The 144,179-nt window shown below is 40.0% G+C and overlaps 1 protein-coding gene and 1 long non-coding RNA gene across 6 annotated transcripts; one reads left to right on the top strand and one right to left on the bottom strand.

Annotated features, from left to right (window-relative positions):
• Positions 1-2,341: 2,341 nt before the first annotated feature.
• LOC140476318 (phospholipase DDHD1-like) lies at positions 2,342-83,323 on the bottom strand. Of its 5 annotated transcripts, none has more exons than XM_072568740.1 (14): positions 82,637-82,761; positions 79,810-79,930; positions 58,830-59,003; positions 50,366-50,467; positions 49,231-49,359; positions 47,985-48,132; positions 37,491-37,603; positions 34,915-35,021; positions 31,614-31,873; positions 27,964-28,039; positions 21,536-21,685; positions 19,943-20,216; positions 7,777-7,953; positions 2,342-7,031 (listed from the first exon to the last, which is right to left on the bottom strand). In XM_072568740.1, exons 2-14 carry the CDS (start codon positions 79,889-79,891, stop codon positions 6,826-6,828), a joined length of 1,998 nt encoding a protein of 665 aa, XP_072424841.1. In that variant the 5' UTR covers positions 79,892-79,930; positions 82,637-82,761; the 3' UTR covers positions 2,342-6,825. The 5 variants fall into 5 exon arrangements, with proteins under 5 accessions (XP_072424841.1, XP_072424842.1, XP_072424839.1 ...); XM_072568741.1 differs by lacking the exon at positions 82,637-82,761 and adding an exon at positions 80,641-80,697; XM_072568738.1 differs by lacking the exon at positions 79,810-79,930 and having other exon boundaries at positions 2,342-6,891; positions 82,637-83,323.
• On the top strand, positions 82,845-106,179 carry LOC140476320 (uncharacterized). Its single transcript, XR_011960447.1, has 3 exons — positions 82,845-82,958; positions 96,978-97,172; positions 103,854-106,179. It is a non-coding gene; the product is annotated as an uncharacterized lncRNA (long non-coding RNA).
• Positions 106,180-144,179: the final 38,000 nt, after the last annotated feature.

The following is a 144,179-nucleotide window of genomic DNA, read 5'->3' on the forward strand; positions in this document are numbered from 1 at the left end:
GTCTTCTTATTTGAAAAGGGATATAATTGTGTTAGGCAGAGATCAGAGGATTTCTTTGACTTATTTCGTGGGATGCACAGCTTATCCTATGAATTCATGTTGAAAAAAAAGTGGGGCATATATTGATTAGAGTTTAAAGTTTTCGGAGATCCTATTGAAACATTGAAGATCCTAAATGGCCTCGATAAGACAACAGCCGGAGGTTGTTTACCGGCATGTGGGAAACTAGAACGAGGGGGATCAGTTTAAAAATAATAGATCGACCTTCTAACAGAGAGATGAGATTTTTCATCTCTCTGGAGGCTTGTTAGTTTGAGGAATTTTCTTCCCTTGAAAGCACTGAAGGCTGTTATTGAATTTAGTCAAAGCAGAGTTCCTTTTTTTTTTGATAGGCATGAGTGAGGATTATGGTGGCAGACAAGAAAATGGAATGAGACCATAATTAAACAAGTCTCCAGAGAGGTTGAATGGTGGAGCTGCCTCGAAGTGCTGAATGGTCAACATCTGCTCCTACGTCCAATGAGTTAACAATTTTGTGAAAGGAAAATCTTGTTGGAACGCTTTAGTGCAATTCTTTGAGGAGGCAACACAACATTGATAAAATGGAACCTATATGATATACAGGGATTTCCAAAAAGCTTTAGGTGAGCTCAGTGTTGTGTCTCAACTATTTACAATCTGTATATTTAATGACGTGGATGAAGGCACTAAATGTATAGTTGCTAAATTTTCTGATGACACATGATAGGTAGGAGATTGAATTATGGGGAGGACATAAGGACTCTGAAATGTACATGGAGAGCTTGAGTGAGCAAAAACGTTGACAGATGGAGTACAAGGTTGGAAAATATGAACTTGTCCACTCTTCAGGAGCAATAGGAAAGCTGCATATTATTTAAATGAAGAGAGACTACAGAACTCTGTGGTATATAGGGAGCTGAGTGCCCTCATAAAGGGATCAGAGTTAGTCTGCATGTACAGCAAATAATTAGGAAGGGCAAATGCAATGTTATTGATTGAAAGGGGAATGTTTTGCTACAATTGTTAACAGATATGATGAAACAAAATCTGGTGTAATATGTACAATTTTGCTCTCATTTAAAATATTAAATTGCATTTGTAACAGTGCAGAAAAGATTTACTCAGTGAATTCCTGACATGAAAGATTCTCTTATGAGGAATTATGAGGAAAGATTAGGCAGATTGAGCTTGTACCAACCAGAGTTTAGAAGAACGAGTGGTGATCTTATTGAAATATGTAAGCTCCTGAGGGAACTGAACAAGGTGGATGTGTCGTTATTTGGAATAGCATAGGACTAGGGAATACAGTTTAAATAGAAGTGGTCTGCCATTTAAGATCGAGATGCCCTTAAGAATTGTTAGTCAGTGGGACCTCTTCCCCAGAGACTAGTGAAAGTTGGATCATTTAATATGTTTTATGACTTGAGTTAACTGTCTTAACTGACAATGAAATCAAGTAGTTTAGCAATTAGATATGAAAGTAGAAGCTACAATCAGGTCAGCAATGATCTTATTAAATGGCTGAGCAGGCTAGAAGAGTTTAATGGTCCACCCTGATTTTAAATTTGTAGGTTTATATTGATAAATCATTCTGTTAATTGAAATATACAAATAAACATATCTCCCACACTAAAAAGTGTTATATTACAGTAATAAAACCACTCAATACCAATAATCACTGTTCCCCTTTTCTGCCAACTTTATACTTACCAAAAATTCCAAAGTAGTCCAAAGTTACAAAAAATTATTCAGCAATAAACAAAATGACCAGATTAAAATTAAATCCCATGTTGTGATTATTAAAATGTCAAAGGCAAACTTTGAGCGAGAGTTGAATCTCTAATAATATATTTTTCTCCAATTTTTTAGGATGATTGCTTTTCAAAAGTGTACATTTGAAATTGTACATCAATTCATATAATTCAGAAATGTTTGCCTCTTGAATTCTGAGTGGAATTCTGAAGACAATAATAAAGTTCAAATAGAAATTATTTCTGTTGTTATTCAATTCTTCAGTTATATAGTTAACAATCTGCTTCTGTGAAAAACTGAAAATGAAGTTATAATCTTATACAGGAAGGAATTAGCCCATTCTGAACTGAGGATAGAGTGTGGGATCGATTGTTCTACTTGGCAGCTTTCATGGACTTCGTGATTTCATTCTCAAGCTCATGAGTTGGCAACCAGACAGAATTTTCAATACATCAATGAATCTCAAAGAAATGAATAATCACATTAATTATATTTCTAAAAAAAACTTACCAAAAAAACCAAAATATTGCTTCAAAAACATTTCACACATCAGATATGTATAGGTATATGCCTTTTAATGTTAAGTACTTTATTTTGAACATTGCTAATTTCCAGCTGTTGTACACATTTCAGTGATTTACATCCAGTGAGTGAATGGAGTTGGATCATTTAAGGTTAAATTTTCAATGGACTCAAAGATGATAATCCACTATTCTGGTTTATGATTTTCACTGAAGAACCGGTTTTATTTTGATGTGCAGAACTTATTTTCTAAAGTTATATCTAGCTCACCTCAAACATTAAATTGGAGTTTTCAATAAAAATGTTTTTACTTTTATAATACTTTAGATCATAAATAAACGCTTTACTCTAATTGTTAGCATACTGTATGTATTCATTCTGGCATTGGACGAAACATCCCCCTCTTCTGGTAATATTTATAATACAGATTTTGAGAAACAAAGGTTTCTTGGAAGACTGAAGGCATCATGAAATTTTATGCCAGATGAATAGATCATAATATACCAACTCAATGGGTGGGTCAGATCTTGACAGAACCTCAACCCATCAAAACATTTAGTGGCATTGAGGATATTGATTTTACTGGTCAGGATTTAAAACATATTCTTTCACTGACAAGGCCAGAATTTACTTATTTCTACTTGGCCTTGAGGTGGTGGAGAGCCACCTTCTTCAAAGGCTGCAGTTTGTCTGATATTGGTCCTATTTGTAAGGATGGAGTACCAGGAGTTTGCTCCGGCACGAATGAAGGAATGTCAATGTAGTTAGGGCCGAGTGAGTGGCTTGCTGGGGAACTCGCAAGTGGTGGTGTTTCGCATATATTCACTATCCTTATCCTTCTAGGTGGTAGAGATCAAATATGTGGAAGGTGCAATCAAAGGAGTTTGAAGTATGTTTTGTATGGGCACTACTGCTACCAGAGTTTGTAGCAAATGAGTTGAATGTTTAATGCAGATGTGTGCTTTACTGAAAATGTTCACGGCCATCTTATCTCTTATAGGGAAAAAAAACAAACCTTTGGCTTGAATTTGCTATTCATGGTGAGACACCAGCACATACCTGAATAGGTTCAATGACATTTCAGACTGGAACCTGCAGTGATTCCAGAGCTATCCAGCACAGTCCCTCTACAGGGAATCTTTGAATTTTATGAATTGGTCAAGCAATAATACATCTCCTTAAACAATTAAATTGAAGATTATTAATAAAATGCACAATCCGAACCGAAGGGATAAATATTAGGGGTTCTCAATGTCCCTACCTTTGGGCCAAAAGGTCCAAGTTCAAGTCCCATCTGCTCCAGAGGTATGTAATAACATTTCTGAACAGGTTGATGAGAAAATATCTACAAGACTAAGGAGGTAAACATTTAACTCCAAGCCAAATTATGTACTGAAAGCAACAAGATGGAATTAAAAGGGGTGAAAGATACAGAAGTTACAATATTACATTTTTTATAATTAATCTCCAACAATAATTAAAATCTGACAAGGGATTGTGGCAGAATGGGTAATGTTCCTGCTGAGCCAAAAGTTCCAGATCCAAGCTCACTCCAGAATTAGGTGGCCAAAGGTGTGCTCATAACATGACCAAACAGGTAGAGTATCAACTTGTTAATCTTCACAATGTATGCCAATGGCAGGAAATAGGAGCAAGAGATATGCGTTGCCAGCAATGTGATGGAACGGAAAGTTGCAGCCTCTACAATTACTATTCATAGGTCAGAGGAAAACATGCAGGTGAAAGTGCAGATTATCACAACAACTTAGACACATTAAAGAGTCATTTGGTTGGGAAGCCAATGTGACTGGTGTCAACAGCACAGGATTTGGTCCCCAATTTGGCTGGGATGAATTACAGACCTGCCTCCTTGCTGGAGGTCGCAATGCTGTAGTGAGGTCTGCCTTTGACTTTAACAGGAAGCCTTCAAAGTAAAAGCCTGTTCCTAACTAGTAAAGCGGAGCTGAAAGAATTAAAACATTTCTCTAAAGTGCTGAAGCTGCAGAAAATGGTCTCTTGTATGGACCTGAATACCTTCCATCAAAGAAAGGAAATGAAACCTCACAATACTAATATAAGTATGTTTATCTCAACATTTTAATCTTTGCCAATGCAAAACAAATTTGTTTATATAAACATGCTGTATGGCCTAGAAATGCAATTTATCTTAAGATGTCAAACATCTTTTCTATTGCAGTTACTCAGATCTCTTTGGCAATCACTTCCTCAAGGAGACAAAATATGGTGGGTATGGGCAGAGCTGGGCTTCCAAAGTTGGGAGTTGGCCCAAACCTCTCACTGAGCACAATGTGAAAAGACAACACTCTTTGGATAATGTTGTCTAGAGACAGAAAGTAGGTTCCTAGGAGGGGAGGCCAGGAAAGGATCTTTGCATGGACTTAGACTTAAACAAAAACTTTTAATGCACTGGAATATACTGTGCAAAAATAAAATCTAAAATGACAAGTAACAAAAGTTACAATTGGAATGGCTATAGAATCATTACAAAGTCAAGGATTGTGGACACCAGCAATCATCTTAGCTATGTTTGGAGTCGAAGACGCATTAAGGACTAAACAAGGTGACTGAAAGATTCCTTAAGACACCAATGGCTTCGACTTTTTCTGATTTGAGTCAAACAGGCAACTTGTATTTCTGATCCCTTCAGCCAGACCAATGACAAACAATTCTGAATATAGCCTATAATCAAGTGTTTGGACATCATATATACAAAGCTCCCTCATCCATTATAGTTACTAGAAACACCAAGTTGGGTAGATTCCTACATTAATTATAGGTAACAAGGTTTTACAATTAGGTTTTAGAAACATGGTGAGCAGCTTTCCAAAGTAACAAAGCTAGTTTGAAACTACTTAATTTTAGGATTTGCAGGTCTCAAACAATGATTAATCTTCTTGGAAGTATTACCAGCTTCCATGCACACATGCGCCAGAAGTATTGCCATTTAGAATTACAGAGAGCAAAAGACCAGTGGCCACTTCAATGGCTATCATCCATTTTTCCCCTTTTTTTTGCGAAATGCTTAAATTATCTAAAATGATAGGGTTGCAGACTCAACTTGGATGCATAATTTTCTTCAGTTTCATTTTGTGGTTTCTTAATTCATGTGTAGAAAAACAATGCATCAATTCAGAGTATTTCTTGAGATTATTTGCAAAAGATTCTATGCTTTATCTTATTTGGAGATTGTTTGAAATCTGATCTGTGGCTGTGGATAGATCAAAGGCAGCAAATAATACGCTCACCAGAAAGACCTGATGTACATTTTGAAATCAAACCAGCCAGATTAAAAGATTTTAAATTAAAAATGAACTGGTTATCAGAGGATAATTTTGAGCTCAGCAGATCATTTATTCCTTTCATTTGTCAAATAATCATGGCAAATGTGAAAAAAATGAATAAAATATTGACGTGTTTAATCATTTGGTAGTATAAAAATGAAGATATTTGGAGAGTTTTCTGAAAATGCCTGATTACCAGACAAAAAAATGGTTAAATTACAATGTTTTGAGAATTACGCCTTAAAATTTGGAGAAGTAAGTGGAAGAGGGCTTGAATGTTGAAAAGTATTACGAAGGAAGGTCTGAAAATGACCTCAGCCTGGTTTAAATGGTTTCAGCATTATATGGTTGAGATAAAAACGTTTCAGCAGCGACATCTGAAATTACACGGCATCAACCACATGGTGTTATAAAACCACCAGGGCTTTTATTGACAAAAAAAAATGCAAAGCACTAAGAGAATGACATTGCAATGTCTTCTGCACTATACAATAGGCAAAAGTGAGGACTGCAGATACTGGAAACCAGAGTTTAGATCAGAATGGTGCTGGAAAAACACAGCAGGGTCAGGCAGCATCTGAGGAGCCGTGGATGCTGCCTGACCTGCTGCACTTTTCCAGCACCACTCTGATCTAAACCCTGCACTATACAATAGCACAGTGAAGCAAAACAGTTGTGGCAAAATTTTTAAAAAATACACAAATCAACAAAAAAGTGAAAAACATTGTATTAACATAAGTATAAGCACCAAACTTCTTTTTTTATACTTCAAATGTGTAAACAGTTCATTGTTAGCCACACTGACTAGCTGTAAGATGTCACTGGAGATATAAAGTGCAAACTTCATGTCAACATTCTTAGGAGGTTATACTAGTACAAAACATTATTAGTATCTGGATATGGTTTGCACATTTGAAACATAAATAAAAATTAAAGTTTATAACATTATAAGCTCCAGCCTCAATGTTAGTATTAACCTTAGTTTGCCATAATTGTAAAGAAGTATTTTACATATTTATTATACAGTGAATAATGACAACTTGTTAAAGAGTAGGAAAGGAACAGGTTTGACTCTAATCTGAGTACTTTATTTAGAAATAGGTTGCTCGTACCTCCAGTATTCATTGTGGATTTTAGAAAATAAATAAAAAACACAAACAAAGCTGCGAATCCCTTTGTTTTCATTGCACTTTAAGCAGGAGTAACAACAGTCTCTCTATACAGTTCGTCACTTGTGTGGAGATTCTCCTGGAAATCTGGTGTCTTCTGATTGGTCGACACCAACAGGTGGTCTCTGTGTGTACAAAAATGATAGGAGGAAAAGAGCCACGTCTAGAGATGACCAATAAGAAGTGTGTGATGTTACTGCAGACCAATACCTGCTTTCTACAAGGCCCTCCCGCAGTTCAAAATCAAGGCGATGATCTAACTCCACTAACAGAGAAAAATAAAAGTTATTGCCAATGCTTCAGAATGCAAACAACAATTAAATTATGCATACATAAGTTGCACATTGCATGCACAGCTAGGTCTCAATTACATATTTCTGCGCAGAGGGGGTTAAAATCAATACAATAAAGACTACAATTAAAAATTGCACTGCTGACCTCCATAAGCTGGCTAAACTGCTCAGTTCACTGGGAGTCAGAAGAGACAATGGCCTCAGCCAACGTTACATTGACCTTATGCCAATTTTACCATTAGGTATATTGCGAAACCTTCCTCTTTAAGCACATTCAGGCAAATGTCAACCAGCAGAATGAAGTAAACTGAAAAGGATATTAATCGTGCCTCTATTTTAAAAACTTTAGACCTTAAAGCACATTGTATTACCCAAAATTATGGGCGATTCTTTGCAGGCCTGGTTCCTTAAAGGTAGTGAAGGACCCAAGGCTCACCCTCCATTTATTGGAGGGGCTCATTCAATTAGATTTGGAGAACACTGTTAGAGCCATTGGCTCATGCCCACTATATTCCAGCATCAAATGTTGAAATGTCAGAAGCAAAAGGCCGATATGTCAAAATATTTCTTGGGAATCCTTAAAAATGATCAAGTTTTTAGAAAAGAAATGTAGCAATTACATTAGTTCATTTCATCAAATACAGTACAAAGTGTCAACAGGCAAAGTATTTGAAAATGTCATGTACACTTCAAAAATTAAGACTTGCATATACTAACCTGTACCATACAAAAGACCAGAATTATTGCGTGACAACAACCTTGGACTATACTGAGCTTCAGTTGTTCTCCTGTCTTCTACAACTGGTTCATCCTTGTATTCCTCACTGATTGAAGAAGAACGTGTGAATCTCGCAAACAATATTCCACCAATACCTTTTCCAATGTGTGCAGCTCCTAAAATGAATGCAAAACTGAGAAATAAGTAAACTTAGGAAAATACCATACCTTGTCAAAGATATGTAAAACCCCACAGGCAAGCTTTGACTGACCTTAAGAAACTATGCATACTGATATGATCAAAAATAAAACGGTCTGTAAAATATTGAGTTGTCAGACTCAGGGCATGGTTTGGAATTTCACATTGAAAAGGCTTCAAATTTGAAACAACATGAGATCAACAGTCACCTCACCATAGTAAATCATATTACAAATGTAAAAGGTATAAACAGCATGGAAGGCAGAAAAGCATTACCTGACACCAAAAGGGAATCAGTGCAGCCAAAAGCAATGGGCAAATTCATTATGGTGGCAGAGGCGTGCATATGGATATTGTTTCTGGGTAATTTGAGAAAGTAATTTGATAAGTGTCTTCAGTGAATTATCAGTACATGAATGTATTTTTCCTTTATGGAAAAAAGGGGAAGATATTCTTAAGGATTATTTGGCCAACTGTTGCACGTTTTTAGCTTGGCAATCCTGCTGTTCTTGGCCCCTTCCTCTTTCTCCTCCTGGTTATCCTCAAGTAGAATTATTTAAGGGTAAGGTTGCAAAGAAAAGCATTCCAAAATCCTTAACATTCTCATTAGGATATGTTGCAGAGATTCCTCTCCACACTGCCACATTTTGATGAGAAAGATGTTGAAGCCTTCTTTATTTCATTTGAAAAATTGGCTAGACAGATGGAGTGGTCAGAGGACATGTGGGTAATGCTAGTTCAGACTAGCATTAGGCCTACTGAAGTATTTGCAGCACTGTCAGATAAGAGGTCAAAAGATGAGAAGTGAAAAAGGTCAAACAGACTATTTTGAGTGCTTATGAATTGGTACCAGAAGCATATAAACAGCGGTTCGGAAACAAAGGAGGAACAAGATCAGACTGAAGTTGAGTTTGAAAGAATTAAACAGTCATTTTGATAGATGGGTGCGGGCCTCAAAAATAGATAAGACCTATGAGGCTCCAAGAGAGATTATTCTGCTGGAGTTTAAAAACTCACTTCCAGAGATGATAAGAATTCATGTGGATGAACAGAAAGTTCAAGAAGTGAGAAGAGCAGCAGAGATGGCAGATGAATATACATTGGTGCATAGGACAAAGTTTAGCTTCCAGCAATAATTTATCCTGACAGAGATAGAAGTTGGGAGAAGGGGAGATCCTACATTACAAAACAAAGTAGAGAACACTAGTGATTATTTACCACAGATTAAAAAGGAAGGCCTCAGAGGCATTTCTACTGTAAAGGAATCCCCAAGAAAAGTCGAGGAGCTGCAGGGGAGTGTATAGCCTAAGCAAGGGCAGGGTACGGAGTTAGTGACTGATCTCTATAAGGAATGTGTGTGTGCAGGTAAAGTTTACTAAAAGAACAGGGGGAGAAGGAAAAGAAGTTCTAATTTTGAGAAATACAGGATCTAACCAGTCTCTAAAAGTAACAGATGAATGTATTTGCACTCTTTCTGATCTGTTACCTGAGAGAGTGGTAACTTGTGGGGTAGATGGACAGAAATTTAGAGTACCCCTATGTAAGATCAAGTGGGAGTGTCAACTCAAGACAGGGAAGTAACAGTGGGAGTGATTGACAGTTTGTTCTTGGGAACGGTTTAGCAGGGTCTAAGGTGGGAGTGACAGCCCTTGTTGTAGAGAAGCCCAAGGAAGATAGGGAACTGAGGAGTTAAAAGCAAAACACCCTGGTATTTTCCCAGACTGTGTAGGAATAAGATCCCATTATCATAAGTCATAGCACAAAGCAAAAACTAAAATAGTTGAGGTTCAGTTAGCAGACATCCTGTTTGACAGAATGGTGCAGGAAAAACCTGAAGAGGGTCAGGCAGAAGTGTTTAGTCCTGAAAGGCTAATGGACTTGCAACAGAACGATGAGACAATAAAATATATATTTATGATGTGTGCTCAGAAAAGGAGGTGGAGAATATTCCTGAGGGTTATCATCTCAAAGACAGAATCCTAAGACAAAAATGGAGAGCATGGCAGGTTAGTGCAGGGGAGAAATGGGCAGAAGTGCACCAGATTGTGTTGCCATACAATCTGGGAGCATACAGACAGGAGGTGTTATGAGTAGCACATGAACTACCTGTAGGAGGTCACCTAGGTGTACGGAAGACTCAGGCTACGGTACAAAAACATTTCTATTGGCCTGGAATGCACAAGGATGTGGTTAACATTTGCTGTTGGTGTCAAATGGTAGGTAAGCCACAGGCAGTAATAAAACCTGCACCTTTGTTGCTAATTCCTACATTTGAAAAACCTTTCACCTGGGTAATGGTTGATTGTGTAGGTCCCCTCCTGAAAACAAAGTGGGAACCAGTACTTCCTTACCATATTGGATGTGCCTACCAGATTTCCGCAGGCAATTCCATTATGGAGTATTAAGGTAAAAAGGGTGGGAGAGGAGTTAATAGCTTTCTTCATGTGGTATGGGTTATCCAAAGAGATTCAGTCAGACTAAGGGGTTAAACTTACTGCTCGGCTGTTTAAGGAGGAGCTGGACAACTTAGGTATACAGCACTTTAAATCAAGTGCATTTCATCCTGAATCCCAGGGAGCTTTACAAAGGTGGCATCAGACCCTGAAGACCATGTTGAGGGCATACGGTTAGGATTACCTGAATGATTGAGAGAAAGGTATCTCATTTGTATTGTTTGCCATTAGAGATGCCCAAATGAATCAACTCAGTTTACTCCTTTGAGTTAGTATACAGACATGAAGTGAGAGGGCCTTTGAAATTAATTAAAGAGAAATTGTGAGAACCAAAGTCAGAGACTTCACTCTTGGATTATGTATTGGAGGTGAGGGAGAAATTAAATTGAGTAGGTGAGTGTTAGCTAAACAGCTCCTAAAGAGGGCACAGTATAGAATGAAACAGGTGGCAGATAAAATCTTTGAGATTCAGATACTTTCCCATGGGGATAACATTAGTATTGTTACCAGTGGTAGGAGATCCCTTCAAAGCCAAATTTAGTGGGGCCCTATCAAAAGATGCCAGATGCCAGAAAAGAAACAGTATCGGATACGTCATGTAACCATGTTGAAATCCTATTATAATAGGGAGAAGGAACTGGAGAAACAGGTGTTTGTTACTGCTCCAGAGTGAGGAATCAAATCCAAATGATGGGGATTTTGATGTGCCTCAAAATATATTAAACAATGAGAAAGTCCTTGAGGAGTGGGAAAGGTTAGTGAACTGTCTCAGGAACAAAGAATGCAGGTTAAAGGTTTCTTGCAGCAGTATAAGGGCATATGCAGGAACAAAATGGGAAGGATTAATGCTATTGTGCATGAGGTAGACATAAGGAATGCTGTTCTGACAAAACAACACACCGACAGAATCCTTTCAAAGCCAGGCAGGTCCAGAAGGAAATGGAGGTGATGCTCAAAGAAGATATTATTGAACCAAGTCAGAGCAAGTGGTTAGTTCCCAAATCTGACGGGACTCAACGACTTTGTGTGGACTACTGGAAGATCAACGCCTAAGAAAACTGGGCTATACCCAATACCAAGATTAGAGTACTGTATAGAGAAATTTGGACAAGCCAGTTATATCACAAATTTGGACTGACTGCATGGTTTTTGGCAGGTACCTTAATCAGAGAAAGCGAAAGAAATTTCTGTGTTTGTAACCTCAAATGGGCTATATCAATTCAAAGTGATGCCCTTTGGAATGAAGAATGTACCCACCACATTGCAAAGACTCAAACAGAGTTGTGACTGGGTTAACAAACTGTGCAGTCTATCTTGATGATGACTCTAGTGAATCCCAGAAAGATCACGCGGTACAGTTGGCAGAGCTCTTTGAATGATTAAGAGAAGCAAAACTGGTGATAAACTTAAAGAAAACTGAACTTGTGAAAGCAAAAGTGACGTTTTTGAACCAATGAGACGATCTGATGTTTTGGGTATAAAAAGCAGGCATTTTGGACAGCTAGCCAGAAAAACAACACCTTCTGCCATCGAATGACTGCTCTCTAAAAGGTACCTTTTCTTTATATGAAATATCTGTGTGGCAGAAGACTGAAGACAACCCAGGGAGATCTAGAGGAGGATTGACAACTGGCTGGTTTAGAAAATTGATTTGCTGTAAATTTAATAGGGGCTTTATTGCATCAGCATATTGTCATAGAGTGGGAGGTAGATAATTTTTTTTTAAAAAGAGAGAGGAGGATTAGGGTTGTGAATAGTTATTGTTTAATGTTCACTTTTGGAGTTAAAGAATAAAATTGTTTTTTTTCTTTAAATACTGAAATTCACGGTAGTTCTCTGTCACTCATACTTTCACAGCTTCTGAGGCGAAGTGAGTTTTCCTGTGTATTTCGTTTAATTAGCAGAAGGATTCAGCCCATGTCGTAACACCAATAACAGTTAAATATACAATAAAAATCGCAGATTATTCAAATTTTGGTCTGCAGCCAAAACCTTTTTACTTAAGTTGGGGTTTTTCCTGAATCTGGCTGGAGACAGTCTTCCTCTTTTAAAACCCTTTTCTTGTAGTGATGTGCTTACTCAGAGTTCATTCAACGAAGTTGATGAAAGGGGTTTCAGAGAAAGAGGGGGAATGGATTGTTGCACATGACAGCTTTTCCTCTGTGTTCAAATTCAATATATTTTAATTCCACAAACTCTGTCATAAGTTTGGAAAGAGTGTTACAGACTTGGTGTTTTCATTCAAGCAGTGTTATCTACCAACGGAATATTTTTGCCAGTGTTGTTCACAGTATAATTGATCTCAAAGAGCCACCTAGTGTACAGAAGGCTGACTGTATTAATTGTAGCAACTTCCAAGAAACACTGCTTGGTTTGCAATTAAGATTTACTTTATATTGACTTTTAATTACTTTAGGATGTCTTAAACCAATTAAGAGCTTTTGAATGAGTATCATGATTGCCCCTTTTTAGTGCAATCAATTTCTGACTTCCCAAATCTTTAATACCCACAATGTTGGAAAGGAAAACACTGACTTCAGAGATCCATGATGTGGAGGAGCCAGTGTTGGACTGAGGTGGACAAAGTTAAAAACCAAAGCACCAGGTTATAGTCAGGTCATACATTTATTTGTAAGCACTAGCTTTTGGAGTGCTGCTCCTTCATCAAGTAGTTGTGGAGTAGGACTATGAGACAGAATTTATAGCAAAAGATTACGCTGTCATGCAACTGGAATGATATATTGAACATATCTAGATTGCTGTTAAGTCTTCCACCTTTTAGAAAGGGTTGCAGGTTTCAGTTAATTAATAATTAAATCCCAGAGCTTCTTTTAAATCACATTCAAGATGACTCTAAGCTTTATTAAAAAAAAGTGACATCTCAGCTCAGTCAATGAACTAAAGGTGTGAGGTTAGAGTCTGTCTGTATCCCACTCTTGAGTCAGATGGGCTTTACTCCCAAAGTGGAATTTACAAAATATTACATGGCCTTTGACAACCAGTTCTTCATCCAGACACATGGAACAGCCTTGGGGACCAAATCTGCACCCCAATATGCCAACATTTTCATGCACAAATTTGAATAAGGCTTCTGAGCTGCGTAGAATCTCCAACCAACACTATATTCCAGATATACTGATGGCATTTTCTTCCTTTGAACCCATGGTGAGGAGTCACTGAAACAATTACACAAATGATATCAACGAATTTCATCTCACCATCAGACTTACCATGGACTACTCTTTAGTATCCCTCATTCTTGGGATATGCACCTCCACCAAGGTTGGACACCTCAGCACCACACTCTACCACAAACCCACGGATAACTTCACCATGCTACACTTCTCTAGCTTCCACTCTAAACATTAAAACAGCCATCCCCTACGCATACACACGATCTGTTCAAATGAGAAGGAACATTATGGACACCTGGTTTCAAGGATGCCATCACAAGACAGGGTACAATGCTCAAGATTCGGAGATGCCGGTGTTGGACTGGGGCGTACAAAGTTAAAAATCACACAACACCAGGCTATAGTCCAACAGGTTTAATTGGAAGCACACTAGTGTGCTTCCAATTAAACCTGTTGGATTATAACCTGGTGTTGAGAGATTTTTAACTTTGTACAATGCTCAACTCACTGATTGCCCAATCTGACATACCACAGCTAGAAACCGTAACGACATCCTTAGGAAACAGACATGGGTTGCAACCGATAGGATACCCTTTGTTGTCCAATATTTCCCAAGAGCCAAAAAACTGCGCCATGTTCTTCCCGGCCTATGATACATTATTGATGAGGATAAGCACCTCGCCAAAATCTTCCCTATACCTCCACTTCGCACCTTTAAACAACTGCCAAACCTTAAACAGACCATTGTTCACAGCACACTGCCCAGCCTTCAGGACAACATTGACCACAACACCGTACAACCCTGTCATGGCACCCACTGCAAGACGTGTCAGAGTGCCGACACGGATACCACCATTACACATGGGGACATGATCCACTATCTATGCAGCAGGTACTCATGTGACTCAGCCAACGTTGTCTATCTCGTATGCTGCAGACAAGGATGCCGAGGCATGGTACATTGGTGAGACCAAGCAGACTCGACCACAACAGATAAATGGACACTGCAACAATCACCAGACTGTGGCGTTCACTCCCAGTCAGGGAACACTTCAGCAGTCTGGGACATTTGGCCTCGGATCTTCGGGTGACCATCCTCCAAGGTGAACTTTGGGATAGGCAACAATGCAAAGTGGGCAAGCAGAGGCTGATAGCGAAGTTCAGAACCCATGAAGATGGCCTCAACCGGGACCTTGGGTTCATGTCACATTACAGGTGACCCCTCTACACTATACACTCTCTCAAACACACACAAGCACACATACACACAGTCTTACATATTCTCACACTCTCACAGACCCTCTGTCATACACACACACACCCCTTCACAGGCTGATACTCCATCACACACACACCCAGTTTACCAAGCTTGCAAACACACTCACTCTCACGTGCACACACACGTCTATGGGGTGAATTTGTATTTGGGGAATTATATTTGTAGATTCATTCTATTTTGCTCAAAACATGCACAACCTGCAGGCAGTCAATCCATGTAATATTTTATAAATTCCGCTTTGGAAATAGAACCAGTCTGACTCAAGATTGGGATACAGACTCTAACCTCACGACTTTAATTCATTTGCTGAGCTGAGATGCCACCTTTTTTAAATAAAACCTTAAGTTATCTCGAGAATGTGACTTAATAGTAGTTCTGGGATTTACATACTAATGAAGCAAAACCTGCAACCCATTCGAAAAAATGAAAGACTTAACAACAATCTAAGTTTGTTCAATATATATTTTCTGTTGCATGACACTGCAATCTTTTGCTATAAATTCTGTCTTATGGCCCTGCTGCACATCTACATGAAGGAGCAGTGCTCTGAAAGGTAGTGCTTCCAAATAAAACTGTTGGAATATAACTTGGTGTGTGATTTTTAACTTCAGCGATCCAGTGATCACCTGACCAGGTTGAGCCAAGCTCATGATACAATCAGTAAACAAGAGACAGTCAAAACTGAAATTAAAATACTAAACTGACGGAAATCAGTTGCTTAGATCTGCATCTCCCGTTGGATTTTCGTATTATTGAAAGATTCGCCTGCAGATAATCCACCTTGTGAGAAACAGAAGGCAGACACAGGAATATACAAATTAATTATATTTCAAACAGCTGCTTTTGGGAAGAGCAGAGAGAAAGGAAATGGATTTGTAATAGCAGGCATGGAACAGAAGGTAGGCTGCCTCTCCATGCCTCTCAAAAGACAGTGCCTGTGATAGAACAAATCAGAAATACACCCATTTATGATAACGCAAATATAATTACAAATATCATTATGATGAAGATACAAGTCATCAATTAAAAGTGGTCTCTGATTAAACCTAACATCTTAAGGACTCTAGGGACATTTCAAAGTGCATATTCCTGATCTTCATTTTTGTACAAGACACCCTCCCCTTTTGAAACATTATACCTGTGTCTGAGGGTCTGTGATGTTGTGCTTTATTATTCTCGAGGTCAATAAATAAAATTCCACTTTCTTCCACTGAAGAAAGCTTTGTAATTGTCATCTGCACTCTTGAACCAGCCAATTGTGTTTTAATTCAAGCTGTATGCTGAGAATAATTAAAAATATACGTTGAGGCCAATCAAGGGGGTTAAAAGAGAAGAGTTCATCCTCCTAACTTGGTTATAATAAATGTAATGACTGACACAATGTCAGCAAAGCAGCAGTTAATTGGGGGCACAGTGAGCTATTATAAAATCTGATGAGATAATGATTGGATAATATTTTTAGGATGCTTATTAAAGGGTAAATATTAGCCATTACACCCTGCTCTTTACCCCACAGGAATTTTGAATGCCCATCTGAGAGCACTGATGGGGTTTCGTATGAACTCATCTAGAAGGCAGCACTTTCAACAGTACAGCGTTACTTAGTCCTGCATTAGAATGTTAGCTTGGATTTTTTGTCCTCAAATTTCTGGAGTGGGATCTGAACTAACTTAGGCAAAAAAGCTATCCGTTGAGTCACAGTTGCTCGTCAGAAACTAATTGTACTTTTGAGGGTATAAAAACTGTAACAGCTGAAACAACTTTCATAATTAAATGGAGCACTATTTCCACATTTGATTTCCCTGTAGTTTTAAGAATCCTGCAATTCCTTAAAATTGAAATTTACTCCCATGATAGTGCCTAGAGGTTAATTGAGACTCGGAAGTAAAGGTTAGCTTGGAGGAACATCCGTTGACACTTACAATGCTGAGATTTTGACCATTTTAGAGATAACTAGATATAGTAAAAAAAATTAATCATTCAGCCAGAATTCAGATTGTGGTGGTGACCTACAGGAAAGGCCTTGTTGCATAATTCATAAACAAATTTTCTCAACAAGCGCAGTGTCTAAAGTGCCATTTTTAAAATTCATTCATAGGATGTAGGTATCATTGGCCAGTTCAACATTTATTCCCTCCCCTTAACTCCTTTTGAGGTAGTGGTGAGCTGCCTCCTGGAACTGCTGCAGTCCAAGAGGTGTAGGTGTATCCACAATGTTATTAGGAATAAAAGGAGTTGCAGAATTTTAATCCTGTGACAGTGAAGGAGCAGCAGTCAGGATGGGGTGTAGCTTTTTTTATTGATTTAATATTGTGGTATCACGTACAAGAAAAGTTCTGTTCTGGTGCACAGCAGACAAATCATACCTTATATAAGTACATCAGAGTAACAGAACAGAATGCAGATTATATATCGGGGTAAGAGAATGGAATGCAGAATATAGTGTTAGATTGGAGGACAACTTACAGGCAGTGATATTTTATACATCTGCTATGACTGTTCCTCTAGGTGGTAAAGGTGAAGTTTGTAAGGCACTGCCAAAGTGTTGGGCAAGTTGCTACACTGCATTTGGTCAAGGGCACAATCTGTAGGTTGAAGGAATCAGTTGGATATCAATAATGTGGGTTGTTTTGTCCTGGAAAGTGTTGAGCCCTGTGGTGTTGGAGCTGCACTATCCAGACACTGGAGGACATTCTACCTTATTTCAGATTTGTTCCATCAAGACATTTGGAAACATGAAGTGAGTTAATTACTGCAGAATTCCTAGCTTCTGATCTGCTCTTGTAGCCAGTGTTTATATATGGATGGTCAAGTTGAGCTTCTGGTCAATGCCAAACCTCAAGATGTTGATAGTGGGGAACTTAGCAATGGCAATATCATTGAATGTCAAGGGGCAATGGATAGACTTTCTGTTGTTGGAGATGTCATTGCCTGGCACATGAGGCACAACTATTAGTTGCCATATAGCAGCCTAAGGCTGGGTGATGTTATATATGGATGGGATTATGACGGATCATTTGTACAAAAAGTATCCTTACTTTTGACCTTATGATCTAAGTTAGTCATAGGTAAATCAGGTGAAGACAGATGGGGTTAATCACTCCTACAGTAATGAAATTATTGACCTCCAATAACCATAACCATCTTTCCTGGTGTTAGGTGTGACTCCAAACAGTAGAGAGTTATCCCCCGACTTCCATTGAACACTCCTCGATGCCATGCTTGGTCGAATACAGCCTTCATATCAAGGACAGTCACACTGACCTCACTTCTTGAATTAAACTCTTTTGTTGATTAATGGACTAACATTGTAATGAGGTCAGGAGCGGAGTTGCCTTGTCAGAACCCAAACTGAGCATCCATGAGGCGGTCATTCCTCTCAAGTGCCTCTTGACAACACTGTTGACAATAACTCACATCACTTCACTTACAATTGACAGTAGACTGATGGGGTGGTAATTGGTCAGGTTGGGTTTGTCCTGCTTTCTGTGGACAGGACCTACCTAGGCAATTTTCCACATTGTCAAGTAGATGCCAGTGCTGTAGTTGCATTGGAACAGCTTGGCTAGGGGCACGGCTCATCTGAACCACAAGCCTTCAGTACTATTGCTGGAATGTTGTCAGAGCCCATAGCCTTTGTAGCATGCAGTGCAATCAGTTACTGCATAAAAACATAGGGAATGAATCAAATTGGCTGATGACAGGTAACTGTGATGTTAGGGACGTCAGTAAGAGTATGAGTTGGGTCATCCACTGGGCACTTCTGACTGAAGATGGATGTAAATGCCATGTGTGTTGCACTAACATGGTGTATTTCCCCATCATTGAAAATTTAATTTTTGTGAAGCCTCCTTCTCTGGCTAGTTGTTTCTCATTGTTCATCATAATTCATAACTGGATGTGACAGGGCAGAATCTGTTGGCTGTGGATCACTTAGCCCTTTATCCTGCATTTTGTTTTCACTTTCTGGCATGTGAGTAGTTCTTTGCTGTAGCTTCACCAGGTGACACCTTAGCTTTAGATATACCTGGTGCTGCTCCGGGCATGCTATCTTTCACTTTCCAATTAACCTAGGAACTGATGAAAGCTCATTATATCGGTCTGCATATCCTTGTGAGAAGGCATCAACAGGATGTGCCATAAATACCTCAGCACTGCTTGAATAACCTTACATATCTTCCTTGCTCTTTGTCAACCTCACACAAAACAAATATGGAGTTAGATTTTTCTTTCCTGCTGGGTACAGGAACAAAGGTAGCTGGGCAAAACAGGGTTATCTGCCTGTAAGTGGATTAGCCTGTTGAAGGCCTTTTAAAAGCCCATTAATTAAGGCTGGCTGACATTTTTCCAGTTGGTCTTCATGTCCCCAGAACAGTAGCTGCCTGGAAATCGCCCAATGGCGATTGAAGAGGGGAAAGAGAGTAGTCTTTAGGCAATTCCACATGCCAGATGCAGAAACTCCCACATTCCTCTCCTCCTACCTCCACAATGGTGGCCAGGTTATTAAATCTATATTTATTTTCAACTTTAAAACAAAAACAGAGGGTGCCCTCTTATCACCTTCCTGTCAAATGACAAGTACACCCTCTGGCCATTAAATGCCTGCCGTGGGGAAAATTACAAGTGATAGAAACCACGCTGCAAGAGAAACTGGTTCTAATTACAGCAGGATTCAGACACCTTCAAGGAAAATCCTGTCCATGGAGTGGAGTGCCCCAAGGATATATCCCATCACAATTCCCTCTGTTTCACAGGTCAAAACACTAACCTCATGGCAAACAAACACAAGTCTTAAAGACAAAACTTCTGCCATTAGTAATATGGTTCAATAACATACTTTTAATAAAAAAAAATGTTGTACTTGCGGACATCTTTTAAACAAACTCCACACTAGCAGAGAAACACTTTGTGGTCAAGATAAAGGAAAACCATTAGTATTTTGGTCATTTTTACTTTTTACACAACCCTATAAATTTATAACACAAATACATTAAGTACTGATAATAAATGCCTTTTAGGAGCCATAAAATGAATCTGATTTGCTCTATTACATTCTTGTTATTTAACACATTTAAAAACAGATACATTTTTAATACCTCACCCATTATACTTGCTTTTCCTAGACTGGTTATTGACTCCCCATAGTTTCGTCGAGGTATAACTGGCGAGGAACTTGGACTTGGCATGTTTTCAATTTCTGTATGTGAGGTAGATGCTGAGGGAGGCATTGAAGGACTCATCGACTCTTTGGCAGGCTTGATGTAGGTTGGCCTTATGTCATCATACTTTGTTAAGACAGGTGTGTTGTACCAATGGATTTGGAGGGGTGCAATATTACTGTAATGTTTCAAGATCAGAGGTTCTAACCGATAGGCCTACAAATAAATTAAGATTTCACACTTGTTAAGTTTCTAACTCTTCGATTTTTTGTACTTTACACACCTGAATTGGCAAAATATTTCAGAACATCTATTAAATGCGAAAAAGGAGTTGACAGCCTAATTAAAATATTAGATGTATCACAGAAATCACAGATGAGAAGAGATCACATTTTATTTTTTAGTACCCTGTGGTTCTATTCATTCAATGCATTGCGTATGGCTCTGAAATGATGTGAAATACTGGTTAATACTGAGCAATGCCATTAGTAGCACTCACTATGACATCACGCAGGTAAAACAGCATAGGATCTCAAAGGAGCGACATATACCATCTGGCCCTCAATGCTTCTGTAAAAATGTCTACCACGGCTTAACCTGTAACTAGTTGCTAACATATAAAATAACGCATCTTGTTAAATACAAGAGTCAGGCCAGGAAATAGTTTTCCTCTACCATACTAGACCAAGCAGGCCCTGTACTTTTCCTACATTTAAAGAGGATGGTGCCTGAAATCTTCCATCAAGAATGGCAGCTTGTACAACACACTGAGCTGGTATTTGAAATAAGCATAATGCTTTCACTCAAATGCCTATATCAATATTCCTAGTTCAGATCCTGTGGCATTTTTGTTTATCTTGTATCTTGCAGAAAATAGAATGAGCGCACCTGTCATTTCACTCATTTTACTGGCAACAAAATCATTCATCTAGCCAAAACGGCGGCTCAGTTTATAAAATAATGCTTAAATCATTGCACAATCTGGGAAACGGAAACTGATGCATTATTTCTTTTAACTAGTTCCTATACTAATCAGAATAAACAACAGAGAAATGAAGTATTTTGCATTTTCAGCATGCTAATATTGTACATACTCTTGGCTCATACTCTGTGATGCAAGTAAATCTCTCTCTAATCTACTTTTCTTCTAAACAGTATGATATTCCTTTAGATTGAATTTATCCATTTCACAAGCCATTAAAACAACATCGGATAGATTTACATGCCAATATGAACTGGATAAGAACCAAAATGAAACACCAATTTACAACATGCAAATCTGCAACTGATTATTCAAAAATGAAACAAAGACTTATATACCTCATGGCTTTTCAATTCTTCTCTAATCTCTTATTCCCTAAATGTGTGAACGTTACTGTGAAAGCCTGAGAGAAAGTTGTTTAAACTTGGGATTGGGAACGAGAGCACAAAAAATGTAAAATGAATGCAATTTTACAGTTACAGTTATGATTATTTCATTGTTCAAGAGATCACAGACATTGGCAAGGGCCATTACATGTAGAATGAGAACTTACTACAGGGTCTGTCGGGTGAAATATATTGTACAATCGACCACAAATACTTTTCGGTAGAATGTGATCTTGATTACCAGTATGTTGAGGACGTATGCCACGCAATGCTAGGAAAACTGCTAGAGGGGATCCCATGCAGAAGAAATTTTCAACCTGAAATAAAATGAATTTAATTTTCACATCGACAAATAGTACTAAAAGTAAATGACACAAAACAAAAATGCAGAAACATCTAATCTTATGAGTTTACAACCAGAAAATCATCACAATGATCGCCCACAAGAGAGGAGGCCATTCTGGACCTAGTGCTTTGCAATGAACCAGACTCTATAAAAGATCTTAAAGTAAGGGAACCCTTAGGAAGTAGCAACCATAATATGGTAGAGTTCAGTCTGGAGTTTGAAAGGGAGAAGGCAAAATCGGATGTAATGGTGTTACAGTTGAATAAAGGTAATTATGAGGGCATGAGAGAGGAACTGACTAAAATAGACTGGAAGCAGAGGCTAACTGGGAAGACAGTAGAGCAAAAATGGCAGGAGTTTGTAGGTATAATTGAGGACACTGTACAGAGGTTCATTCCCAAGAAAAGAAAGATTAACCAGGGAGGGATTAGACAACCTTGGCTGACAAAGGAAGTCAGGAAATGTATTAAAGAAAAAGAGAGATTCTATAAAGTGGCTAAGAACAGTGGGAAATCAGAAGATTGGGAAGGATACAAAAGCAAGCAGAGGATAACAAAGAGTGTAATAAGAAATGAGAGGATCAAATATGAAGGTAGGCTAGCCAGTAATATTAGAAATAATAGCAAAAGTTTCTTTCAGTACATAAGAAACAAACGACAGGCAAAAGTAGACATTGGGCCACTTCAAACTGATGCAGGAAGCCTAGTGATGGGAGATAAGGAAATAGCAGGAGAACTTAACAAGTACTTTGCGTCAGTTTTCACAGTGGAAGACATGAGTAATATCCCAAAAATTAAAGGGTGTCACGGGGCTGAGTTGAGTATGGTTGCCATTACGAAAGAGATAGTGCTAGAAAAGTTAAAAAGTCTTAAAATTGATAAATCTCCTGGCCCCGATGGGATACACCCTAGAGTTCTGAGAGAGGTGGCTGAGGAAATAGCAGAGGCATTGGTTGAGATCTTTCAAGAGTCACTGGAGTCAGGAAAGGTCCTGGATGATTGGAAGATGGCTGTTGTAACCCCCTTGTTCAAGAAAGGATCAAGGCAAAAAGATGGAAAATTATAGGCCAATCAGCTTAACCTCGGTTGTTGGTAAAATTCTAGAATCCATCATTAAGGATGAGGTTTCTAAATTCTTGGAAGAGCAGAGTCTGATTAGAACAAGTCAACATGGATTTAGTAAAGGGAGGTCATGCCTGACAAACCTGTCGGAATTTTTTGAAGAGGTAACAAGTAGGTTAGGCCAGGGAAACCCAGTGGATGTGGTCTATCTAGACTTTCAAAAGGCCTTTGATAAGGTGCCACACGGGAGGCTGCTGAGCAAGGTGAGGGCCCATGGTGTTCGAGGTGAGCTGCTGGGATGGATTGAGGATTGGCTGTCTAACAGAAGGCAGAGAGTTGGGATAAAAGGTTCTTTTTCAGAATGGCAGCCGGTGACGAGCGGTGTCCCGCAGGGTTCGGTGCTGGGGCCACAGCTGTTCGCATTATATATTAATGATTTGGATGAGGGAACCGGGGGCATTCTAGCGAAGTTTGCCGATGATACGAAGTTAGGTGGACAGGCAGGTAGTACTGAGGAAGTGGGGAGGCTACAGAAGGATCTAGACAGGTTGGGAGAGTGGTCCAGGAAATGGATGATGGAATTTAACGTGAGCAAGTGCGAGGTCTTGCACTTTGGCAAAAAAGAATAAAAGCATGGACTACTTTCTAAATGGTGAGAAAATTAAGCCAAAGCACAAAGGGATCTGGGAGTGCTAGTCGAGGATTCTCTAAAGGTAAACATGCAGGTTGAGTCTGTGATTAAGAAAGCGAATGCAATGTTGTCTCTTATCTCAAGAGGGTTGGAATATAAAAGCAGAGATGTACTACTAAGACTTTATAAAGCTCTGGTTAGGCCCCATTTGGAGTACTGTGTCCAGTTTTGGTCCCCACACCTCAGGAAGAACATGTCCAGCGGAGATTCTCACGGATGATCCCTGGAATGACAGGTCTAGCATATGAGGAACGGCTGAGGATATTGAGATTGTATTCGTTGGAGTTTAGAAGATTAAGGGGAGACTTAATAGAGACGTACAAAATAATACATGGCTTGGAAAAGGTGGATGCTAGGAAATTGTTTCTGTTAGGCGAGGAGACTAGGACCCGTGGACACAGCCTTAGAATTAGAGGGGGTCATTTCAGAACGGAAATGCGGAGACATTTCTTCAGCCAGAGAGTGGTGGGCCTGTGGAATTCATTGCCACGGAGTGCAGTGGAAGCTGGGACGCTAAATGTCTTCAAGGCCGAGATTGATAGATTCTTGTTGTCTAGAGGAATTAAGGGCTACGGGGAGAACGCTGGTAAGTGGAGCTGAAATGCGCATCAGCCATGATTGAATGGCGGAGTGGACTCGATGGGCCGAATGGCCTTACTTCCACTCCTATGTCTTATGGTCTTACATTTTGGATTACAATGAAAACTCAGCTCGTTATTTTTCAACATTGGAATGGATACTTTTTAAATTGATGCATAAGCAATATCAATTTAAGTCTCAAATTTAAATAAATCCAACAAGCCAAAACCATTTTTCTTTATGAATCCACTATAACGAACGAGTTGCACTGTCCAACAATTGCATGGAGCTCATAGACTTTTGTCATTTCAAGGCCATCTGTTCTATTTCTTTCCCTTGTACATCCAGGCAAACCTTCCCTAAAGCTCTCCCTTACCCTATCCATTATCATGTTTGATGGCTTGAACCAGGCCAATAACTGGTATCAAACCAGTAGCTGAATTCTCAATGTACCATAGATAATCTGAGCTCCGTGAATTGCTATGATCCACATAAAGCACCACTACAGATTGTGTGAACCTTGAGAATAAAACAATTTAGTGTAGGCGATGTCTGAGGATGTTATCAGAGAGAGTGCAAAATTCTCTCCACAGCATTGTTGGCATCTTATCTAGTAAGATGCACGAGTTGGTTCATCATCATTCACTGGTTGTTTTATATATATATATAAAATATATACTTTACCCCTATGTACCACTTTCAACTAAATGGAATGGAATTGAATTTATTGTCATGTGTACCGAGGCACAGTGAAAGGCTTTGTCTTGCAAGCAATACAGGCAAATCACAGAGTTAAGTAGCATAGATAAGTAAATAATAGGTAAACAGTAGCAAAAACAAAAACACAGGTACAGGCGAATGTTAAGAGTTTGAGAGTCCATTCAGTATTCTAACAACAGTAGGGTAGAAACTGTTGCGAAACCAGCTGGTGCGTGTGTTCAGGCTTCTGTACTTTCTCCCCAATGGTAGAGGTTGTAGAAAAACATTGCCAGGGTGGGATAGATCTTTAAGAATGCTGGCAGTCTTTCCTTGACAGCGGGCCCGGTAGGTGGATTTTATAGATGGGAGGTTGGCCTTTGTGATTGCCCGGGCTGAGCTCACCACTCTCTGTAATCGTCTCCGATCTTGAATGGTACAATTGCTATACCAGGTAGTGACACATCCAGACAGATGCTCTCGATGGCGCACCTATAAAAGTTGTCAAGAGTATGCGCCGTCATGCCAAATTTCCTCAGCTGCCTGAGGAAGAGACGTTTTTGGGCCTTTGTAACCAGTGCATCCACATGAAGAGTCCAAGAAAGCTTGTTATAGATAACCACTCCCAGGAGTTTTACACTCGTCCCACCTCTGTGCTGTTAATGTGTTGGGGGTTATGAGTAACATCCCAAAAGTCAATAATGAGTTCCTTGGTTTTGCTAGGTTGTTCTCAGTGTAGTATTTTTCAAGTCTTCCACCTCCTGTCTGTAGTCTGTTTTGTTGCCATCTGAGATTCGACCGACTATGGTGGCGTTATCAGCGAACTTGTAAATGGCATTAGTCTGGTATTTGCAAAGCAGTCATGAGTATACAGTGAGTACAGTAGGGGGCTGAGTAAGCACCCCTGGAGGGCTCCAGGGTTGAGTGTTAATGACGATGAACTATTGTCCCCAATCTTCACTGATTGTTGCCTGTGGGTCAGGAAACTGAGGATCTAGTTGCAGAGAGTGGGCCTTAGTCCGAGATTGCTAAGTTTAGTCATCAGTCTTGAGGGGATAATAGTGTTGAAGGCCGAACTGTAGTCAATGAGTAGGATTCTTACGTCGCTGTTCTTAGTGTCAAGATGTTCTAGGGAGGAGTGAAGGGCAAGTGATATGGCATCTGATGTGGATCTGTTGGTCCGATAGGAAAATTGGAATGGGTCAAGAGTAGTGGGGAGGCTGGAGTTGATTAATGCCATGACCAGCCTTTCAAAGCACTTCATGACTATCAAAGTTGGGCCACTGGGCGGAAGTCATTGAGACAAGCTGCATGAGCTGCCTTAGGCACAGGGATGATGTTGGCCCTTTGAAACAGGCAGGGACAATGGCCTGCTGCAGGGAGAGGTTGAAGATATCCGAGAAGACTTCTGCCAGTTGATCTGCGCATGCTCTGAGTGCATGGCCTGGTACTCTGTCTGGGCCCATCGCTTTCCTTGGATTTACACAAAGGAAAACTGATCTGACGTCTGATGCAGTGACTGTTGGGATAGGTTCGTCAGGACTTGATGGAATAGGTGTTACCTCTCTGCTGAAATTCTGCTCAAATCGAGCATAGAAGGTGTCGCGATGATGTGAGAGAAATATGTCATCATCGGCTATCTTGCACGGTTTCTTTTTAGAATTGGTGATGTCATTCAGTCCTTGCCATAGTCGCCAGGTGTTTGTCGGAGTCTCTAGTTTGGATCAGTATTGATCCTTTGCTGTCTTAATGGCTCTGCAAAGGTCATACTTGGATTCCTTATATTTGACTGGGTCTCCTGATGTGAAGGCCTCATGCCTGGTTTTTAGCTGGTTCTGTATATCCTGATTCATCCAGGGTTTCCTGTTGGGGAACACCCAGACTGACTTCCTCGGTATGCACACACTTGCTGATGTAGTCTGTAACGGTGGTGGTGTACTCATCCAAGGTACCTCTGGACTGTTTGAACATGGCCCAATCAGCAGATTCCAGACAGCACCAAAGTTAATCTTCTGCCTCCTCCGACCAGCACTGGACCTGTAACCTTGAGGGGGTCTCCTGCTTGAGCTTTTGCCCATAAGCCAGGAGAAGAAGCATGGCATTGTGGTCGGAGTTCCAGAGGTGGATGGAGCGGTAGGTATCTTTCACAGTGGTGTAGCAATGGTCTAAAATGTCTGGGAACCTCGTGGAGCAGATAATATTCTGGTGGTACTTGGGCAACACCTTCCTTTGATTGGCTTGATTGAAGTTGCCAGTTACAATAAACAGGGCCTCAGTGTGTTCCACCTCCAGGGTGTTAGTGGAGGAGTACAGTACATCCAGAGATTCCTCAACCTTTGCCTGTGGCGTTATGTACACAGCAGTTAGTATAGCAGTGGTAGGTTCCCATGGTAGATAGAAGGGGCGGCACTTGATAGTGAGGAATTCAAGGTTTGGGGAGCAATAGCAGCCGAGGGTTGCAATGTCCATGCTCTATGAGTTGTTGATTAAAAAGCAAACTCCTCCACCTTTTGTCTTACCCAAGGAAGCTGTGCGGTCCATCAGCCTGAAGTGCGCAGATGGGAATGGGCGGGTTGAGCCAGGTTTCTGTGAAGCAGAGTGTGCAGCAGTCCCACAATTCACGCTGGAAGCTGAGCCATGATCTGGGTTCGTCCATTTTGTTCTCCAGAGGTTGTACATTTGCTCAGAGTAAGCTAGGAAGGGGAGGGTTTTGAAACTGCATAGTCTCAGTCTTAGTAGCAGGATGGCATACTTACCCCACGTTCTTGCAGGTTTCTTACATTTCAGTGGTCTGGTAGAGTGGATTCTGATTGATTCGAGTTAAGTGATCCTACCTAGGACCCTGTTTAGGTTGCAGCTTGGTGTATTGTTGAAGAGGGTCTGCCTTAAGACCCAGTGTAGCAAGTTACTTACTGTGTGCGTTTTTTTTAAACCAGAGGGAGTGTGCTCAGGACCCAGTGGAGAAGGTAAGTTTCTGCTTGTGCTCTGATTTGAGCTGAAATTATAGTTGCACTCAGTTTTGACAACACGAGCCATTAAAAAAACATGCACTGGTAAAACAAAGGCACTACACCAAAAGTACAATGTTGTTGAGAACAATATCTTTCGTGAATTTAAATGACTTAGCTTTTTTTTGTTAGTAAGGAACAGAAGTCTTACCTCAATACATTAGACTTCTGTAAAATTTTAAATTGCACATAATGAACCTACATCTAAACTCACCTTAAATTTCAATGCAGGTAATCTGAATGGTTCTGAAGCTTTCACTTGAAGCAACTGGTGTTCCAATTTTTTTAATCTGCAAAACAAAATTTAAATATCAATGGATGCCATACAAGAAGTGGGGTGTAACTTTTTAAAAATAAAAGTCAAATTTATAAAAGCACCACGAACCTTCAACTGCATTTTTATTCTCTGCTATTAATGTCCATGCCACAAGCAATACTCATAGTTCAATACTTAATTATATCTCTCTCTTAACCAACTGGGATATGCCCCCAGTCAAGATAATTGAAATAAATATGCACATGCTCAAACTGCCACCCATCATATTCTTCTGGCAACTTCTGGACAAACCTAGGGTCATGTATGTTACTGATATACTCTGCAATAACATGGTCAGTTTGTAATAACAGCCCACCCACGTAACGTGCAAAGCAACAAAAGTAAAAATCAAAAATGCAAATCACTGAATAACTTCAATCACCCTCTAAAAATGCAGACTCTAGGCAATTGATAAGAAACAGAGAGGTCAATTGCCATGAAAGGAGGCAAATAATTACAGCAAATGAGGGAAAAACTAGCACTGATCACCTATCCCCATTACCAGATAAAGTGCAACTCTGCATTGCCTATTACAGATTTCTGGCACAAATGTAAATCCAACTATTTCTATTACTATTCTAGCTGCAAAGCAAGCAAGACTCATGATGTATATCCAGGGAAGGACAAGGAAGGAAAATAAGTGTGGAAGAAGATACATTAGATGGGGGGGACACAGACAGAAAGAGAGGCAGGCAGATATGGGGGGGTGGGGGGCGGGTGGAGAGAAGAGACGAAGCAATGCGAGCACACAACTGGGGAGAGGGGCAGAGAGAGAAGGCGGAGACGGGCAACAAGAGAGAGGGAGAGACAGGGAGAGGGAGAAACGGAGAAACAAACACAGGTAGAAAGACAGGGGAGACGGGCAGAGGGTGGGGGAGACAGGCAGAGTGAGACGGGGCAGATTGGGGGGTGGGGGGGCGGAGGAGACGGGCAGAGAGGCAGAAAGAAAGAGAGAGAGGGAGGCAAAGAGAGAGCGTGGCAGAGAGAGATGGGGACGGGGGGGGGGGGGGGGGGGTAGAGAGATGGGGAGGAGACGTGTGGGGTGGGGGGGGGGGGGGGGGGGGAGTGAAGGGGCAGAGAGGAGGTGAGATGGGGGTAGACCGCGAGAGAGAGAGGCAGATAAAAAGGAGACAGGCAAAGAGAGTGCGAGGTGGGCAAAGAGAACAACGGAAGAGAAGATAGATTGTTTTGGGCTGCAGCTATGCAGGAAGACTGAAGTGCCATGATAACATTACCAACTTTCTTCCCCCCTTGTTTGCTTAAAGAGAATTCCACAAAACGTTGAGACCATTCACTCTATTGTAACTGAGCCTGTTTTCTAGCAAAAAGTACTTAGTTCCTTTTTGTGCTCTTTTCCATATTCTTTCACAGTTTTCTTTAAAAATCTGTTCAATGTGTCTAAGCGCACAAGGTCTTCACTTGTCGTCTGTACTTAATTGCCTTTGAGCCACTTTCATGAACCTCTATCGGGAGAGTGCCCCAGGGATCTGACCTTGTGATAGTGAAGAGATGGTAAGGAGTTCCAATTTGAGAACTTGCAGGTGGTTGTGTTCCTATACATCTGCTCCCTTGTCTTTCTGCACTGTAAAGGTCATGCATAGGTGCTGTCAAGGGACACTGAAGGAGTCATCATTGTGCACCTATGGATGATCCACATTGTTGCCTTACGCAGCAGTTGGGAAGAGAATGAATATTTAAGGTGATGGATATGGTGCTGAACAAACTGTCTGCTTTAGCCTGAACAGTATTACTCTTGTTGAGTATTGCTGGCACTGCACTGAGCTATGAAATTAAAAGCATATCATCACACTGGCACTTGGCTTGCAGATGGTGGGAAGGGTTTGGGGACATCAGGAAAGGAGTTATTTGATATCGAGTATCCAGTCTCCAGACAGTTGGTCCAGTTCAGGTTCTCAATGGCAAACCCCAAATATATCACTTCAAGCCTTCTTCCAGCTCCCAAAAAATCCATTCAACTTTATACTTTTTATTGTAATGAAGTCAGCCAGCTGGACCTCACAGAATAGGAGTTCCCGGATTGATCTAGAAGATTAACAGGGAATCCCCAATCAGGGAATCCTAGCTGCCAGATATATAGAGGAGTATCAGAGATTCTGACACTCTGGGTGCTGACTCTGATGAGGCTATGCCAGAGTTAGGGAAATTTCCACCTGTAAATAAACGATGGTTTGTTGGCAGGATACTGGTCTCTGTGGAGTTATTCCACCTATCCCTCAGTCAATTTTGTACCCACTTTACTACTGTCCCTTTTATTCTATGACCTATAATTTTCTTCAAGTCTATTGTGCGCCAATATATTGGACACTGTCAACCCTCTCTGTTGCCTCTTCAGAAAACTCAAGTTACTGAGATATGACTGACCCTTAACAAATCCATGCTGATTCTCTGGGAATTAATCCATGTGACTAATAATTCTACCCCAAATAATTGGTTCCACAAGTTTCTCCACCAAAATTAAACAGTCTAGCTTGTAAGTATAACCATTTTGAACAAGGGTATCGTGCTTTGCAAAAATAAAAACCAAGGAACTGCAGACGCTGGAAATCAGGAACAAAAACAGTAAATTGCTTGCAAAACCCAGCAGGTCTGGCAGCATTTGTGAAGATAAATCACGAGTTAACATTTCACATCCAGTGAGCCTTCTTCAGAACATTCATTGTAATTCTCCAATCCTTAAGACTATAAGCGTTAGGACCAGAAATAGGCTATCTGACCCATTGAATCTGCTCTGCCATTCAGAGAGATCATGTCTGACCTGCAACCCTCAACTCCATTTTCCCGCTTTTTCCCCAGATGCCGTAACTCCGTTACTGAATAAAAATCTGTTTATCTCAGCCTTAATCTACATACCGACTCAGTCTTTACAGCCTCTGTAGTAAAGAATTCCACAAAATCACTATTCTCATAAGAAATTCCTCCTCATCTCGGTCTTAAATGAGTGACCCCATACTCAGGTTATGCCCTCTGATCCTAGCATTTCCCAGGTGCAACAGCCTCTCCACATCTAGCCTGTTAAATCCAAGAATCTTATTTGCCCCTCCAGCACCACCCTCAAATCCAGGTTATATCCAACATCCTTGGGACACATCTTATCCACTTCCAATGTCTTATGACCTTTAAATAACAACAGCTTATTCAATACCTATCAATTTAAAAACCCTCTGGTGAGAGTTTCCTTCTGTCATCTTGGACTGTGCAGCATCTGAGTTGTAGGTTGTACCTCAGTCATGCCTCTTACTTCTAGAGTAAATCGCTCTTTTAGTCTTTCATTGTCTCTAAACTTCCTCTTCCTGCTCAAACACTAGTACATTGAGTTCTACAGTCTTTTTCTTTCACGCTTTGGAAATCAATCTTTACTACATTTCCATTAAACAAAGAAATTAGAATCCTTTTTCCATATGATACAACACACATCAAAAATTAAAAATCACCACTGCAAAAACCTGAACTACAACATATATTCAGTACTTTAAGTCACGAGCCTTGAAAACAGCAAGTTTAGCATTTTACCATATATAAATATTTACCGTTCTTTAGTCTTGAGAATCTCATCCAGAAGCTCACGCTCCTCATAACTCATGGAATTCTCAGTCATCTCTTCTTCCTCTTGGACCATTTTGTCATAAAATCGCACTGGATACCACCCAGTCATAATATCATACGTGATGACACAGCCCAGAGAATGGGCTACTATGGAAACCTTCCCACCTTGGATTTCAAAATCTGGGTTCCGAGAACAGAAAAGTGCATATAACCGATTTAACTCCTGCTGAAGGCCTTTCACAATCTGAAGAAAGAAAAATTTAACAACATAATAATCTGCCTAGCTTTCGCTACAATACTGCATATGTAAGGCCGGAATGAAAAAAATTATTACCATGTGATGAATGAAAATATAACTCTAAATTAAGACATTTAAACCCATCAAGGAGAGAGATTCAATTGTGGTTTTAAGTGTTTGAAGCAAAACTATTTGCAGGGCTATGATAAACGGCCAGGGGAATGGAATTGGTTGAGTCACTCTGCAGGACTCATAGGGAAATTGAAATTTCATAATTAACTTAGTTTAGTTGTAATATATATTAGATTATTCTGCTTAACTGTAGCCGATGTAGATTTTAGTACTTTAATATCACATGACCTTACTTGGCATAAAACACACTGGGATTTAACAGAATGAAGGTAATGCAATAGTATGTTTCAAGAGTCCCCTGTATTGGACATTTGCATTTGACAGGGCCAGATCTTCAAAGTTCAATACGAGGAGTTAATATCATCCCAAGGAACTAGGCAAGGAGGGAATTATTGCAGGAAGAAATATTATCAAACTGTCTGAGCTTACACTGGTTTTGTTTTAATTTGCAGTTTTTTGGAAGAGAAGCAATGCAATCTGACTAAATGTAAATTTTGTATTAAGAGCTAATGTGTAACAAAGTGCATTGAAGTTTGTAACATGTTTAAACCTTTAGAACTAGATATCGACTGAATGTGTAAGGATATTTCATGACTTCACTTTATAGTGTGTAGTAATTTGTTTATGACAGTATGATCTTCTACATCAGTATCTTCAAGTTTTGAAGGTATAAGCAGCTTTGCCACTATCTGTCTCAAAAAATAGCTCATTCCATGCACACACAACCAGAGTCAAAAACATCAGCTGACAACTGGCAGCTAAAAAAGAACAAGTAGACAGTGATAAATGTTTGAGTTAACGAGTGACTCTTGCCAATTAAGTGAAAATTCAGACAATGAGCTGACTATCATGGGGACTTGAGAGCATACATCTTCCTTCCCAAAACAAATGGGCTTTTCTTAGCCATGAAAGTAACAATATCAGGCCATGAAGAGGAGGAATAATCCATGGATAACTGGCTCCTTAAGGAAACCTGTCAGGACACAGTGGGAGGGTACACTAATCAACGCAAAAGTCTCAATCCAATTACTGACCACAGAGTTGACAGCCATGGTGATCAGTTAAATCCAATAAATATTACAATTTAATTGCTATCAACAGTGTTCCCAGAATCTCAGTCTTATCTTTGTTGAATATGTATTATGAAAAAACAAACAGAGATTAAACACTGTCTTTGCTGTAGTACCAAACAGAACACAATGTGGTATCTGTTAACACTTTCCACCAGACAAACACTGCCATAGATTTCAATGGCATTGAATTTTCAACATGTATGTTATGGATGTTTAATGCAATGCTTTTGATTTGTGCTGTTGCTCAAGGATAAGTTAAACCTGATTTTTTTTATCCTTTGTAGACAAAAGAACTAAAGGACTAACTGTTGGGAATGCCAACAAAAAATGAGATATTTTTCTCCTACATTTGATAAAGGACTGCAATAAAAAGTTTTTTTTTCTGTCAGATATCTTTTACCTTGTGATAGATCTCCAAACGTTCAAATATGCTTTACTCGAAAAACTCCAATGAAATGGACAGCAATGTCTGGAATTCACATATGCTGCATTTTGTGAAGAAGATGGAAGGACAATACAAAAGGATACAGATAGGTTCATTAAGTGGACAAAAATCTGGCAGTTGAAGTACAATGTTGGAAAATGTGAGAGAATAAGAGTGGAACTTTTACCAAAATGGAGAATGACAGCAGACTTCCAAAGTGCAGCAGGATCTAGCTGTTCTAATACAGTAGTCACGAAAAGTTCAAGAAATGTAAGGCATCCTTTATTAGGAGAGGAACTGAACGTAAAAGGAAGGATTTTACTGCTTCAGTTACACAGTGCATTGGTAAGACCTCAGTATACTGTGTGCTGTTTTGATCCCCTTATTTAAGGATCGAGGTTAAATGTATTGCATATGGATTACTGCAGGTTTATTAGGTTGGTACCTGGAATGAGGTGGGTTGTCCTAAGAGAACAAGTTGGACATGCTGGGTTTCTTTTTAACTGGAGTTTCGAAGATTAAGCGGTGGTGAAGTATTTGAAGTAAACAGGATCCTGAATGGTCTTGACAAGGTGGATGTTTCTTCTAGCGGCAAGTCCAAAATTAGGGGGCAGTGTTTTACAATTGATGTTCATCCTTTTAAAACAGTGAAGCAAATTCTTTTCCTCTTAGAAGGTGGACAGACTTTGCTTCCACCACTTTGAAGCACAGTTCCATTGCTACTGAATATTTTAAGGTGAGGGCAGATTTTTGTCAGGCAAGTGAAACAAATGTAAAATGGAGTAATCTGGAGATTGGTGGCCTAATTCCTGCTCCTAATTTGTTATGCTGAGCATAACGTGAGAAATGTAAAGGTTTCCAGTGATTCCACACATCTCCAAAAGCTGCACTATTGAAGACACCCCTCCCCCAAAGCGATCAGCAATTTGATAAATATACCATTTTGAACTAGCAAATCTCACTGCAGGATCCTGTGAAAAGGTTGCACCTTGTTGTTTTAGTTTTCTAGTGCTTTGTCCATCAAAATATCCCAATGTGACTAACTGCCTACTTGCTTGCTAACATCACGGTCAATTCAATTCCAGCCTTGGCCAACCGCATAAGGAGTTTGCACATTCTCCTGAGTTTTCTCCGGGTACTCAGATTTTCTCCACAGTCCAAAGATGTGCAGATGAGGTGGATTGGCCACACTAAAAATTGCCCTCTCGTGTCCAGAGATGTGCAGGTTAAGTGGGTTAGACAAGGTAAAAATTCCATGCAGGGTTACGAAGATGGGTCTGGCTGGGACATTGAGGGTCAGTGCTGACTCGATGGACTGAAAGGCCTGTTTCCACACTATAGAGTTTCTATGATTCTCTTAAACCATTATTGCTTTGTCCACTTAAAACCATTTATAAGGAGAAAACCAAGGCACACACCTCATCCCTGTAAAGGGGACTAGTGTAGTACATGATGTCCATAGCACTGCTATTTAACATATCACGAAGTCCACGTACTTTATCTGGGGTAATGGATTCAACAGTATCTAGAAACAAAAATAGAAAAAGGCTTATTTTCATTAATTCAGCAAGACAATATTTGAAAAACCTCTGCAAAGACAATTTACTTCAATGCTGATTCTAGAGATTTCATGTCTGAATTATGCTCCCAAGGCTATGACTTGAATTGACTGTTTCTAGCACCCTGTCTTACTGGTCATTCTTTTGTGTGATGCTGGAGTTGTGCGCTAACAAATCAATTAACAAAGAGGGAGAGAGAAGGGGCAAACCACAGCAAACCCAGTATTTTTCTCATTTGGCATCCCCACACACTTCCAACAGATTGACAGATAGGTATGGAGCTTTCACTGCTTTTTACTGAGAGATTTCAATGCCAATCCTAGATCCCCAAACATAACCTAATTTATAGACCACTTCACTCAGCACAACATAAAACAACTCCTTCCTGGCAGTGTTTACTGTTGTGCTCACAGAGCTTACCACACTTTAAGATGGCAGTTCCCTCTTAAACACTTTCCCTTGGAAAGTTTGAGCAAATATGTAGTCAGTAACTCACTGACAAGTAATTTTATCAATTAAATAATAAAAAAAGACTTTCAGGAACATTGTTTATAAAAGAATGGAATGCTTATTAATTTACACTAGTATTCAATTAGCCCTATTTCTCATTGCTTGAAGATTATTTTTGACCAGAGTCACAGATGTACTGGTCATTCTACTATAACTCAACAGGTGAGTTCTTCTGTAACCTCATTCTATAGAAAACAGCTATAGAAAATCATACTGTAGAAGACTGCCAACAGAAAAGAGTTATACCTAATAAGTAGAAATTTGATGTTATCCGAACAACATTCACAATTCGTCAATCCCATTCTAGCCAATTCATGCTGACGAAACACATTATAGCAGAATGACCTGTATAGCATGGAAACAGACCCTTCGGTCCATGCCGACCAGATAGCCCAAATTAATCTAGTCCCATTTGGCGCACATCTCGCTAAACCCTTCCTATTCATGTATCCATCGAGATGCCTTTTAAATCTTGTAATTGTACCAGTGTCTACAACATCCTCTGGCAGATCAATCCATTCGTGCACCATCCTCTGCATGAAAAAGTTGCCCTTTAGGTCCTTTTTAAATCTTTCCCCTCTCACTCTCAACGTATGCCCTCTAGTTTTGGACTCTTGCAGCTCAGGGAAAAGACCTTGTCCATTTATCCAATCCATGCTCCTCACAATTTTATAAACCTCTGTAAGGTCACCCCTCAACCTCCGACGCTCTGGGGAAAAACCCAACCTATTCAACCTCTTCCTATAGCTCAAGTCCTCCAATCCTGGCAATATTCTTGAAAATCTTTCCTTTCAACATCTTTCCTGTAGCAGAGAGATCAGAATTGCACTTCAAAAGTGTCCTAACGAATGTCCTGTACAGCTTCAACATGATCTCCCAACTTCTATACTCAATGTGCTGACCAATAAAGGAAAGCATATCAAATGCTTTCAATATCCTATCTATCTGCAACTCCACTTTCAAGGAACTATGAACGTTCACTACAAGGTCTCTCTTTGTTCAGCAAAACTCCCCAGAACCTTACAATTAAGTGCCTAATTTGCCTTTACAAAATGCAGCACCTCACATTTATCTTAATTAAACTCCACCTGCCACTCTTTAGCCCATTGGCCAAAATAGAAGGTTGCTTATAAGGTGCAAAATCCCCAAACCAATGGTGTTAATCATAGCAGCATGAAATCATTTGGTTTGAGCCTGGCATGGTGGAAGTGGGATTGCAGTGCACTGGTGTACCAAACTGTCAATGAGATTATATGAAGTCATACAGCAAGAAAAAAGACCTTTCGGTCCAAATCATCCACGTCAACCAGACACCACAATCTGACCTAGACACATTTGCCAGCATTTGGCGCATATCCCTCTAAATCCTTCCTATTCATATACCCAAGCAGATACCTTTTAAATGATGTAATTGTAGCCACCACCACCACATCCTCTGGCAGTTTGTTCCATATATGCACCCCCACTCTGTGTGAAAAAGTCACCCCTCAGGTCCTTTTTAAAATCTTTCCTTCTCACCTTAAATCTACATCCTCTAGACTCCCCCACCGTAAGGGGGAAAAAAAAAAAGAGACCTGGTTATTCACCCTATCCAAGTCTCTCATGATTTTATAAACCTCCAAAAGGTCACCCTTCGGGTTGACACTCCAGGGAAAAAATGCCCCAGCCCATTCAGCCTCTCCCTAGAGCTCAAACCATCCTCTTGCTCAATTCTCCAGCAGATCTAAAATTTGTAAATCTAGGAAATGACAGTTTTTAAAAAAAGTCTGTAAACTCACTTCTAATAGCATTAGTAGATTTTGCTTTCAATATTATTCAGTTTTATTGACTATGAATGCAAGTCGTAAAATCATACACATTTCACTTCAACACACATCTACAAAATGCCATTATCCAAAGGGTAACCCCTGTTTACATTTAATTACCCCCATCCAGGCATAGCTTCGATCTCCACTCCACAGGCAGAAATTCAACATATTCCAAATTTGTGGCATAAGGAAAGTGTTTTTCTTCAACCTTCCTTGCAGCTTCTCTCATCCTATCAAGTAGGAAAGAAATAATCTCCTGTGAGGGTATAATAAATCTTAGAAATAAAATAGTACATTTTGCAATAAATATAAAACAAGAACTGGGGATGCTGAGAGCTGAAACACAAGCAGAAATTCATCAGCTCTGGCAGCATCTGTGGGAAGAAAGCAATATTAGTACTTAGACTTGAGAGACTGGACTCAAGTGTACTATAATGCTGCTCTCTTCCCGTAAATGCTGAGTTTATCCAGCAATTTCAGATCAGCTGTAGTTGCAATTTAACATTTTTACTTTTAACCTTTGTTAGGTTTAATAAGGAAAAATAAGTTGAATTGCATGGCATTGAATGGTATTCCTTCAACATTAGCTTAACAAGTGTTTAAAAAAAACTAAACCACAAAGAAAATTTCAAAAGCAGTGTACAAGTTATGTTTCAAAGCAGTGTACAAGTTATGTTTCAATTGATTAATACGAGTCTGTGAAAATCTGACTGAAGTTCCCTCAGAGTGACTATTTAACAGCCAATAATCTAAGTTTCCAAAAAATTGTGCAATTCTGTTTGATTAATTATGGTTTCCTACAAGTCAACTTCTGCACAAATATTGTTTGCAGAAAATATATACTACGGTATATTAACTCAGATTAATACTTTCTGAATCCAGAAACAAAATTGTTGCAAACTAAACTTTCAGTTCTAATCCTTCACAGAGATCGTGTGAGAGAAATAAACTGTCCTCCTACTGTCAAAATATGCCTACTTTTTTCCTTAAACACTTTGAGCAACTTGAGGTTCCATTTTATTCAGTTTGAGATGAGCATGGTAGACAAATAATTTAAAGAAAAACAATTTCCCTTTGTAAAATGACAATCCTAAGTGGGTACTAAATCTGGAATAATTTAGAATCAGAGTCCTGACGTGTGGAAGCAGGCCATTCAGTCTTGGTTCCACAATGGCCTTCCAAAGAGCATCCCACACAGACCCACCCCCTACCCCATCCCTGTAACCCTTTATTTCCCATGGCTAATCCACTTAGCCTGCACATCCCTAGATATTATGGGCAATTTAGTATGGTCAAGCCACCTAATCTACACGTCTTTGGACTGTGGGAAGAAACCCACGTCAGCTCATGAGACAGTCAGTCTCCGGAGGCTGGAATTGAACCCTGAGGCAGCAGTGCCAAGCACTGAGCCACCATGCCACGCTAGCAACCAAGAAACCTTGGAGTAACCAAGAAAAAGCAGTTTTTAATTTCCTGTTTCTGGATGCTTTGGAAGAAGGTCAGAATGTATTTCTATGAAAGTCTGTTTCATTTTCAAAGCCAACAACTACAGAAGCAGGGTTTTAAAACCTGTGCCAAATTTCCCTTTCATAGAACCTAGGTGTCAGTGGCAAGGCAGCATCTGTTGCCTAGCTCTAATTGCCCCTGAATGGTTTGCAAGCTATTTCAGAGGACAGTTAAGAGACAGCTGCATTGCCATGGGTCACAGTCACACATAGTCAAACCAGATAAAGATGGCAGATTTCCTTCCCAAAGGACATTAATAAACCCAATGGGTTTTATGACAATTGATGATGGATGTCATGATCATGGCAACAAGCTTTATCTTCCAGATTTATTAATAGAATTTAAATTCCATCTGTCTTGGTAATACTTGAACCCATAATCGCTAGATTTCTGCTAATGTCACCAGACTAGAAATCTATTGTGCCACCACCATGCTCTAAAGTTAGCAAGTACATTAGATTGTCTTCTGTAAGTTGACTGCTGTTTAAAATTTACATTAAGTGAACAAGTATGTGAGACACATATACAGAGCTTACTGTATTTTTTTTTGTTTGCTCACCTGCCTCATAGAAATAAAGAATTTTCTGGTCAAATGGCAGCATTTATACAAGATATATACCCAATTCACCTCTGAATGTGTCCAGAGTTCCTCAGGATACACTAAGCAAAGTACAAAGAAGAGTTCTCTTTCATAATTTCTTGGTCATGCCATTGTTTGTCTAGGTACTGGGCATTGTAGGAACCATAATTTTCATTTATACCTTAGCAATTGGTGAGAATAAGCCAGAGAAAATGACAAGTGTAACCCAAAAGCACCACGTGATTTAACATATTGTTATCTTTGTAACTAATAGACTGCATTTTTTTCAACGTAAGTGACCAAGAAGTTTTGGTGGGACCTCGGCATAAATAATGTTCAGGGCAGATCGGACCATGTTTTCTGATGTACAAGGTATTATGATGGAACCACAGTGAAAACTAAAGTGATTGCAAAGTAACCACAATACTTTACGATAACAGCTGATACACTGAATGGATGCCATCAACTTCTCAGAAAAGATATTTGTTTCTGAAAGCAGGAAGATACTTTGTAACATAAAGACTGTTTTAATGGATTGTAATCAGATATATCCCAGGCTGAATGATCTAAAACGGTCCTGTCATGGAGATTCATGCCTCACTAAACCTTGTATTTTTCTCAGAGGTTTTATCAAAAATTAAATGTTTTTGTTACAAACATTTTACATAGTTTAATACAAAGAAGTTCTGTAACATTTGCATGATAAACACTTAGCAACACTGATCGCATTAAACAACTAACGTACAAGAATTGTTTTAGTAAACTGCATAACTAGATCATTATAGTGCTCAGAGACTAATCATTTTTTCTGGATAGGTCGATCAAATTTGGACCGAAAACCACACTGGTAAAATACTTGATAGTGTAATATGCAAACATAGCACTACAATCTACAGTGGTAGGGGTAGGGTTATAGAACAGATCATTCACCCAACAGATACACAGCAACGTCTATACTCCACTAAAAACAACTAAAATCATCTATATTCTCTTTTCACTCATTTGCTTTCCGAAAGCTTATCAGTATTATTTGCTTCAATGACTCTCTATGGCAGCAAGTTTCACATTTTTACCACTCTTCAGAGGTTTTTTCTGAATTTCCAATTCTCTAATAGAAATCTCAGTGATTCTTGTATCAATGGCCTCAACTAAGCTCTTGCCCATACATTGACTCTGCATTCACCCTATCAAAACCTTTCCTAACTTTAAACATCTGTACTTAGTCACCCCTTGGTCTTTTTCTTTCAAGTGAAAAGAAATACAGTCTGCCAATCCTTTCCTGTGTTGTGGTCAGAGGGCTCGAAGGAGAAATCCCAGAAAACATTTTCTTCTCTTGCATTTACTTCTGCATTTTTGTATTTAAATTTATTATTTCTTAAATGGTTGAGGCTGATCCCATAATCAGAAACTTCTGGAAGTATGAACTTGATTGTTTAGATATTTCAACTAGAGCTAACACAAAGCCCTTGCAGACAAACCTCCAGTCAGGAGGAAATCATCAAACTGCACTATAATTAACTCTAATGCTTTTCAGTTACCTCCTCGCCATACAAGCAATTCTTTGGAGGAAGGCAAAGCTGCACTGTTAGGTTAAAGTCCTGCCAATTAGCCCACTGAGGTGGGCCACCTGAAAGGCCCTTTTTTGTCACACTGACTGGAATAGGAGTTTGTTGAAATGCTCATGGGTACAATTACCTGGGTTCAAATCTTACCACAGCAAATGGTGAAATTTGAATCCAACAACAAAATCTTGAATTAAAAATCTACAACCACCCATGAAACAATTATCGGATGTCAGTAAAACCCACCTAACTTCCTAATGTTGTTCAGGGAAGAAAATCAGCCGGCTGGGACTGCTAGTTGAGGATTCTCTAAAGGTAAACATGCAGGTTGAGTCCGTGATTAAGAAAGCGAATGCAATGTTGTCAATTATCTCAAGAGGGTTGGAATATAAAAGCACTGTTGTGCTACTGAGACTTTATAAAGCTCTGGTTAGGCCCCATTTGGAGTACTGTGAGGATCCTGGGATTGTATTCATTGGAGTTTAGAAGATTAAGGGGAGATCTAATAGAAACTTACAAGATAATACATGGCTTGGACAGGGTGGACGCTAGGAAATTGCTTCCGTTAGTGAGGAGACTAGGACCCGTGGACACAGCCTTAGAATTAGAGGGAGTAAATTCAGAACAGAAATGCGGAGACATTTCTTCAGCCAGTGTGTGGTGGGCCTGTGGAATTCATTGCCACAGAGTGCAGTGGAGGCTGGGACGCTAAATGTCTTCAAGGCAGAGATTGATAAATTCTTGATGTCACAAGTAATTAAGGGCTACGGGGAGAATGCGGGTAAGTGGAATTGAAATGCCCATCAGCCATGATTGAATGGCGGAGTGGACTCGATGGGCCGAATGGCCTTACTTAACTCCTATGTCTTATGGTCTTTATCCGGCCTGGCTACATGTAACTCTAGCCCCATAGCAATGTGATTGACTAGGAGAAAGTGAGGACTGCAGATGCTGGAGATCAGAGCTGAAAATGCGCAGGAGGTCAGGCAGCATCCAAGGAGCAGAAGAATAGACGTTTCAGGCATGAGAAGAAAGGCTCATACTCGAAACGTCGATTCTCCTGCTCCTTGGATTCTACCTGACCTGCTGCGCTTTTCCAGCAACACATTTTCAGCAATGTGGTTGACTCTCAACTACCTTCTATAATGGCCTAACAAACCACTCAATCACTACAAAGTCTCAACAAAGAAATGAAACTGGACGGACCACCTAGCATCAACATTAACACTAGAAAAGACATCAGCAAAAACAGCCCTATCAACCCTTACAAGTCCTCCTTAGTAACATCTGGGGGCTAGTGCCAAAATTGGGAGAGTTATCCCTCAAACTAGTCAAGCAAGAGCTTCACATCATCATACTCACGGAATCATACCTTAATGTCCCAGACACCATCACCACTGGATATGATCTCACCTAGTTCACGCCCTGTGCAATGTAACCAGTATGCCTCTAAGTCTTTTTGATTCTGCTTGTCAACAAAGCTTTTCACTGTACTTCTTCATGAAGTGAAAAGTGGGGATTTTTGCCAATGCTTGGCACTGAACATTGTGTATTCATGACTCCTCAGAAACTACAGCAGTCAGTGTTTAAATGCAACAAGATTCGGTCAATATCTAGGCTTAGCCTTACAAGTGGCAAGTAACATTCATGCAAAGCAATGACCATCTCCAGTAAGAGACAAACAAATGCCCCTTATCATTCAATTGTGCTACCTTCACTGAATTTCCCTCACTAGCAACATCATTGGGAGTTACCACTAACCAGAAATACAACTGCGCTTGCCACAAACACATGAATACAAGAGCAGGTCACAGGCTAGGAATACTCCAATGTGTAACTCACTGCCTGACTCCTCAAAACCTGTTTCAGTCTAAAAGGCACAAGTTAGGAGTGCGATGCAATACTGCCCACTTGCCTGGATGAGTGAAGCTCCTGTAACACTTCAAAGCTGGACAATATCCAGGACAAAGCAGCCCAGTTGATTGGCACCACATCCACAAATATTGACTCTCTCCATCACCAATGCTCAATAGTAGCTGTGTACTATTTACAAGATGCACTGCAAAAATTCAAAGATCCTTAGACAGACGCATAAACACTTTAATCTCAGATGACAGGGCAAAAGATACATGGGAACAGCACCACCTACAAGTTCCCTCCAAGCCACTCACCATCCTGACTGGCAAATAGATGACTTTCTTCACTGTCACTGGGTCAAAATCCCTCCCCCCCCCTCAAGGGTTTTGAAGGTCAACCTATAGCAGATGAACCACAGAGGTTCAAGAAGGTAGCTCATCAAAGAGTTTGGGGATATATCAAAATCAAAATACATGCTAAAAATATAGGCAAAAACAATGACTGCAGATGCTGGAAACCAGATTTTGGTTTAGTGGTGCTGGAAAAGCACAGCAGTTCAGATAGTATCTGAGGAGCAGTAAAATCGACGTTTCGGGCAAAAGCCCTTCATCAGGAATACCCTTCAGGCACTCTGAATGTATTCCTGATGAAGGGCTTTTGCCCGAAACGTCAATTTTACTGCTCCAAAAATATAGGGCCTAGTGAGAGTGAGGAACTGAAGGAAATCAATATTAATAATGAAGTGCTGTTAGAGAAACTGATGAGATTAAAGGTCAATAAAAACCCCAGGGCCTGATAATATACATCCCAGAGTACATCAGGAAATGACCCTAGAAGTAGCAGGTGCACAATTGGTTATCTTTCAAGATTCTATAGACTCTGGAACAGTTCCCATGGATTGGCAGGTAGCTAATGTCAAAAATGTAGAGAAAACAGGAATTACAGACCAGTTAGCCTGACATCAGTAGTGGGAAAATTGCCAGCAATTATTATAAAAGATATTAGAGCAAAACACTTTAAAGACAGAATTGGACAGAGTCAGCATGAATTTACGAAAGGGAAATCATGCTCGACAATCTACTGGAATCTTGAAAGGATGTAATCATTTGAGTTGATAAAGGGAATGTGGTTTACTTGGACTTTCAGAAGGCTTTCAATAAGATCTCGCATAAAATTTAAGCATTTGAGATTCGGGGTAGTATGCTAACATGAGAGAGTATTAGTCGGCAGATAGATTACAACAAGTAGGTATAAACAGGTTTATTTCGGAGTGGCAGACAGTGACACATGATGCCCAGTAAGTATCAGTACTTGGACTCCAGTCACTTACAATATGTATTAATGATTTAGATGAGGAACTAAATGTAATACCTCCAAGTTTGTAGATGATACAAAGCTAGGTGGGAGGGTAAACTATGGGGAGGATGCAGAGATGCTTCAGTGTGGTTTTGACAAGTTTATTGAGTGAGCAAAAGCATGGCAGATGGCGTATAAAATGGATAAATGTGAGATTCATTTTGCAAAATTATTCACATCACATTAATAGATGGGCACTGATTATGATGGAGGAAAAATTGGCTGTTCTGTTTTGAACCGTTGTGTAATGTTAGTAAAAAGGAGGCAGGTTATCTGAAAAGCAATGATTAGGAAAGGGAAAAGTGCTTCAAGACCTGATTGTGCACGTACACCAGTCATTGAAAATAATCACGAAAATGCAGCAGGCATTGAAAGCAAGTGGTACAACACTGTTCACAGCAAGAAAAGCCTTGCTGCATGGAGTATTACGTGCAGTCTTGGTTCTGTTATCTGAAGAATGACATTCTGGTTGTGGAGGGAACACAACAAAGATTTACCAGACTGATTCCTGAGATGGCAGGATTGATGTAAGAAAAAAGATCGGTCAGGACCATATTCACTGGAGTTCAGAAGAATGGGAAGGGATCGCATGGAAACGATAAAATTCCAACATAATTAGACGAGGTAAACACAGGATGGATGTTTCAGATGACCAGGGGGTCCAGTTCAAGGATACAGGGTAGTCCATGCAAGCCTGAGATGAGGAGAAATCTCTTCACCTAGAGAATGAAGAGCCTGTGGAATTCTTTGCTAAAGACAGCTGTTGAGAGAAAAACATTGAATGTTTTCATGAAGTTAAATGGGCTTAGGTTAGTTCACAGGTGCACACAACATAAAGGGCTGAAGAGCCTGTTCTGTGTTGTATTGTTCTATGTTCTATGATCTAAAGGGACCAGAGCATATAGTTTAGAAAGTGGGAAAAGTGAACGGAGTTGGATGATCAGCCATGATCTTATTGAATGGCGTGACTTTATGAAAGGTTGAACAAAATACTTCTGCATCCAATTCTTATGTTTCTGTGACTCCCAAATTTTACAAGAGTGTTCACTAGTTCTCTTGGAGACACCCTTTCCATACAGACCATTCAGGATCTTATGTACTCCAATCAAATTACTGCTTAGTCCTTTAAGCTCCAGGGAAACCAGCCTAGTCTATTCAAGCCTCTCATACCAGGTGTCAGTCTAGTAAACTTTCTCCGAACCTTCTGCAATTCACACTGCTACACCATTATTTTTCATCAGTACTCCATGCTAGTCTTACTTGGAAAACATAGATAAAAACAAATAAAAGGTGGTTCGCTTCAGAATGTACTAAGGATGTTCTTAGTCAATATTAATAGAAGCAGAGTACAGAGAATGAAGTTTATGTTACCACAAAGACCAATATAAAACATGCCATTGATTTCCTAAAGCATAACGTTTGGGTTCTTAACTGATCAGTGAGTGCATGACAAACTCAAGGTCTCCAAAGTATTCATGAGGTTCGGCTGATTCCGCAGTTTTCCTCAATAAATAGTCCTGCCAATGCAGAAACAGCAGATTCCAGAAGGTATGACAATATGGAAAGAAGACAGTGAAAATGAAGTGATAATGCCTAAAACACAAATGTAGCCCAGAAAAAGGTACTGGGACAAAATATATATTTGGTTAAAAAACCTCAAATGTCACTTTCAGGAGCTCTCCTTTGCATATGTATAAAAGTGGTTCAAACCAAAACAGTCAATTCTTCTTCCAAAATCAATGCCCATCCATTAATGTGGTGCAGAATAATTTTGCATTGGGGCAAAACATACAAATTAAGCACGAATACACTGAACTGAGTAATTGATGAACGATGTTCATCATTCAGTTGCATATTTAATCCATCATTCTATTAAAGAAATGCAAAAGAACGTGGAAAGAATGAATGCACTGGTTATTTTTAAACCGGAGGCATAAAGGTTCCATTGAGTATAAAAGTCCATCTGGCTCATTAGTGTTTTGTACCCCTTCAGACAAGAACAAAGTAAGATACAACACTGCACACATTTTTAATACCAGTATAATCTAAATTTAACATTTTAAAACATGTTATCTAAACCTTGTGCATATTTCGTTAATTTAGTATACCAATGGGTTTTTGCCTGTATCTTTCAACTATCTCCAGATTCACACAATATTCCAACATAATACAACTACTTCACAACTAGTTAGGAAGGTTAATAAATCAATATTGCTTTTTAAAAAACTTATATCTCAATTTTAGAAGCTTTAATCTATTGTAAAGCAAGAATGAATGACTAATTTATCATAATTGCATCTGGATCAGTTACATAAATAATGTATATGGCATCTTCACAATTACTCTTTTCTGTAGCTCTGAGAACAATTGAATAATTCTTTTCACTGACTGACATTTCGCAAGCCAAATGATGCATAAACATCAAGTGCCCAAACTCATTTTAAAAATTAAAGTTCAGTGGAAGTTATGAATATCAGTTAATTGCTGGAGTAATATCACAACTGTACACCAGACCAAGGTTTAAAACGTCCAGGAACTACAAGTCATTAATTATGACAAGTAAAGTTCCACATTCATACTGTCGGAAATGAATGCATTTAACTCCAGACCCAAAGCTGACCCATAACTGTCATTTGGACAACAAGAGATAAACAATAAATGCTGGCCTAGCCAGCAAACCAACCATTTATATTAAAAAAAGGGTCTGTGTAGACACAAACAGAATTAGCATTTTGAATCTAATATGACTCTTCAGAACTCCAGTTCAAGTTGGGCAGAATTTCATGGAGAGTGTGGAGCTCATTGCAGAGCTGTAGACAATGGGCTTTTGTCTCTCCAATATTTCACTAAAAAAAAGCAACTCATTTAAGAGTGTCTCAGAATACACTCTGAAAGTTTGTCAGTCAGAATGAACACTAATTACAGTAAAAGTAACGCAAACTCAAAGAAAAGTAAAACCAGAAGAGGCATCAAGAAAAAAAAACAGATCGAGCATAAGAAAATAAATGAGGAAGAAATTCAAGAGAAAAGAAAAACAAAAGGAAACCAGAAAAGTATAAGCAAGGAAGTAAATAATAATGGCAAAAAATTCTGGTTGAGAATTATCCTTTGTCCTATAGTTATGACTTAATGTAGCAGTTTCACCTTTTCATGCTTTCTTATTATGTATACCACAAAGCAGTTTCTCATGGATCTCCTTTCAGGACTAACTGCTTCAAGTGTTTTTTATTCCTCACTTCACTGGGGGCAGGTTTCACTTCAAGAGCTTTCCTGAAGTGTTAATGACAGAATCATGTGACATTTTCCCTACTTGTAAGAAAAACTTCAACTCACCTGCACTTCACTGCACTTTTTATTGTTCCATCTACTTAATTACATCAAACTCATTTTTAAGTTTCTGGCAACTTTCGCATTCACCTTCTATTTTTCGTGTGTGATCACGGCTTGGATTTTAGTTTCCAGGTCGGATGCGCACATTCTGGAGATTTCCCAGTTCAGTGAAGCTGTTTGTTAAAGACGGATTCCCGCAGTGCTGATTTCCAGTCAAGGGGAGCTTGTTTCAGGATTTGGGACAAGGGACCCCAAAAGAACAATGAAGGCCACTGGTGTGGAGGCAGATTGGTGAAATCAATGTCCACTTATCAAAACATGCTGCTCATTTCTAAACACATGCCATTAAGTACTTCACTTCAGTTAATCAATAAATGTTTGTGCAGTGATGGAACAGGTGCTTTGAAAGGAGATACTTACATGCCTGTATTTTTGATAATTCGACCTTGGTCCATTTTCTGTCCTATTCCATGTACAACAAAAACTATATGAGTAGGGAGTGGAGGTTTGTCTTCAAGTGAAGACTCTTCTACATATCCTCTATGAAGTCTAGTTCCACTACTTGATGCTGCATTGACAAAAAAAAAAAATTGTGTATAAACAGATGTAGGCATAGTTGCAACATTGAGAAATTTGGCTTGTAAACAAAGATGCATTTTGCAAACAACAAAGTTGTATGGTAACTATGTCAAATTTTGAGTGGTAAAATTACTCTGCAAGTCTGGCAAATTATGCATACTTTGAAAAAAAATCGATTCAGTAAAACACCATTAAAAAAATTCTGATCTATTTTATTTCTAAAATTTCTTCCTTTCTGCATTTTCCCCAATGTTATCTGTAGCAGTAGAACATCTTATGATTTCACTGGAAGGCTAGATAATATGATGTGCCTTCATGAGATCAACAATGCATTTCCTGGGTTATGCACTTCAGAATGTTAGAGCAATGTCTTTCCAACAATGTGCCTTTGGTCTTCATGCTACTGAACTTCAGTGAAATCACACTAGTCAGAAGAGGTCAGAATCTCACCTGATTTCAATGGGATTTCTAACAAATTGTTAATTATAAGACAGCCAATTCATATAAAATAAAACTCTAAGCTGCTGTGCCTCAATTTTCCAATACATTTGTTATTTCTATCAGAAGAGGCCAATAGATCTAATGTCTCTATCAGTGCCACATTGAACTGTTACAATATCATATGTGATAGTTCATCAATAAACACCATGATTTTTTTTTCTGGATAGACCAAATTTTTTAAAAAGTTTAACCTGGTTTTCTAATCAACCTGTTCAGGGATGTTTTGCACACCTCTGGAGTAGCTGGGACTTGAGTTCAAGGCTGAGCCCAGGGTTAGGGACACTACGCACAAGAGGGTATGCAGGAAGAGAGTTTGGATTGAGGTTGCAGGTACTGTAATTCATTACCAACTGAACAGCTTAGGCTAGAAACAGTTAAGTTGATGAATACAGCCAGCGTTTAGCTTTATAACTTACATTTGCAAAATGATATAGCATCAATACAAAAATCATATGTGTCATCATACTAATATTACAAGTACTGTTTGACTCAAGTTTCTGAGTACGACACACAGTAAAAATATTAACAGCAAACTAGGTATAATGAAATAGACAGCAGTCATGCAAAATGCTTTTGAGAACAGTACCTTTAGAAAATCCCAACTTTTGGGTAACTGTTCTGGCAATTTTGGATGTGGTTGCGTCACTGTACAGGTAAACTTCATCCACACTATACCAGTCCACATGGTTGCGTCTGAGCTTTAAACTATGTATAGCTGCGGCCAATAAACATTTCATATGTTAATAAAACACAGGACACAGATTTATATGCTCACTATAAAGCTGGCACGTAGAACATTCAGCTTTTTTATACTGAGAAAAGCGTACAAAATGCATGAAGTGATTAAGTGACAATTCAAATCTAGAAGTTTATTAGTAAATAAAATAGACAAGGAGGAGCACTACATGAATTGTTAAACACTTCCAGGTTTCTTGCACAATAAAATTGCTTTGTTCTTCAGCAGTTTCGTGGCTGATGGGAGCAAAGTCAGATAACAGAACAAAAACAAATCTGAAAAACAGACCAGTCACAGCCACATAACTAATCCTCAACATACTGTACACATACAAAACGCATTGTGGATGTGCTTGGTGGTGGTATGGGATTGACAAATTAAGACTGAAGAGACAAAAGTCTTTTGCAGTAGAACACCATAATTTACAGACAAGTAATGAATATGTCGCAAATAAGTTACTGATGACAACTTGTGCAAAGGAAGTGTGTTTCAGTACCTAATGGAGCTGTCTAATTCTGTCAAAGCCTTAATGATGGCATAAAATGTCTATCTGTTCAGTCAGTTCACAAGACCAGCCATAAACAAATTCCAACTTAATAGTATCAGTAACATTGGTCAATTATAAACATTCCTGGATGAACAGTTCATGATGTGCAACTCTTAATTTCAGTCATTTACTTGCTAATTCTACAATACTAACCCTGCTACAGGATTAATGATTTAAACATGCACTAAAAGCCAAACAACATGCATTAATCTATCTGGCAGCCACAACCCCCTAAAGGTTGCAAATAAGGCACACAAAATAATGATTTTACCCAGGTTTTCTATGGACACTTCTAATGAAAGACTGGAGAAATAATTCAAATTCAAGAACAATCTTACTCTGGGTGCCACTGCAGATTCAAGTCAGGAGAGAGTAAATGCAACTTGAAAAGCTCGTCTAATCAATAGCAAAGCTGTTTCAGAGTAATCGGTACTATACCTTGGCAATACTTTCTTTTGTTACATGCAGTGTCAGTACTTTCCTTAAAGCGTCTCCATTTGAACAGAAAGGGAAGGTAGAAGGGAGGGAATTGGTAAAAGACTAACAAAGTAATAAAAGTGAGCTTCATGGATTTTGTGATAATTCAAATGATCTTCATAGTAAGGTCTCAAAATCAAAATATATTCTATGCTTTCTGGTAATTAAAACGTTCTACTTCCACCATATTGGTGAACCTGTGTAGTATTCCGGATTTAATTCTAAGGAAGTCATTAAAATATTAAATACAAATTATATCTTGCCTACAAATGAGAAGAGACAATTTGACATTTGCTTCATAATCTATAATATTTGACTTTTAAACACCTATTCTAATAGTATAATGTCATCACATTACGATTTTAATTATGCAATTTCCACCAAACGTCCAGACACGTTTTTAATAAGTTACACAATTGTTAATATCAGAATTCCATTAGTCTCAGCTTTTTAAAATAAAATGCAGCAAGAAATCAGATAATCAGCACACCAATGGCTCAAATTTAAAATAAAAACACATCATTTACCTCCATTTGAAATTCTGAAAATAGCTGTTGTTTAAAGGAAGGTAATTCAACAGCTTGTTACTCAAAACCAGAATGAGTGAATAAAATTCAAATGCTTGACAAAAAGTACTAGCCTGTTCAGTTAGAATATTTTATTTAAGGTTATCCAATTGCTCAGCATTTTCTTTCAATTTCAACAGCAGCCAGGCCTCCAGACATAAACCTTTGCTTCTGCCAATTTTGTTCATCTCAAATGAAAAAAAAGTAACCACAACAAGTCTCTGAATACAATCAATTGAATGACTGTCAGCGAAAGCGATTTGAAAAATAGAATACCAAATATTAAGATTGACTATCTCCTCATCCCAAAAACCAACTTATATGACTTTTCACCTTTTATGGTTTCCTAGGTTCACATTTTTATACATTCAGAAGATAGGCAGTGACTTCAAAGAAAGACAATTTCATTGAATGACATATCAGACCATTGATGACTAAAAAACAAAGTATCAATTTGGCTTGAACCTGCTCATCTCAGTTTTAAATTAATTGCTCTTCACCTCGAAATTCTGTCCCCTTTCAGCCAAGTCATTTTGACAATTTTTATCCAATTGATAAATCAGAAGAAACTAGATTTTACAACTTGAGACCAATACGAGTATAGGTGACTGAGTAATTCTTCTCCACCCCATAAATGCCTGCCATATTCAATTAATTGAAATAGGTTATTCCCTATTTGCAATAACTTCCAGGTCCATAGCACTTTGTGTTCCTGTCTTCCCAATTCAACAGCTTCAAGGTAGGCTACTACAGAAGTAACCTTAATTAAAACCTTAACGTTTGTGGAATGATCAAGGAGAGTCTGGTTTTGCATAGTTTCTGTTTGATAAGCAGAAAATATCAGTGGGGGATCTTTTAATAGATCACCTTTCTTGCATTGAATTTAAATTTGTCTTTTGGTTTCCAGACCTTTTGTGATAAGGAAAGAAACAGGATCAATGCAATCCGTTCAACTAGTGCCCCAGAATACTCTCAATCATCAGCAAGCAGCACTTATGTAGCAATAGCCAAGCTTAGTATGGATTCCATCAGGATAACTTCACTCCAGACCTCATTACAGCCTTGATCATAATGGGGCAAATTCTAGAGGTGAGGGGAGAATGAATGCCTTCAACATCAAAAAGACTGTTCATTAAGTGTTGCGTCAAGGAGTCCAAGTAAAAGTGATATCAATAAAAATCAGGCTGTTTGAAGCGATAGGGCATATCGATGTGGTTAGTGCAGACTAATAACTTCATCTCAAAGCATCCCAAAAGGAGTTGTTTAGGGCAATGTCTAAGACTGCATCAACAGTTTTCTTTTCAACAAAAGAGTAGAAGTGGGGATTTTCGTATCGGTTGCAAGTCTGCATAATAACCCTCATTACAAGCATGTCTTTGAATGTCAACCACTGATGGCTAGACATTTCCCTACCAAATTCCCCCCACTCAGCATTCTGAGACTCACCAATGACCAGAAATATAACGGGACAAGGCATAGAAATAGTGTGGCTATAAGTGGAGGTCAGAAGTTAAGTATTTGGTCTAAAGTCTAGCCACCATATTTAAGGCACATATTTGAAGTGTCATGCAACGCTCACTTGCTGGACAAATATATATATATATAATATATATTTTTTTTAAAAATCGAGAAACTTGACACAATTCACTTCAAAGCAGCCACATTGGTTCACAACCCATCCATCCCCATAACCATTCACTTGCTGTACCATTAAGTATAATCTACAAGTGGCACTGCAGCAACTTGCCAAGTATTCTTCATCAATACATTCGAAGTCTGCTGCCTAAAAAAACAAGAACAGCGGGTGCATTGAAACATAAATTAAGTTGCTTTCTCTCCAAGTTACAAATGCTGACTAAGAAATACAACCTTTGTTTTTCAACGTCAATATTAAAAATCCTAGAACTCCTTCAACAGTACTCTGAAAGTACCTTCACATATGACCGCAGTACATACGAAAGTTTGTTCATCACCCCATTATGAAGGGCTTTTACGAATGGGCAAAAAAAAAGGCTTGTATTGTCAGTGAAGCCCAAATTTCATGAATAAATTTTTAAAAAATTATTAGCAAGTCACATTTATGCATTGTATACCAGCTGGATGAATCTTTCATTACAAGTGTCACTTTCTCATATTTTGTGTAACCACCCATTTTTGAGGTAGTAATTTTGTACTTGCCTGCTGCTTTGTCCTATGTTTTTCATCTTATGCTAATGCACACTCCTCCTATTCCAACATCCTGGGCAGCACCCCGCTTCATGTGTTTCACCAGCAAAACTTAATTCCAACTCTTATAGCACTTCATGTTAATATCCCTTACTTTTTGTTCCTGGAGAATTGGTCACTTTTTTACTCAAGATACTTCATTTTAATCATTTGCATAACACTGAATTTTGGCTAGATAACCTGTTGGATGAAGTGCCCTCTGGGTTGGCACACTATAAATGGAGCTGGAAAAGCCACTATTCCGGATGAAGGACTTTTGCCCGAAACGTCAATGTTCTGCTCCTCGGATGCTGCCCGACCTGCTGTGCTTTTCCAGCACCACTCTGATCTAAAACTGATTTCCAGCACCTGCAGTCCTCACTTTTGCCACATTACAAATGGAGTCAGTAATTTAAGAAAAAAAGCATTTAAAAAACTAATTTGCTTTTTAAGCAGTGATCTGCATACTGGAATCCCAAATGATTCTATATTGCTTTCCAGACAAGTTGCATTTTTTTCTTATTGTTAAAGCCAATCCATTCATGGTTTAAAGGAATGTCCCAAGCAGTTACTGCCTTCCAGCAGCATGTAGTGCCACTGTCTAATCTGAAACCCAACTGTTGATTTTCAGAAAGATAACTTGTGGCATCATTTGTACATCACCACTCTAATTAATTGTCTATTCTGCTGTGTTCAAAATTCATCTTTTTTTTTATTACTTCACCAACCATCTCCCTCTCAATTTCCTTCCCTAGCTCTTGCAAGGGGTCAACAGAAGTTGAGATATGAATACATTGAGATATTGGAGGGTTAGAAACAAACAAGTGACCAGACTATATGAGCCTAAGCAGACTAGTGGAGAACTATAACTGAACCTTTTGAAAACCTAGAGACACTGATGTTATTTGAAGCATCCTTACAAGAGTAGTGATCAAGTAATGCGGCATGTGAAATTGGTTCTATATCTTCTGTTTGTGTGCTTAAGATCCACACTGGTCAAATGCTGTTTTTTTTTAATTCACAAAACAAAGTTGCTGTTTTGCACGTAGGTGCTAGATTCTTCAAAGTAACTGACCTCTAAAAAATGAGCTTTTAAATCAAAAAAGCAATTCAGCATGTCCACAAATATTCTTCCCAAGTTTTACAGATGCACCATAGAAAGCATCCTCTCTGGATGCATCACAGCGTGATACGGCAACTGCTCTTCCTAAAATCACAAGAAACTACAGAAGTTGTGAATGCAGCCTAGCCCATCATTCAAACCAGCCCTTTATCCACTGACTCCACCTATACTTCCTGCTGGTAAAAACAATGACTGCAGATGCTGGAAAGCAAATACTGGATTAGTGGTGCTGGAAGAGCACAGCAGTTCAGGCAGCATCCAACGAGCAGCGAAATTAACGTTTCGAGCAAAAGCCCTTCATCAGGAATAAAGGCAGTGAGCATGCTTTCGATTTCGCTGCTCGTTGGATGCTGCCTGAACTGCTATATTTCCTGCTGCCTTGGGAAAGCAACTAGCTTAATTAAAGGCCCCTCCCACTCCTGTTATATTCTCTTCCACTCTTTCATCATCAGGTAGAAGATATAAAAGTTTCAATACATGTACGAACATATTCAAGAACAGCTTCTTCCATGCTATCAGATTTTGAACAGACTTCTCAAATGTTAATTCTGATCTCTCTCTGCGACTGTAATTCGGCACTCTGTTCTGCTAACCTGATGCATTTTATATGGCAAGATCTGCCTTAATAGCATGCAAAACAATACTTTTTACCTTATCTCAGTACATTTCACAATAAATCAAACACAGTAGGTTTATCCAAAACTAAATCTACTCCCTTACATAAGAAAAACAAAGAGTAAACAAGTAATATGCTTCTCAACTGCAATAATCATAACCAAATTAACATTTTACTTAGAGTCATAGAGATGTACAGCATGGAAACAGACCCTTTGGACCAACCCGTCCATGCCAACCAGATAGCCCTTCCCAAATTAGTCCCACCTGCCAGCACTTGGCCCACATCCCTCCAAACCCTTCCTATTCATATACCATCCAAATACGTTTTAAATGTTGCAATTGTACAAGTCTCCACTACTTCCTCTGGCAGCTCATTCCGTACATGTGTCACCCTCAGTATGAAAATGTTGCCCTTTAGGTCCCTTTTATATCTTTCCCCTCTCACCCTAAACCTAAGCCCTCTAGTTCTGCACTCCCCTACCCCAGGGAAAAGACTTTGTCTACTTATCCTATCCATGCACCTCATGATTTTATAAACCTCTAAGGTCACCCTTATACGACGCTCCGGAGAAAACAGCCCCAGCCTGTTCAGCTTCTCCCTATAGCTCAAATCCTCCAACCCTAGCAACATCCTTGCACATCTTTTCTGCACCCTTTCAAGTTACATTTTGTTTGACAGCCAAAATTCTAAGCAAATTTATAAAACAAAACTGATGGCACATAAAATCATGCAGAGTTATCCAGAATATGTTCAAAGGAAGCAGCATTAACATCGTTCCTAGCTATCGATGATAAAAACTGCAACAAACTGTATTTCAAATGCTACACAGTAGCAGCAGAACTGAAAAATAAAGCTATTAAAATCTTAAATTCAAGCATCCTTCAACAAGTTAAGCCTATTGCTGTGCTGATCATTTGAAACTCTTATTTTCAATTAAAACATTTAAAAATTGAGACCTTAACATTAAAAAATGTTTCAAATTGTGGGTATTGGTCATCTTAGGTTTGTAATTACAGAAAAATCTCACTTCTATCTTTAATATAGTTGATGGTATAGGTAGGCAATTTGCATGCAAACAGCTATACAAAACAAATGAAGCATTTTTACAGCACAACTTCACCAACTAACATGCATAGTTATTAACAACTTTTATAAAATTGATTCATGCTGTGCCCATTTTATATAAAAGCATTTCTACTAATTTATGTGGGATTCTTCTATAATCCTTATGCTTCATATGCAAAGCAATTTTTTTAATTTAAAAAGTCTGCCTACTTAGCAGTACATTTAAAATGACTGACACAAAAAAAGTTTTTCTACCTTTAATGGCAGAAGTTTCACAACGTGCACATGTCAAACAGATCGATGCAAGTGACCAGAATAAACTTAATTATCACAGAATTTGACAGGCAAAGAGTATGAAGAGAGACTGGTAGATAACATTAAACAGGCAATCCAAAAGATGATATGAGCATCTAAATAGTGTACAGGTAGTAAGATGACTGGTGGGCTTATTAGGGACTTAAACTGGAATCTATGCATGGGGTGACAGGGAGTAGCTGATATAAATAAGTGAGCACATTGCATTTGACTTTATCAAAGGCAAAGAGATGCTGGCATTGCATAGCCAAAGGGAGAAAATTGATAGAGAGGGGGAATTAGAAAGGCTAGATCTACTTAGGTTGATAAGTCACTACCATAGGATGGAATGCTCTGAAGATGCTCATGGAAATAAAGATCGAAATTGTGGAGATACTGGCCATACTCTTCCAAGGCTCATCACATGTTTTTAAAAAACGCAAGGACAAGAATCCGTAACCACTGGCCAGCCAGTTTAATCATAGCACTGTAAACAACAAATGGACAAACGGGGTTTAAGGGAGCAAACTTGCATTTGTTAAAAGCAAGCAGTATTACTTGATTGAAATTTTTGATGGGAGAATTTTTGAAAGCTTTGGCGTTCAGGCAAGTGCTTCATTTTAAAAAACACTAAATTAAAGCAACAGCGAACCTAAGCATTGGCATCTGTGACAATCACAAAACCAGGTTTTTAGTGGGTGAAGTGTTATTGATCTATGTAAAGTTGAAAAAGACTTCCCCATCTTGCCAGTTTTCTAAGTACATACTCAGAATCCAATAAGAAATCACTTTTGAGAAAAGATGTTTAAGATAATGCACTGAGGTTAATGATTAAAAAGGCAAATCTGCAATAGAATCTGCCTGATTTGTAGAAAACAAAAAAAATTCACAAATTAGACAGAAGAGCTTTGGATTGATCTTTAGGTTTTAAAGGTGGTGTGAGAATTTAGTCCCATGCACAATTGATTTGATTCATAATGTTCCCGCTCATAAAAATAATTCAAAACAAAAAGAGTTTCCTGTTGAAAGTCAAAAACAAATTTAAGGAGTTGCCCCATCATTTCTAAAGAGATGCAAATAGAAAACAAGTTGATATAGTTTGAAATGAATCATCGTCAAAAAGATCCAGTGTTTAGATGTAATCCAATTAAAACTTATTGAAATTTAAAAAACTAATTGATTGTTTTTTGCAATTTTTTAAATGTAGTATGGGGGCTGAAGAGCCTCAGAAGTTAAAGGACATCAATTTGAAACAAACTTGTTCACTCTACAGATGCCACCTGAGTATTTCCAGCATTTTCTATTCGAGGTTTTGTCTACTAAAAAATAAAGCAACATGCAAATTAAGCCAACATCGTATTTAGTGTTAATTCAGTCCGTATTTAGAGAAGTTGGAGGAATGTATATGCATAAGTGAGGTAGACCCAGTCCAGAATGAAGGAGCTGCATTGTTACAGTCCCGGACGCTGTTACCACACTAGTAGACGTGGAGCAGTGGGAGTCAATGTCTATGAGAAACAGACAACCAGATTACTGAACAGGAGTAAATAACAGCACTGAACTAGGGAAGATATCTGCAGCAAAAGATCACAATTTGTTTACAATAATATCCCTTTTTACATGGAGTGATTATGGTGAAATATAGTAAATAGTGCATTTTTATTTGTTCTGTAAGTTTATTTAAGATCTTCATCTTATTTTCATCAATAGTACAGTTTTAGAATTCTATTGAGCCTGCAAACTTCTATAGTTTTCAAACATTGCTGTAGCTTGTGTGTTACTTTTTACTTAAGAAACGTTAAAGTAAAACTAAGCAAAATTAAATAAGACTTAGTTAATTTATTGGCTAAGCACTGACAAAGATGGCAGTGAGTATGTGAACCCTTGACCCATCTGGTTAGATGGGTAAGTAGTAAGAACAAAATTGGATGCAAAGTTAGGGAATACATTATGTAATTTCTTTGCTGATCTCAAAAGATGCTTTCCTCGATAGTTACTAAAGTATAGGATGAAAGTAATCTTATTTTAATTCAAAAATATGACTAAAATAAAATAATCCTGTTTCATGACTGTTACTAGATTCCAGACAGCCTTGGAAACCAGTCTTCAATTTTCCTTCTATGTCATACACCACGCTGACTGACAAATTAACGGTAATTTAGTTTCAATGGGTGAAATTCTGCTCAAAGAACACAATGGGAGCATTTTCCCAAATGAACATTTCAAGGGCTCTCCACTGTCTTTTTCAGAGTTAATTAGGGATTCAGAATTACAGTTTAGTCTTGCCAGTAATGTGCAGATCCCACTAATAGTCACAGCCACGGCCCTGCAGTAATTTTAGTGTCTTACATGAAACAGGTCAACCTTCAGCTTCGTAATACATTCAAAGGTCAGAGTTGTGGTTCTCAAATATAATATTTCTCATTTCATAGCATAATAATGAATAGCTACTGTGTATTCAAATATTAAACAAGGCTGAAAAATGCCAGCCATTAGTTTAGAAAGAATGCATTGTGAAACTGCAGTTGGGATTACAGGCTTTATTTGTCTTACCATCTTTACTATCCATGGGTTTAGCTACATCCAGTTCAAATGCATCCTGCATCTGTTGACCACGAAAACGCTTTAGGTGTTCAGCTTCAATGAGATTACTATCTTCTTCTTCCAAAGGTTGCCATGTACCGTCAACAAACCACTGGCCACGCATGACTACAATCTTATCGGGTTCTGCAAAGCGAAGGACAACACAAACATAGTTAATCGCAGAAAACAAAATCTCTGAACATTCCTTCTTAAATTCACCAGTAGAACAAATTTTTGTGATTGTTTTACTCTCCAGATGCTGCATGATCTGCTGGGTGCTTTCTGGATTTTCTGTTAGTTTCATGTTATTGGAACAATGGAAGACAGAAGAGAGGATGAGGGAGAAAAACAGAGTTTGAAACTAAACTGTGCTGAACAGAATATTAAAATAGCAAGGCATTTTCTATTAATTTTAATTTTCTCACATTACTTCATTTTTTAATAAATAGACAGACATTTGTTGTTAAGTTGTACTGACTATTCTGGCATTCCAGCAAGATCAACAGTTTATTTTCAAGCTACAGAGAGATCCATTTAAGGAGAAGCCTCCTTTCACTGAATAGTGTTAAGAAATGTTTTACCAAGCCAGTGGGGACACAGATGCCACAGTAATAATGTTATCTCAGGCAGCTTCATTAATTGGCTGCCTGTGGGCCTTCCATCCAATTAAAGATGGAATGTAGGCAGGATCACCATGTTTTCACACAATCACAGAACTCTGAATGCTTAGCAACACCAACAAGAGAGATAGTTCTTGGAGGAAATTCAGGAAGCCTCTTTTAGTTAACGGGGCAAAAGAAATATTAGGCTCAGGGCTGGAGAACAAATCCCTTCATGGATGTCATCAGAGCCATAGGTGCTGCCTTTCTTCCTTGCACACAACTCATTCACTTGGGGTGACAGCATGCCATCAGTAAAATGCCTCAACAGCGACAACACGTGCTGGGGTGTCAATCTGACCCAACTCCCTGATTCCTCATGCCTCCTGGCCCACCTTCTGGGCCCGGTAAAATTCAATCTGTTATTTTCAAATTGTTTACCTTTATCCAGCAAACTGGTGCACTAACACCTTGCCCATAAAATACAATCAATCAATGAAGGAGTCTTGTTGATGCAGTTGTTTATGGTCACTAGGCTTTCACCTCTAACTTGTTCAAGTTTGACCTGCCTGTTGAGGTGAAAGCCTTCTCAATCTGCAAAATTCAAGGATCTAACAGCAAACGAGTTTGCATATTTTCAATCAACAAGAAACTAACTGAAAAAAAAGCCAAAAGAATTGCAGAAACAAAAATTGCTTGAAAAACTCAGCAGGTCTGGCAGAATCTGTGGAGAGAAAGCAGAGTTAAAGTTTCAGGTCCATTAACCCTTCTTCAGAACTGATTGTAGTTAGGAAAAGGTTGTATATGCTGAAGATGGGTTGGAGGATGGGGGAGAAGAAAATGACCCAGAGAAGGAGAACGGTGAATGGGCAGATAAAGGAATTAGTAGTAGTCAGCCCTGAAGAATCAACAGCTGCTAATGCGGGCCATTAGCAGCTGACAGTAGGTTGTTTGTGGTAGCAGCCCGTGTAATGACAAGGTCTGGTGTGTGAGGATTGGAGGAAGGACATGGGAGGAAGTGCTAAGGCCCTAAAATTTGATAAGGAGTCCTGAAGACCACAGGGACCCCAACAGAAAAGGAGATGTTGTTCTTCCAGCTTTGCTGGAGCACTGCAGTAAGCCCGACACACAGATGTTAGCCAGGGAACATACTGTGTTGAAGTGACAGATTACATGAAGGTCAGTGTCATTAGGGGTGAAGGTTTAAGGTTTAAGGTAAATGGGGGGCGCGGGGGGGTGGCAGTTTAAAGGAGATATTTGAGTTTAAGTTTTTTGTTTACATGGAGGGTAGTAGGTGCCTGGAATGTGTTGCAAGGGGAAGTGATAGAGCAGAAATGTAATCAAAGTTTAAGAGACATTCAGACAGGCATGAACAGATGGAGAATACAGGGATTCAGATCATGTGCAGGCAAATGGCACTGGTTTAGAATATCATGGTTGGCACAGTCATGATGGGCCAAAGGGCCTGTTACTGTGCTGTACTGCTCTATGTTATATTAACTAATTGCTCGTCTCAGAGAGTTGGCATTCTATCAACATCCTGAGGTTAACCAGTGACTGGAAAGTCAACTAGACTTGCCACATAACTACAGTGGTTACAAGAGCAAGTCGGGGCTAGGAATACAGCAGTGAGTAACTCACCTCCAGACTCCCAAAGCCACCATTGACAAGACACAGTGTGATGAAATACTCTGCCTGAATGAGTGCAGCACCAACAACACTTGAAGCTTGACACAACCCAGAATAAAGCATCCACCACTGCCACTCAGTAGCAGCAGTGTCATATCTACAAGGTGCACTGCAGAAATTCACTAAAAGGTCCTTAGACAGCAGCTTCTAAACCTACAACCACTTCCTTCTAAAAAGGACAAGGGCAGCAGATATATGGGAACACCATCACCTGCAAGTTACCCTTCAAGCCACTCACTATGCTGACTTGGAAATACATTGCCATTCCTTCACTGTCACTCGGTCAAAATCCTGGAATTCCCTCGCTAAGTGCATTGTAGGTCAACCCACAGCACGTGGACAGCAGTGGTTCAAGGTGGCTCACCACCAACCTCAAGGACAACTGGGGATGGGCAATAAATGCTGACCCAGCCAGCAATGCCCACGTCCCAGAGAGAAAAATAAATCATAAAATCCATAGTGTGGAAACAGGCCTTTCGGCCCACAAGTCCACCCTCTGAAGAGTAATCCACCCAGACCCATTCCCCTACCCTATGTTTCCCTACTGTACCTACCCTACACATCCCTGAACACTCTAGGCAATTTAGTATGGTCAATTCACCTAACCTGCACATCTTGGATGGTGGGAGGAAACCAGAGCACCCGGAGGAAACCCACACAGACAGGGAGAACGTGCAAACTCCTCACAGACAGACAGTCACCCAAGGCTGGAATCAAACCTGGATCTCAGGTAGGTGCTAACCATTGAGCCACCGTGCCACCCTGCGTTACTAGTGCAGTTGATGGTAGTATTCTTCGGTTGAGGCTCAGGCATACTGGTGCTGCAAAATGGGTGGACTTTACTCAGCATTTTATTCGTGTCAAAATCTCCCAGTTATGTTGTAATTCTCTGCATTAGAATTTCTCACTATCATAAATGTACAAATTCCCCCTCGCAAATTTGTAACTACAATGTTAAAATAACAAACTATGCAAAGAGCTATTCACACAGCAACGGAAAAAAATCAATCTTGTTTACTAGACATTTATATTTCCCACCTGCTGTTTGCCATCTGCCTCTGACTTCTTAATATGAAACACTTGGGGCCATCTTCTGTACATTGGCAATATTTTAGAAAAGCAAGTTACTGTAGATAACAAAATTCTGCTGCTCAGAAAAAAGAACTTTCCCAATCAGCAAGCAAACTCAATGATAACATGCAGAATATTTTCTTCTCTCATTTCTGAATGTCACTATTTGGTAAAGACAATGAAGAAAGCTTCTACATTCATATAGTACTTGTGTACGCCATTATTACTTTGACAATGAAGCTCATTTGCTAGTTCATACTTGCCAGATTTCAAGTGCCTCCAAATCAGCTCATAGATGGGGATATCTTCTCAATGGCAGAGCAGTTCACACATTGACTGAACTGCTGTGAACCATTATAAATTAAAGAATGCTTACAGCATATAAGGCGGCCATCTGGCCCATTGTGTCCATTCCAGCTCTATATTAGAGCTATACAGTCATGTGACTGTCTTTTCCCTGGAGTTCTGCAATTTCGTTTTCACTTTATGCTCGGGTGAAGATTCTGCACCCTGCTCCGGTCGGTTAACATGTACCACCAATGTTCTCAATTGCCAAATTACTTCCCCATTTACTTGACAATACAAATTAATCCATTTCTGGCAGCTAGTACTTTAAAATATAATAAAACCCTTGGTCAAAAATGACTTATGAAAGAGCTAATATTGAGACTGCTCTATTTATCATAAACCCCGAACACTCCATTTCATGTTGAACTCTGAATCATTCCTGGTCAGTAAACCTAATCGACATGGCGACCGTGGATGGAAAGTTACAAACACTTCATTTAGATAAGTGTGAGTTTAATAACTATTATTTATATTGTATTGATATATGCTAGCACAAACCGAAATTCAAGCAACACCAAATTGGGCATTGCAGCATGTAGGCGTTACTACATTTAATTCCTGAGACATGTACCTCACATACCCACAACAAACCATAGGTCTATAGGTTAGGCTGTATTCTTGCAATATTAAGCACAAGAGTAGTTACATAATAATGTTTAAAATGGCTACTTTGTACAGATTTTTAAACAAATTAGTTAACTAAATGAAGTCATAAATCACAAATTAAAAGAGCAACAAGCACACGGAATATAAAATCCTCCACACACACAAATATTGCTTCAAATTTTTCTGTTCATAAATCACAACCCCTACACTGTGGAAACAGGCCTTTCGGCCCAGCAAGTCCACACCGACCCTCCAAAAAGAGTATCCCACCCAGACCCATTCCCCTATTACTCTACATGTACTCCTGACTAATGCACCTAACCTACATATCTTTGGATTTTGGGAGGAAACCAGGATACTCAGAGGAAACCTACACAGGGAGAATGTGCAAACTCCATACAGAAAGTCATACGAGACTGGAATCAAACCCACGTTCCTGGCACTGTGAGGCAGCAGTGCTAACTACTGTGTCTGAACAACTCCTTTTATTTAAACTAAAACCATTCATCTGAGCCCTATATCATAAAGATTACTCATCATTTTCTAGATCCCATTGGAGAATCAAAATCAAATTGGTTTCATCTCAAATCAACTAACTAGACTGAGCAGGGTTACATAATCTGCAACGCACTAATGAAATAAAGCATGTTGAAGATACCAACTCAATGAGAGAGATTGCCATTGTTTTGTGTACTGAAATCATCCACTGGTAATCTTACTGTATAGCAGTGGCCACCCAGAGACATAATTCAGTTAAGATGCTTTTCATACACTAATTAAGACTAATAACTACTTATTACTAACAGTAAATAATTCCACATAAAAAGAGACCAGGGTGGTTCAGTGGTTAGCTCTGTTGCTTCACAGTGCTATTGACCAGAGTTTGATTCCAGCCCTGGGTGACTGTCTGTGTGGAGTTTGCACATTTTCTGTGTGGGTTTCTGCTAGGTGCTCTGGTTTTCTCCCACAGTCCAAAGATGTGCAGTTTAGATGAATTAACCATGCTAAATTACCCTATAATGTCCACGGATGTGCAGGCTCGGTGGGTTAGCCATGGTAAATGCGGGATTACAGGGATTGGATGGGAGGATGTGTGTCTGAGTGAGATGTTCTTCAGAGGTGGGTGCAGATTTAAATGAGCTGAAAAGCCTCTTTCCACACTGTAGGGATTCTATGATTCTATCAACAGGTTAAACTAACTTAAATGCATAATTTCTGGCAATACAATAAAATGTTGTAACATTTGTCCTAACACTGTTAAAAAGTAAAAATGTAAATCTTTTCAACTGCCATAAAAAACAGATTGGTAAAATATCCCCTGAATAAAGCAAATAAGTAACATCTAAAGAAGTTCTAAACTTTTTCATTCACAGTCATTGGAATAGGAAACTGAACAGCAAAAAGCAGTAAATATCTACAGTTCACCATAATTAAATATTCCAATACATGTAACTTTCCATTAGATTTTAAGAACAAAAACAACAACAGTGCAATGTAGTTGAAACTTAACTATGGTCTGAAATATCTATGCAAGGCACTTAGCTCGAGGACAACTGGAGAGAGGCCATAAAAGTCAGTCTTGCCTGCAACTCCTGTATTCCACAAAATAATTTTTACAAGAGTCTTATGGACAAAAGGTGTTCCACCTACCAACTGCTGCAAATGGCCTATTATTGTCTGATTTGCACCTACCCTGGACCTTCAGGTTGTGGCACTCAGCAGCTCTGCAACCTGACAACAATGCACAACTGAGGGGCTCCCATTTTCCTCCACGTTTCTCGAAAGTTTGCAATATTTCTCCTACATTTTGCCATAATCAACTTAGGCATTGCTGGTGCATTTACAGGTACAGGAGAACTGACATTGGACAGATGCAAGAACCCAAGAACTGGGAGCAGGAGTAGGCAATTCAGCCCTTTTAGCCTGACCCACAATTTGATTCGATCATGGCTGATCTCTTCTTGGCCACAACTCCACTTTCCAATATCCTACAGTCCATTAATTAAAATCTGTCCATTTTATCCTTAAATTTACTCAATGTCTCAGTTTCTACTACAGATTTACAATTCTGAGAGAAGTAGATTCTCATCTGTTTTCAATCTGCTACCCCTTAACCTGAAACTACGACCTCTCATTCTAAATTGCCCATGAGGAAACATTCTTTCTATAACTGTCAATCGTCAATTCCTTTTAGCAGTTTATATATTTCAATTGGATCTCCTCTCATTCTTCTAAACTCCAAAGCAGCCTAATTTTTTAAAATCTCTTTATAAAACAAACTGCTTCTCCCTGGAATCAATCTAGTTAACTCTTCTAAACTGCCTCCAATGCAACAACATTCCTCAAGTAAGGGGACCATAGCTCCCTGAAAGTGGCAACACAAGTGGATCAGGTGGTAAAGGAGGCATACTGCATGGCATGCTTGCCTTCATTAGTCAGGGCATTGAATATAAAAGTTGGCAAGTCATGTTGCAGCTGTGTAATACATTAGTTTGGCCACACAAAGTATTTTGTGCATGATTCAAGTCATCATACTTTGAGGATGTGGAGGCTTTGAAGAAGATGCAAAAGAAGTTTACCAGGGTATTGCCCAAATTGGAGTGTACTAACTACAAAGAGAAGTTGGACAAACTTAGATTGTTTTTGCTCAAGCATTGGAGGCTGAGTGATGACCTGATAGAAGTATATTAGATGTGAATATAATATACACATGGATAGAGTGGATATTTGGAGTACTTTACTCAGGATGGAAATCTCAAATACTAGAAGGGGGGGGGGGGGGAGCTTTAAAGTGAGAGTGGGAAGTTTAAAGGAGACGTGCAAAGCAAGATTTATTTTAAAACAGAGGGTGGTAGGTAACTGGAACGTGCTGACAGGGAGGTGGTAGAAACAGATATGATAGCAATGTTTAAGAGGCATTTGGACATGAACAGGCAAGGAATAAAGGGATACAGACCATGTGCATACAGATTGGATTTGTTTGGCATCATAGTCACCACACTATTTTATATGTTTCTTATAGAAACATATAAAATTATGAAGGGAATAGATAGGATAGAAGCAGGGAGGTTGTTTCCACTGATAAGTGGAACTAGGGGGCACAGTCTCAAAATAAGGAGAAACTTCTTCACCCAAAGGATTGTGAATCAATGGAATTTCTTGCCTACTGAAGCAATATTTTAAAGGCAAAGATAGATAGGTTATTGAAGAATAAAGGAATTAAGGGTTATGGTGAGTGGCCGGATAGCTGGAGCTGAGTTCATGAAGACATCAGCCATGATTTTATTGAATGGCAGAGCAGGCATGAGGGGCCAGATGGCCTACTCCTGTTCCTAGTTCTTATGTTCTTATCTCTACCTGCTCCAGAGGGGTGTAATAACATCTACAAACAGGCTGATCAGAAAACACCTATAACTTTGAAAAAGACTAAATGTTACCTAAATAATTAAAAATTGAACTAAATACAAATTTTAAATATTTATATCCTGCAGGGAGATGGGACTAACTGGGACGAATGTCAATGGTTCAAAAACTAGTTGAAAGAGTAGTCAGCAAGAAAGAGAGATTTAATAAAAACACAGGTGCAGAGGCAAAATGCAGTAGAGCAAAAAGTAATTTCAACACTACAATAGCAGAAGAGGTGAGAATGTTAAAAAGTAGGGAATATACTGGAATGATTACATTCTTCAAACAATTACAGTACATGAAGAACACGTCCAGTCCAGACACCATACGCCTCCGTTGCCCTGTACTCCCCCAAAAAAATGATCACATCAAAATTCAGGTTGTTAGTGTGAATGCAATGGAAATTCTTTAAAAAACTGATAAGACTTGAAAGAATTAAATCCTTTAGAGACAAAGGGTAATTACCTCAAGCCGATGCAGGATCTATATTCAAACAAGGGTGACAAAACAGATGCAGAGAACTGAAATCCATTATCATCAGTTGTGTGTAAACAACAGGATTGATTAGGGGTAAACCTTTGCCAAAATGCCAAAAATAATGGATACAGGTTTGACTGAGTAACAGTAAAAGGAGTGGGACACTGAGTACGTTAGAACTCAGTAGTGGGACTACTGCTGTTTCTAATTTACGTCAATGCTTTGATAGTAGCAGCTCAATGGAAACAGATCAAATTTGCAGATGAAATCAAACTGTGCAGGGCAGCAAATCAAAGAAATCATCCCAGTAAGTATAGATTGAGCTAAATAAATTAGATGAGTGGGATGATCACTGGCAGATGAAATTTAATGCAGACAAGTGTAAGTATTCTACATCGGAAAGAAAAAAAAGCATCACAAATACTATGAACAGTGCTAAAATAGCTGCAGTGAAGAAAGGTCAGGAATGGAGGTTAGATAAATGCGAGGTGCTGCAGTTGGGAAAAGCAAATCTTAGTAGGACTTATACACTTAAAGGTAAGGTCCGAGGGAGTGTTGCTGAACAAAGACCTTGGAGCACAGGTTCATAGCTCCTTGAAAGTGGAGTCACAGGTAGATAGGATCATGAAGGCATTTGGTATGCTTTCCTTTATTGGTCAGAGTATTGAGTACAGGAGTTGGGAGGTCATGTTACGGCTGTACAGGACATTGGTTAGGCCACTGTTGGAATATTGTGTGCAATTCTCGTCTCCTTCCTGTCGGAAAGATGTTGTGAAACTTGAAAGGGCTCAGAAAAGGTTTACAAGGATGTTGCCAGGGTTGGAGGATTTGAGCTATTGGGAGAGAGTGAAAAGACTAGGGCTGTTTTCTATGGACCATCAGAGGCTGAGGGGTGACCTTATAAAGATTTATAAAATCATGAGGGGCATGGACAGGATAAATAGACAAAGTCTTTTCCCTAGGGTGGGGGAGTCCAGAACTAGAGGGCATAGCTTTAGTGTGAGAGGGGAAAGATAATAAAAGAGAGCTAAGGGGCAACTTTTTCATGCAGAGGGTGGCTCATGTATGGAATGAGCTGCCAGAGGATGTGGTGAAGGCTGGTACAATTGCAACATTTAAGAGGCATTTGGATGGGTATATAATAGAAAGGATTTGGAGGGCCATGGGCCAAGTGTTGGCAGGTGGGGCTAGATTGGGTTGGGTTTTCTGGTCGGCATGGACAATTTGGACTGAAGGGTCTGTTTCCGTGCTGTACATCTCTATGACTCTAAGTCCTCACAATCTCAACATATTCAACCAATGCACAATTAGATATTGAATTTTGTAGTGAAAATAGTAAGAGGAAATCAACTGTGCAGTACGGATCAGATTTTGTCTTCAGTTCTGTAAAAGTGGAAAGCAAGAGTTTCTGTTTTTTCATCTTCTGATATCTACAATGTGTTTGTCCTCTACAGGGTAAGAATGGGAGTTAATGAATAAAATAAACAAATAAAACAAATGGATGAAATGAATAAACATTTTGCCAACGGGATTCACGATAACACATTAAAAATATCTATTTACAGTATTGGCTGTAAATCAGAAGATGAAAGGTAGAGAGGAATTTCATGGAATTACAGTAACTTGGGAAGTGGTATTGTGCAAACTGATGGAACTGCGGGCTGACAAACTCCTCAGGTCCTGATTAGGCATCAGCCTTGTATTTTAAGAGAGGTGGTTAATGAGGTAAAGATATTTTGGTACTAATTTTCCAAAATATGCTCGATTCTAGGAAGGTTCCATCAGATTGAAAAGTAGCAAATATAACCTTGTTTTTCTTTTAGAAAAAAGGACAGAAGAAGAAATTGAAAATTATAGGCAGTTAGTTTGATGTCTACTGTGGGTAAGGTTTTAGGATCAATCATTTAGGTGTTTATAACTGCACACTGACACATTCCAATTACCTTGGATTTTTCAATGTAGTTTTGTGAAAGGAAAATAATGTTTAACCAACTTAATTGAAGTTCTGTAAGCAAGTAATATGTACCATAGATAAAGAGGAACTCCGCTTAAGTCTAATACGTGGATTTCCAGAAGGTATTCGATCGGGTGCCAAATGAAAGGCTATTACACAAAAGTCGGATCTCAGAGTACAAGGGTAACATAATAGCATAGACAGAAGATTGGCTGGCTGACAAATAACGGAATTATGGAATTTATGCAAATGGGTCTTTTTCTGCTTGGTAGGTTGTAACAAGTAGGGTTCCAAAAGTGTTTATGCCGGGGCCTCAACTTTTTAAAATTCAGATCAATGACTTAGGTGAGGCGACTGAAGGCATGTTAAAAGATATGTTGGAAAGTATGTTTTAATGAGGACATAAGGTTGAAGACTAATATAGATAGATTAAGTGAGCAGACAAATCTGGCAGACACTGGGTATAATGTGGGAAACCATGAAGTTGTTCACTTTGAAAAACGTGACTCTTACTTAAACAAAGAATTACTTCTTTGAGGTGCAGGAGAATCCAGATCAGGGCTTTGAAACTGTGGGCCACAGCGTCTAGTAGCATTGCCAGTTAATATTTTGAGGTTGTGGATTCTGATACTGCAATGGCTGCCATAGAGCTTCGACTAAGTGCTAGCAGTTACGAGGCCCCATTACTTGAAAATAATGTGCCCAACGATCAGATTGTGTAGGCTGAACCATGTCCTTAAAAAAACCTGAAGGGAAAATAGATGCCTTTTACTTATAAACCCTGTGAATTAAACAGCTCTCTCGTCTGCCACTCTCATAGGTCTCTCACTTGCTCCCCTAACCACCAACCATTCTCAGGTATCACACTCTCCCCCTAGCTCCAATGTTCGCAGTTCTGAGGTTGTGCTAACGTTTGTCCATTAAAATGTAGTCACAATGAGAAAAAAGATTGCAAAGCATTAATCTTGGTGCCCAAGTGCATACATCATGGCAAGAATACATCTCAAATACGGTGGTCAGTTTGGTCTCCGTAATTTAACGAAGGCTGTAAATGTTTTGGAGACAGTTCAGAGGATGTTTATGAGATTGATACCTGGAAGGTTACCTGAGGAAAAGTTGGACAGATGGGCTTGTTTACACTGAATCTTAGAAACAGTGAGTGGTGACTTAATTGAAGTAAACAAAATTGCGAATGATTTCAACAAGGTGGACATGGAAAGGATGTTTTCTCTTGTTGATAAGTCCAGAACTAGGAGGCAATGCTTTAAAATTAGGATCACTCTTCTATAACAGATGTGTGGAGATATTTTTCCTCTCAGAGGGCTGCGTGATTTTAGAAATCTCTGCTTCAGCAGGAAAGACAGGAGAGAATGATTTTCATTCAGCAAAAAAGCACTGGAAACGTGATAGGAGGAGAATAAGATAGGACTTTGTACAAGAAAGGCTAATCCACACATACCACTTTAAAACCACAGCAGAAGTGCCATATGAGGGCTCTAAAGGACAATATTTTTTGGGACGCAGCTATTGTATGAAACACCATTTCTTACCTATCCCTGAGTACATACTGATGGCTGCCTCTTTGAAACTCGGTGATTTGACACAACAGAGTAACACTTCAGTGGGCTGTTAAGAGGGGCGACACAGTGGCTCAGTGTTTAGCACTGCTGCCTCACAGTGCCAGGGACCCGGGTTCGATTCCTGCCTTGGGTGACTGTCTGTGTGGAGTTTGTACATTCTCCAGATGTGCAGGTTAGGTGAATTGGCCATGCTAAATTGCCCACAGTCAGGGGTAAATATAAGGTAGGTGAATGGCTCTGGGTGGGATACTCTTCGGAAGGTCGGTGTGGATTTGTTGGGCTGAAGGGCCTGTTTCCATACTGTAGGGAATCTAATCATGTTGGCGTCAGACTGGAGTCATAGGGAAACCAGGTTGGATAAGTAGGGGTGGCCAGTAAATACAAAATTCCCAAGATGGGGAATCTAATCTTCAAATTAAATATAATCTATTCAGTAATTACAAAAACATTAAAGTTATGAATGTTATCCATATTCTATTTGATCATAAATATATCATTCAATTGTTAAGGAAGTACAGACAGAATAAATATTTTTCAGGAAACTTCCCAGGTTACCAATGATCCCATTTCATCCCTTCCCGTCACATTTTTTGATACCTTCAGGGAATAAAGGAAAAGCAATTGTTTTAATTTGGAGCAGGAGCTGAAGGAGACTAAGGTCAAAATAACTTATACTTTTATAAATTAGATCAGAGATTGTGGAATTAATCAAATGAATTGAAGACTAATATTAAAACTCTGCAGATCAAACATCTGAAAGACATGAGTAAATATGATCCCCAAGCACGACAGATGGTCGGCAGAAAACTTCCACAGCAAAGCGTCTATTTGAAAGTAAACAAATTCTTTTGAAGATCACTACACATCTGAAGTCCCAGCATAATAGCAGAGGTTGAAAAAGCAAATCAATGGCATTAGTAAAGTATTTACTTAAATTAAATTTGGAAGTACTGTACAAATGCAAGGACAGGACAAACCCAGAGATGACAGAAGTATATAGTTAGGAGGGAGTTACTCTTGGAGGCACCGACATTGACTCCAGATCCCATGCAAAATCATTGGGCAAGAAACCTTGTGCTAATTACCAGCTAACCAAGCCCAATCCAAATCCCACCTCCATCCATCATTTGGACGATGCATTGAAGTTGGCATTGGCCTGCAACGTACTTGGGTTCCATTTTACAAACATCTGATTTACAATTGCTCACACTAACAAATGCCATCCCTTTAAGGGGTGTAATTTTGATATTCGACCAATCAACATTTTCAGCACTTACATATGACTGCTTTATGTTCTCTTGTATAGTGTGCCAACTCACATGCAAACTCAGGAATGGAATACATTCACTACCCAGAAACTGGGTGGAGGCCAAATGGACACAGATACTAGACTGTGTCAGCAGATGGTCAGGGAACCAATAAAAGGGAAAATGTACTTGACCTAGCCTTTTTTCAATCTATCTGAAACTAATGCATCTGCTCATGATAGAATTGATAGGGATAACTAATGCAGAATCCTAATGGAAACAAAGTCCCCATCTTCACACCGAGGATACTGTCCATTATATTGTGCGGCACATCACCATGCTGAATGTGACAGATTTTAAACAGACCCAACAACTCAAGTGATATCACACGACACTGCAGGCCTTCAGCAGCTGCAAAAATGTATTCAATCCATCCGTAACCTCACAGTCAAGCATATGCCCCATCCAACTATTACCAACAAGCCAGGGATCAACTCTTGTTCAATGAGCAGTACAGTTAGGCATATTAGGAACAGCACCTATCATTCCTAAAAATGAGGTGTCAATTTGGTGAAGCTACTTGCACGCTAAGCATTGTAAACTGATCCCATAACCAACGGGAAATGAGCTCTGCAGTTCTATCACGTCCAGTTGTGAACAGTGGTAGGCAATTAAAACAACTCATAGGAGGAGGAAATCTACGAAGTGATGGGGAGCCCAGCACTTCAGTGCAAAAGACAATGCTGAAACATTCACAACTGTCTTCAGTAAGAAATGCTGAAACATTTACAACTATCTTCAGTAACACAATTCATCTCTAGCTCCTCCTGAAATCTCCAACACTAGAAATGCCAGCCTTCACCTAACCCGATTCACTCCATATGACATGTAGAAACGGCTTAAGGTACTGGATACTACAATGGCAAAGTGATTAAAACCTCCAGAACCAGTTGCACATCAAGCCAGCTCCTTCTAATCAGTTTGAACACTGGCATCCAATATGGAAAACATTCACATCATGTCAAAAAGTAGAACAAATCCAAATGTTCGAATTATCATTCCAGTTAACTCTCAAACTGATGGAAGGTATCATTGACAGTGTCACCAAGTGCATTTAACAGTAACCTACTTACTGATGCTCAGTGAACCATTAAGGCCCAAGCAGTTCCTGACTTCCAAACAGCTTTGGCCCAAATATGGACAAAAGAGCTGAACTCAAGACAGGAAATGAGGGTGACTACCCTTGACATCAAGGCAGCTTCCAACTGTGTGTGTAGCATCGAACTGGTTGATGGAACTTGGAGGAAAACTTTCCATTGATTGGAATCATACTGAGCATAATAAAGATGGTTGTAATTAGAGTCATATGTACAGCACAGAAACAGACCCTTTGGTCCAACCCATCCATGCTGATCAGGTTCCCTAAATTCCCTCTAAACCCTTCCTATTCATATACCCATCATATGTGCACCACCCTTTGCATGAAATATCGGTGAGGCCACTACTGGAAATTGGTTAAGCCACTATTAAAATACTGCATGCAGTTCTGATCTTCCTGTTGTAGGAAGGATGTTGTGAAACTTGAAAGGGTTCAGAAAAGATTTGCAAGGATGTTGCCAAGGTTAGAGGATTGGAGCTATAGGGAGGGGCTGAATAGACTGGGGCTATTTTCCCTGGAGCATCAAAGGCTGAGGGATGACCTTGCAGAGGTTTATAAAATCATGAGGGGCATGGATAGGGTAAATAGACAAGGTCTTTTCCCTGGAGTGGGGGTGGGGGAAGGGAGTGCAAAATTAGAAGGCAGAGGTTTAAGGTGAGAGAAAAGATTTAAATGGGATCCAAGGGGCAACTTTGTCTCACAGGTGTTGAATGTGTGGAATGAGCTACCAGAGGTGTGGCAGAGGCTGGTACAATGCAACATTTAAAAGGCATCTGGGATGGGTACATGAATAGGAAGGGCTTAGTTTAGAGGGATATGGGCCAAATGCTGGCAAATTGGACTAGATTTACTTAGGATACAGTCAGTTCTGATATAATGTAATAGTTCTGTTCTCATGCAATCTCATGTTATAAGAAAATCCTGCAATAGCCACACCATGTAAACTAATGGGACCAGAATCGTGTTATAGCCAGTACAGGTAAGGAAATTTCTGCAAATGATAGTCGAAATTCTTCAACCGTGTTAAAGCCAGTTTGTGTTGAAGAAACACGCGTTATACCAGCACTGACTGTATCTGGTCAGCATGGATGAGATGGACCGAACGGTCTGCTTTTGCGCTGTCTATCGCTATGACTCTAAGATAAAATACAATTATTATCCCTTGACATTCAATCGTATTATCATCATAGAATCCTTAAATATGGGAATTCTCACTGAGCAGAAACTAAACTAGCTGTGTAAATACTGTGGCTGCAAGACTAGGTCACAGGCTAGAAATTTGGTGAGGTATAACTGACCTCCTACCTCACCACATGTCAGACACAAGTCAGGATTGTGACTGAATACTCTCTACCTGCCTGGATGTGTGCATTCAATAAATTCAAGCAGCTCAGCATCATCCATGATTTTAAAAAGCCACTCTGTCACACAATTTAACACCTTCAAAATTCACTTCATCCACTATCGACGTACAGTGGTAGCAGTGAGTACCATCACCAAGACTTCTTAAACAGCATCTTCCAAACCCGCAACCTCTATCAGCTAGAGGGCATGGGCAAACAATACCTGGGAACATCACCATAGATCATCCTGACTTGGAACCATTCCTCGAATATCACTGGGTTAAAATCCTGGAAATCCCTCCCTTACAATTCAATGTGCGCACTGGAACTACATGGACAGCAGGTATTCTAGTGAGCAATTTCACAACAGCAACTTTGGATAGGCAATAAATGCTGACCTAGCTTCGCAATGACCACACCCCAAGCGAATAAAATGTCCAATTGGGAAACTTCCCTTCAAGTCTTCTAAACATAGCAACCCTCTTAAATATTCACTACATTGGAACATGGAAAACATTGTTTGAATATAATGCGTGCTTATCAAAATTAAAGACAAGTGCTCATTATTTAGACTGTGATCTGTTCCAAACTCCACTAAGTTTGCTCCATTATTTGAAATGATCATGTTGATAATACTCTCAATTTCACTTGCCTGTCCTCTCCACATATACCTTGATTCCCCAAATACTCAATATGCCAACTGATCTATCTACAGCCAGCTGTTTTAGCATATCCACTTGTAATTCCACAGCATAACTAAACTTTACATGAGGTAAGACTTTTAAAAACTGTAGCTTTCTGTATTTAGCAGCTTGACACCTCAAAGTAGCTGCATAGTTTTGTGACAATAGAATCATTATCATGGTTCTTGAACAGCAGATAGTACTATTATCCTAACATAGCACATATTCTGAACAAACTAATACTTCACCTTTTACCATTGCCAACACATGAATGTCTTTGACATTAAAATTTAATTCTCTCTCATTACGGCAAAATCAACTTCATTAGATCTACCAATAATCCACAAACATGAACACATGTAAGTGCATGGTCCAGATTCATACTTGTAATTTACACGTTGGCATAAATATTATCTGCACTACATCCATTATATGTTTGAAAGTTTACAGAAAAATCAGATTTTAATTTGTTCTTCCCTATCTCTCCTGTCATTTTGAAAGTATATGTAAACCTTGTTGCTTTATTCAAGCTGTAACCTAGTGACTGAATATTGCAAGTCTTTAAATGTCCTTACTTGTGGGTTTCACCACAGATGAAAACTTTCAACAAAGAAAGAATAATTTCCACCTATCACCAGTGTTGTTTTCTTCCCAAAGAGCTTTAATGTCTTTAATAAACCTCCAAACTCAATGATTTTCTTGCCTACACATGCACAAACTTACACTGACCTTGAATCTAATTCAAACATCAGTCATGCATCTGCATTTCCTCAGATGAATGCACCAAATTACAGATAACTTCCTGCTGTGGGTATGCACTCCAGGAATTGAATGACAATATCTGCAAGATATATTATATAAAATTTAACTTCAAGTTACACACGTGGAAACCAGAACTTGGGGAATAGGAGAGTAGATTTTATAGTCCCTTAAGTTTGCTCCATTATTCAAAATGCATTATCCAATAAAAGGCGCTCACTATTGAGAGTGTGATCTGTTCCAAACTACTAAGCTTGCTCCATTATTTGAAATGATCATGGCTGATAATACACAATTTCACTTGCCTGTCCTCTCCCCATATACCTTGATTCCCCAAGAAACTAAAAATCTAGTGATCTCAGTTTATGAAGAGAAAGGTCACTTGTGATTTTGTTGGTGATAAGATAGATTATGACAAAAACAAGTGATAGGTAATTTTTTTAAAAATGGCAGTACTGTATAGTTTTGAACGATCATGGCCATTCCAAGTTAGCTAGATTTCAGTGGACAGCATTTTGATTTCTACAATTAGATTCAGAAATCCTGAGTTACAATGGTAAACAATATCTAATGATTCCAAAAAAGTACTGTCCAAATGACCTATAATGCACCAGAACATGTGTCATGTTTCATTGGAGGAATGGTCAGATACTCCTCCTGTTCTGACAGAAGTAAAAAAAAGGACAAATCTTTCAAGAGAAAAAGGAAATTGGAAGACTTTCTTGCTCAGTGATACCTCTTCATAATTGTTGAAACCAAACATGGGTCACATTGTGGTCAAGTTTAAATTTGTTTACAACCATAATATTAGCACCACCCTGTTGAAAATGGCCAAGCCAGTGCAAAAGATTGGGAAATTTTGAACTCAAGTGCAATAAACCAAATGCACATATAATAGAGCTTTCAGTGGTCATAGAGTCATAGAATCATACAGATGTACAGCATGAAAAGAGACCCTTTGGTCCAACCCGTCCACGCTGACCAGATATGCCAACCCAATCTAGTCCCACCTGCCAGCACCCAGTCCCATATCCCTCCAAACCCTTCCTATTCATATACCCATCCAGATGCCTATTAAATGTTGCAATTGTACCAGCTTCCACCACTTTCTCTGGCAGCTCATTCCATATACATACCACCCTGTGAGTGAAAACATTGCCTCTTAGATCTCTTTTATATCTTTCCCATCTCACCCCAAACCTATGCACTCTAGTTCTGGACTCCCCCACCCCAGGGAAAAGACTTTGTCTATTTATCCTATCTATGCCCATCATGATTTTATAAACCTCTACAAGGTCACCCCTCAGCCTCCGACACTCCAGGGAAAACAGCCCTATTCAACCTTTCCCAAAGCTCAAATCCTCCAACCTTGGCAACATCCTTCTAAGTCTTTTCTGAACCCTTTCAAGTTTCACAACACCTTTCCAATAGGAAGGAGATCAGAATTGCATGCAATATTACAAAAGTAGCCTAACCAATGTCCTGTACAGCTGTAACATGACCTCCCAACTCCTGTACTCAATACTATGACCAATAAAGGAAAGCACACCAAATGCCTTCATGATCCTATCAACCTGTGACTCCACTTTCAAGGAGCTATGAACCTGCATTCCAAGGTCTCTTTGTTCAGCATCACTCCCTTGGACCTTACCATTAAGTGTATAAGTCCTGCTAAGATTTGCTTTCCCAAAATGCAGCACCTCACATTTATCTAAATTAAACTCCATCTGCCATTTCTCAGCCCATTGGCCCGTCTGATCAAGATCCTGTTGTAATCTGAGGTTACCTTCTTTGCTGTCCACTACACCTCCAATTTTGGTGTCAAATGCAAACTGACTAACTATACCTCCTATGTTCATATCCAAATCATTTATATAAATGATGAAAAGTAGAGGACCCAGCACAGATCCTTGTGGCACTCCATTGGTCACAGGCCTCCAGTCTGAAAAACAACCCTCCACCACCCCCCTTTGTCTTCTACCTTTGAGTCAGTTCTGTATCCAAATGGCTAGTTCTTCCTGTATTCCATGAGATCTAACCTTGTTAATCAGTCTCCCACGGGGAACCTTGTCAAATGCCTTACTGAAGTCCATATAGATTACATTTACCGCTCTGCCCTCATCAATCCTCTTTGTTACTTCTTCAAAAAACTCAATCAAGTTTGAGAGACATGATTCCTCATGCATAAAGCCATATGGACTATTCCTAATCAGTCCTTCTTTCCAAATACATGCACACTTCTCCCCAAGTAACCTACATGTCACCAGAAAAAGACCTTTCTGTGAACACTTAGTTTAGTTGCAGCATTCTAGAGCCCATAGAAGTGGCAGATGTCATTGCTGGCATATCAATGAAATTATGATGGCATAACTGGATTCAGTTCAACTTCTGTATGTGAATTTCAAAGTTAACAATGCCAGGAGGAAAAGACACTTCTCACTGCAAATGCCTTCACCACATCCATTAAAACTGTACAGTGACCTATCATCAATATCAACTGATGTTTAGTAATGTGGCTAATTTTAACAGAAGGGCTGCTAGAAAAATTTCTTTATCCAAAATATGAAATAAACTTTCTGCATTCAATTCTTAGAAGGAACTTACTAAGAGACAGTGGAGTTTGGAACAGATCACTGTCTAAATATCGAACGCCTTATTGGACAGTATGTTGAGTATACACTCAGCATATGTATTGTATGATAACAAATTTCATGATGTTTGTTTCAATTACTTATTTCAGAGTTGCAAATTTCTTCTGACAGATGTTGCCACTGAAGCATGACTCCAAGTCAGAATTGTATCATTGTACCCATCTGTTTAATCATTTTAAATCTTACACAGGACAATGACAATAGAACAATGCCCAGTTAAAGACAGTTGGTGCATAGTACAAAGAAACATAGTTAATCATCATTTCCAGTCTCCTCATATATAGATACACATGATAAAACCTGTAATCTTCTCTGAGCCAATATTAAAGTAATAGCTCGACATATCCATGCAGTTTAATGAAGTGCCCTTTCACAAAGTTCTCAATGTTATTAAACATAACATCCAAGCTAAATGCTGTTGACATGATGAGTAGCATGTTTGTTTATTGTCACAATAATCAAACAAAACAGTTCATAACTTGTTGTAAAGTACAAAACATCCAGTAGGAGAGTTTTTCTAAATTGTTAGAAAGCCAATAAAGGTTAAAAGCCCTATTATACGAGTACCAATTTTTTTTTTAATGTTTAGGTATTTCACTTTCCACTACCATTTTCACTGCTCCTTCATGATCTTTAAACTATTCTCAATTCTAAACTCAATCAACTTATTCTTTGCTGCTTTAATTTTCTTTTAAGCTCACTGCCAGATCTCCAAATTTCCAACACCCCTCCAGCTTCACCACTGTATACCAATGGCCGCACCCCTCAATTTCTTCTTCATAACAGCTTGCCATCATGAAAGACCCCATCATGAACAGACCCATTTTTTGGAAGTCACTAATTTATTTTCTTATCCATCTCAATTCTGCACATTCATCTTCAACAGGTGGAAAATACTACCTTGTTCTCCTAAAATGCCTCTGGAACCATCCTCCTGGCATATTTTAACAGGATTTGCAGATGTACAGTCACAACCTTTACAACTGATTCCTCGATAGGTCCCAAACAGTCTCCCAACCCTGCCTTTCCCCTTCTAAAAAGAGCCCCAATGCAATGCACAGATCACAGAGAATCTCACAACTTGCATACACTAGTTGGTTTCATAAGCTTAATCAGCAACACTATTCCATCTCTTCAGGTTTTATATTATTCCCAAACCTCCTCTGAATGACCACCTTCCCCTTTCTTTTAATATTCACCTTTGATATTATATACAAGGTGTTTGTGCACCTTTGCACTCAAAACGAAGACCATTCATATTGTTGCCTCTGCAGCTGCATCTCCTCTAATCCACTCCCTCCATCCATACTCAAATCCTGCACTTGAACTCGTTGAGTTGAAGTCAGAATCTAATAGCATCTGCCATTAGTTGGACTTACCCTTGTTTATGTTTTTATACTTTTTGCGTGGCAAGTTGCTGAAAGAGCGATCGATAATGGCACAGGGAGGGAAACAGGGCATCTGGGACCCAACTGATCAAAGCCACCAACGGTGCATCTCCTTAACCAATCAGATTGAAAGATTATGAAATTAACAGCACACTGACAGAGAAGAAAGGCAACTTAAAATGGATGAATTCAATGTCAAATCAGGTACAAAAAGAGAAATAAAGAGAAGGAAAGAAAGAACAGTGAGAGACAAATGACATTTTAAAAATCTTCAATCATTGAAATGAATGAATGAATTAGACTCCAAAATTTGTGAAAATTAATCTTCAATGTAACACAGTGGCAATAATTAATATTCCCCACATCATGAAAAGGGTACATACACTGGGATACCCAAGACTTAATTCTGAGGCAAGTTTACTTAATACAGCACACATTTAAAGTATTTTAATGACAAGATCCTCTTTTTGCAATGCCAAAGTGGAACAACAGGACCAAAAATAATGCATATTTGGAACTCATCACATATTAGTCCATTGCTTTAAATTACTGTATCATCCTAACTAACAGCAAATATATTTACCACACCATCATTTTGACAGCAAAGTCTAGGCCATTATTCTCTCTCAAGAACATTCCAGTTTAACTCCTAAAGAAAAGGGAATTGTTGGAAAAATGCGAAGAAATAGGATGGATCATTTTATAACACTATCATTGCCTTTGATTAGCACTTTAACCATTCTATTTTTCTCATTCACTTTACAGCAGTGTTAACATTCAACTTTACTGTCTACACAATAAGTTTCAGAACTAGTTACATACAGGTTAGAAAACCAGCCTGACTTTCATTTCCAGTTAACAGCGGAAAATAAGGAAGGTTCCTCAACAGGTGCACTGCTGTCTAAATAATAATCTGGTAAAGAAGATATAGCCTACTTAGTCTCTCCAATCTGCTCAATCTCTTAATGCTTTGATGCTCTTTAATGCCTAATGCTCAGAGTCAGAAGGTTCTGTGTTTTAATCCTATTCTGTGATCTATGTACAAAAATAAAAGCCAACACTCCATTGCTGTATTAAATGCGAATCGATTTTTGGCTGAGACATTAAACCAAAGCTCCACCTGTTCCCAGGGCACTGTTTCAGACAGTAGTGGGTAAGCTATCTCTGGAGTCCTGGCTGATAGTTATTCCTCAATCAACATTACAAAAAAAAACTCTGCTCATCCAATTGCTATTAGCTAATCTTGCTGAGCACAAGTTGATCGTCCCACAGCTTTTACATTACAACAGTGACTCCACATCAGAAGTACTAAATTAGCTGCAAAGTGCTTTTAATATCCTGAAGTCATGAAAAGCACTATATAAATGTAAGTCTCTCTTCTTCATTGTCACCCAAATAAACAAACATTCATCTTCCCCAAACAATTCCTTTTAATTTATTTTCTGTCTCACCCTCAACATAGACTACTTCCATTGCACCTTTTTGAGAAGTGTGTTAGGTAACCTGTTAAAGGTGCTAAGAAAGTCATTTTTGTCTTAGTCAAAATCATTAACATTTTATGCAGCTAGAAGCCTCATTTGTACTTATACTTTCTTACGTTCAACACATTTTCCACCATCTTTCTTTTGAACTTTCTCCACAGCACTTATCTACATATTCAACGTATACTTAAAAACTATTTTTATTCTTTTCTTTTATTAACAGCTCCACCAAACACAGCTTCAACATTGGCACCATCCTAATCAAATCAGTAACATTACCTTTCTGCAACATCACCCACAATGCTGGTGTTCGTATGTGAAAGCTATCTACCACTACTGAAATAAATTGAATGACACTTTGTGGCTGAACTGTCATACCAAATATATATTTTTTTGCTATCACTACTAATTTCTGATCCTGAGTTGGTCAACATTTTCACCATCCATTCAAATTAAACATGTGGACATTTATATAATCTCAGTTTGATCCCCAGCTCAGCTTTTCAATCCCATGATTCTTCCCTCATTCCTCGACCACTAAATCATTCCTTTTTAAGCATCAACCTTTTCTGGCCACATTATTCATATTATCTGTAGCCGTTGGGATTTGAACCGCAGGTATAATGCAACGCATCCTAACATTGCCTCTTTATGCTTCTTTTTATTTTCGTTAGATTCATTGCACTAATTCCTTCCACACCAGCCTTTCCCACCTCATGGTTCCATAGTGTTCAACTAACTTAGCACCCTAAAATCTCAGCAAATTTACTTTTATAACTTGTAGACATTTAAATCCTATTTTGCTTTTCTATCCGAAATGCTTGCCCAAATTTGTGCTTCTGATTCAGACATTCCTTGCCCTATTCGACTACAGCAATGCAGAGATGATGCATACCCGTGATCCCTGGGACTCTCCAAGTAAAAACCACTTTTGCATTGTGTAATTAGTTCCAATAACGAAGGAGAACAACATACAACTCAACCCAGAAAAACAACACCGCTGTTTTTGGAGCTTCATCATTGACAAAGTATGGGGATGGGGATGGGCAGCAAAGCGGGAGAGAAAAATGTTATGCCTCTTTGCGGCACTTTTAGCCGCGTTTAGATGGAGAATCTGGGAAAAAAAACACACATCTAGAAAACCAGAGGTGTGAAATCTAAGTAGCTTTCTAACAAAGAAGTGAGTAGCTTTACAATTGGGTTGTTCTTCCAGGGGCAACGGGACAGTGTGAGCTCAGTCTAGTCCTATTGAAGAGAAGCCCAGGAGCTGATATTCTCCTAAATAGAGGAGGAGGAGGAGAGGGGGGTGAGGTTTAAGACACGGAGGTGATACTCACGATACCAGTAGACGGGGTAACAGCCCTTGTCTATCACATTGACTTCATAGAGGCCCCCACGGACACAGACGGTGTGTACACTGTCCAGCCCCGAGTCCCTGGCGGCCAGCTTCAGGTAATCGCGGTACATGAGCTCGATTCGCAGCGAGTCATATCCGATGAAGGGTTTCCAGGTCTTGCGGTCCTCCTTGTAAAACCAGCGGACCTCCTCGCAGCCCAGCTCGCCGACCACATCGTACCGGTGCCGGATGCTGCTGGCCCGGCTCCGCTTGCGGTCCACCGTGGTGTCGCTCTCGCTGAAGTCGGCCTCGTCGTTCTCCAGGTAAGGCAGCGACGCCTCCGACTCGGCCGTGAACAGGTCGAAGGTGTCCTCACTCAGCGAGCGGTACATCTCCAGGCCGAAGCGGCCCGACCGCCGGCGCCGGTGATGCTGAGGCGAGGCGCCCGGTGACGACCGAGTGGACGACGGCTTCTCGTCGCTCGGCGCCGAAATGTGCGGCTGCGGCAGCGGTGGCGGCGGCGGAGGCTCCATGCTGAGCCCCAGGCTCCTTCACCCCCAACCCCCCGCCTCCTGCTCCTCGCTCTATCACCGGCCCGGCCCTCTCCCCGCAGCCCCCGACCGGCACAAACTGCTGCTGCTGTTACTCCGACTCCGCCTTCCAGCCGTTCATAGGGCACGCCAGCGGGGGGAGGGAGAGGGAGGGGTCCGGGCCTGGGGCGGGGTGTCCGGGCTCGGGCGGGGCCTGGGGCGGGGTGCCCGGCCTTTACTCCCTCCCTCCGCCTGTCAGTTTCCTCACGGCCGGTCGGTACTTCCTCTCCCCTGGGCTCTCGGGCACACACACGGACTATCTGGCCTTCCCCGTGCCTCCATCCCTCCTCCCTCTCCCCTGCTCTCTTACCCCCGGTCCCCGGCCTGGGCCTGACCGAGCTCGGGGACCCGCCAAAGCCGGCGTCACAACGCGCTGCATGTCAGCGCAAGGAGACCCCCCCCCCACCCCCAGGGCCGGCACCGCCCTCCCTCCCCCCCCCCCCCCCCACCACACCCTGCCATCCCCCCCCCCCACCACACCCTGCCATCCCCCCCACACACACCGCCCTCCCCCCCCCCCCCCACACACACCCTGCCATCCCCCCCACACACCCCACCCCATACACACCCCCCACACCCCCTCCCCCCACACCCCCTCCCCAAACACACCCCCACCCCCCCATACACCCCCACTCCTCACACACACCCTCCCCCCACACACACACCCACAACACCCCTCACACACCCCCACACACACACCCCTACCCCCCCCACACACACCCCCCTACCCCCCACACACACATCCTCCCCCCACCCACCCACACACACACACAACCCACAAGACTCCCCACCCCCAATACACCCCCCACCCCCCCACACACACACTCCCCCGACCCCCCCCACACACTCCCCCCACACACACACCCACCCCCCCACACACACACCCACCCCCCCACCCGCACACACGCACCCACACACACACACCCCCACACACACACTCCCACACACACACTCCCCCCCACACACACACACACGCCCCCCCACACACCCTCCCCCCCCCCCACACACACCCTCCCCCCCCACACACACACACTCCTCCCCCTAACACACACCCCACCCACTCACTTCCCTGCCCCACACACACACCCTTCCACATACAAACCCACCCCCCTCCACGCACGCACACTCCTCCGCGCGCACACACTCTCCTTCCCCACACACACTCATCCCTCCCACACGCACATACTCCACACCACACACACACTCCCCCTTCCCATACACACACTTGCCCCCACCTACATAAACACACCCCTCCCACACACACACACTTTTCCCTCCCCACAACCACTCCCTCCCCACACACACACACACACACACACACACACTCTCCCCCCCCACACACTCTCCCCCCACACACACTCCCCCCCCACACACACAGACACATACACTCCCCCACCCCACACACACACACTCCCCCCCCCCCCCCACATATACACACACTCCCTCACCCCACACACACCCCCCCCACATGCTCTCCCCACACACACACCCCCATCCACACACACACCCCCCACACACACACCCCCACACACACCCACACGTCCCACACACACACACACTCCCCCCCCCACATGCTCTCCCCACACACACCCCCACCCACACACACACCCCCACCCACACACACCCCCATACACACCCACACTTCCCACACACACACACACACACCCCCCCCACGCACACACTCCCCCCCCCCCCCACACACACACTTCTCCCCCCACACACCCCACCCACCCACACACTTCCCCACACACCCACACACTTCCCCACACACACACTCTCCCCACACACACATTTTCCCCACCCACACACACATTTTCCCCACCCACACACATGTCCTCCCCACACAGACGTCCCCCCCACACAGACTTCCCCCCCCCCCCCACACACTCTCCCTGCCCACACACTCCCCTCTCCCAGACACACTCTCTTCCCCCCCACACACACACACACACCCTGCCCGGGTCCCCAGGGACACACTGCAGACTTGTTGGTATTTGGAAAATATTTATTAAAAAATAATCTTTGTGTATCGACACACTGAGAAGAGCAGCTCGGTTCTGTACATTTCCATATCAGGTAAATAGACAAGACATTGGACCTTTTACTATACCCAAAAAATCAAAGACCTCTCTTACATCTACAATACTAACATTTACATCTACTTGTGGCACCAGGAGGGTCCGATAACTGAATGGACAACCATCTGATGAAGAAGCTGCGCTCCGAAAGCCAGTGCTTCCAATTAAACTTGTTGGACTCTAACCTGGTGTTGTAATTCTTAACTTTGTACAGACTCCCGTTTACCTTCTGTCGGAAGACCTCCGACAGTGGTCTTTCCTCACTGCATCTTGACAGAGTGCAGTGCTGTAGCCCGAAGCAGGCCACCAGGGCAGACTGGCTCAGTGAACACTCTCCTGACTCATACTGATCCACAAGCTTGAAACGTTTCCATGTACATGAGGCACGGGGAAATTAAACTCTGAATATCCTGCTATTGAATGGGCTTTAATCTTTTTTTTTAAAAAAATCGAATTTCAAAAGCCCAACGACTGGGAAAGATGATATAAATCTAAGTTATTCATTCATGCTGTGTAGGCATTGCTGAGGGGATCACCATTTATTGCCCACCCTTTAGTAAGTGGCAGTGACTATGTATTGACCATAACAGTGTTGCTCGAAAGGGAAAAATCATGGTGTTCGGTGTCATTCATAGGCCATGCTCGGGCTACTGACTCCTCTTTAAAAGGACCTAAGTGAACTAAATACATTTTTATGATGATCCTGTAATTTTATGGTTAACATCACAGTAACTGGTTTTGTTTTATTCCAAATTTGAATGTAAATTCCCCAACTGCTTCGGTGGAATTTGAATTTATGGCTTATCTGGATTCTACTCATCTAGTGACAGAACTGTCCCATTGTCACAGCATCACTACATCTTGTCAGAATGTAATCTTCTGTCACTTCAGCATGAGTTTTAAAGAAATTAAAATGTGGTTCCTGTGTCTCTAAAGCAATTTTCCAAGCATATCCTGTAATACTCACATTGTTGCAGAGCATAAGAACATAGGAACTAGGAGCAGGAGTGGGCCGTTCGGCCCTTCGAGCCTGCTCTGCCACTCAATAAGATATTGGCTAATCTTTTCATGGACTCACCTTCACTTACCCGCATTTTCACCATCTCCCTTAATTCCTTTACTTTTAAAAAAAAATCTACCTTAGCTTTAAAAGTGATTACTGAAATAGTGTCAACTACTTCCCTAGGCAAGGAATTCCATCGATTAACAACCCTCTGGGTGACGAAGTTTCTTCTCAGTTCAATCCTAATCCCGCTTCCTCTAAACGTGAGGCCATGCCCTCTTGTCCTAGTTTTACCTACTAGTGGAAACATCCTATCTATTTCGATTTTATCGAATCCCTTCATAATTTTATATATTTCTATAAGATCTACCCTCCTTGTTCTTCTGAATTTTGATGAATATAATCCCAATCTACTCAGTCTCTCCTCATAAACCAACCCCCTCAACTCCAGAATCAACCTAGTGAACCTCCTCTGCACCCCCTCCAATGTCAGTATATTCTCTCTTACGTAAGGAGACCAAATCTGCACACAGTACTCCAGGTATGGCCTCACCAGCACCTTGTATTGCTGTAACATTACATCTCTGCTTTTAAACTCAAGCCCTTTAGCAATAAAGGACAAAATTCCATTTGCCCTCCTAATTACTTTTTGTACCTGCATACCAACCTTTTGCGATTCATACACAAGGACACTCAGGTCCCTCTGCAAATTAACATGTTGCAACTTTTTACCATTCAAGGAATAATCTATTTTGCTGTTACTCCGACCAAAATGTATGACTTCACACTTACTAATCTGCCAGACCTTTGCCCACTCACTCAATGTATCTATGTTCCTCTGCAAAGTTTCACAGTCAAGATTAGCGTGGTGGTGGAAAAGTACAGCAGGTCAGGCAACATCCCAGGAGCAGGAAAATCAATGTTTTGGGCAAAAGCCCTATGTCAGGCATTCCTGATGAAGGACTTTTGCCTGAAACGTTGATTTTCCTGCTCCTGGGATGCTGCCTGACTTCCTATGCTTTTCCAGCACCAATCTAATCTTTACTCTAATCTCCAGCATCTGCAGTACCCACTTCTGTAATGTTTCACAGTACTTTGCACATCTGCTTAGCCACTCATCTTGGTGTCATTAGCAAATTTTAACACCATATACGTGGTCCCCAACTCCAAATCATCTCCCCCTAACACTATGCATGCCTATCTTATGCAGCAGCCTCATGTGCAGCACTTTGTCAAAGGCCTTTTGGAAATCTAGGTACACTACATCCACTGGGTCTCCATTGTCCACCTTACATGAAATGTCTTCATAGAATTCCAAAATATTTGTGAAGCATGACCTGCCCTTCATGAACCCATGCTGCGTCTGTACAATGGGACAATTTCTTATTAAATCAATATAAACAAACAAACAATTTTATTTCATTAGCAGACATGCCAAAGATGCCAGTTTTGCTTATTTCATCATTGAGTAATTTTCCAGAAGTGGAAAGTTTGAATAGATCTCAGTATCATTGATCATCCAATTTAACTCCGTGATAAAAACTCTCATTTGAGTGCTAATACACTTTGGTGTCTGCCTTTGAAAGGACTTCCACATTTATAGTTTTCTTGGGCAGGATATACGCCTAATGCATCACAGAGAATGAAAGAATGGAAATTGCTGAGTTTCTTTTCATAGTTCTGAGTTACCCATGTTTCAACCAAACAACATTGTGCTGAGAACACAGGCACTTACATCATCAACTTGGTCTAAAGGATCAGCTTGATGACATTCTATGCATGTTTTGCAAGCTGGCCAAAAGTAGTAGCTGCTTTATGCATGTACCAAGTTCTGCATCAAATGTCAGATGATGGTTTGTCACTGTGATACCAAGGTAGCATAACTTGCTAAGCACTTGCAGCTTAACATGATCAGGAGCAGAGATGCAACATCTTGTCATATTACCATTTTTAAAAACATCTATAATTGGGAAGAACAAGTTACAGGCATGGAAAAGACAATCCATAAGTCTTAGTGGCTGAGTTTCTGTTGGGCAACTAGTACTTCACCATTTAGTGTAGAGGATTTCTCTGATCAGGATGTGATGTGTTTTTGGTTTGGTTTCAATTTTTGGATTGTAGAGCTTGCCATATGTGCAAGTAGACTCCACAGCTACAGAGAAGGCAAAGGTCAGGATCATGGGAAAGAAGATAGCAAACAGAGTAGGGGCTATGATACATAGGCTCAGGCATGCCCACAAAATACTTCATGTATGTTGAGAAAATCCGAGCCAGATGACCTGTGGTATGCATAGAGTGTCATTTCAAGGATGCCTCTATGTGTGACATGAAGGTCCTAATCATCCCACCTTGAAGTTACTTGCTAATGAGAGTGAAATGGTGATGTAGCATGTATAGAAAGGATGTTGTGAAACTTGAAAGGGGTCAGAAAAGATTTACAAAGATGTTGCCAGGGTTGGAGTCTTTGAGCTATAGGGAGAGGCTGAATTGGCTGGGACTGTTTTCCCTGAGCGTCAGAGGCTGAGGGGTGACCTTATAGAGGTTTAAAACATCATGAGGGGTATGGATAGGGTAAATAGACAAGGTCTTTTCCTTGGGTTGGGGGAATGCAAAAATAGAAGGCATAGGTTTAGGGTGAGAGGGGAAAGATTTAAAAGGGACTAAGGGACAAATTTTTTGCACAGAGGGTGATGCGTGTATGGAGTGAACTGCCAGAGGAAGTGATGGAGGCTGGTACAATTACAACATTTAAACAGCATCTGGGTGGATATATGAATAGGAAGGGTTTTAGAGGGATATGGTCCAAGTGCTGGCAAATGGGACTAGATTAATTTAAGATAGCTGGTCGGCATGGGTGAGTTGGACTGAAGGGTCTGTTTCTGTGCTGCACAGCTCTATGACTCTATGTGGGCTGCTGATTGCCACTGGGAGCTTCAGCAGCTTGGAACATGTGACAATGTGGAAACAATCCACATTAACATTTGGAAGCTTCATGTGTGACACTAGTGACAGAACCTGACATTTGAGGCTTGACATCTTTAGCCATCAGCAAAGGTGCACCATTTGAAGATATTGTACTCCATCTGAAATAGATTGTTTGCTGCGTGTCCATCTTTTATAAATGGAGGAGTACTGAAAACAACAGTAATAGGAATTTTTTGAATTTTTATTGAAATGAATTAAACCTCAACCATTAATAGCTGTTCAGTATTTCTCTTAAAGTCTTCATATATTACCCAACATGATTTATCAATAACCTATTTGACGAAGGGGAGGCCCAATATTTTACAATGACCAAATAAATCAAATTTCATTTTTACTATGCAGTATTCCAGACGTTTCATTTTTTAAGATTGACAAACTGGAATCCATTTATAATTAGCCCATTGGTTTACAGCAGGAATATAAAGTTCACTGATTTTATATAAAGCTGAATGAAATTCTTAATTATGAATTTCTTAATTCATAAGAATGTGGATAAGGAAGGTATTTTCAGAATTAACTAGAGGAGTGCCATAGGGATCAGTACTGGGTCCACACTTGTTTAATGACTTGGATGAGGAAAGTGACTGTTATAGCCAAGTTTTCATAATTTCAGTAGATTCTTTTTATTTATAATCTCATCAACTCTTAGTTAGAGTTTCATGTTAGTTTAGTTAGAGTTCCATTTCTTTCCCAAATATGCTGTACGTATTTTTGCAGTATATTCAACAATTTGTATTTATATTGTTAATGCTTCTAATTCAGCAAAATTATTCCACAGCGCTTCATAAGGCATTGCTAAAAATAAAAATAAAAATATTTGAAACCGTAGGAAAATAGTAGCAATGTTTCAGGTCTTTGTCCTTCCCTTAGGATTTAAAACAAAATGAGCTGAAGGAGGAGATATTAGGGGGTGACCAAAGGTTTGGTCAAAAAGCTAGCTGTTGGAATAAGGCAGGTGGGATTTACAGGAGATTCTAGTGCATGAATTTAGGCAGCTGCAGAGATAGTAGCTTTTGGCCAATGGACAGAATCTGCTCCGTGCTTATGAAAGCCTGATCAGAAGAATTGAGAAGGAGGGGAAGGACTAGAGTCATAGAGTCATAGAGATGTAGAGCATGGAAACAGATCCTTCGGTCCAACCCGTCCATGCCGACCAGATATCCCAACCCAATCTAGTCCCACCTGCCAGCAACCGGCCCATATCCCTCCAAGCCTTTCCTATTCATATACTCATCCAAATGCCTCTTAAATGTTGCAATTGTACCAGCCTCCACCACTTCCTCTGGCAGCTCATTCCATACACTACCACTCTCTGTGTGAAAAAGTTGCTCCTTAGGTCTCTTTTATACCTTTCCCCTCTCACCCTAAACCTATGCCCTCTAGTTCTGGGCTCCCTGACCCCAGGGAAAAGACTTCGTCTATTTACTCTATCCATGCCCCTCATAATTTTGAAAACCTCTATAAGGTCACCCCTCAGCCTCTGACGCTCCAGGGAAAACAGCCCCAGCCTGTTCAGCCTCTCCCTACGGCTCAGATCCTCCAACCCTGGCAACATCCTTGTAAATCTTTTCTGACCCCTTTCAAGTTTCACAACATCTTTCCGATAGGAAGGAGACCAGAATTGCACGCAATATTCCAATAGTGGCCTAACCAATGTCCTGTACAGCCGCAACATGACCTCCCAACTCCTGTACTCAATACTCTGACATTTGAAAGAACATTTAGACTTTGGCTTCTTAGTTCCACACCTAAACTGTAAATGTAGATCAGCAGGGACAGAGGTGATGGATAAAGAAAACATGCAGTATAAAATGTGGGCAAACAGAGCTTTGGAGGAGTAGAAGCCTAAGGGTTGGAACATAGGGGCATATGTGATAGAGTTTGAAAGCAAAAGTATAAATCATGTGGAAGGAGCACAAACTTTGCTGACTTTTTTCCTGACTCTTTAACACAAGCTATTTGAATCTTCATTTAGATGTGAGCAAACATGGCGTAAGAAACAGTAATAATCATGAGATTATGAATAAAGAGAACCTACTGAAATTATGAAAACTTGGCTGTAGTACAATCACATGCTATGAATGCTACTAATACGAAATAAAAACAGTAAATGGAGTAGGAGCTCAGCAGGTCTGGCAGCATCTGTTGATTGACAAACAGAGATAATGTTTCAAGTCTGATACTACTTCCTTAGGACTGAAAAGTAAATTTTTTATGCTGTTGGCAGAGAAGGAGTAGGAAAAAGTGGAACAGATAGTAAGGGTGCCCAGAGCAAAAGATAAAGGGAGTGCTAAAAGTGGTAAAGGAGAGATATAAAGGAAGCTTGTTTTGGCATTATACCTGGTTCATACCTGCCGATGGTCGCAGGATATGAAGAAGACTCGCTAACCAATAGAAACACAGAATTGGATAAGGAAGGTAATTTCAAAATGGCAACCTTTAACTTGTGCCATAGGATCAGTACTGGGGCCACAGTTACTTAATGACTTGGATGAGGAAACTGACTGTGTACTATAGTCAAGTTTGCAGAAGACATTAAAAAAAGGGAAGGCAAGTGGCGAGGATGACCCAAAAGAATCTGCAGAGAGAAATACAGGTTAAGCAAAAGGGAAAAACTTTGGCAGTTGGAAAATCATGTGGGAAATGTGAGTATATGCACTTTGGCTGGAAGAATAGAGGAGTTGAATATTATTTAAATGGGGAAAGACTGTATAAAGCTACAACACACAGAGACTTAGGAGTCCTTGAGCATAACTCACAAAAGGCTAGTCCCAAGTTCAGCAGGTATAAGAAAGACAAATGACATGGTTGCCTTTACTTTAAAAGGAATGGAGCATTAAAACAGGGAGGTTTTGCTAAAACTTTGTACAAGGCACTAGTCAGACCACAGCTAGAATTCTGTGAACAGTTTTGGGCCACTAATCTAAGGACAGATATACTGGTATTGGAGGCAGTCCAGAGAAGGTTTATAGGCTGATCCCAGGAATGGAAGTACTGGCTTTTGAGGAGAGATTGAGTATGTTGAGCCTGCACTTACTGGAGTTTAGAAGAATAAGAGGCGACCTCATTGAAGAACACAAAATTCTTAGCGAGCTTGATAGAGTAGATGTAGAAGATTTTTATTTCACTTGAGGCATTTTGCTGTGGACTAGTCATGGAGATGGACAGCACAGAAACAGACCCTTCAGTCCAACTAGTCCATGCCGACCAGATATTGTAAATTAATCGAGTCCCATTTGCCAGCATTTGGCCCATATTCCTCTAAACCCTTCCTAATCATTTTCCCATTCGGAAACCTTTTAAATGCTGTAATTGTACCAGCTTCCACCACTTCTCTGGCACCTCATGCACCACCCTCTGCATGTAAAGGTTGCCCCTTGGGTACCTTTTAAATCTTGCCCCTGTCACACTAAACCTATGCCCTCTAGTTCTGGACTCCCCCATACAGGGAAAAGACCTTGTCTATTTACCCTATCCATGTCCCTTTTAAATTTATAAACCTCTATAAGGTCACCCCTCAGCCTCTGAAGCTCCAGGGAAAACAGCCCCAGTCTGTTCAGCCTCTCCCTATAGCTCAAATCCTCCAACCCTGGCAAATCCTTGTAAATCTTTTCTGAACCCTTTCAAGTTTCACAACATCCTTCCGATAGGAGGAAGACCAGAACTGCACACAATATTCTACCAATGTCCTGTACAGCTGCAAGATGACTGCCCAACTCCTGTACTCAATGCTCTGACCAATAAAGGAAAGCATACCAAACAACTTGTTCACGATCCTATCTACCTGCGACACCACTTTCAAGGAACTATGAACCTGCACTCCAAGGTCTTATTTCTAAGATTTACATTTAAAACAACAATTTGGGGAATGTCCTTTGGTTTTTCTCAGTAATGGCCAGAGTAAAAAAGGGAAGAAGTAACCCAAATTATACCTTGATGTTTCAGACTGAAGAGAAGAAAGTCAATAATAATTTAAATTCACCTACATTCCCTATTTATTAGCTACGTCTGTCAACAGGTCAACATGGCAACACCTAAAGGTGTCTTGCATGAAAATACATTTGGATGAAGTAAGGTGAATATTTAGCATTGTGCATAGCATTCACCTCTTTTATAGTACAGCGAGTTTACAGCGAAAAACAGAAAATAGCAATTGATGTGCTACCATGCTTTCACACTTATCTCAGTAAGTGTAGGCAGCAGAGCAAATTTCTTAGTTGTCACATTTTAGTTCAGATTTAAACTGAGGCTGCAGTGATATTCTTTATTAAAATTATAATAAATGGATGCAGGAATAGGTCAGAAAATGCACTGAGTCTGTCATGCCATTCAATAAGGTCATGACTGATCTGACTGTGGCCTAATTCAATTTTCCTGCCTGTCCCTGTAACACTTGTAGATCAAACCTTTGACACCATTGCGTTCACCCATATAAAAGTACTGTGAATGCTGGAGATCTGAAATGAAAACAGGAAGCGTTACAGCATCTCAACAGGTCGGGCAGCATCTGCAGAGAAAGAAACAGAGTTAACATTTTGAAGAAGAAGCAGACTGGACTCAAAATGCTAACTCTTTTTATTGCCCCCAGATGTGACCAGATCTGCTAAGTTTCTCCAGTATTTTCTGTTTCTGTTTGTGTTCAGTCATGATGTTCTGTCTGTATTCTTTTTGCCTTACATTAAAATATGAGAACATTATTTTCTACAGAATATCTTACAGTCAAACCAAATATGAAAAGGTTTAAAAAACGTATGCAGAATCAACGGGAAAGAGCAGGGGAGTAGAGTTAATTGGATACCTCCTTCAAAGACCTGGCATAAATATATTGGGCCTACAGTCTCTTTCTCTGTTGTCTGTTTCTATGATTCTTTGGTTATTTTTAATGATTGTTTAAAAGCAATTAATTTCTTCTGCTCAGAAGTTACCATTGGGAATCTTTCATTTTAGCTCCAAATATAGTGAAGCATATTTTGCTAAACATAAATAGGTAAAAACTGAGGGAAATTCTCTACTGGCTGGTGATTCTTTGCAAGAAGGGAAATGGTTGTCTTCGTGGAGGCCAATCTTATTAGCCGCATTCTGTCACTGTTCTTCAAACCAGTGTCTTAGGCCTCACTATCTTCAACTGTTCATTAATGTGGGACTGTTTGCTGATGGTTAAACCTGTTCAGTACCATTCACAACTTTGCATTGGCAGAAGCAGTTGATGTCTGCAACAGCAGAACACTCTCAATATTTTAATTTGCTTAATAATTGCAAGTAAAATTTGTCCCTCATAAGCAACAGGCAATACATTTTTCCAATAGTAGAAAGCTTAACATCTCTCTTTAATGTTCAACAACGCTATCATAATTGAAGTTCAAATGTTCTGGAGTTCCCATGGACTAAAAACTTAACAGGAATAATAGAATGGTCACAGTATGGTACCATTTGACTCATTGTGACTATGCCAACTCTCTGCAAGAACAACTCAACATCTTCTCATGCCTTTTTTTTTCACTTCAGCTAATTATCAAATATCCAATTAAAATATGACAATCTACCTCTGTCTGAATTTGGGGATGATGCCTATTTAGAATCACGAGGCTTTTCAATGCATATTCATGTGACTGAACAGGCAGATGAATGACCTGTGAATCATTGGGCATATGGGTACAGGATAGTAGGATCTGGAGTCCTGGATTTGTTTCATTTTCACCGCCGCTACTCTGTATCTCATAACTAAAAATGTAAGCCAAAGTATGATGCAGCTTGATGGACAGGTGATTGTCACTCTGAATGATTGGTAGCAATTAATGCCAATACTGCCCTACTACTGAAGACTCTCAACTCTCAGAATGCAGAAATTCCCCTCAATATCAGTCTTAAATGGACTATACCTTTATTCTGAAATTATGTTCTGGTTCTCACCAGTCACAGGAAACATCCTACCTAGATCCACCCTGTAATCATTTTGAAACATAGAAAATAGGATCAGGAGTAGGCCACTCAGTCTTTCAAACTTGTTCTGCCATTCAATGTGATCATGGTTGATACTCATCTCAATGCCATGTCTTTATCTTCTCCCCATACTTCTTGGAGTCTTTTAAATCTAAAAAATAGTATCTAACCTTTTTCTAAATATATTTAGTGACTTGGTCTCTATAGCCTTCTAAATTTCACTACCCTATAAGTTTCCTCAGCCCAGTTCTAAATGGTCTACCCCATATCCCAAGACTATGTCTCCTGGTTCTAGACTCCCCAACCAGGGAAAACCTCCTCTTCCTGCATCTACTCTGTCCAGCTCTGTTAGAAATTTATACTTTCAATCAGTTGCCCTCTCATCCTTCTAACCTCTGATGAATACATGCTCTCTTGAATCAACCCATTCTCAAATGACAGTCTTGCCGTCCTCAACATCAGCCTAGTGAACCTCTGTAGCAAGTCTATCCTTGAAACTGCATGCAGGTGTGGTCTCACCAAGGCCCTGTATATCTGTATTAGGACATCCCTACTTCTAAGATCATATCCTCTTGCAATGAAGTTCAATATAACATTTCTCTTCTGTGCAGCTGGTCACTCATAGTGCCATGGACTTGGCTGTGGTTGTGCTCCTCAAAGAAACTATCAGCACCACCGGAATCCCAAAATTAAAAACAATTTGAGGGTGCAATTATTTCAGGGGAGTCTTCCACTACCTGTTTTGTTCTCTTGGATTGTCTATCATTCACCCATTCCCAAATTGTCCATATGTTTCAAATCTATGGTGAGGTAACCTCCCTAAACATGCTATCCATGTTGTTCTCTGCCTCACAAATGCATTATTGTCTTTCTGGTCACTGCTCAAGTTCTGAAATCTGAAGTTAAATATTATGCAGATGTAGTCACACCTCTTGCAGATGAGTTTGTCTCAGACACACAGTTCTTTATACCTTCTCACAAGTCACATTCCACTTGGCCAAACTGACTAACTGTAGAGTAATTTTGTACATTATTTATTATGAGTAGAATAGCTTACCAGCTACTGACCAACCAGCTCCTCCTTCTGCACTGAAGTAAAAACCAAATGTTGGAGCGGGATAAAAGCTCTTTTCCCCTCTTTAATAAGCTCTCCACTGATTAACCTTGTGTCTGCTTACTCCATTTTTCAATCTGCACTCCAATTAAAATTTCACTCCATTCACCACCAAATCAGTGGCAGCAACATGTACCATCTATGAGACATACTGCAGTGATTGACAAAAGTTCCTGTGACTGCACCTTCCAAATCTGCAACCATTCCCAACTGGACGTGCAAAGGCAACAGATACATTGGAACACCACTTGTAAGTTTCCTTTGAAAACACAAAACATCCTAATTTGGAATGAGATCACTGCTCCTTCACTGTTACTAGGTTGAAATCCTGGAACTCTCTCCCTATTAGTGTACTTACAAATGAAAGGCTTATCTCAATTCACGAAGGAGACTCATCACCATCTTCTTAAGGGCAATAAGGGGTGTTAAATAAATCTTGGCCTTGCTCAAGACTCTCTCATCCTGAGACCAAACTAAAATGTCTTTTACACCCTCTTCCTTTATTTGGAAGTGCTCCTTCATCCATGCCTTGCATGCATTCGTCTCATTAAAAGTGTCAAATGATACGTAATTGTACCCGCTCTCACTTCATTATAGACTGCAAGCTAACACCTGGCTTTTATTACATGCAGCCAAATAGCTTCATCAACTTATGCAACTTCTCAAAAACAAGACAATTGAAAACAGAGAGGCTCACAACAGATGGTGGACCCCAGACCTGCGATTGCTCACCCGTTCAAACAAAGAAGCTACTCAGTTCCCAGATGTGGAAACAGAGGGAGTTGGAGATGGTGAAATAGAAGAGCAAGTAGCAGCTACAGACTTTGGTGAACATTTTCTATTCTTCCTTCTCAATCCTCATGGGCTTGATCATAAACTATATCATGGGACTACTGTATTAGACCCTATGGGAAAAAAAAGTGAATTCTGTTCTACAACAATCTATTCTGTGTTGCTTCCTCTTTCATTAAATGTGCCCAAAGAAGGAGGAACTGTTAGACATACTCTTACGTAACCTTGTCAGTAGCCCAAGGCAAATGAAATCCCTAGCAGTCAGATCTTAACTAATTTTCTATTTTTGTTTCAAGTGACTACCTCCCTTGTGCAGTGCTACAACAATCTTGGGTTCACGAAGGGCAACAACCCCCCATGGAAAATCAATCGACTGGGTGGGGGGAGCTTTTCTCATTTAAATGATTAAAAAACAATTTTTCAGTCATGTGAGGAGGAAGTTAAAAAATAAAAGTGGAAATAAAAATATTTCCACCTGAAGAGAATGTTACAAATCAACTATGAGGGAAAGCCAAAAAATAGTTTTACAAACTGAAAATCTTCACCTTTATCTACAACTATTTTACAAATAATTTATCTGTGAGACCTGTATCTTTCTGTTTCAGTAAATTGAATAATATCTTAAATCTTGTGTCACACTTTCAAATTCCTTCCATTGAAACACTGTGGAAAATTTCTAAGAGATGCAATAAGGTAGTTTAAAGTGTTATGAGTTGTGATCTATTGCTGAAGTACTTTATTACGTCTCTGGACAGGCACAGTCACTTTTAAGTTGTTGCAGGACTGCAGAATCCATGTGGAGCAGAGCACATCAAATTAATCACCCCTTTCTGTAATGGTGAGATGGGGCATGGGTTGAAATGTGGCCCACTGCCACGAGTGTGAATGTCTGTTTGCACGGCAATAGATCGTGTAACCTTTTTTGAGAGGAGTCATCTTATTATGATATTTAAAATAGGTTCCCACAGTGCAGTGCCTAGATTAGAGAGGTGCTAGAAAAGCACAGCATCTGAGGAGCAGGAAAATTGATGTTTCAGGCAGAAGCACTTGATCAGAAATGACAGTGCAGTAGCAATCTGATTTTAAATTAAATGCTAACCAACTGGCCATGTTTCAGAAGGCTTGGGAAATCTGAATTGAATTGAATTGAATTAGTTTTATTGTCACATGTACTCAAATAGGTACAGTGAAAAATTGACAAACCGTCACTTACAATGCCATCTCAGGTACAAAGGTACCTAAGTACAATCCTTTGTTACAGTACTGAGAAGTGAAGAAAAAAATTACATTACTGCTGTACACAGTATAACCATAGGACAGAAAGTCAGAAGAAAGAAGTTGAAAAGACATCATCACAGTCTCTTTCCGAGGGCTCTCTGCAGAAGACCAGCAGAGGGGGCCTCCACATGGTCTGATTGCTGGCTGCCACTACCTGACTCTCCAAAGTGGAAATGGAAGCAGCCAGATCTGACCATTAAATGTTTCACTATGCCAAAATGGGTATGAGAACCCCTCACTCACAGACCATCTACCACTTTTCACAAAAGCCTCTCACAGATCACAGCCTTTCCTTGCTACTATGATTGACCAAACCTCTCACCTTTGCCTCCCCACCTTGAGACTGCATTATTTAACCCAATACCATATCCCAATTTTTATCTTTCATTTTCCATCTTTAACCTCCATAGTATGGTTCAATTTTGTTCCACCTCACAACTCCTGAATGCTAACACATTTCCTCTCACTATGTCCCAATATTTTCCTCCTTCTCAATTGGAGTAGTCCACCTCCCCCCCCACCTCCCCCCCCCCCCCCCCCACCCCCACCATCACTCTGTTCTAGACTTAGGACTGGATTTTCCTGGATGCAATTGGAAAGGCAGTTTGAGAAACTTACCAACTTGTCTTTTGAAAAAGAAGGCCCTGCCTGCCATATTTTTGTTCTGAGGAGGCAGAGGCAAGGTGAAGTCCAGCCCAAAGCAATAATGAAGGAAGGGAGTTGGCCAGGCCAGACAAGCAGACTGGAATGACCACCTTCATTTACTGGACTTTGGCCCAATCTCAATGAGGAATGTCAGGCCGTTAAACCTTCATCTTACATGCCCCACCCACCTCACCTCATGTGTCCTTTTCATGCTGCATAGCCCATGTTCCCTCATATTTCTGATGTCATTTCCATTTCCCCTCCTATTTCCAATACCTCACATGTATCCTCCATAGCTTTCACTCAGTATCTACTATAGAGCTGTTATTCAAACACGGGTAATAGTGAAAAGTCCATTATAACAAAACTTTGTAAAAAACCCTTTAGTCGTCAATCTGTTGTAAAAAGCAAACTACCAAAAACATCTATTTCACTAATCAAGCCAAAAAAGGTCAATCCTTCGAAAATCCACAAAACTATCATGGAAATTGTGAACTCAATCTCCTGCTGAGATGAGTGGCTTTGAGCGCTCTTGAGTCTTAGACAAGCATTCATAAGCTCAGGTATAACAATAACTTAACAAATCTGAAAAATCGTTTTTCCTAAAGTACCCCAGATGTTGTGACAATCCAAGCATTCCAGGGGCAGATAGGTTTTTTAATCCTGAATGCTGTTGAAGACATTTTCTCATTTTACAAATAGTCTGAGCATTTAGATCACTTCAGATTATTAAACTAGAGATCACTGATATGAAATCACATGTAACTTACAGCATCTAATAATGAAATTGAAAGAATAATGCTTTTTTTAAATTTTAAAGTCTGTCAAATATAGAATTCCAGGAGCTGTTGACTTAAGTTTCATTCCCCATTTGGGATCTGGAATGGCCCCGGGTTCACACCTCCTCTGAGAGGCCTTGAACCATGTCTACTTACACAAAGGATTTGACCCCATTCAATTGGCGAGGGACCAGGGTGTTAAATAGCCGAACAAGGATGAGAATACTGTATATGGGCTAAACTGCACTAGTGAAAATGACCAGAAAAAATAGGGGTCAGAAGCAGCTCTCCCTTGCTGTTGTGTAAGGGGTGCTGAGTCAACCTGACTTGACAAAATATGGACCTTTGTCTTCCTCCCATTTTTCAATTCTCCAACCTTGAATTACTACCAACCATGCTCCTTTTTAAAAAAATTTAAAGTCTGTCAAATATAAAATTCCAGGACCTATTGACTTATGTTTCACTCCCCATTTAGGACCCAAGCTCCCCCCGGCCCCGGTTCACACCTCCTCTGAGATGTCTTGAAAGATGTCTACTTACTCAAAGGATCTGACCCCACTCAATTGGCAAGGGGTCAGAATTTTAAGTAGCCTATCACCAAGTCCCAGTCTTTTCTGATTGCCTGCCTGTTACTTTAGTCATCTAGCAGGAAATGTGACCAAAATAGCAATGAGGTCTTGCCATTGAACTCAACAGGACTTCTGCCTTTCAGCAATTTCTGGGAATTTCACCCGTTTCCCCGTACCCACCCAAACACACTCCTTCCCTATGCCAGCATAAATACTGTGATTTATATTTCAAATTCTGGATTACTTATGAATAATGTCAGATGAAACCCATTAGGTTTACTTAAGGCACCGACAACCACAAGAGAAGTTTTCAAACATCCTTCATTTGTTTCTAAGTAATTGAAAAGAGATCAACAGGAATTCATTCCAAATAGGGAACTCTCAAAAGCTGAAAAACAACTGACAAATAAGAAACACAGCTGCAGTACTGTTGCTAATTTAAACGCCAGTCTGAAATGTAGGTTTATGGCATGCAATAATCACATTTTCTAGCTGTTGGTTCTAAATACTAGCGACAGTTAAATTGTGCTATTCAAAGTAATGTATTGTGAACTTCTCTCTACTGCATAACATTAGCGAGATGAAAATATACACAACAGAGTTATGTATTCTTGTGAATAACTTGAGGATGAGTCAGTGATCAGACACTTCAAGTATTGAGAGACATTCTCATGAATGCAAATCAGTTAATTACAAGGCCACAAACATTGCTTCCCACGCAAGTGTAATCTTGCTCTTCACTGGATTAGTGGTGCTGGAAGAGCACAGCAGTTCAGGCAGCATCCAAGTAGCTTCGAAATCGACATTTCGGGCAAAAGCCCTTCATCAGGACCTAATTGTAGAATTAGGCATATAATAAATGAATAAGTTATAATGAAGGGAACTGTTTTACCCTTAATACCAGAGCAAATAATTATGTTGTTTGTTATAGACTAGCTCCACGATATCTCACACAATACAAAATTTAGTGTAACATTCGCCCATTTAATTTTATTCCTGTCCTAATTTTTTGCCTTTCCTTAAATCTCAAACTTGATCTGAAATAATTAAGTCAAACAGGAAGATTCATTTTCTACTAGCCAGGACCTCCAACCTTTTAAAAAAGTTCTGCTTTTATGCCAGATCAACTTCTCTGTACCAAACTCCCTAACATAAAAAGAAAAATACTCAGTATGTCTGGCAGCATCCACGGAGAGAATAGATTTCTGCTTTGTCCTCGTTTGATTTAGTTTTTGTGTACAGCCAATATACTGGCCAGGATTTTGTCAGTCTTTGGCATCATTACTTCTCTAAAAATTACTTGTGATTTTCTCATATGCATGGTTAATTATAGAAATCCAAAAGTTGTTGCTGGTGGCTCTGAACTTTGTCACTGAGTGTGTTGTTGAAGTCCATGCAAATATCTGAACTGATGTGAAGTTGCCCCTGTAATCTGCAAATTTCACTGTAAATACTCATTAAAAAGTTGTAGAGTGTTAAATGAGATGACAGCATAGTAAGTTCATAACTACTGCTGAAAAATATCTTTGGTTATGAAAACTTAATTATAGATTTTCGGAATAATAAAGTTTGCCATAATAATCTCACAACTTTTTCATTGTCACTAGATCAAAATTGTAAAACCTAATAGCTTTTTGGTTATAGCTCGTCAGATAGACAGCAGTGGCTCACCACCACCTTCTTGAAGGGTATTAGGAATGGGTCATAAATGCTGGCCTTACCAGCAATATATGGCAGTCCAACACCCACAAATTTTGAAGACAGCTCAACCATTCCTGCAGTGCTAATTTTGACTGCACATGTCAACACAACACTAATTCTTTTTTTCATCAATGTGCAGCATTTTGGGAAAAAAATTCATGCAAGTTAATGTTAGAATCATAAAAGGAAAAAATTGTTTAGGCCTGAAAACAAGCTCAGTTAACCTGTGCATCTTTGCTTCAGATGTAGTCATCACACAAATTTTTTAATGCCTGCTTAGCCAATTGGTCGTTGTGTCCAGCCAGCTGAGTGGCTGTATATCTGAGCAGGAAATGCAAAATCATGTGAGGGGAGATGTAGCTTAACAGTAATGTGACTGGCTTAGTAATCATGGAGACATGAGTTCAAACCCCACCATACCATCTGGTGTAATTTAAATTCAATAATGATTGAAACTATCTTCAAAACCCTTCTTGGTCATTTATGAAAGGAAACCTGCTGTCATTATCAGGCCTACATATGACTGCAGATCCACACAATGTGGTTGACTTTTAACTACCCTCGGTAGTAGCCCAGTGAAAAAAAACTGTCCTTAGTCACATTATAACAGGCTGCAACTCTTAAAAGGAAAGAGGGTAAGCCTTTTAGCCAAATCCCAAGCTGGACATCATTTTAGCAGTCAGTTTGGTGAAGTAAAACATCACAAGGAATAGGTGCCAATGGTTTCTGATGCAGCATAGAATCACAGAATTGTTTGGGTGGAGATAAGGCCATTCAGTCTATTATGCCTGAACCAGTTCTACTACCCAGTGCCAATCTCCCAAAACCCTGCACACACTTTCTATGCAAGTAATCATCCAATGCCCCCTTGAATGCCTCAGTTGAACCTGCATTCACCACATTTCCAGGCAGTGTATTCCATACAACAAACACGCGCTGAGTGTCGAAAGTTTTATTTTTACAAGTTTTCAAATGTTTTTCACCCTGACATCATTGGCACTTCATCACTTTAAATCTATGCCATCTTTTTCTTTTATCTTTTGAGAGGGAACAGCTTCACTCTATCTACTCTGCCCAGCCCACTGATGACTTTGAAAACCTGTATCAAATCTCCTCTCAGCCTTCTCACCAAGTCCTGATTTCTTCAACCTATCCTCATAACTGAAATTTCTCATTCCTGAAATCATTCTTGTAAATCACTTTTGCACTCTCCCCAATGCATTCACATCTTTCCAATAACATGTCTCCCACAATGGTACACAATTCTCTAGATGATGTCTAATAAATGCGTTGCACAAGTTCAACATCACCTCCCTGCTCTGTTACTCTATGCTCCTATTAATAAAAAGATGGTTGTGAAAGAAGAGCAAGGAGATACTTGATCCACAGATGACAGGGAGACAATGGAACATGTAGACATGCAGGTCTGTACCAGCAGTGTCATGTAAGGACCTGATGCAGTGCTGAAAGAAGCTCAGAGCCACTACGAGTGGTCAATGTCAGCAAATGCATCTTCAATTGCCATTTTCCACTAAGTGTATTACTAGCCTCACACACATCTTAATTCATCACTCACTTATCAACAATCTCTCGTACACAGCTCATACCTTAAATTCATAGTTTCACCTCACCCTTCCAACACACACACACATAACTTAGTTCTATTGCAAACCTCAAATTCTCACAAGTCGCAGTGTAGCACTGAACTTCTTGGCACTGACACATTTCACTCTCTCTCTTGCAGGACAAGCTGATGCATAACTGGAAGCAGCAGTAGCCAACCAGAAGGGGGCAGGCATGAGCAGATGTCCTCAGCCAAAAGGTGGATCTGGCACTTCCTGTTATTTTGGATGTACAAGCACAAACAAGCAGACAAAACATGTCCAGAAAGCCTCGCCACTCTCCCCTACATCAAAGACATCTCAGAAATGACTGCCAGACTACTCAGATCCTTTGGCATCATGGTAGCCCACAAACCCACCAACACACTTAAACAGCAGCTAATGAACTTGAAAGACCCTATACAGACAACCAGCAAAACTAATGTCATTTACAAAATACCATGCAGGGACAAACAGGCAGAAAATTAGCCACTAGGATACATGAACACCAACTAGCCACAAAAAGACATGACCCTCTCTCACTAGTGTCCTCACATATGGATGAGGAAGGACACCACTTCGACTGGGACAACACATCCATCCTAGGACAAGCCAAACAAAGACATGCACAAGAATTCCTAGAAGCGTGGCATTCGAACAGGAACTCTATCGACAAACACATTGAGTTAGACCCTATCTACCACCCCCTGAGAAAAGGAACAGGAAGTGACTTCACCACAGGAAATAACATTACCACAGGAAATGAGATCACCAATCCAAAGAAGCCCAAACATATAAATAGAAAGCAGGAATTTTCAGCTTGCTTCGCCTGAGGTCCACTGAAAATGTTACCTAGTAGGGTAACGAAATGTCTAGAAATGAACTTTCCAGTTCAGCGAGCAAACCTACATCCAAAACCTCAACCTGAACTACAAATCTTCTCAAAACTCGCTACTTCCTATTATTGGAACAGCCATGATTAAAACCATGACCAGCAGTGCCACTGAAAGCATTGAAAATTATAATATGTTCCCAATTACTCCCACCAGCATCAGACAGTCTCTTCTGATTTACAGACTGCAGATAATGTAAGCATGCATCTCTTGTTGTATCTTTTCCCTTCACTGTAACTCTACTTTCCTGCCTTTCTCCTTCCAAAAACCCAAGAAGTGCAACTTGGCCAGTCAGTGGTGAGACTGATGATGATGAAACCTGTACTCTAGAGCTTAGTGTAGAGATGAGATCTGCACAATGGTGAGTGACTTGGAATAAGTGGCCTTCAGCTGCGACGGGAGAAAGATGGAGCAGAAATGAGTTTGCCAGAGTTTGCAGTCATGCCTGAATTCTCTTAGAGGATGCAGATGAGGACCCTGATGAGGTGGTATTCAGGAAAAGGCTGGTGACTACGAATAGACAAATGTTTAGTATAGTAACAGACCAGCTAGAATGCTCTGTCCCTGTCAAAGAACATGGACGCATGACTCTTTTAAATAACTGCAATGTGTTGTCATCCTCAAACCTGAAATAAGCAGAGCTTTGATATTCCCTGATCTTACCTTGATCCTCACTATTGAGTGAATCTAGATAACTTTGTGATCAATATGATCTTTATAATATCCAGGTACAACCACATGGTTAGTTTTGAATATGGGGTGAAATGATTGGCAAAATGAGATGGGACAAACAGCCTTTCACATCTGTAACTCTCTTACATTCTTGTGATATCTTATTGGCTGTTCATCACAATGACATGTTTTTCCCATGCAGTACATTGTAACAAATTGTATGTTATGATTGGATTTTCCTGAAGGATCATGCAGCATAACAGTAGGCCAGATCTACAGATGTATATGAGCCTTTCTGTCACTATTTCTATTCCGAGTTTGACTCTGTGCTGTTACTAAACCATCCACTGCAGGTATGTGGAAACCATTGGGTGATCACAGAGCACTCTCATACATCCCAACCTGCTTGCACTCCTTTGGCCATCATCTTCTTGTTCTTCATATTCTTAAAAGAGCAATTCCTATGGGAAATAAATTAATGTGGGTAATAGTACTGCACATGAAAGGAATTGGACAGTGGATGTCTTACAAGAATGTAAGTGCCAAAATGTTTTTAAAAAGTAGGAAAACCAGACAGACTTAGCCTCAAAACCAGTGCAATAATCTTTTATTTTGGCCTTGTAAATTTAATGATCGATGTGCTCAACTTGATTGGTATCCAATTAATGTGATCTTAAATGGCATAAGGACTGGAAAATAATAATAGACAGCATTAAAAAAATACTTTTGAATGATTGACATCTAATTTGCAAGGCCACTGCCTGATTTAAATTCAAGCTTCCTCCACCCATTCATTTAGCAACTGGTAAAGTACTTCCTTGTGACATGTCCCCATAATGCCTGGGCATAATGCTCTGTAAAATGGATGCATGGACTGACAGAGATGGAAGAATTAACTTTGATGTCCCCAGGTGCACAAATTACTTGTTATGGAAGTGTTCTTGTATTCATAATTTTTAAATAAAAAAACCTCCTTGTGCTCTTCATTTCTGATGCTAATGAAATTTGCAAAGCTGTGCGAGGTGTCTAAATGATTAATGAAATTCATAGCAGGATTTGCAGCTCGAAGTGATGATGAGTTTTTTTTTGCCTTAAGACATCTTGTGCCATCTGTCCACTTGTTATTAAGGAAAAAAATGGATTAAGTACTCAGATACAATCCTATAATTGAGCATTAAGTCACCATGTCATTTGTTCATATGCAAAGGCACTCAGAAAGTTGTAAAGCCATATGTTACTGTGAAGAAAAAAATGATTTTATATTCCTGTTGCAGCTGCCCATTGGTGAATGTGACAAAATGGCTGCTTGTGCTTTTTTTTAGCTGATACAAGACGGTTGAAGAAAACTGTAGCTGATGCAGCATTTCACATAGCTCAATCACTGGCCTTCACAAACTGATAACAAAATGCCTCTGAGAATCACAATAGAGTCTTAGTAAGTTAGGGCTAGAATGCAGACAGTAAAACTCACCTTTTTTGACAACAGTACCTTCGATAGAAACTGTCTGATTTGAAATTTCCTATTCTAATATGAAATGGAAAGGGGAAGTTTGACCCATTAAATAAGGCCTTTTAAATAACTATAATTATGTGTGAGAGTAGACGCATCCATACAATAATAATAGTTAAAATGTATTAGACATTGGGCAGTTTAATTAGATTTCAGTAGGCACTCAGTCTTGGATGCAGGGACTGACAAACACCCTTGGAGAATCTTAATAACGACCTGGTATCAGCTAGTTCAAAGTTTGTTATTTAGTACAAATTAGAGGAAACGTCTGACCCTACAATAATCAACTTTTAGGTAACTGTTACTACATATGAAATACACCTATACGGGTGTGTTAAAATTATAAATTCAACTGAAAAATAACATTAAGGGATTCAGCTGAATTTTCTTTAAGTAAATAGTTATAGTCAGTATAGAGAAGTTTCTGCTCTGTTAGCAGGATGATCGGAACATCAAAAACATATAAACAAGATAATCTCGTAAGAGTACCAAGAGACAAATAACATAGCAATAGTGCTGAAACATTTCTGAAACAGGGTCGCAATGACCTCAAGAGAATAATCATAAGGTGCATGGATAGGGTAAATAGACAAGGCCTTGTCCCTGGGGTGGGGGAGTATAGAACTAGAGAGCATAGGCTTAGGGTGAGAGGGGAAAGATATAAAAGGGACCTAAGGGGCAACTTTTTCACACAGAGGATGGTGCGTGTATGGAATGAGCTGCCAGAGGAAGTGGTGAAGGCTGGAACAATTACAACATTTAAAAGGCATCTGGATGGGTATATGAATAGGAAGGATTTTGAGGGAAATGGGCCAAGTGCTGACAAATGGGACTAGATTAATTTAGGATATCCGGTTGGCGTGGATGTGTTGGACCAAAGGATATGTCTTCATGCAGTACATCTCTATGACTGTAAACAATTATGGCTTCACAATCTACCAAACAGCTTAAAGAACAGGGAAGAATGGCAGAGAAAAGTGATAAGAAAAGGGACAGAAAGAGGTCATGTCTCCTAGAATCTTCAAGAATTCAAATGATTTGATAAAACAGTGAAATTGATTGAATTTCATTCCCAACAAGGGGATTTTAATAGGAGCTATCTTATTTAGTAAAACTATTCACACTGGCGCCAGAATATGGTGACTGATGGAGGTTTCACTATATTTTACTGTATTATTCACTGTAAAACGCAAGTGATAATAAATAAATCACTCATTAAAGTAATGAGAATATAATGTATCCTGGTATCAAACTTCTGTTTTTAAACATCTTACAGCACATAAATAGAAGAGGTTATAAATGGGAGCTGTTAGACAGAGAGACTGTGTTTGCTTGACCTTTAAAAGTTGGGTAAGAGGGAAGCTGCTCCCGAACCTGTCAGCTTTGTCTCAGAATTGTAATATTAGGTGTAACTATGAATACCTATGAATAAGTAGGGTTGGAGAGTTTGAGGTTGGGGCTAATTTCCCTGGAGCATTGGAGGCTGAAAGGTGACCTTATAGAGGTTTAGAAAATCATGAGGCGCATGGATAGGATAAATAGACAAGGTCTTTTCCCTGGTGTGGGGGAGTCCAAACCTAAAGGGCATAGGTTTAAGGTGAGAGGTGAAAGATTTGAAAGGGACATAAGGAGCAACTTTTTCATGCAGAAGGTGGTGCATGTATGGAATGAGCTGCCAGAGGAAATGGTGAAGACAGGTACAATTACAACATTTAAAAGGCATCTGGATGGGTATATGAGTAGAAAAGGTTTAGAGGGATAAGGGCAAAATGCCAGCAAATGGAACTAGATTAGGTTAGGATATCTGGTTGGCATGGATGAGTTGGACCGAAGGGTCTGTTTCCGTGCTGTGCATCTCTATGACTCTATGACTCTATTGGTAGAAATTAACTTCCTTTCTAATCTTATGTACTAAGATCAGCGAGGATTATAAATTGCATAACAGAATTTGAAAAGTCTTTAGTAATAAGCAAACATATAATGCAGCTGGCAGAAATCAGGGAAAGGTGACAATATTTTCAATAAGATGTATTGCAAGAGCCCATGTACAGGCGATAGGATGATCGGAGGACCTAGGGTTGACCAAAATGTTGTCCATTATTGATTGTGTATTCACAGGATTAGATGTGTAGGTTAGGAGGCACATAGCAGGCGCTGGTGTTGCATGTAACAATTGTAATGTGGTATGTATAAATACCCTGCACTTTATTGGGAAATGGAGAGTGTCCTAGAGACCTCTCCCACACTTTGTTGTTAAAGAGTTCTGAATAAAGATTGAGTTGTGCTGCTGAACACCGAACTCAACACTCCTCTTTAGAATCCTTCTCCAAAAAATTATTTCCCCTGTCTAAAATATGAAACACTTAAAAATACGACACACTTACATTTTGGACATTATTTCTGTTATTACAATGTACTTGCAATACATAATTGTGTCCTTAAATTGATTTGAGCACCATACATCAGATGAGCAACTATTAACAATGTTGAGTGAGTAATCTGTACTTGGGAACTGCAATTGACCCAGGATCCATTGTTTACTTATTGTAAAGCTTCACATTTTCAGGACCTCTTGAGTGAAAAAAATACTTGAACATTTCAAGACTGAATGACCTAACATTTCACTTTAAGATTATGCGCTCCTTGATCGCGATTTTCTTTTCAGAGGAAATAGTTTACTGTATGTATTTAGCTAAAACCTTTTATCATTTATGAGGACCCCAATTAGATGACTCTTCTATCTAATCTCAAGATCAAACAACACATAATGGACCTTGAAGGAATTATAAAATTACATGAGTTAAATCTATAATTGGTATTTACTTCTTAATGTTTCTGCTCTCATTTTTACTAAAATAAGCAATTCATTTTCAGCTTTAAAGAAATAAAATTGAATAATTCAAAATAACTTGCCATTGAATGATCTGAAATTCTATCAGTAGGAGAGGACTGATTAGTAATGCAGGGCCATAATGATCTATTGTAGTAAGAGCATTATAAGTAGTTGTAAAACATGCGCCTCATTAGCATTTGCCAACCTATTCTGCAACTCATTGGGGAATACTCTTAGTGGATACGCTTCAGCACAGGAAAAGCTGACTGGAATGAATTTCACAGATGCTGCATAAGAAAACAATTTCTGGTGTGCTTGATAATGAGCATAGGTGAGTTCTGAGTCCCTGAAGGCAGCACATATCAATTTATTGAAGAAACAAACTAATCTTAAGGAGCATGGATTTGTAAAAAAATGTTTTACTTGAGGATTAGACAATAAAGTTAAATCATAAACTACTGTTTGCTTTTCAATTTAACACCGTTGTGGTTGAACCTTAACCACAAATGTTGCAGCACTTCTTAAAGAACTGATTGCCATCACATTATCGTTTGGAACCTAGAGGTTTACAACACAGAAAGAGCCCATTGGCCCATTGTGTCTTTGCTATATAACACAAAAACGAACCAGACAGTTCTACTGTCTCACCATAGCCCCGTGTTTTGATTCTAGTTCAAACATTTATCCAAGATTCCTGTAGAAGATACAATATTCTTTGCCTCAATCTTTCCCAAAGTTGCCTGAATGCTAATACTTTTAATGTCTTCATATTACACATCCCATTGCTGGCTGATCACCTTTTCACTTCAACCACCACTTGGTCAGTGGTTTTGCAATTCCTCATTTATCTGGATTGGAAATCGGCACTGATACTTGCTGGCTTGCCTGCATTAGTGGCAGGGTGGAAGCTAATAGGGGTGTGAGTGATGTGGGAATCTGCCAACTGGTCATAACCATCATGGCATCTCTCCACTGCACTGACACGGCACTCTGGAATCACAGACTGGCATTACAAGGCTCACTTAACTTAACAAGTTACAGCAAGGAGTTTTTGTGCACAGGGGCAGGCATTCAGCTCACAGATTGGACCAAGCTGCATTTCAGGGCTGCTTACTTTTCTCTTAGCACTTGCTTATCTAATTCCGATCTGCATATTCACACTTGCCATGCCTTGTGTGCCTTGCCTTATCGTGTCCTGCCAATCTGCACAGTCACACAACCAGGCAGCCTGCCTTGCTGCTCAGCTGTCTCAGTGAAGCGGGTGGATATCTTCCTGTATGCTCTTTCAATCTCACACCCACTCCAAGTACCAAGAGCTTATGCAGAAAACACATGGCATATGCAGCACATAGGCAGCCATGTTTCAAAGCCTTAATGAATAAGCTTTACTGAAGCCCATGGAAGGATGGTCAGTCAAGGGGTGCTGGGTCAGTAAATCAAATGCAGATTCTGATACCAGCCCAGAGAATTGGCCATAAGACCATAAGACATAGGAGTGGAAGTAAGGCCATTCAGCCCATCGAGTCCACTCTGCCATTTAATCATGGCTGATGGGCATTTCAACTCCACTTACCCGCATTCTCCCTGTAGCCCTTAATTCCTTGTGACATCAAGAATTTATCAATCTCTGCCTTGAAGACATTTAATGTCCCGGCCTCCACTGCACTCCACAGCAATGAATTCCACAGGCCATGGCCAGCTGTCCACTCAGGATGACTTTGGTCAGGGGATCCATGCATCTACAATTCAGGGAGTGGATCAAGGTTAGTCCTGTGGCTCCATAGCAGACAATATGGGAGATGTACAGCCACCAGTCAGGGCTCTGGGCACTTCTTGTACAGGGCTGTCCAATTGTGTCAGCCCTCCCTCTTGGAGACCAAGGAGTTAGGCTGCTCCTTATTTTTCTGTCAGTCCTCCTAGGGTGTTTTTGTACCCTGTCAGTTTCCTTCAACTCTGCCTCTGATATGGGTGGTGGATAACACACAGTAGCTTGCACCGGCACCCAGAGCATCTCAGAAGAAAATGCATTCACGTCTTCTGCTGTGTCCATTTCAGATTCTGAGGTATGTTCAACACTTGAGTTTGCAGTTTTCATATGGTCCATGTGCTTGTTCAGAACTGTCACAACTACCCAAATCTTATACATGACTGGACCTGACCTCACTTCAACCACGCCTCTTAATCATGCAGGGCTACTCCCATGAGTCCTACATGAAGCTTGGCCCCTGAAGTGAACTTTCTCTCTCACTGATGGAACCTTGTGTCCAGCATTGGCGTTCCTGATGCTATTTCACCCTCCCCCTGTTCAGGTTCAGGAAGATCAGGTTTAACCTGATGTGGAGTCTTCTTCCCATTAGCAACTCTGCTGGAGCTATCCCTGCAGTTGAATGGGGGATAGTCCTATAATGTAGTAGGAACCGGGGCAGTTTGGTATCTGGTGAACCTGTAGGCTGTTTCTTTGAGTCTGCCTTCAAAGTTTGGACTGCTCTTTCTGCCAGACCATTGGATGATGGATAGTATGGAGCTGTCCTTATACAATTGATACTATTCAACTTTAGGAAATACTCAACTTCCCTAGTTGTAAACGATGGTGATTTATCTGTGACTAACATTTCCGTAAGTCCGTGTATTGCAAAAGATGCACACAGTTTTCTTGGCATCCCGGTGTTTGATGAATTGACTCTATGCATGTTCAGCTATTTTGAGGAGGTGTCCATAATGACTAAGAACATTGAGCCCATAAAGGGCCAGCATAGCTGATGTGTAACCGAGTCCAGGGTTTACCAGGCCATTCCCAAGAATGTGGAAAGCTGCTGGCTCCAATTTTTGTCCTTGCTGGCACGCTGGGCACTGCCCACCAATGCAGCTATGTCTGCATCCAATCCTAGCAACTGGCCAACATCTTCCAGGATGACCCTGGTGGAGTTCAGCCAGTATCTGGTAACGACATTTGTTTGGGACAAGCAGTCTCGCTTCCCATAATAATTGCCGTCCTCTGCTTTGATCTGATCTCTCCAGGTTCAAAAAGCTTTCAATTCTGGTTGTGATGGGCCTTTGGTTTCCCCCATCACCACTAGCTGTTACAGTTTTACCAGAACTGGATCTTTCAGCACCCACAGTCTAATATTGTCAGCTGTGACGGGAAGTGTGTTCAGAAAATTAAAAACCATTACGGACTTCTCATGGTACTACTACTGGTGGTGTACCTGGCAGTGGGAGGCAGATCAATGAATCCACATTTGCTACTTGACCATCTGGATGGTGTTCCAATTTGTAATTATACGAACTTAGTATTAGAGCCCACCGCTGAATTCAGCCTGAAGCTATGGGCAGCACGGTCTTGTCCTTTTTAAGTAAATCTAGCAGGGGTTTGTCATCCATTATTATTCCAAATTTACATCCGTAAGGGTATTGGTGGAACTTCCTGACATCAAATATGACCACCAAAACTTCTTTCTCTATCTGGGTGTATGTCCGCTCTGCAATAGCCAAAGCCCTGGATGCATACACTATTGGGCATTTCTCTCCATTGAGCCACCTGTGAGCTAATACTACCCAGATGGCACTTGGGGAGGCATCGCATGTCAATATCAGATCTCACTTGGGATCATGGTGTGCCAACACCTTAGAGGATGATAGCTGCTTCATCACTTCACTGAACACTATTGTTTAGGCTGTGCAACCATTTCCAAGGCTGACTCTTTTTTCAGAGTTGATGCAAAGGTGCCAGGATGGAGGCCAGGTTACATACAAAGTTTTCGTAATAATTCACCAGTTCTAGGAAAGACCTAAACTCCGGTACAGACATGAGAACTGGGGCACCCTTGATCGCTCTCACTTTATCTTCCATCTAGTGTAACCCACCCTTGTTGGCTCTGTAGCCCAGGTATGTCACTTGGGGGTGCCTGAAATGCACATTATTCCCTTCTAAGGCCTACACCTGCCCGGGAGAAATATCTAAGGACTGTATTCAAGTTCTCTAAGTGCTCCGTATTAGTCTTCCCTGTTATGGACCAGATCAACCCCCTCAAAATATTTTACGAAGGTAGCCTAGACCCTAACGTTTTCTTATTTTAAAGGCAGATGTGAAGTGGGTGTTCTAGGTGTGATGCGTCTAGTCAAACCACTTAGCTTTAAGAAAAACACTACAGTTAAAACACAAAGGAAAGCTGAATTTAGAATAACTTAATTGTTAGAAAACTTAACTGACCCAATACAGTAACTATCACTTATTAACTGTTCCAATACAGTAACATCCCATAAACATATCCCATGGCAAAAAGGTAAATTCAAACACAGATTCTTACAGGCAGGAGGGAATAACATCCAGAGAGAGATTTCAGAGAAGGTCAGTCAGGAATTCTTTACTGAAACTTGGAACACTTCTGGTCTCAAACCATCTTGTGCTTGTTACAGCTAAAAATACTCAAAAATAACCTGAACTGGTAGAACTGGCCACTCCCCTTCCATTGTTAAACTGTTACTCCCTATACTCTTTGGCACGATTTCTATTCAAAACACCAAGGATAAAATAACCTTCTTAAAGTGACAGCATTGTCACAATTAGCACATCATTGAGATAAATGGCAACCAGGATAGACCTTGTAAAATGTTCTCCTTTGTCCACTGAAAAATGACACAGGCTGATGAAACCCCAAATGGCAGTCTTATATGTTGGTACAAACCCTTACAGGTATTAATTGTAGCATACTTCTGGGAATCCTTATCTATCCACAATGGCTCATGTCCAGTTTTGTGAAGGACAGCTCCCCCTGCCAGTTTTGTGTGTAAGTCCTCTTTGTGAGGGAGATGGTATATAGAGGAACATTGATTATCCAAATAAAGATTATTCAAATTTCAGATTATCTGAAGAAGATCTCAAGGTCCCACAAAAACGTTACATCAGAGAGGTAAGTGTATTCGATTTACCTGTATTGAAGAACATGTGAAAACGCTGGCAAAAACATAGAAACACAAGCACTTAGAGTCATAGAATCATATACAGCATGGAAACAGACCCTTCGGTCCAACCCATCCATGCCGACCAGATATCCCAACCCATTCTAGTCCCACCTGCCAGCACCCAGCCCCATATCCCTCCAAACCCTTCCTATTCATATACCCATCCAAATGCCTCTTAAATGTTGCAATTGTACCAGCCTCCACCACTTCCTCTGCCAGAATTGCATGCAATATTCCAACAGTGGCCTAACCAATGTCCTGTACAGCCGCAACATGACCTTCTAACTCCTGTACTCAATACTCTGACCAATAAAGGAAAACATACCAAACGCTTTCTTCACTATCCTATTTACCTGCAACTCCACTTTCAAGGAGCTATGAACCTGCACACCAAGGTATTTTTGTTCAGCAACACTCTCTAGGACCTTACCATTAAGTGCATAAGTCCTGCTAAGATTTGCTTTCCCAAATGCAGCACCTCCCATTTACCTGAACTAAACTCCATCTGCCACTCCTCAGCCCATTGGCCCATCTGGTCAAGATCCTGTTGTAATCTGAGGTAACCCTCTTCGCTGTCCACTAGACCTCCAATTTTGGTGTCATCTGCAAACTTACTTACTTTACCTTATATGCTCGCATCCAAATCATTTATGCAAATGACAAAAAGTAGAGGACCCAGCACCGATCCTTGTGGCACTCTACTGGTCACAGGCCTCCAGTTTGAAAAGCAATCCTCCACCACCACCCTCTGTCTTCTACCTTTGAGTCAGTTCTGTGTCCAAATGGCTAGTTCTCCCTATATTCCATGAGATCTAACCTTGCTAATCAATCTCCCAAGGGGAACCTTATCGAACACCTTACTGAAGTCCATATAGATCACATCTACCTCTCTGCCCTCATCAATCCTCAAAAAACTCAATCAAGTTTGTGAGACATGATTTCCCATGCACAAAGCCATGTTGACTATCCGTAATCAGTCCTTGCCTTTCCAAATACATGTACATCCTGTCCCTCAGAATTCCCTCCAACAACTTGCCCACCACTGATGTCTATACTTCCCTTGCTTGTCCTTACCACCCTTCTTGAATAGTAGCACCACGTTAGCCCAACCTCCAGTCTTCCGGCACCTTACCTGTGACTATCGATGATACAAATATCTCAGCAAGAGGCCCAGAAATCACTTCTCTAGCTTCCCACAGAGTTCTCGGGTACACCTGATCAGGTCCTGGGGATTTATCCACCTTTACTCATTTCAAGACATCCAGCACTTCCTCCTCTGTAATCTGGACATTTTGCAAGATGTCACCATCTATTTCCCTACAGTCTATATCTTCCATATCCTTTTCCACAATAAATACTGATGCAAAACTCAAGCACCAGTGACTGGATTTTTTTTAGGTAAGGATTAGTTACACAGTATTTTGCAAAAGTAAGTGTTTTACAATATTCCCATCACTGATGTGACCATAATGCATGCGCGAGGTGGTGCTTCTGTCTGTTTATCGCAAGACTGAGTTCACAGAAACTGACAAATGTTCTTGTGATCGAAGAAGTAGTTCGGGGCCTTGTTTAATGCTGTCATCACCACTCCTTGCCAAATGCTAACTACCGCTGCATTTTAAAAACGTTTTCTCATGTTATCATTGCCTTATTTTGTTCATAATGTGAAATCTGTGTCCTCTTACACTCAATACATTTAAATTATAGATTTAAACAAATTCTCTGGTAGAGCACAACGTTAGATCAGCCTGGCGTCCCTTGTTAAGGTAAAATTGATTATCTGAATAATCAATTATTCCGAATGAAATAGTGTCAGCCCATCTCTTCCGGATAATCAAGATTCCTCTGTATACCCAGCTGTGAAAACCACTTTACTGTTTGTTTTAAAATCCCTACAAAGACAAACCAACCCATCGGGCTTCACGTTTGGTATAACATCCCACAAACCAGACTGATTTGATGATTCCTTCACTTTCCATTCTTCTGATTTCTGTCTTTAATTATGCCTGTAAGTCAAATGGCCTTGTAGAATTGGAATTGCTCCCTGGTCAACATGCAAGATGTCCTAGTTTCCTTTGATAGTCCCTAGACCTCCCTGGAAAACCTCCAAGTATTTAATTAGGACTTCACTCAGGCAGCCATTTTCTAATTGAAAAACATTGAGCCAATCAAGGTTTCCTCACCAATCTTTTTTAACCAATTTCATCGCATCAATCTTGGGTCAGAGCCTTTTACTACAGTCAGTGGTAACTGAACCAGCTACTTCTCAAATGAAAGTGGAACCCAAGTTTTACCCTTAATCTCTAAAAGCTCCCCAGTCTTCAGTCTAGCCGAGATCTTGCGCCAACTTAAAGATTAGAGTAGAGAGCGAATTTTGTTAAAGACTGGTTCTGCAATCACCGAAACGGCCACGCTGGAATCAATGTCAATTAGAACAGGTGACTATTTAACTAGACATTTATTTGATTGGTTCTGGTTTGGATGTTGCTAGGCAATTTAACTGTTTCAAACCAGCTATAGGTGGACTTTCCAGGGTGTGCACTCTCTTGGATACCCAATAGACGTAAACTGAGTTTTTTTACTCTGTTTAATTCAAGTGGGACTCTTTTGCTGTTTTGAGTCTGCATACCGACAACAAATATAGTGGCTTGTTGGCTTGGATCCTGAAATAAAAGTTAACTATTGGGCTGAGGCTTGGCTTTGTTTTGGGGTTTTGCTGTGGGCTGATCGAGAGTCCTTCTGTACAGGGTATGTCCTGAGTGAGGCTATGGAATCACGGTCACTCAGGTGGAGTTACCCAAGCTCAGTTGGACTGGCAAGGTGTACACTATCATTGTTACACCCTGTTTATTATACGTTTCACTTCCCGCATTTTCCAATGATAAATCCAGTTGTAGTGTCTGAAGTCCAATTGGGCTTCAGCTAGTAGGTGCTTTTGCATGGTCACATCATTAATCCTTCATACCAAATGGTCTCTCAAGCATCTCTTTCAGGGATAAACCAAAGTCACACGCCTTTGTCAGTCATCTTACTCAAGTCAAAAATCCCAATACAGAGTTCCCTGGTTAGTATCATAGAATCCTTACAATGTGGAAACAGGCCCTTCAGCCCAATCAGTCCACACTGATCCTTTGAATTGTAACCCACCCAGGCCCATTTCTCTTACCCTATTACTCTACATTTACCCCTAACCTACACTATGAACACTTTAGCATGGCCAATTCATCTAACTTGCACATCTTTGGGTTGTGGGAGGAAACCGGAGCACCTGAAGGAAATCTACGCAGACATGGGGAGAATGTGCAAACTCCACACAGACAATTGCCCGAGGTGGGAGTCGAACCTGGGTCCCTGGTGTTATGAGACAGTGACACTAACCATTGATCCACCATGCCACTCCTGAGCCACTGTGGTTCTCGAACTGCCAAATAAAATGATAGCATCTCAGGATTAGAAGAGGCTTGGGGTCATAATATTCCTTAGCTAAATAAAACAATTTTAGTATCTAGTGCTTCAGGAAAAGTTAGGCTCCTAATAACCGAAAAAGCTGCAGGTCCACAGGCTGTCAGGAGAATTACTCATTGCTTTCCATCTGCCCCAATGTTATTTTCCCAGAAAAACAAACACGTTCTTTCCACATACTGGGCCCAGTCTTCGATGGCTGGATCCAAATAACGACATGATGCCAGAAATGCTTACTCCAACTCAAAGATGACTGTTGTGAGCAAGTTTCTTCAGGAGTGTGCTTTTCCCTCATTACCACTGAAATAACTCCACAGAGACAGGTATCCCATCAATAAGTTCCCTTTTATTTACTGGTGGAGAGTCTTTTATCCACCTCCCTCAGAGTCAGCTCTTCAAGTGACAGAACTTCTAACACTCTTGTTTCTTTTTTTCTTTTTTTTTCTTCTGTGTGCACATGTGGGACACAGTGAGATACACAAGGTGTATGAATTTTTATTCAATTTCCACCACCAGGTAGAATGGAAAACACCCGAGTGGCCAGTGACAAGCAGTACCCTTCACAAAAGGCAATGCTGTGTGATCAGACATTCCTGTTTTTTTTTCTTTTTTTGACCCCCCACACTACCGCCTAACTGCGGTCGTGCTTTTTTTTTTCCCCAGCACCCATGGTGTGTGTGTGCAGGTGTGAGACACAGTGAGAGACACAAAGTGTACGAATCTTTATTCAATTTCCACCACCAGGAAGACAGGAAAACACCCGAGTGGCCAGTGACAAGCACTGCCCTTCACATCAAAGGGCAATGCTGTGTGATCAAACAGTGAAGGGAGGGTAGGGATTAAATCAAAATAGAGTTGGCGGGGGAAATAATGCACTCCACTAACACTCTTGTTTATATTTGTTAGCCAGGGCTCCCTGATTAGACCAGATTAACAGCCAATCAGGGAACCCATCTTCTATGAGGTCCACCTGGCTGACCTCTTTACAATCACTACATCCACCTATTTAATACTCCCTCCCTTCATCACCAACGCACTGTGGTAACAGAGTGTGCTATGTAAAGGATGCAATGCAGTAACTCACTGAGACTACCCAAATAGCAGCGTACAAGCCCAATGATCTCTACCATCTCGAAGGATAAGTTTAGCAGATGCATGACAAAACCATATCTGCAAGTTCCCTTCTAGGTTTCAAATCAGAGTTGGAATTATATTGCCATTTCTTTACTGTTGCTGGAACAAAATCCTGGAACTCCCTCTAAAATTTTTTGTGTGTCCTTGTGCCCCAAGAACTGCTCAATTTAAAAAGAGAGCTCACTTCCAATATCTGCAGGGCAATCATGGATGGGCAATAAATGATGCCTAGCCAGTGAAATATGCATCTGATGACTGATTAAAAAAAAACACAACTCCATGCCCATAGTTCAGAAATCTAGACATCAGTGAACTTTGCAACATAAACCCTGCTCTATTTTAAATAGGCGATCGGAATAAAAATCTGGTCCAAAGAACTTTGTTTCTTGCACAGGTCTGGGTACAAGTCCCACCCACTACAGATGTGTGTCATGACATGTCTGAACAGGTTGATATAAAAATATTTGAACAGTTGGAGCTACCGTTGCAGGAAGTGTGCTAAAAGGAAGTGGTCCTATTTGGTACAGAACAAGGATGTCATCTATAAGGAAGAAGATCACAGACCCACAGCTTGGGTGCTGGTGCCTGGAGGAAGATAAATTAGCTGGTGCAGTGACAATATCATGCTGTGGCACCTTTCACTTCCATGGGAGTGGTTATTCTTTATTCAGATTATTGATCAGTTGATGGCATGACTTGGTGGAAGGTGGTGTTGTGAAGTGGATAGCACTGAAGATTGGACTCTTTTTGGGTAGTGAGGAATATGGACAAACACCACAAAGATCATTGTACCTGTCACTGTTGTCTCTCAATGAGCTTGAGTTCCTTATTTTGATTCTGCTGTAAACTTGAAATTCAGATAAAATTTATCCTCACTTCTATGAATTGTTAAATCTCAAAGGTAGCAGAACCAACATTTCTACGCAGATTATTTCTATGAATTTCCAGACTTTGCTCCTTCTGTCATTTACAATTCGGCCATCTGAAGAAGTTAGGTAGATAACACACTTCTTCGGACTCACTAGAATTGCTTGGAGCAGCAGCAACGAAAAACAGATCCACTTTGGGAGGAAAGAATGAGGGGCTATTTGTCCCTCAGTCTGCGGTAAGAATGAGATGATCACAAACCAGAGCTCAGATGTTTCCATTGCATTGCAAATCACATTCATGCAACATTTCATTGGATTATCATGGAATATCAAATCTCATTAATTCTGGTTTTAAAATATATTTTGGAACGTATCACCCTGAGAAATAAGCATTATTGCACAAGTTTAAGTGGGGTTGAAAAATGATTCACTTATTTTGATCCTGTATTACAATATTGACTGCACTCCAAAAAGCATTTCATTAGCTGTAACCTATTTTGGCATGTTGTCAGGTTGTGAAAGGTATATAAATGCAATTGATTGTCCAATTATTTCTCCAATGTTGACAACTCTCCATTGTTTGCCTTCTTCACATAAACTTAACAAGTTATAAACTTAAAGTAGACATTTGGTTCACACAAAAGTTGGTTCTTGGGATGAAATGCCAATGTTTATAATTATTGCAACTTGATATAATAAATACTTGTCATTTCGGAAGTCTTCAGCATTGATCGCAATTGACAGTCCATTTCTGATTTGTAATTTGTTTTTTCAGCCAGTAGAGGGACCCCTCTCCTGCGTTTTAATTGCTGTCATCTGTCCCCTGGTGGTCACCAACCTAAACTTCAACATTAAACCAAAACAAAATTTGCAAATTGAGATTGGCTTTATTCTTCAATGTCATGTTTGCCTGTCATTACTGGAAGCGAGAATTGCCAGAATAAGTAATATATACCCTGATCATCATCCTTTAGTCAGTTCAGCCCAAATGTTCATTCATTTAAAACTAAGAATAAACAAAGGTTCAGCCACGTACCATTTAACCTTAACAGATTAGATCATTGAACTTTTTGATTGATTGATTTATTGTCATGTGTACCGAAGTACAGTGAAAAGCTTCGTTTACGAGCAGTACAGACAGGTCATAGTAAGCAAGGATGTTCAGATCAAAAAGACTTAGACAGAGGCATACAGATTAGAGTGCACAGGGCATGCACGAGGTAAGTTCAGCGTTAGCAAGATCAGCATTATTTGAGACTAAATTCATCTGTCTAATAATGGCAGGGAAGAAGCTGTTCTTGAAACTGCTGGTGCGTGTATTCAGGCTTTTGTATCCTCTGCCTGACAGAAGAGGTTGTAGGAGATCATTACCCAGGGTGGGATGGGTCTTTGATGATATTGGCCGCCTTTCCGCAGCAACAAGCCATGTAGGTGGAGTCCATGGATGGAAGGTTGGCTTCTATGATGGTCTGGGCTGTGTACACAGCCTTCTCTAGTTTCTTATGGTCCTGGGCAGAGCAGTTGCCGTACCAGGCCATTATGCACCTGTAAAAGTTGGTGAGGGACCTTACGGATATGCCACATTTCCTGAGCTGCCTAAGGAAGAAGAGGCGTTGTTGTGTCTTAACCTGCACATCTACGTGGGATAACCAGGACAGGTTGTCAGTTATTGTCACTCCGGGGAACTTGATGCTCTCCACCCTCTCTACCTTCGCTCCATTGATGTAGGTGGGGATGTGTTCTCCTCCTCTCTTTCTGAAATCAATAATCAGTTCTTTAGTTTTTCCAACGTTGAGACTGAGGTCATTACTGCACCACATCACAAAGCCCTCTATCTCCCATCTGTATTCTGACTCATCGTTGTATCGTTGTTTGATAGCCACCCTACCACGGTGGTGTCATCAGCAAACTTGTAGATGGCATTCATTCAAAATTTGGCAACACAGTCATGGGTGTACAGGAAATACAGTAATGGGCTGAGGACATAACCTTGGGGGGGTGCTGCTCCAGTGTTGAGTGCTATCGTGGAGAAGGTGCAGTTGTCTATCTTCACTGATGACAGTGTCTGGGTCAGGAAGCTGAGGATCCAGTTGCAGAGGATAAAGCTGTGATCTAGGTCTCAGAGTTTTAAGATCAGGCTGGAGGGGATACTGGTATTGAAGGCAAGCAGTAGCCAATTAGCAGGAGTCTGACGTAGCTGTCCTCATTGCCCAGATGTTCCAGGGATGAGTGCAGGGCTAGGGATATGACATCTGCAGCAGTGACTGAGGGAAAAGGTGTGTCAGGGCAGGTGACACTGCGCCTGCTGGCATTCTGCTCGAACCGAGCATAGATAGAAAAAGGATCATTGAAAATATCTCAAAAGGGGCTAATTAGGGCATGAATGGGGCTCCAACCAAAAGACTAACTTTTGCTTTCACATCCAGAACATCACTGATGTTGGTGTTTGATGTTAGATAATTTTATGTTTGATGGTCGATAATTTGGGGGATTTTTATGCAGCAGGGGTAGATACTGCTTTGAGTGCAGAATGGATGCCCAGATTGGAGCACATATCTCAGCACCTGGCCACTAAGGGATGAGTCCAAGTTCTTGTTCCTCTTGAGTTGAAGCCAATGCGCTCTTCATCAGAAATTGCATTGTGTGAATGGAACCTGTTCCTTTTCAAAAACAGAGCTTGTTCCTGCGTAAGGAATATACAGGGCTATAAACATCATGTGCTTTATTAAATGATACATATTTCCTGACCATTGCTTACTGATCATTGCACCCCTTGGGAATTCAGCAATCTCAATGGATTATTCTGCATATCAGCTTCCTCATGGGTGGTTGATTCTTCACTGACTTTGTGTCAGTGATCTCCTGCTTGGTCGTGTACAGAGCAAATCGACAGATACACAAATGTTCTTCGAAGAAACTCAGAAGGATCGAATAAAAGTTAAAAGAAACAATGCACAGCATTGCCACAAGCAAGGCAGTACAGAGCCTGGATCTGCTTTCGCTCCTCAAATGTTGCCTGACCAGCTGAGTTTCTCTAGAAATTTCTGTTTTTGTGTTAGTGCAGAGCTCAGTATTGGGTTCTAATTCCCACCGCAACAAGTGACTTGGCGACGTAACATGCTCCCAGTTGAAATGCAGATTCTTTAGAAACAACTGCTGTGTGAGATCCACTTATGCTCCTTGATTTCTGAAGACCTGCAGGCTTTAAGAGCTCCTGCTCCCTTGCCATCTCTTTACAGCCTTTCCAGATCTTTGCTGCCTTCCTGCTGCTGCCCTTCCTCTTCACCTGGAACATTAAGTGTAAACCCAGCAGCAGTCCCCTGTCAGTAATTTTGAACATGACTATTCAGAAAAAATAATTGCTGCTCATTCCAGATGGCGAACTATTTTAGAGCCAGGCAGTAGCCAAATGGACCAAAAAACATCCATAAGAGGCCTAAAACAATTTAAATTAATCATGGTGAGGATGACTTTAAAGATCGTGTCAGACCATTCCATGCATGATTTGCTGGCCTGGTTAAGAATGTACAGTGTCAGGCACACACACAGACACCAAAGTTTGAAAATAGCCCTGATTTAGCCATTGGGGATGAATAGTGAGTACTCAGTTTAACATGTCGTTGCACATTAGTACTACTGGGCTTTTTGAGCAGGGAATGTTGCAGTCTCAAATTTAGTGTTGTGCTGCATGGTTTGGATGATTCAAATATGAGGTGTTATTACAATTTCTAATTACAACATTTTTAAACTTCCTTCAGTTTTATCGTATTTGGCCTTTCTTTTCCAATCTGATCAAACAACTAGAAGCTAACACCTAACTTGCTGAAAATCTGGAGTAGAAAACTCCCCGATTGCAGCTCATTGTTTAGTTGCATGTTCTGAGAGAATGTGGTCTGTCTGTACATTTTGATTTTGGGACATATTTCATGGATAATTATTAATAATTAAATATAGCAAAGTCAATTTGTAACAGCTGTCAATCATTGTACTATTGAAGGATGGTTCTTGTGCACATGTGAATATTTATTATTAAAAATCACTTAGTTGTAAAAGATTTACTATGAAACCACAGGTCTACGGTAGTTCAAGAAGCCACATCATCACTACATCAGAGCAGCTGGTTACTCAAAAAGGTATTCTTAATTTGATAAAAAAAAGCAACTCTGCAGCAAAGCCCTCAATTGTAAATCTTTGTCTCAATAATAGACTCAATTGTTTGAGAAGTTGCTCCTCAGGTCCTGCTGATAGTTCAGTGAGTAAACACATCACAAAGTATATTACTGACCTTTGTAGGGCATGGAAAGCTGAGTAAATCCATTTGTCTGTGCTCAGTTAACTGTCAGAGATGGGACTTCAGGAAGAGTCTGAAATTCAATGTCTTTACAGGAAGAAAATCTGCCATCCTTACCTGGTCTGGCCTACAAATGACTCCAGGCGATGCGGTTGACTCTTAACTGCCCCTCTGGACAATTAGGGATGAACAATGCCCAGTCAGTGATGCCCTTGTCCTGTGAATGAATGAAAGAAAATTGGCTTCAATGCTCTGGGGTCAGTTAGAGGATGATTGAGCCTCGGTTCTATTTCCTGATAATTAACCTGTGAATCACTGCTGGAAAGTGCATGCGTCTGAACACAAGTTAGTAACACACTTTTATCAACTGAGAATCTGCTAATGGGTCTATCTGCAGGACGGGGAAGGATGGTGGCAGAGAAGTGATGGCAAGAAATGTACTAGATAGATAAATTGTCTTTCAAGAAATCTTAACACACTCTGAGAACAGAGGTGAATGGCAATAGCTCGATGGTCAAGTCCTGAGCTCTTAAATGTAGCTGATCAAAGTCTTCACAGATTGTCAGTTTCTCTGAAGAAACACTTCACATTGCGCACTCTCCTTGATGACTGTGGCAATCTGCTAACTTGTCCTGGCTGGGCTAGTTGTTAAATCCAGATGAAAGATTAAGAAGTTTGTAGTTTGCTTTTTAAGTGCTCTAACTACTTACTCAACAGATCCAAGGGGATTCTCCTGCTCACTTTCCATCCAATCCCAGTGAAACAGAGTGGGATGATCACAGGATCTCAAGGAGAGGTCAATTTCAGGGGATTTAACTCTTCACCAGAACTTCATTCTTTTGTCTACACAAATTCTGCCCTGTGAGGATGGGAAAGTGTCTTATCAACAAAGTTGAATACCAAATGTGCCTGCCATTCACTACTTGAGGTCACATATTAAAAAAAAAGTGAGCAGAACAGAAGGATTTGGGTGTCCTTGCCCTTTAATCATAAAAGGTTGGTGTACAGGTTCAATGGGTAATAGGGAAGGCAAATGGAATGTTTATGTCAAAGGGAATGGAAGGTTTTGCAAAATGTAAAGGAGGCACTAGTCAGGCCACAGCTGGAATGCTGTGAACTGTTGTGGGCCCCTTATATAAGGAAAAATATATTGGTATTGGAGGCAGTCCATTAGAGGTCCCAGGTATGGAGGGCCTATGCAGAGAAGTTCAGCCTGTACTCATTGCAATTTAGAAGAATGAACAACGCCATTAATCAAGCACCAAAGATCCTTTGGGGGACATGACAAGGTCGATAGAAAAAGGCATTTCCCCTTGTGGGATAGTCTTGGACTAGAGGGCATAATCTCAGAAGAAGGATCACACACTTAAGGTAGAGATAAAGAAGGATTTCTACTGTCAAAGGTAATGACTCTATCAAGTTCTTTACCTGAAAGGGCTGTCAAGGTTGGGTATTAAGTATATTCAAGGCTGAGAGAGACCGATTTTTAATCATTAAAGGAATCAAGTGTATGGGGAAAGGTGGAGTTGGGGGTTACTAGATCCAGCCTGATCTCATGGGCCTAAGGGCTGAATGGCCTACTTCTGTTCCTCTGTCTCATGGTCTTATATTGGCCTACTGCAAGTATCCCAGCAACCTTACATGACCTGTTCTACTAGGAGGTGGTTTAATCTTGAAAAATCACCATAGAAAACTGAAGAGCTAGCAATAGTCTTGAAAAAATAAGCAGTATAACTGAGATAAAAATATTGCCAAAAGGAAGGACCACTGAAAGGCAATTTGTTACGCACACATATCTTTCAAATTCAGACATAATCCACCACAAATAAACTACTGATATGAAATGCACAGTGTACAATATAAAAACAAATAAACTATGCTTCTGAATTCTGTCAGTTGGACCTATTTGTAAGCTTTGGCTATATTCCTATTGACATTAATGGAAGGACACCAGTTAGGAAGAAATGAGAAAGTGCTGCACAGGCAGTGGATTTTTTTTGGCACTGTAATCCTGTTAAATTGATTCAAACTGCTTTTGATTTTTATTCATGTGTAGTTAATTTAGAGGAAGAAAAGAGATTTGGAATATGATCTATTAATCAGATCTGTAGCATAGAGGATATAATTATGAGTTTGTAATTTATGTGTCTTTGATTATAATAAGCATGGGGGTGGAGGATGTTGACAGAAATTATAAACATGGAAATTATTGCTTGGTTTGTAAGGTGATGAAAGATTAGTAGAAGTAATTCTACTTTACAAAGGAGATACTTTGAATCTTGTACAGAACGATCTCCCTGTTGAAGCTGCATGGTGCCAATTCTGCCAAATGGGACTGGGAATCAATGTGCTTCATCTCCTCTGCTTCAATGAAATATATGGTGCTTCAGGAAGTCAGCAACTTGTGGAGAAATGTTTTCCAAATAATGTGATAAACAGGGGGCATGGCTTCACCTTACACAAGTTCACATTTTGCAATAGTTAAGGTAAACTTCTTAAATTTGTCATCTTATGTCAGTTGTATTATTTCTGTTACTGTGCAGTGCATTAGCATCTTGAATTGAGAGTATTGATGGACGTGATCGAAGGTAAATGTTTATCCTGCTCTTTGTGGGCCAGATTGCATGTCAATTACAGCCTCTATGGTGGGGTCTGCACCCACTTTTCCATTGTTTCTCTCTAGCACAAGGAGCTGAATGAGGAAATTTGATCTCTTGAGGAGTGGTTGAGATGTGCTATGCCATCTTGTGCTTCTGCTACTTCAATATTATACAGAATCGAATGGCCCTCGCTACAAAACAAGTTAAAAAAAAACCTTCCATATGCTAATCCCTTCTGTCACTGCTGTGATAGTAATTTTGAAAAGTTGCCTTTCATAAACTTACTTATGCCAGGTCTGACTCAAAGTACACAGAAGTTTGTGATTTAATTGTGCAGCTGCAGAACACGTCATAAGTTCATTGTTAATGACCGTAACAAGAACCTTTACTCCCATTTTTCACCAATCTTTATGAATTCATTTAAAGACAGGAAGGAGTTCTCAGATTAGTCCAAAACATTGGTAAGTCAACCATTTGGACTTTCTACCTACATTGCATTTTTCTTTAAAAACCGATAGATAATGTTTGCTATATTTACTGAGACTGAGAATAACAACCTCAGTATATTTCATAAACATGCCATCCAAACAATTTTTTAAAAATTACACCTTTATGATAGCTGTTAGCATTTCAACCTATGTCAGCTATGTAATATTAGCCTTGTTCACTAGCATTGGAGACTATCATTAATATTTCAAATCATCAGCAAGATGGAACCGTCAGACCTGTTAACGCAGCAGTCAGGAGTGAAGTCCAACAGATATAAATTTCTCCTGTGCTTTAATGCATACAGACATGGTACAACTTCTTGTTTTAATGAGTTGTCTTCAAGTTGTCCTTTCTAAAGTAAGGGGCAGTTTTGGTGAAATGGAAATTGCTAATGACGGATTCTCATCATGTGAACTTTGCTGGATATGCTAAAAATAAAGGATTTCTGCAAGTTCAGTGCTCAGACACCTATTGGACATTATTTTCAGGGAGCAGTATTGGTTGGTCTCCTTACACCCACTTTCATTGAGGTGATCTGGCTGGCACAGGCAGCAGTTTTCAGGATGGCACAGGAATTGATACAGACTGTCTACAGCACCTGCCAGCTACAGGACAGCAAATGCAGATGGCCAAAGTCTAAAGCAGGAGGGATGGTCTGCACCTCCTTGGGGAATGGGTCCCCCAATGTACCTCCCTGTCCTCTTCTCCAGAGGACCTGGTGCTACTTTATCTTGGCTCAAAACCTCTTCCATGTCAAATTGGGGTTGTGGGGGGGGGGGGGCGGGGGGGGGGGGGGGGGTGGTGCGGTGCTTCAAGTTCAGTTCTAACTCATGGATTCAAATATATAGGCTGAATAGAGAATAACCTTTGCTCAAGGGTTCTGGCATGAAAAATCAATGGTGGCATCCACAATCTTTCCAGGTCATGCTCAGAGTGACCAGATTCAGATTCTCTCTTCATAATGAGCTTAATAATGGGCAACACACCAGCCATCTTGACTCTTTCTGGTCTATTATGGGTTGGTTTCCTCATGGTATGAGAGAGACAGAAATTATCGGAGGTGAACATGAGTGGCACAGCTACTACAATTGGTACAGGTGGGGCGGTATTCCCAAATGAATGATGAGGCAGTGCAGAGGGCCTGCAGAGTTAGTGACATTGGGGTTTGGGGTGGGTGACAGCAAATGAGGCAAGATATTACAGATAATAGTGAGGATAGCAGAGCACGAACCTTGGTGGGAGATAGACACAGCAGCAGAGAGTGAGTGTGAGGTATTGGAAATAAGTTGCAGAGTGGGGAAGAATACTAATACTGACATTTTTCCAGCTGGCTGAGACAGCTTTAATTCAGGTGGCAACCTTAGACCAAGCAGGCATATTATGTTGTCATGTCCTACAATACTGGTCTTAAGGGAAGAGGATTTCCAATGCATACACTACCCCATACAGCAGGACATTGTCCAAAACAAGGCCCACTGCCTGTCATGTCCAGGCCTAAATTCAAGAAGCTCTGGTATGACAGTGCTTGACAAAGTGGCCTTTAAGTGTGGTGTACTTGCAAGAGATGTCAGCGAGAAGTATTCATTCAGTGGTTCCAGGAAAGGAAGATGGGGTAGAAATTGGAAGTAAGAGTTGCCATAAAGACGCGGTAGGTAACTAATAGGGCAAGAGTTGTAAAATAGGGTGAGAAAACTCACTAGACCTTCTGAGAATCTCCCCAAAAAACTCACCACAACTTGAACTTAGCCACAGATTCAATCCTATATTTGAGAAGAGCTTCATTGGCTGTAAAGTACTTTGGTACATCCTGAGGTCATGACAGGCACCATATAAGTAATTACTTTAGCAGCTTAACAATTCTCTGACGAATCATTCCTAGTGCACACTTCAACTTTTTTACCAAGATAAAATCGTATTTGACAAATTTAATAAAGCTATATGCTGGAAGGGAACAGGACAGGATTTCAGAAGAGCTGCAAAGTCAAGCATCTCAAAGTCATACTTACTTACTAACATTGGTGTCATCGATAGTACCAATATCCAAACGGTTTGTTGTCATGTAACTCAGACATTGATCAGTGTATCTTTTGCCATTTTTAACATTTTTGCATTCATCTCTCATTTCTACCCTGTGTATATTGGTTTTGCGTTATTATTTTTCTCTTGTCTAGTAACTAATAAACTTGTTTAGATTAGATTCCCTACAGTGTGGAAACAGCCCTTTCGACCCAACAAGTCCACATCGACCCTCCAAAGAATAACCCACCCAGACCCATTTCCGTCTGACTAATACACCTAACACTATGGGCAATTTAGCATAGCCAATTCAGCTGAGCTGCACACCTTTGGTCTGTGGGAGGAAACCCACACAGACACAGGGAGAATGTGCAAACTCCATACAGACAGTCACCTGAGGCTTGAAACAAACCTGGGTCCCTGGCGCTGTAAGGCAGCAGTGCTAACCACTGAGCCATCATGCTGTAATGACTGCTCTATCATTAACTCAAGAAAACCTGGTTAGATTGGCCAGTTTTAAAATGTAAATTAATTTGGTCTGGGAGGAAGGTACCCACAAGTGAAGTGATCCAATCTAAATTAACCTTGTGGTGAGGTAAATAAAGAAGGGAAGCCAGTTCATTCCTCCTCAGTCCAGAGCTTGACAATTTTGGATATCCTGTCTGGAACCAATTGATAATGAGTTAGGCAACCTCATCCATGAACAAGGGCCAGTACCAGCATATTATCACAGTTCATCCTGAAAGGTGTATACCTCAGCAAATGACACTCCATGGTATAGCCTGTGAAAGACCATCTCACAGCATATGACAGATCATTAATTCCATGCATTGATATAATCACACTTCAGTGCCAATATGCAAGTTCACCTTGACTTCCTGAAATAATCAGTTTGGTAGACACCGCTGGTCCAGCAGAGCAGGACTCAATTTGCATATATCTCAGTGTAATCACAGCTGATGAAATTCAAACCACACACACTGTTAAAATTGAGGATGTTCTCAAGTTTGATCTGTTACACTTTGGCCAGAGCCTGTGTGAACAGTTCAACTGCAGAAGATAGGCAACTACAAGAGTTGCAAAAGATCATTATTCAGTGAAGGCCTCATAGTATTAAATGTTGATATATTAAATGACCAAATATTAACATAAAAGGAAAATTTGTGAATAAGATATAGATAGCCAGAAATATAACAACAGGTAGTAGAGATTTTATAAATATTTTATAAAGAAAAGCATTAATAAAGTGAGCATTGATCCAATAAAACTGAGACTGCTGAATTAATATTGGAAAATAAACAAATAGCAGATGAATAGAACAGGTGTTTTGCAGGTATTAGACAGTGTTGGTCTTCAATATAGAGAATATGAGTAACTCCCAGTAGCAGTGCTGAATAAATTACTGGACCAGCAGTGTGACAAGTGCAGAGACATCATCTTAGGATTGTATAAAGAGTGGATCATGAAATCGTTGGTGAATTGGTTTTAATTTTCCAAAACTCTCTTGATTTGGGAATGGCCCCATTGAATTGGATGAAAGCAAATGTAACTCAAAAAGAGAGGGAAACAGAAAGTGAGAAACTCCAGGATAGCTTCACATCTGTCACGGGAAAACTGCTAGCAGCTGTTATTAAAGCGTTTATAGCAAGGCACTTAGAAAAGTTCATGATAATCAGGGAGAATCAGCATGTTTTGTGAAAGTGAAATCATGTTTCGTAAATCCATTGGCGTTGTTTAAGGAGATGGCATGTGGTGGAGAAAGACAAACTAGGGGATACATTGTATTTGTATTTCCAGCGGTATTTGATAAAGTGCCACATCAAAGCTCATGGTAAAGGCAAACCATGTTGGCATGGATAGAAGGTTAACTGGTAACAGGAAGCAGAAAGTAGGCATAAATGGGACTTTATCAGATTGGCAAGATATAATTTCCACAGGGACTGGTAGTGGGACTTCAGTTGCTTACAACATACATAAATAACTTGGATGAAGAGATATGTAGTGACCAAGGCAACCAAATCGTCAAACTAATGCAACACAGGACAACACATATTCCTTAGACAATTAGTTAACCACCAGATCATGACAAGTTTTCAAATATCCAAAGCATTGCATTGAAATTTGAAATGTTAATACGTAAACTCTGTTTACCTGTTATATAATTACCTAGTTGACAACATGTGCTCATTGTACAACCATATATACTTGTTTGGGATTTATTTAACCTTTAGAAGAAGGATGATGTTGTGTTATGTCTTACAACTTGTGTGTATACTTTCAAGATACCAGTCTATAACATGGCACAGGATCTGATGATATCAGAATTGCAGACTCCATCTTAATTCAGATCATTTGAAACATTTCGTAGAAGCACGCTGCTCCAGGTAACTTAAACATTTAATTTGTGCCCAGATATGGAATGCCTGTGAATGTAATATTTGTATGTATTAGTGAGTTTTAATAAATGTCTACTTGAATCTTTAATACCATGTTATCGAGGCCTGTTGTCTTTTGTTTTGAAGGATAGCATAAGCATTGCCATATCAGGTAAGACAATTTTCGGAGGCAAAACCCATATCAAAGTCCACAGTTATAGGGAATAGGGAGGAAAGTGGAGTTCAGACCACAATGAGATCCACTGTGATATACTGGAATGGTGTGACAATTTCGTAAACATCCGTCTGGCACACGAGCCAGTCTGCCTTCCACATAGCTTTATTTACAGGGGCCAAGACAGTATAAATGCAACTCATTTTTCCCTTCCACAGACTGGTCCCTCCCAGATGGAAGCTAGTTCTTATAGAGTCATAGAGTCATACAGCACGGAAACACACCCTTTAATCCAACCAGTCCATGCCAAACATAATCCCAAACTAAACTAGTCCCACCTGCCAGCGCCTGGCCCATATCCTTCCAAACCTTTCCTATTCATTTACCTATCCAAATGTCATTTAAACGTTGTAATTGAATCTGCATCCACCACTTCCTCAGGAATTTCATTCCACATGTGACCACCCTCTGTGTAAAGAAATAGTCTCTTGTGTCTTAAAAATGTGCCCCCTAGTCTCAAATCCCTCATTCTAATCTTAATCTTAAGTATTCTTTTGACAAAACCAATAAAACTAAAAGAACTAAACTGGACCAAATTAAAAAGTGAACATTCTCACAGACAGACAAACACACACACATTCAAACTCTCACTCACTCTGACCCATACGCACAGACTCATACTCTCAGTCAGACACACACACTCTCACTCACACTCTCTCTCTCTCTCTCACACACACACACACACACACACACGTCAATGAGGTGAATTTGCATTTGCAGGTTTGCATCTGCAGATATATTGTATTTTGTTCAAAAAGCACACAATCTGTAGGCAGTCAGTCCATGTGACATTTTATAAATCCCTTCTTTGGAAATAGAACCTGTGTGATTCAAGGTTAGGATACAGACAGACTCTAACTTCACATCTTTAATGCATTGTCTGAGCTGAGATGTCACTTTGTTTTAGATACTGATAAAACTTTAAGTTATCTCAGGGCTGTGACTTAAAGAAAATTCTGGGATTAATCAATTTCAACTAATCAATTGAAACCCGCGTGCCCATTCTAAGTGATTAAGGACTTAACAGCAATCTATACATTGCATCCGTTGTATGACACTTTGATCTTTTACTGTGTCCTATGATCCTGATGAAGGAGCAGTGCACCGAAAGCTTGTACTTTCAAATAAACCTGTTGGACTGTAACCTGGTGTTGTGTGATTAATCTCTTAAAGGAATAGTGTAACAAAAAAAAAACAAATGATCAAAACAAAATTAAGATTACATTAAAATGGAAAAAGTTGTACATTAGCAAAAGAGAACCTGTTCACACTCCACTGCTTCTTATCGAAAATGTAATTTTAGTTGACCTGTTCAGACATCTGTAACAGGTGGGACCTGAACTGAGACCTTCTGCTAGGAACAAGATCATTTCTCCACAAGAGCTCCTCCACTGATTCTTATACACATGCCTTAACCTTGCCCCAGTTAGTATCAGATACTCAAACACATCTAGTAAATGAACATGTCCATACCCAACAGACACACAACATTTACAACACTAGATAAAAACTGAAAGAACTGTGGATGCTCTGGTTCAGAAACAAAAACAGAAGTTTCTGGAAAAGCTCAACAGATTAGACTGTATCTGTGAAAGAAATCAGAGTTAATGTTTCGGGTCTGGTGACCGTTCCTCAGAACTCCCTTTATAACACTAACATGGTAGAACAGAATTAAAGGACTAACTGACCCAGTCCTGGTCCTATATCAGACAATGATATGTGAAATATGGGCTGAACTGGCATTTCATCTTGAGATCCCATCCTGGACACCTTGAAGGCTCTAAAGCATCTGAATGGGCCAGTTTTGTGAAAAATAAACTTTATAAACAAATATGTTGCTGAAACACAGCTTTGAAACTTAAACCGTTTCTTCAAAACAAATTCTATTGGGTATTCCTGGTATTATAGGTTTATTTTCTTCAGTTTGGTCACAGTTGCATTTTTAAAATAGGAGTGATGTTCTCTTTTTAGGAAATCATTAAATTGGTTTGACGATTTCTGTCACAGTATGTAAGCTGGGAAATAAGCAAAGGGTACAGCACTAATACATTTTTCAAAATTAGAAGAATTACACTGTGATTCATACCGATAATTACAGCAGATTCTCAAGTCTAAATGTAAGTACCGGAAGAGCTATCAAAGATCAAAATTTTCTAGGCTGCATTCCTGCTGAGAGTAATTTCTCAGTTACTGATACTGCTAATTGTGTTTTTGTATACTGCAACACAAGTGATGGAAGATTGAGTATATTTCCAGTGTAGGTTATTGCCAAACCTATGTCACTACATCATCAGCCTGACTTCTCTTTGTTTAACAGTTGTTTAATTTCAATGCTAGAACCAAACAATGAAGCAGCAGTAAGTGAGCTATCTGGTCAATCTTGCCTGTGCCAGTTCTCTGAAGGAATTACCACACCCTAAGGGGTTACCATTAACTAGACATTGAACTAGGCCAAGAAATAAATTCTGTGACTACAAGTGCAGAGTATTCTGCAGTGAGGAATTCACAAAGCCTGCACATCACCTATATGACATAGGTAAGTGGTATTGTTGAATCAAACACTGAGAATACTGCAGATACCCAGCAGGGCTGGCAGCATCAATAGAGAGAGAAAGAGAATTAATGTTTCAAGTTTGGTATGACTCTTTTTTCAGAACTGCGAATAAAGTCAACATACTGCAGATGCTGGGAATCTGAAACAAACACAGCGACACACAGAGTGTTATTGAAAACTCTACACTGAATGAATGCAGCTTCAACAATATTTAAGAAATTGGTATAATCCAGGCCAAGTTCATTAGTATCCCATTCATCATCTTAAATATTCACTCCCTTCCACATTGTTTAAATACTTCTGCTATTTTCAAAATCAAATCAATGCAAATGGCCAACATTTCAGTAATTGCAGAGGCAAAAGTGTGGACTGCAGATGCTGGAAACCAGAGTTTAGATCAGAGTGGTGCTGGAAAAGCACAGCAGGTCAGGCAGCATCCGAGGAGCAGGAAAATCGATGTTTCAGGCAAAAGCCCTTCATCAGGGATTCCTGATGAAGGGTTTTTGCCTGAAACATCAATTTTCCTGCTCCTCAGATGCTGCCTGACCTGCTGTGCTTTTCCAGCACCACTCTGATCTAAACTTCCAGCAATTGCATGACATTTCAAGTTACAACAAGGCCTCTATATCTAGTGCGGCGCATTAAATTGATCTGTAGTTGAAAAAAAATCAGCTACTGTTTTCTACTGGCTCAAATAAAGCCTTTAAACACAATTGATGGAATCTTGTTTTTTCGAGAGACTAGATGTGAATTTGGGCTTGGTTTATTTTGCATGATTCTGTTGTTCTCAGCTGATTGCATACGCAGACGTGAGTAGAACAGTAAAACCCGAGCAGATGGGCAGAACGTTCTGAAGGCCACCAGGACCTTCCAGGGATCAGCTTTTGAACAGAAGTTTATTCTTTGCACATAAGGAACATTACTCAACCTCTGTCAGTTGCTCTCAGCCACCCTTGGAGATGTCCGACACCAGATGGAATGTAGCTTCACACTTCAGTAATGCTCCTCTATATATTCTCCATCAGGAGAAAAAGGGTGTACTATTTCTGTCGGATCCAGCAGGAGACATCCCAGTTGATAAAGGCAGCCTGAATTGAGGTTGCTGAGGAGGGCAGAGAACTTGGCTTCAGAGCCACAAGAGGATGAGTGATGTCTTGTGCTCCACCAGGGTTAGTGCCGCTGTCTACTCAATGCTAACTCACACTCAGAGAGGCATAAGCATTGTAAGTTGTCACTGCAGAGGACTGTCACACACAAGACTGGGTACCGGTCATGCCTGGACAGACGCTTCATGAACACTGAATGTGTCTCAACTAACTAGAGCTGGCAATGTAACACTAGTTGCACACAATGGTACTGCCTTGCAATCATGTGCCAGGGCTCACAGTTAAAACAAAATGGAAGCTCCAACACTCTGTTGCTCAGGCACCATTAGTCCATTGATGGTTCTTTTCAACTAAGACAGTGTACATGTCTAATACATTTTCATTTAATAGTTACATGGGACAAAAACATAGCCATAGTTTCCATCTGGCTATCTTAGTGGTTTCTCAGTCACACACATCATACAGTCTTTTATTGTTTTTCACGATGATACAGCATCACCATTCATTCAGAGTTCTCACTCCTTAGATGGCCGATATCCTGTCTTTCTCAAGGTCAGTCAGCTCAACTCCCAAACATCTCTGCAAAAGTTTCTCAGGGTAGTGTCCATGTCCCAACCATCTTCAGTTGCTTCAGCAATGACCTTCCCTCCATCATAAGGTCAGACATGGAGATTTTCACCAATGTTTGCACAATGTTCAGCATCACTCATAACTCCTCAGGTACTGAAGCAGTCCATTCCATGCAGTGCAAGACCTAGATAGCATCAAGCATGAGTTGGGAAATGGCAAATAGCACTCATGCTACGCAAGTCCCAGGCAACAACTAATTCCAAGAAGCTAGAATTTAAGCATTGTCCCTCAATGTTCAACAGCACTACTATTGGTCAAGCCTCCACAATCAACATCCTGCAGGTTATCAGACAGTAGAAATTGAACTGAACCAATCCTGTAAATATTGTGGTTACAAGAGTGGTTTAGTGGCTAGGAATTCTGTAGTGAGCACCTCCTGTCTTTTCAGAGCTGATCCACTATTTACAACATACATGTCAGGAGAGTGATAGAATATTCTCCGCTTGCCTGAGTGTAGCTCTAACAACTCTCAAGAAGCTTGACACCATCCAGAACAAAACAGTCCATTTGATTGGCACCCCAACCAACATTTAGCATCTACTCCCTCCACCAGCTATGTACAGTATCAGCAGTGTGTACCATCTACTAGATGCATCAGAGTAACTCCATATGACTCCTCAGATAGCACCTTCCAAACTCTGCCACTGAGAAGGGCAAGGGCAGCAGATGCATGGTTGCCCTCCATGACTCACACAAAATCCCTGACTGGAATCTATATCAACTGAACAAGAAACTTTTTCTCTTTTGTTCAGGTGTTAAGGAACACAAATTCCAAAATCTCACAGGAACCAATGTCGTCCCACTCCCCCTGCCCCCAAACCTCAAACATCAACTCTTTTGGAGATCTCCCAAATATAGTTTCCCACTGGTGGTGCACTCTGAAACGTGGGTCAGTGCTTCCTAAATTGTCTGCTAGTGCATTGTAGAAGTCTCATGCTAGCTGTGAGGTATTGACAAATTCTGGATGCAAATGTAGGTGGATGAGGGGTATATGTGGCTGGAGCATGTGGATCAAATCCTGGGCTGCATTTTGGTCAGTCATGGTCATGGAGTTCTTTCAGAGCAAGCAGCAAGTGGAAGTGGCTAGGTACACACAATGGATTCCTTGTCATATTTTCTGTATGTCTGGCTTGTTTGGTAAGATAGATGAAACTGAATATTAATGAGGTGAGCTGGGTCATTGATAAGGTATTTAACGAGCAATAATCTCCCTTAATTAATAAATCACTATGTCACTTGTCAAATACGTAAGACATGCAGTGAGATCTTTCGGATACCATGATCAGCCTCACTGGAGCTCTCATCCGTTTGTGCCAAAAATCTCACCATCGTCCATATTGCCCAGACCCCAATAAAATTCCATCCCCTGACTTATTGACAAGTTGTGATCTGTTGTTCTGACACCTGATATCAGTCAATATATCTTATATTCAGACATGACTACAAGGACTCTCGGGAGCTGTACTGAATACATGTGCTCCCTATAAAAGTTGGTATAGATTTCATTGTCTCCACCCCCAGGTATGGTGGGACATTAATAGTACAGGTTGAGCTTTACATGAACTCTTTTAGAACCATCACCATACAGAATACACACCAAGTCTTGGCCAAGTCGTATTGCACAGAAAGTTAATCTCTGCTGGAAGTATGCAGCAATGACAGACTGCGATGTCAATCAGTGTGCAGTGTTGATCTGACATCAGTTCTGCCTTTTTGTCACTTAATGCTACAGTCAATGCTGTCTCCTAGCCTCAGCAGCTGAATAGATTTCCAGCAGCTCAGACGGCACTGACCACTGGCTCTGTTTAAAGGCATCATCAGATAGCTGACAAGTGAGTTGCTGCTGTATTTCCTTTCATTGTTGCTACAATTCTAAAATTATTAATAATTATCTGAGCTGTTATCTAAATCGAAAAAGGACGGTGCGGCAGGTTTTATTGACTTCAATGCTTCTGCTCAAACAGATGCGCCCAAATATGGGAGCAATAATAGACTCCTTTTTTGGACTAGAGCATGACTAATAATTCTGATAATTACCAACGCTCTCTCCTCCGTGAGGATTAGAGGTTGTAAGTGTGCCTCCTACTTTCTGATTAGTTTCTGCTGCTTGCCACAGCCTTGTCTAGTAAGAGAGAAGTTAATGTGCTAGAGTGTGGCCCGTTCTGTTTGATAAGGCTGTCATAGTTGAATAGCTGACAGCATATGCAATCTGCAAGATGTTGAAATGAAACTGGCAGCAGTGGTAAGTGCATGGAGATGAGGTAAAACATATATATAGAGTCATAGAGTTGTACAGCATAGAAACAGACCCTTTGGTCCAACCCATCCATGCCAACCAGATATCCCACCCCAATCTAGTCTCACCTGCCAGCACCCGGCCCATATCCCTCCAAACCCTTCCTATTCATATACCCATACAAATGCCTCTTAAATGTTGCAATTGTACCAGCCTCCACCACATCCTCTGGCAGCTCATTCCATACACGTACCACCCTCTGCATGAAAAGGTTGCCCCTTAGGTCTCTTTTATATCTTTCCCCTCTCACCCTAAACCTATGCCCTCTAGGTCTGGACTCCCCGACCCCAGGGAAAAGACTTTGTCTATTTATCTTATCCATGCCCCTCATAATATTGTAAACCTCTATAAGGTCACCCCTCAACCTCCGACGCTCCAGGGAAAACAGCCCCAGCCTGTTCAGCCTCTCCCTGTAGCTCAGATCCTCCAATCCTGGCAACATCTTTGTAAATGGTTATATAATTGAGAAGGTTACTTTGCATCTTCAAATGTGGACCCCAAAGCAGCCATAACTATTATCTCTGTGTCAGCAATGTTTCAGTGAATTTCATTGTTACAAAGCTGGAACTGGTCTAACATTGCAGGAACATCCAATTCCTTAAGCTTCATAGAATTAATATCTTACTTAAGATACATTTTCTAGATCAATTACAGTTCAAATGATTATTTTCATATGAAACAGATCGAGTGAATTTAGTAAAATGTCACCACATCTCAGAATTTATTGCTGTTGCACTTGTTTCTGTTTGATTTTGTGAAAACAATTGTCTGAACATAGCATATATTAAGACCTTAGCACATCCCCAATGATTAATTATTTTAAATGATTAATTATTTTTAATTTTGAACCACTATATGCATAGATGGCAACTAATCTATCCACAATCAGATTTCACAAACTGCAACTGAGTGAATGATAATCTGTTATGATAGTACTAGATGAGGGGTGAATTTTGGGCACTAGAATATTTTTTTCTGCCTTATAGGGAAAGAGTGCTGTGAGATTTGTTCAGTATTAAAATGCTACAAATTTGTGCATTTTTTAACACAACAAACTACATTTTGTAGTAACGTTGTTGTAATTCAACTTCCCAAGATACTTCAGAGAAACATTATCAAATAAAATTTGATACTGATCCACCAAAGGAGATATACAGACTAGTGATCAAAAACTTAGTCAGCAAGGCAGATTTCAAGGATTATTCAATATATTAAAAGATGAAGGAGAGCAGGAAGAAATTTGTGAGCTTAAAGCCTCATTTAACTTTTATTTATTTGCAAAATGCGGGTGTCACTAGCTAGGCCAGCATTTATTGTTCATCACTCTTTGCTTGGAGGGCAGTTAGGAGTTGACTATATTGTTGTGGATCTGGAGTTACATATACACAAGTCCAGGTAAGCAGAGTATTAGCAAACTAGATAGATTTTTAACAATTGATAATCACACAGTTACCATTAGGTCATGTCTCTATTCTAGATTTTTATTGAATTCAACTTTCACCATCAGCTATGGAATTTGAACCCATGTCCCCAAGATATTGGCATGGCATTCTGGATTGTTAGTCCAGTGATATTATCATTACACCACTACCAGCCCCTTGAATGCATGTCACCAATGGAAGTTTGGGGTGCACCAGAGACCCAACTGGTCATCAAACATAGCTAAAGGCAATTCTTCCATTTAACAATGATCAAGGCAACAGGAGATTTATAAGTACTATAAATACCATAAGAAATGATAATATACACTTAACAGCATGATTTATGTTTCTGAAAATTAAAAAAAAGTATGCATTATTCTTGCATACAATATGGTGTGATTCAGAACTTACGTACTTGCAATCCATTTTCACAAATCCTTGAAAGATGCAAGATAATTGACTGCTTCCTAACCAAACTTTGTTAGGATTTCTAATCTAATACTAACTTTTCAAGATTTCTAATCTAAAGCTTGTTTGTCCATACCTCCAATCATTTAGAAATCTTCTGTACAACGTAATGGTAGAAAAACAATAAAGTCTTTGCAAAGCTTAATTTCTAAATTAAAATGACCACTCTGAATAGAACAGATTAATGAACAAGGCTGGATTTTGAAAAGAATGGTTAAAGAAGTGTGAGAAAAGTTTCAGTTGCCTAGACCAGAATAAAACTGGAACAATGTAAAATATTTCCAGAGTCTGCTGTGAATATCTCTTGGTCACTGAACCAGAATCCCACATGGATTTACTCAGAGACCAGGTTTCCTGTAATGTTTCCGGACCTCTATCTTCAACACTCAAGTTAACGGATGTCAAGTGAGCTTAACACCATTGCCAAAGCAATAGGAAACAAAATCCTGCCACCAAGTGGGCAGTTTCAGAAAACCAACAAAAATCAAAGACAGACTTCAATTTTGTCTTTGCTAAATTTTAACATTTTTAGTCTGTTGTTAAGCATGACAAAATTGCTGCTGTCTTTACTGTATTCTTTAGTCTCACTTACGTTTCATTATTTAGTTGTTCTAAGAAACCTCTGTGGTAGTTTCCGATCTGGCTATGAAGAGCTTGGCTATAAGCCTTCAAATGAATACAAGTATTACTGTAACCAGATTTAGTTCCCCTTACTTGGCAAGGTCTGTACTCCTGCTGATTGAAGCTTCAAAGCAAAAATGTCAATACATCTGGAATGCTGCCATAAAGCACCAACATTCTGTCAAGTGCACCAAGTTCACATCACTCACACAATCACTGTCAAATAAAAATGTTAACATATCTCAATGCACCTGTTTTTTAGACAAAAATACTCCTTTGTCACAATTTGACATTTTTCATAACTTGTTTTTTTCTGTTTTGTTTCCTACACATCATGACTGTAATAACTGTGAAGTTATCATCTATTTCATCTCAGTTGTAGGCCAGCCTTGAAATGGCATTTGTTTTATAAAGAAATTAAGAGCTAAATGAAAGCATTTTTCCCCCGTCACTTTCTCCACTTGAGGTAAGCATCAGCAAACACTTTCAATCATATCTCATGTTGTTCTTGCTCTATTCTATAAACGAAAATTATAAGTACTCTCTTGGTCAGTCTTCCATTTTCAACAACATAAAATTGAGTTTATTCATAATTCTGCTGGCCTATTGTAACTTTGACCATTGCTCTTTAAACCATAAATTTTGTCCGCCAACCCACACTGATTCCTAATCATTAATACCTTGACTATTTTCTCTTATTTTCAATTTCCTCGGTGTATCATTTTCCTAAACTTTCTGCCTCCTCTAATGACACTCCAGTTTCAATGTTTCCCCCCATTATACCTTCTCACCCCAAACAGCTCCACTTCTCTACCTCTCTTTTCTTGGAATGTAGGACAAAATTAGTCAATTTGACTTTTTGAGTCTGCTGCACCATTCAATAACATCATGACTGATTGTGGTCTCATCTTCACCTTTCTGTCTGTATCAGATAACCCTTGACTCCTTTGACACTCAAAAATCTATCTAACTCAGGCTAAATTCAAGCACCCAGCCTCCATGACCTTCTGGGGAAGTGGTCTCGACATACTAATAACTTTTGAGGGAAACATTTTCTCCTCATTTCTGTATTACAAATAAGAACTCTTATTCTTAGTCTATGTCCCCTGGTTATAGTCTCCCATTCAATTGAAAACACTCTGTATATATGATCCTTCAGGTGTTATATTTTTCAATAAAATCGCCTTTCACTCTTCAAAGTTCTAATAACCCTAACACGTTCAACCTTTCTTCCTGAAATAAACCTTTAATCTCAGGAATACGTTGAGTGAACCTTCTCTGAACTGTTCTAATTTTATTTTTAACTAAGGAGATCCAAATTGTCCACAGTACTCCAGATGTGGTCTCATCAAGACATTGCACAACTGCAGACAAGCATCCTTACTTTTATATTTCATTCCCCTTACAAGAAATGACAACATTCCATTTGCCTTCCTAATCACTTGCTGAACCTGCAGGCTAACTGTATATGATTCATCTACCAAGGCTTCCAAATCCGTCTGTACTTCCAAGTTTTCCAATCACTCTCTATTTAAATAATATACTGCTTTTGTAAGCTATTATTTTGCTTTCATTAAGAGTGTCTTGAAAATCTATTTCTGCTGAGATCTCAATTTTTCTTTTTGATAGCTGTAGTCGGAAACACCCTGGGATGGTTTATAAGTAGTAAAGGCACTGGAAATATAAAGGTCTAGATTGTTGGTCACATCAAATTTGTGATGCCTATGTGTATCTGTTAAAGCCATTTAATATCAAACTTTGGAGATCAATGTAGATGCTGTTTCTTAAAATATACCATTACCAGTACAATTTCAAACTCTCTGTATTAAAAAAGCATGAACTCATATCGTAACAGTCACTCTTGTCAAACATAACACACACAATACTAGTTAAATGCCCATGGGGGGAGTTTTTAATAATTTGAAGGCTGCACTATTGCGTTAATATTGTATTGCAGGGTACATATTTGTTAAACTTACTGGTTCCAATATCAATAAATGAATTGATTCAATCTTCTAAAACATCAAGACACAATTCTTTTGCTTTTGTTGGCATTATCTCGAATGATCTAATTCAAATGCCATGAAGTACAAATTCATTCTGTTGATTAATAACAAGACCTTTGGCCACATATCACACCAAGTTCCTAAAATATGTGGTTCAGTTCACCCCTTGCAGCTACAATGAAATCTGCAACATAATGATTTTTTTTAAACTTTAACAGAATTGCTGGTAGATTATGAAGCTAAAAAAAGTTGACTTGGTCATGTCATTCAAGGTACCATGTGTATCAAAGTTTTAAATAATATACCTACCACAAATCTCCTCACAGGTGGTCTGAATTTGTTCATACTGGTCCTGCAAGTAGATTTAATATTTCATAAGGACTGCTCCATCTCATGCCTATGTTATTGACACCACATGGAGGTCAGGAAATTGGTTCTTTCTGGGAACAGTTTGCAGAAATATGCAGGCTGTTGACTTCTTTCTCATGGGGTGCATTAACAGAGAGGCTCACGATTACTAGTAATGATCCTTCTCCAGATGTTTGCAGCCTTTTAACTCTATCTTCAATTTAATTCTGAAAAACAAATTAGACAGGATGAATTCTTAGATACATTACCCTAACTTTATAAACTTTTATTTCTCGTTCTAGGAACCCTTTCGTATCGGAGGTCTTGAGGCAGAATGGGTAGTGCCCCTGCCTGTGAGTCGGAAGCTTCTGGGTTTGAGCCCCAATCCAGAATTAGATGGGAGTTGCTTTCTAACAAGTTAGCTAATTCCCCATTCAATAATTTAAACAGAAGAAAATTCAGAGAATTATTTTACAACCATGACCTCTGAAACATTCTAATATTCTTTGGATCCATGTGATCCAGAACATTTGGCCATTGTACATTTTGCAATGCACAACAACAAATTACATTTTATAGCATCATTGTTGTAATCTAACTTCCCAAGGTACTTCGGGGAAACATAATCAAACAAAAGTCAGAGTTTTGAGTACAGGAGTGGGGGGTCATGTTGCGGCT

The sequence above is a fragment of the Chiloscyllium punctatum genome, chromosome 4, assembly GCF_047496795.1.
Source record: "Chiloscyllium punctatum isolate Juve2018m chromosome 4, sChiPun1.3, whole genome shotgun sequence".
Lineage (NCBI taxonomy): Eukaryota > Metazoa > Chordata > Chondrichthyes > Orectolobiformes > Hemiscylliidae > Chiloscyllium > Chiloscyllium punctatum.

Excerpts from the sequence above, each read along its gene's own strand:
- LOC140476318 (XM_072568737.1), bottom strand. The coding sequence starts at position 83,168 with ATGGAGCCTCCGCCGCCGCCACCGCTGCCGCAGCCGCACATTTCGGCG. Across the intron at positions 59,004-82,636 it reads TTACCCCGTCTACTGGTATC|AACCCGATAAGATTGTAGTC; the intron begins GTGAGTATCACC and ends TTCGCTTTGCAG. Across the intron at positions 35,022-37,490 it reads GAAGCTATGCCTGGATGGGG|ATACTGTTGAATCCATTACC; the intron begins GTAATTAAATGT and ends TTTTGTTTCTAG.